The 143,255-nt window shown below is 38.2% G+C and overlaps 2 protein-coding genes across 43 annotated transcripts in view; one reads left to right on the top strand and one right to left on the bottom strand.

Moving 5' to 3' along the window:
- MADD (MAP kinase activating death domain) overlaps nucleotides 1-35,715 on the top strand; it is an 84,737-nt gene extending 49,022 nt beyond the window's left edge. For 5 of the 42 annotated variants that reach the window (XM_072421954.1, XM_072421945.1, XM_072421947.1 and 2 more), the window contains 21 exons: nucleotides 170-229; nucleotides 1,280-1,385; nucleotides 2,578-2,764; nucleotides 3,357-3,507; nucleotides 3,762-3,971; nucleotides 7,914-7,967; nucleotides 11,593-11,693; nucleotides 13,342-13,425; nucleotides 13,561-13,719; nucleotides 13,922-14,027; nucleotides 14,770-14,832; nucleotides 20,813-20,933; nucleotides 21,017-21,122; nucleotides 22,040-22,150; nucleotides 22,424-22,531; nucleotides 23,335-23,499; nucleotides 24,328-24,400; nucleotides 25,356-25,462; nucleotides 26,948-27,017; nucleotides 32,857-32,903; nucleotides 34,917-35,715. In XM_072421954.1, coding sequence (XP_072278055.1) covers nucleotides 170-229; nucleotides 1,280-1,385; nucleotides 2,578-2,764; nucleotides 3,357-3,507; nucleotides 3,762-3,971; nucleotides 7,914-7,967; nucleotides 11,593-11,693; nucleotides 13,342-13,425; nucleotides 13,561-13,719; nucleotides 13,922-14,027; nucleotides 14,770-14,832; nucleotides 20,813-20,933; nucleotides 21,017-21,122; nucleotides 22,040-22,150; nucleotides 22,424-22,531; nucleotides 23,335-23,499; nucleotides 24,328-24,400; nucleotides 25,356-25,462; nucleotides 26,948-27,017; nucleotides 32,857-32,903; nucleotides 34,917-35,024 — 2,297 coding nt within the window. In that variant the 3' untranslated portion in view covers nucleotides 35,025-35,715. The remainder of the gene's footprint in view (nucleotides 1-169; nucleotides 230-1,279; nucleotides 1,386-2,577; nucleotides 2,765-3,356; nucleotides 3,508-3,761; nucleotides 3,972-7,913; nucleotides 7,968-11,592; nucleotides 11,694-13,341; nucleotides 13,426-13,560; nucleotides 13,720-13,921; nucleotides 14,028-14,769; nucleotides 14,833-20,812; nucleotides 20,934-21,016; nucleotides 21,123-22,039; nucleotides 22,151-22,423; nucleotides 22,532-23,334; nucleotides 23,500-24,327; nucleotides 24,401-25,355; nucleotides 25,463-26,947; nucleotides 27,018-32,856; nucleotides 32,904-34,916) is intronic. The other 37 variants (XM_072421978.1, XM_072421952.1, XM_072421977.1 and 34 more) reach the window with 25 other exon arrangements.
- Nucleotides 35,716-48,132: 12,417 nt separating this feature from the next.
- MYBPC3 (myosin binding protein C3) lies at nucleotides 48,133-122,311 on the bottom strand. The gene is made up of 32 exons (XM_072421546.1): nucleotides 122,157-122,311; nucleotides 112,661-112,921; nucleotides 109,586-109,657; nucleotides 109,109-109,157; nucleotides 105,552-105,593; nucleotides 101,964-102,020; nucleotides 99,476-99,478; nucleotides 95,851-95,874; nucleotides 93,241-93,407; nucleotides 92,219-92,351; nucleotides 91,275-91,277; nucleotides 87,794-87,918; nucleotides 86,422-86,527; nucleotides 81,692-81,858; nucleotides 79,456-79,621; nucleotides 78,965-79,071; nucleotides 77,965-77,994; nucleotides 77,258-77,394; nucleotides 75,488-75,553; nucleotides 71,046-71,205; nucleotides 70,279-70,383; nucleotides 69,115-69,303; nucleotides 61,927-62,061; nucleotides 59,603-59,770; nucleotides 58,410-58,498; nucleotides 56,992-57,187; nucleotides 56,751-56,890; nucleotides 55,834-55,993; nucleotides 52,907-53,043; nucleotides 52,010-52,196; nucleotides 51,363-51,395; nucleotides 48,133-48,467 (listed from the first exon to the last, which is right to left on the bottom strand). The coding sequence occupies exons 1-31, from the start codon at nucleotides 122,179-122,181 to the stop codon at nucleotides 51,385-51,387; spliced, it is 3,417 nt and encodes a 1,138-aa protein (XP_072277647.1). The 5' UTR covers nucleotides 122,182-122,311; the 3' UTR covers nucleotides 48,133-48,467; nucleotides 51,363-51,384.
- Between the last annotated feature and the right edge of the window lie 20,944 nt (nucleotides 122,312-143,255).

Here is a 143,255-nt window from a genome sequence, read left to right as displayed (position 1 = left end):
CTTGCTTTGATGTGTCTAGCACCTTCCCATGTTATGTTGTTGCTGTAGTTTTTTCTGCATAGCTAGCCATTCTGTGTTGGAAAAAAATCCCCATATTAAATGAGTCTTAGGGATTTAGCTGTTCGACTGATTTGATTGGTTGCCACTAACCTTGCATTTTTCGTCCCAGTATTTGGGCTAAATACTATAATGGAGATAATTGCAGACTCCGGTCCCGCCCCTGCAGAAGGTGGGTCCCTGTAGCATGAGTTCTGCATGTGAATCCACTCCCATCATCCTCTCTACCATCCTACCACATTGTGCTTCTCGTTGATCATCTCTCTCACACACAGTGCTTTGTGCTTATCACTTGTGGTGGTTGTTTTTATAGTTTTTTGGTCACGTCCCTCTAGTCATGTGACCGCATTATCCGGCGTTCATATTTCTTACAGGTCATGGGTAGCTGGGATAATCCCCCACCCATGTTCTTTCTACCCTTTTTGCTCTTACTTTTTATTTTTTTGACCCTGGGTGGTGAATTTAAAACAGCCCTTAATTGAATAAAATATGTGAAGAAACAAACTGTCTGTGTTTCCCATAGTTGCCTGAAGCTTCCTGTAATTCTGCCAGTATTGAAGTATGTACTGATACAGATCTCCAATATCACTGGGTTTATAGAGAGGTGTTGGGAGAAGGAAGAAAGAATAATTATAAATACTTTTGCACCACATTGCACCAGTATCATCTTAATATGTCAGTTAAAAGAAACTATCTATGAAAAAGCTATTTTTTATTATCTTCAGAATAGGAAGTGGAGTGCATAGCATTTTTTAGTTTTACACACTTCCCGCTCTAGAGGCCGAAAATACCACCCTACCACTATGTTTGTGAGACATTGTTAGATAACCTTCCACTGTGTATGAATTTTACCCTGGGTGAAGGAAAATCAATAGTAATTGAAGTTCTACCTTGAAGGGCAGCAAGGCGAGGCTTATTTTTAGTATACATTGCTAATGGTAAAGCCAAGCTATAGATAACGAGTGTATCAATCTTTGTGCTATGGGTCTACATGAACTAAAAAATTATTGCTCTGGGAAAACACAGACAATTGTTTCAGGTACTTTGATAGAAAAAGGGACACTGTGTTTCATTTAAAGGAAAAAAAATCAATCTGGATTTTTAAATTCACCTCTTATTTTTTTTTTCTTTTTCACTGTCATTTTCTTTTTGAATTCTGTTACCCCAATTCTATATTATTGAATGTGTTTGTAATTTTCTGTCCCCATTTGTTCCTTTACAGCCAGCACAAGGCGTGCTCTGGTAGACCAAAAGTCCTCTGTTATAAAACACAGCCCTACAGTAAAGAGGGAATCTCCTTCCCCACAGGGCAGAGCTAACAATTCCAGGTAAGACTAAACTTTCTTTTATTATCAACTAGTATTTTTATAGTTACATACCATAGTCATATGTCATTACGCCATTCTAAGGCCAAATTGGTGAGGAAGCCAATTAATCAAACTGCATGTTTTTGGGATGTGGGAGGAAACTGGAGTGCCAGGAAGAAACCCATGCAAGCATGGGGACATACAACCTCCATGCAGATAGTGTCCTGGACTAAATTCAAACCTTGGACCTAGCACTGAAAAGGACAGATTACTAACCACTGAGCCAACCATGCTGTCCATGAATATCATTATTTAGCACAGATAAAATGCTCTTGATACAAGAGGCTCTGTCACCCACACAACATCGACCATTTTTCCCTGGGACTGCACTCTTTACTTGGCATGCTGCATCTGCTTTACTTTCAGGTACTAAAAGTTTTGTTTTTAGGTTTTATTGAAATGCTGAATTTAATTCTCTCCTGGCCAGGGTTCAGTTATGGATCATCTGTTTGCTTAATTGTCTTGCACCACTACTACTTAGGAATTACAATTTGTACCATGATTGCACTAGACCAGTTGTCCCCAAACTGCAGTTCATTGGTCAGATGTGGCCCTTTGCTTCCCTTTACCTGGCATTGTTTTGTGCATGTTTTGATTACAATAGTAAAATGTGGTGTGTCTACCTTTTTATGTCAGTAAATGATCTTTTTATGTCAGTAAAACACTGTTCATGTAAAGCCTTGTACAGACACCCAAAAGAATAATTTGTGATCCAGCATTGGCACAGCCGGATTGCTTGTTAATGACAACTATTGTTTACTATTCTCTCTATAGAACAGCACTGACTATACAACACTCATTTATTCCTACTGTCACTAGAAACAATTCCTTTTTTTTGTTCTGTTATGAAGATTTTTCTTACCTCCTGTCCTCTCCTGGAGACTAAAGAGGAAGTGATCATGTAATTAGAATTTACTAGAGTTAGGAAAGAAGTAAATGTGTTAGTCAAACAATACAGAAATATATTACAAAGAAGTGAGGTATGTTACTTTGGACTGTTGACTTTTCAACTTGAAGTCTTATGACTTAATGTCACATAAGAGATCCAGTTGGCCATAAACTGTTTTTATATACTTTGAATTTTGTCTCAGGTATAATCTTGTACAATGAATAATCCTTTGTATTTAGTGTCTAACCTTTTTTGTTCTTGCAGTGAGAACCAGCAGTTCCTGAAGGAGGTGGCAATGAGTGTCCTGGAGGGACAAGGAGTAGGCTGGCTAAATATGAAAAAAGTACGGCGCCTACTAGAAAGCGAGCAACTGCGGGTCTTCGTCCTAAGCAAACTAAACAGGTCTATTCAGACAGAAGAAGATGCTCGCAATGATGTCATCCAGGAAGTTGTGAGTTCATCATCATTTTGCTTTTTTTTCTAATGTGAAAAATGTAGAAAAAGAACAGCGCAACGTATGAGTACTGCTCAGTTAAATTCCATGAATTTGCTGTCTTTAGAGTTATATATGTTATGTTATATGTTCCACCTAATATATGGTCTATATGCCTCTCCACACACATTACATTCTTCTTTCAATGGGCCTGATTTATTAAAGCTCTCCAAGGGCGGAGAGAATACACTTTCATCAGTGAAGCTGGGTGTTCCAGCAGACCTGGAATGGATCTGCTAACAAACAGCAAATGCCTTTTAAAAAGTCTATTTCAGGTTTGCTGGATCATCCAGCTTCACTAATGAAAGTGTATCCTCTCCAGCCTTGGAGCGCTTTAATAAATCAGGCCCAATGTATTAATAACTGTAGAGCATGAGCACCTTACTAATTATTAAATTAAATTAAAAATCAGTAAAATTGTAATTATAGTGGATTTTTTCGGTTAAGTACACATTTGGTACAATCAGATTGTAATGAATGGACAGCTTTATAAATGTATTGGGAGAGGATCTTCAGTAACTCATTCATATACGTTTGTGTCTTTATGTAGGAAATCAGCAGGAAAGTATACAAGGGCATGCTAGATATGCTTAAGTGTACAGTGTCCAGCTTGGAACAATCTTATGCCAATGCAGGGCTGGGAGGCATGGCTAGTGTCTTTAGCCTATTGGAAATTGCACACACGCACTATTACAACAAAGGTATGTCCTGCCAATTGTACTGATGAGCAGGGTAGTGTGTTCTTGTGTAATTGCATTATTAAAGTTGCTTCTCTAGATTTTTCTGTTAACATTTGTCGCCAATCTACTAAAATAACGTTAACTCTTTTCCCCTTTGCTGTTTCCTTCCTGAATCTGTACCTTTATATTGGTTTTTCTTGCCTTTATATTTCTTCCTCGCTGTCCCTCAATCTCCTTCTTCGTTCTTGTGTCCTTTCTCTGCTCCTCTCTTTAAGAACCTGAGAAAAGGAAACACAGTCCTTCTGCCGATGGCACTGTGACGCCTGTGTCTAGAGATTCTGTCACCATTCAGAGAGGAGAACCTCGACCTGTTCCCCAGATGCCCCCCCAGCAGCTCCTTCCCCGCCCATCAGGTTCTACGGGCCGGGGGGCACGAGAGTTTGATACACGGAGTCTGAAAGAAGAGAATTTTGTGGCTTCCATTGGTGTGTATAGAACAGAAGAAAAGGGTACATGAGGCAAAGCTCTCAGGGTCTCACCGCATCTCCTGGCATCACTGCTCGCTCCTTGCAGCACCCCATTACCAACCTCTGTTTCCACTCATGGTCACACTGTCCTTAAGGTTCCTTTTTTGTCTGTCTTATAGTTGTGTTTTATTCCACTTTCCTGGTAACTAGACAGGGCATACTGCAGCCTAACAACATTGAACATTTTATTTTTTTTAAACCTTATTTTTGCAAAAAAAATGTTTTACAGTACATAAACATACAAGATAACCATAAAACAACTATAATAACAATAATAGCAAAAGGGGAGGGGAGGTAGGGAGGGGACTCGCACTTCAGCATATATAGATATAAAAAAATAATAAACCATAAGTAACCGGCAGACTTCTACTTTCAAAAAGTCAGCAGGAGATGCATCAAATTAACAAGACAGAATAACATTCCGCGGGCCTGGAAAATAAAATGTAATCATCCCGATATATTGTAAATGTGCCAGGACGGTTACCTGAACTGGTAAAGAATAGCGGTATCAGGAATAGCATAAAGTATAAACGTATACCACTGCTGCAGGAAACGAGTTATACCATCGTCTCCCTGGATTTGAGCTTCCAGCATTTTTTTTTTAATATAAAATAAGGTTTTTAAAAGAGACACCACTTGCTTCATCCACCTCTGGTGTCTGTGGATGAATCCACATATTCATAATGGCAAGTCTAGCTGCAGGTAAACAAACACTGACCCAGGCTCGGGAATGTTTTGGTATAGTACAGGAGAACTTGTCATCCCAGTAGCCGAAAAGCAAGAGGGATGAGTGGTCTGATATAACATACCATAAGTCACAATGTTTACCAGCACAAAACAATTTTAAATTGTCAGATGGGGAACAAGTGAGCAAGTAGATGAAAAGTTCATAGTCCACAAAAACAATGTAAGAGATACGGTGGCAACAGTTGAATATGGTTTTGAGAACACCAGGGTATAGTATGTAAGGATGAGATGAAAGTCATTATTCTTTGCCTCTTTTTCTTTTCTTTTCCTAAAAGACCATGTGTCCTTTCCCAGGTGCTACAGCATCTGGTACATTTGCATCAGTGGAAGTAGAAGTGTGGTAATCTTTCACAGTTGTTGCTGTAAGACCATGAAAAAGGTTGGGATGGCTTTAGGACTTCAAAGCAAACCTGTCGCCTCCTAAGAACCAACTAGGAAAGCAGATTTGCTTAACTGCTGCACCAAGGCTAAACATTCTATGCCTGACATTTTGTCTTGACTTCTGACCAAGATTGCACTGACCCCCACCCCGTTTGCTAAGCCCCTCAATGACAATGGACTACAAAAAAAATAGAATAATATTATAGGGCTTGGTACCTGTGTATCAATAGCTCATCTGTGGTTTAATAAATTGTCCTTTTTATTTCTATGGGGTGGTTATGCGCAAGGTGGGGGTCACTGTAATCTGAGTCATTGCTTATACAAGATGGCCTGAAAATAATGACAGAACTAGGGCAGAGACAAGTGTTGGTGCACTTTCTGTCCTGCAGGCCTTTTCTTCTTTGTGACGTTTCTACATGTATTAGGAAACTTCAGACAACAATTCCAACAAAAATCACTGAACATTTTACTTTGCAGTGACTGTAGAAGACGTTTAAAAACTGGAATTAAGGCAGTATATGTGGCACACATTTGTTCCTCTAGGCAACAAGGTAGTATAGGTAAATCCCTGTGTAGCCACTCTTCCAGTGTAGTTGTCATATAAATGATGCTTCAGCAAGATTGGGGAAGTTTGGATAGGTCAATATACATGCCCTAAACCCGTGTTTTCCAGCCAGGTTCCGCCTAGAAGTTGCTAGAGGGGTACTTGAACATTGAATAGTGAATACTATATAAAAGTGAGGTTGCCACCGTGTAAGCACAGTAAACTGAGTGAGTGTATGTGTGTGTTGTGGTAATGGCTCTGTAGAGTGCAAAGCTGGGTGTGATTGTTTCTAAGTAGCAGTTATGTGTCAGTATGGAAGAATTCTAATTTACTATAAAGGTCATTTGTAGGCTCTGACAGAATGTGACTGATGCCTTTGACAAACAAGTGGTTCATTCCACTGTTGTTTTTTGTTCAGGAGTGTTAAAGAAACACTGTAATCAGGTAACACTTATGAAATGCTACAGCATTGTCTCTACTAGACAAAAAACAAATGAGAAAAAATAATCTTAACGTTAAATAGGTATAGTTTAAAGTATAGGTAATCTGCCAGCCCTTTCCATAGTGAAAAATGGACAAACAGAAAAAAAAGTGCTTTAAAGTATACAAACAATATATTTTGTCAAACTACAGGTACACAGCGTGAACTAAAAGTATACATACATATAAGGGTAACAACAAGTATTACATGTAAAGCAGAATTTTGGCCTGATAGTAGGAGCTATACATTTATTACTATAGAATAATGTTAACCTGTGGGATAAAGTTCTCACATTTCCAGCAGACAGTCCCAGAATAAATAAAAAATTTATATGTATGTAGTTTTTTTTTACCATCTGATACTTTCTTGAGTACTTTCTCTTCCTGTAAAGCTTGCATTGCTAAAACATATTCAGAAAGATCAATGAGTTCTGATGAGCACAGGGCAGAGAAATTCTTCCCTGCTGTCACGCTGAAGGCTTTATAGGCAGCAGCTGGACACCCTGGTAGGCCAGAGTTCTTAGGCTTCATGATCTTCATGACTTAGGCTTTATAAATTATTGATGGATCTTCCCAGCATCTGGTGGGCTGTCTAGGAACAGATCTTTAACCATCTGCTCTCCCCATAGTTTGTCCCTTCCATCTACAGCACTTCTCTTTTAGAGCAGAGCACCTCACCCAAAACATTGCACAGACGTCTTTGGTCAAACCAGATCCTTGTCTTTCAGGAAGAAAAGCTTCTAAATGCACATAGGTTGTGTAGGAGTGGATACCTAATAAAATAAAGATTGTAAGTTTCTGTTTGTACATAAGTTGTAGAAGTTGCTCCACTTTTTTATTTGAATAATATAGGGAATCTAGAGATTTTTTTTTTTAAGCAATAACGTGTGTGTGTGTATGTATGTGTATGTATATATATATATATATATATATATATGTAAATAATTAGCATAGAATTAAATTGGAATGTAATTTAATTACAAACCACCAACCATTAAATCTGATTTAACATACATTTGGGTCATTTGTATAATTTTTCCAGAAACTGGTTCTTCCTTAAAGCAGTAGAATTCTTTGTATGGGCATAATTAGTGAACTACAAAAAAAGTTTGCACAGCCCATACAGTCACCATCATTGTAAATATGTATGGAAGTATGACCCCAAACAATGTACCCTGCCCTTCTATGAAGTGTGTTATAATGTCTGTATGCCATGTGTATGCGTTGTGGTTGTTGCATATTCTAATGATAGGTAAGGAGCCCAATGACCTAAACATACGGATGTCAATCTAGCATTATTTTTGTTCCAGAATGCATGCAAATATTGACTTATAACACATAACTAGACAGACACAAGTTTTAGTTCTCATTCCCATTAGATTATAATAAACAATGTTGACCATGCTTTTACTCCTGTATATAGGATAGAGGGTGTATATAGGGTTGCTTACTTATGTATCTCTATGTATATAGACCTTTTGAGTATATATGCATATATAAATGTATATTTATGTATACTATGAAAACATACATAAATATAATGTATCGGCTACTAATTGTGCCCTTTCTCTCTTACACTTTCTTGCCATTACCCTTGTGCTCATGTAGTGACCTTTCTTGTGAACATGTGCGCTTACCCTCCAGTACAGTGGTGGGTGAGGAAATCTCTGTGTCCATTTATAGCCTGTCTTATCCACATCTGACTCTCTCTGTCTTTCTCTCCTGCTTGCAATGCATCTTGGGTATAGAGTTGTGGAACAAGCATCGGGAAGTGAAAAAGCAAAAAGCTATGGATAAACAGAGTAAGAATCCAGAGAAACCCCACAAACTTTCCCAGATCTGCCAGCAGGGTTGCCCCAGAGTTTTATGCCTCAGGGCATGTTTTAATTGACCTTACAGTAAATGAACTATTAGTTTCCAGTTGTTAGCACCAACTTTTCTCTTAAAAAAGGATTAAAGTTGCACACTTGAAGTTAATAGATTATTTAGTGAATAACCAGAATCTTAGCTGTCAGAGATACTTTTTATTTACATTAGGTGTTTTTATAATGGAGACAAGTACAGCAAACAACTATGTTAAGTTTTTCTGGCTCTGGCTGTTCTTTCACTGCCCTATGTAATCACAGGAAAAGTGCAAACAAGCCTTTCAGCTATTCAGTAGTCCGTCTGCACTATAGAGAGGTGGATAGACTATATTGGGAGAAGTTCATCCTTACAGTCTAGGACTGAGTTTAGTATTTGGAATCACTTTTGATATAAGGGATGGGCAGGGTTTTATCAAAACATACACTATATAGCCAAAAGTATATGCCCCTCAAAATAATGATTTATTACATTCTCAGTGAGGCTACCCTTATTGCTACAAATAATATTGATCCAAATACATTTTGGGACGATAGTGAAAAGTAATTGTGGAAACTCCTGAGATTTCTATTATTTTATTCTTTGTGCAGCATATGCAGATGCCACAATACCAGGAGGCCAATGCGTCTGACCTGCTACTAGTCTGCCTTAATTGCAGAATTTTCAGGTGGAGTTTGAAGGGGCCATTTGCTTTTATTTTAGGCACTTATCCACTTTTATTAGAAAAAAGTGGAAAATCTCTCTATGCTAGAGTCATACTCTCCCATGGGTTTGCTCTGGCAACCTGGATCTGATGCCGTTAATTGATATCTGGTAATATCCTGTGTTTGGCCATTGGTCAAGGAACAAATTCTGACTAGAAGCATATCTTTTATTTAAAGACATTTGAAGGGGCTGACATTATAGATGCCCTTCTAAGAATGCAAATTGTTTGGCTTAAAAAACTGAGCAACTTAGTTTATTGAAGTTTGAGTTACTGAACTGGAACAAGTATTCAAATATGTGAAGTCAAATCCATATCTGTTTGCTTATTTCAAGTATGTGATCCAAAGTATTGAAAGACCTGAAAACATAACAGCCGGGAACCTTGGATTTTTATTTGGAAAATAAATCAAATGGTGGCTAATTTTATCTTTTGGGTTTACAGTTTTTTTTTTTTTTTTATCCCATCACATTTTTTATGACATTTAGATGTCATGGTAGCACAAAATCACAAAGCCACGCTTCTACATAATCTAAGACCATGGTTTCCTAACCTTTTCAGGCTCCCTAATAGACTGCACAATAATATTATTGTTATTAAACAGGATTTATATAGCGCCAACATGTTATCCTGCACTGTACATTAAATATAGGGTGCAAACGACAGATACAGACAGTGACACAGGAGGAGGATATGCTCCCATGCCCTCTTTGGTAGGCTATCAAAATCATCATAAATATTATGATTAGTCCTTATAAATTGCTTATGGCTTAATTTTACATATGGATAGCTTGTTACATGCATTCTTCCCAGCCCTAGGGTCTGATTTAATAAAGCTCTTCAAGACTGGGAATGATAGACTGTCATGGGTGATCCAGTAAACCTGAAATGAATTTCTTAAAAAAATGCTATTGGCAAATGTTTTAAATCCTGCACCAAAAATTCCAGGTTGGCTGGATCACCCAGGCCTACCCATGAAAATCTATATTCTCTAGTCTTGCAGAGCTTTAATAAATCAGACCCAGTACTTGGATTTGTACACTTTGAAATCTAATAATTCGGATTTTAATGTTTAATTAAATATCTAGAGACCAAGACCCCATCATTTGGGTATAATACAACCTATCGGGAGCCCATTAGGTCTGTATTCATTATTACACTAATTATTGATGGGCACTTTTCCTCCTGCTGATACCAACAGTAGGACACTATTTTTCCCACCGACTTTGATGGGAATTTATTCCCCCTTTTATTAACTGCAGGTACTAGGCTATTTTTGTTTATTCCTTCCTACCAACCACCTTGTTTTTTTTAGCCACCATTGACTATTAAGCCTGCAACATGTGTTAACTTCCACTGACCCCTGATGATGGGAGGGTATTTTCTACTCCTACAGTCTCACCTCCTTTCCCACAAAGTCTGAAGAACAGTGAACTGGCCCTGTGTTTAAAGAACTGTAGTCTGGAAATAATCCGCGAGGATCCTCTGTAAAATGGCTAGAGATGGTTAGAGGAAAATCATTTGAGTCTCCCATAGATTAAAGAAACCAGCGGGTATTCAGCCCAGTGACGCTAAGCAAGAAATTAGTTTTGGTTCAGAATAAGGCTGGATGGGTGCTAATAGTTTCGGAAGCTGCTTGGTCCCTTGTAAAAAACAGGTTACAACTTTCTAGATAAACTGGCAGATTTTCTATTGGTGAATGATTTGTTGGGGTTTCTTGTCTTAAGTTAGTAACTGTAGTGGTGAATTCACTCCTCCCCTTCTCCTTCCTCCTTCCATCTTTCTGAGCTAACGCTTTTTATTCATGCCCTCACTCCTCTCTCATGTCACTCAGCACCATATAAGCAGGGTGGGCTCTGTCTACTAATGTTTTCACTGCTCCGGTCAACCCGACACAGAACTACCCACAATACCCTGCAGCAGTGAAACCCAGCCACTGCCACTGTTTACATCTATAGCAGGATTGGGTTCTCTGCTCCTAAAATGCCAAATGTATTCAGTTTCACTTCTAATGTCTGTGAGATACGATTGACTTTTTTCATTGCATTGGCCATTAAAAATTTTAATGTACATCCAATCAAAGCTGCCTGCGGAAAGCAGTGAGGCTCACAAAGTATTACATTTGAGGAGGAGTGATATGCACTATATTCATAGTTTAACCTATATATGTATTTTATTACTATTACCACTACTTGTAGTATTTTTGCATTGCCTCATTTTTGTTTTTTCGATGCATCTTGAACAGAAAGGGGAACTTTCTGTATTCACCAGGTGATATTTTCTTTTTGTTTTACCTCTGTACCTCTGAGGATTTCCTATCCTTTTTCTAGAGGTGTTCCCTGAGCAACTTATCAGCTGGTCACATTTATCGATCCCTAGGATATCAAAGACTGGAGAGCCAGACTGTTTTATATGCAGGTCACTGACTAACAGTGCCAGTAGCCAGTTAGAACGAATTCAGCCCTGCTTTTCCTGATTTTTAACTTCAGCATAAATTCTGATTGATTGCTCTGGGAACATAAACCACAGTGTGGTCTGTCTTCCATTTCAGCATTTATCCACTGGCCAAGCCAATGCAATTGTGTTCTAGACACTTGTCTGGCATTGCCATTTGTTATCACTAGATTTATATTATATATTTTTCTGTTTTAATGGCCATGAACCTGGTTAGTTGTATCTTCCAATTTATCTGTTGTTTATAAATCATTGGCAAAGCACACAGATTGTCTTAGAAGTCAATCAGGGTCAAAACGGAAATGTTAAGGTTTTTGGGTGGAATAATTTTACTATGTGAGCTCCATCAGCCTATTTTTCCACATTTCACTATTTCTTAGCTACTGTCTTCATTTTACCTTGTGTAGGCACAGAACAGCCCAAGCAGGTCATTGATAGTGCGGATACAGAAGAGAAGAAGTCTCAAATTAGTGCAGATAGTGGACTAAGTGTCACCTCAGGATCTCAGGTAAGAAAATAAACTTTCCACACTGGGTCGTCCTTGGAGCATTGTTTGGCTATAGTTATGAATATACTGTGTTTGAAAAGAAACATCAAATTCTTTACAGGTGTTTTACCAATTCATCCTCGGAATGTAAAAGCTAAGAAGGCCTGAAATAGGAAAAAAAACAAAACAAAAAAAGATTGGCTTTATATATATATATATATATATATATATATATATATAATTATTATTATTAATTGTTATTATTAAAGGATTTATATAGCGCCAACATATTACGCAGCGCTGTACATTATATATATATATATAGAAGTATCGTACCCCTTAAATGAGCTGATGACCAAATACATTCCTGAATTTGCTGGATGCTTGCCTTCATGTGTGAATGGCAAACCAGTGACCACATATTTAAACAAATTGGAAATTTGGACATCAAGATCCACCAAGCTTGGCCAGTTCATAAATAATTAAGCTGATCTCTAGCACTTATGAAGATGTGTCACATAATCCCCATGTATATGGAAAGAGGGCACAAATTCATGTTTGCAAATGTTTCTGGTTGAGGCCTATGCTGGAAAATAGGTACAGCATGAAAGTATTTGTAAACCCAACATATGTAAACCCAAAGTCAAAATGTTATATAAACTTTCAATATTTAAAAAAAATTGCATCCCTATAAAAATACCACCCGGTGATCTGCCATTACCATCCTTCTGGATGACAAAATTCTGTTGTTCTACAGCATTGTCACCTTCCCTGTTGGAGGACTACAAACAGCCATGCTGACACACATTACAATGTTCACTGTTATCATCTTCAGAAAACTCATCCTGGATAGAAAGTTGCTGCACCTTGCTCTACACGCCTGTCTTTTGTTTGGGAGATTTCCCCCAAGGCTGGACATGGCTTTCTTATTTAAAATAACAAAGATGAGAAATGATAACAATTTGTAAAAAAGCAAAGTGATCTCCATGTGAAAAATGGTTTTCCTGGAATAGTGTGTTGTTTTATTTGCTATGTGAATTGACAGATTTTATACAGATTTCACAGCTATTTCACTGGCTTACCAATCTGTGTGATCATTTACAATCATAGTATCTCTTGGTAAAGTCACCCTGTCAAGAAAACAACTTTGTGTTTACTTTGCTTCTGGCACAAGTCCTATCACACCCTTCCAGGGAAGAGTTTGGCATCCTAATGCCCACTGTGGTTCTTCCCATTGATTCCTACACCAAGACTGTGTCCGTCGGTGCCTAGAGATCAGGGTGAAGAACCACAGCAGCATGTGAGGATCTTCTATTTGACACACCAATGAAGTTAAATAGAGTAGTGTCAGGAGCTTTACTACTAATCTTAAGAAAAACCACTGGTTGACCCAAAAATGTAAAGCTGTTTTCTTTACAGACTACTATTGGAATTGATTTACTTTACTGACATTTATTAAATGACAATTTATTGATAATGCTTTCAAGAACCAATTATTCCATGAATCCATCAAAACTTTTTTAAAACTAAAAATATCACTGCCGTGAGCAGCCCCAATTTGCTGTTTCTAAGCAGCAGTGCATGTTTGTGTACATTTTGGTTTGAGGCCAGGAGCTCGTTGTCTCACTGGATGGGTTGTTTTTTTTATCTCTTGTCTTGCCTCTGGAAGCAGCGGAGTGATTTGGATGGTGTCAGTACGGGACCTTCCATTCTCATTCGAAGCAGCAGTCAGGATTCTGAAATCAGCACAGTGGTAGGATCTGAGCATGCTTCCTTGTATCATGTCACTTAGATGGGGGAGGTTGGGACACTTAGTGATGGACTGAGTCTCAAAGGAAAGAGACTGCTGTTTTTCTACATATGACAGCTTGGTCAACCTTTTTTACAGGTCAGTAACAGCTCAGGGGAAACACTAGGTGCTGACAGTGATCTAAGCAGCAATGCCGGAGACACACTGGGTGGTCCAGGCGGAGGTCGCTTGTCAGGATCCAGAGGTGCCGTGTCAGACAGTGAGATCCAGATGAATTCTCTCACTGGAGCCATATTTGTAAGGACAATTGGCTTTATTGAATATTCTTTAGCAGCCAATTACTAGCTATTGTTCATTTTTGTTCCTAAGTTGTTGAAAGGATGGTTTGGTACTTTGTACATGTAATTGTAAAGTTACATCTCCGTATTATATTGTTGACTAAGAGCGCAGAAGAGATTATTCTAAACCATTATCTCTTTTATTTTTTTGGGGGGGTCAGGGAAAGTCTCAGGCCCTGCGTCCTGGAGAAAGAATAAGCGGTGCCAGTCCAAGTCTTCCACCACAAGATTTCAGCCAGCGCATCTATCTGTATGAAGGGCTTTTGGGTAAGGAACACACTTCTTTTAATAAGTGATGTTAACCATTAAGTACACGTCATGTTCTACACACAAAAGTTTACATGCAAATTAAATTATATTTTGATTATACGTCTCCAGTCCTCTTCTATGTGACGATAACACCACCAACTCTTCAGGGTTTCGCTTTCCACAAGATTTTGGAGTGTGTCTGTGGGAGTTTGAACTTAAATAACCAAAAGCACATTTGTGAGGTCTGGTAGGAAGACAGGGGGTGTAATCCTTGTTCCAACTCTAGTTCTGGTTTTCATTTCTATAAGTACATCACCTTTTATCTGTAGGCAAGTTGCAATATAGATCCTTTGTTTGCCTGTAAAGATATGTTTAAAAAATCAACAATTTCTATGAGGTGTACTAACAATATTGCTTTACATGACTATATAATAGGTGTAATTGTCCAAATCTTTTTGTTCTTCTGAAGGCTTTTCTGTGACTTCACTTTTTCTACTTATTGAATGTTTTCTATATTTGTGGCACTGACCTGATGTAGATGTAGAAGCCTTTGTAAATGTTGTAATTGTATTCTTTCTGATGTAAAAAGGGAAGTTCACTAGAAGTTTTGAATGTCTCTAAGGCGCCTCTTTTACATGTTTCAATATTTCTTTTAATTGTGTATATAGGTAACAGGCGCTCTTTAACCTTGCCTTGCCCTTCTCTCTTTCCTATTTCTCAATTCTTATGCTGCATTGTGCTGTGGCCTGGCTTTGCACAGGAAGAGATAAGGCCTCAGTCTGGGATCAGCTTGAGGATGCAGCGATGGAAACCTTCTCACTGAGTAATACATTTTGCTGCTTCTGCTAATTTTGTTGCATGCTTGTCTGCTGTGTGGCTGTGATACAAGTCTGTCATTAAATCTATTGGCCCCTGGGTACCCTGTGATAAGATGACACTCTTAAACACATCCCTCTCCAAAGAATGTGTTCATGGTAACATTTGGTGGCATCATTCTCCATTGTTTTCTTCATTTTATGTAGCCATTTACCATATTTACTAAAAATGCAGCTGACGTCAAACAGAAGGTGAACCCTGCTGGACTTTCAAATTGATAAAATCACTTCCTCATGTATAAGTTGAATGCATGTATATGTCGGTGTGTAACATCCCCCTTTTAACTGGTGTCCAATGAGCCCCCAAAAACCAGCCTTTTTAAATTGTGGGGGCTGGTGGGTTCTTCCCACCTCCAGTGTAAACTAAGTCTTAAAGTTTATCTATGGGCAAAGATGTTTGTGCTGTAGGCACTACGTTATATGTGATGTGTAGTTCTCTAATTTAGGTTACTCCTATACATTCTTCTTATTATTACACAGTGTTTATATAGGGCCAACATATTTTGCAGCACTGTACAAGTCACAATCTAATGTTCCTACCATAGTCATATGTCTTTAACACAGTCTAAGGTCAATTGTGGGGGGAATCCAATCAACCTACTAGCATGTTTTTGGAATGTGGGAGGAAACCCAGACAAACACGGGGAGAACCTGTGTCCTGGCAGAGATTTGAACCTGGGACCTGGTGCAGCAAAGGCCAGATTGCTAACCACTGAGCCACCATGCTGCCCATATCAGGTGACATAGTTTGATATGTACTGTAAATGGTGAGATGGCTTGTTCAGCTGTGTCAATACAATGTTAATAAAAAGCACATTTATTAACCTTGCCAGTTAGATTGGCTGAACATCCATTGGGCTAATGCACCTAGCAATCACATCCTGCTGTATTATAAGACGCAACAGCCTGGGGTCTATCAGTGGTGGTAGAACAAGGACTTTTAAATGTTGAAATGGATACCGGGGAATTTTTTTCACTGTAGACAAATTGCCTCATTTGAAATTTAAAATGAAAAAAAATTGCCTTCAATTGAAATTTAGGCAAGGGACCCCTCTGTTCTGGCCTACAATTTTTGAGACGTCTTGTGAAATAAAATTTTGCCCGTGTCCTTTCCACTATCCATTTCAACTTGAATGCATTATGTTTCTTAGGGCTCTATTTATAAAACAGACTATCAGACATTTCCTCGTCAGATTCATTTACTGCCATTGAAACACATGCAACAGGAATATTCCCTCGGAAGGAATGTCTGATACCCTGTTTTATTTGGGATGAGGCACAGTAAAAGTGAACTCTGCCTCCAATGTAAATTAAATGTTTTTTTTTTTTTTTTTGTATAGTGCTGCTGGGGCTATAGTTGGTGACATCGTAAGTCTAGGTCATGACATATATTAGAATTACATCATAGTGAAAATTAATGGCAATGCATGTGCTCCATCGTGCACAGGGATCACCTGTTAACCAAACCATGGTTACAATCATTATATACAATATAGCAATACAAATATATGGCAAATAGGTAAAAATACATACATTTTATACAAATCAATTTATTGAATGAAAAAAAAAATCCAAAATCCCCCATAGAAAAAAAAACACTCCCTGCACAATGGGTCTTAATGGAAATATTTAAAACATATAATCTCATTGAAACCAGGTGGTGAAGTTGCATTTAATTTAAGAATAAATTTTACCTCTCTCTGTGACAATAGTTTATCGAAATCCCCCCTCTGGGGTCTGGGTAAAGACTATACAAGACAGTGAATCTCAATTTGAATCTCACTGACATATACCCATGTGGTAGCTTAAGGTATAAGTCTCTCTTTTAATATTGTACATATGTTTGTATATCCGCCTTTTGAAGGGTCTTTTGTTTTCCCCACATAGTATTTACCACAACTGCAAAATGCCAGGTAAATGACGCAAGTGCTGTTACAATCAACAATTGTTTAATCTAGGCTAAATACCTACTGGTATCTGTAAACTTTGCAAACTTCATGAATCTACCTACATTATATACATCTGCCACATGCATAAGTACCTGTATTAGAGCACTCACTAATGTAATAACTTGTCCCTAATTGAGGGTTGTTTTCCAAAAGTAAGGATCTAAATATTTTTTTTTTTTGAAATTGTATGTTTATTGAAAAACATTTTTGTATAGGGGTACAGAAAACCAAAATAAAGGGTACACAACGGGGAGTCAGCAATAGCAATCATTACAAATTACAAATAAAAAGAAAAAGTTTACAAAGAAAAAGCAAAAACCTTATCTCAGACATAATGTGCTATGATAACAATTAAGGAACAAAAAGGAGGTAAGAACCAGGGTAACATTGTGACATTAGCCGCAAAGTAGAGCCATGGGGAAAATCAGTTGGATAGAGTAGTAAAGTACTGGTCCCAAGCCTCCCAGACCACCTCAAATTTGCCCACTGTGTCTCTGAGGAATGCCGTGAGGTACTCCATTAGGCGAATCTCTTGGATCCGCGCGTGAAGATCCTCTATAGAAGGAGGCATAGGCATCTTCGATTTAGTGGGAATCAGCGTGCGGGCTGCTACCAAAATGTGTTACTAATTTGCGAGACACAGCTGGCAAATGCATGGGGGGCCGGCCTAGGAGGTGAGTAAGAGGATCTAGTGGGACCAGGGCTTGAACCACAGCAGCTAATAAATCATTAACACATGTCCAGTACGGCTGGACAAGAGGGCAGAACCAAAAGATGTGTTCTATCGTACCTCTATGTCTACCACATCTCCAACACTTGGGGTCCACCTCTGGGAACAGGTGGTGAAGGACCGCTGGGGTNTCCCCAGGTATAAGTGGGGGAACATCTGGACCCCATTGCTACACCCTGTACCTGTAGATAATTGGAGTCATTGAATGTAAACACATTTCTGCTTAGAATATAACAGTAAAGAAATGACAAATTCATTTTGTTACTGTAATCGTTGGCTGGTTTCTCTGAGGAAGATCCAAATGACATCCAGCCCCTTACTATGAGAAATACTCAAATAGAGGGCCTCTATTTCAATGGCAACCAAGAAGGCTTCTGGAAGGGATGGTAGGTAGAGGGGAAAAAAAATGACAATGAATCAAACACTCCTGATGGATACAGAAAATGAATCTTGCCTTAAAAAGTTAGCTTTCAGGTGTTTGAGCTTTTTTGTCATCTCAACAACATGTTCATGGATGGAAATTGTAAACCCTTATTGTAACGGTATTTGATGTCCTGTCTGGTGAAATTGTCATAATGACATGTTCATGGATGGAAATTATGAACACTTTTCGTAATGATGTGTGATGTCCTGTCCCGGTGTATTTGTCATAACGACATGTTCCTGGGTGCAAAGCACGAACGTTTCTTGTATGCAGTGCCACCTTCCTTGGTTCAGGTTTCCGGGGGATGTCTGTTGATTTCAGCAGCCCTAGAAGTCTTCGTCTCCGAGCTTTGTCATGCTCTGTCTGCTCATTGGAGTGGTCGAGCTTCCTTTTTAGAGTAGCTTGGGCTGCTGGATTTGTGGGCGCAAGTCTGTTACAAAAAAATAATAAATAATAAAACACACCATTATTATTATTATTATTATTATTAATAAACAGGATTTATATAGCGCTAACATATTACGCGGCGCTGTACATTAAATAGGGACCATGATATTGTTTATACTTGCTGGATTTCTGGTAGCCTATTAGTTCTGTTCCCAGAAAACGGCAAGTGGAAAAGATAGAACGTATAACTCGTCCCCCTCTGGTGACAGTGCTGGCAGGCTGGCTGTACTCATACGGTAGATAGCTCTTGCTGCAGAAAACCTTATCTAAGTGGTTGTCAGGTTACAGCCAGATGGCTAAATCCCGGGTGATGCTCCCGGCTAAAATGGGCGGGGGAGAACACTACATGTTTATCCTATCAGTAAAATATTTATTATTCCTGTTCTGCCATAAAAATCTAATTTTAACAACAAAATAATCAAATTGATGCATAACTCCACTTTTCAAGCTGATACACTACAGATTATTAGTGTTTTCATAGTGTTGTCATATGAATAAAAACTTACATTTGAAAAGACTTTAGTTGGCCTTTACAGGAATTTCTCCCAAAAATATATTAATAACTCATACACCATGCAAAGAGTCCCTCTGATCATACATAAATCCTGTAGCACTGCTCAGTATTGTCAGCATTCTCATAAACCCCACCACTTTCTTGCTTTTTTTTAACAAGAAAAAAATCTATGTTGCTTAAGTTTTATAAACTCTGAGAAGATCATTGAAGCTGCTCAGGACTTCCTAAAATGTTATCTGTTGCTTCTGGCACGACATACATAAAAAAAATAGAAAGCAAACCGCATTTAGAATTGGCTTTAAGAGTTCTTTATAACATTCCTATTGCCCTTTAAGAATGCCGCAGAACATAAAATGCCAATAAACTTGCAGTCATGTTCACCTTTACAACATCATGCACAAATGGATTTGATTACCTTGATGACTTAATTTGAACTAGCAGAAGCAAACGGCAAGAGAAATTCTCAGTGATTGATTTAAGTAGTGACACAGTGTGACATTCAGAGAGCCCTGGAGGAAGTGTCACTTCAGAAATAAATTCACAGCAAACAGAGAGAGCAAGAAACAGCACAAAAGAAATTTATAGGGGCCACAGCAAGCTCCCTCAATCATCCTATCAAATTATTTTAACTCCACAGAGGAATGAATAATGGAATCACCTGGTTGAAACTGCTGCAAGTTTCCAAATGGCTCCCATAGTGCAACCAACCCCCCCCCCCCCCCCAATACTTTAGCTTTCTTTATTTTTCATTCATGGGCTAGATGCTGCCGTCAGTTCCAGCGAAAAATGTCCTAAAGAGGATTTTCCTTAAATTGGAAGGATTTATTTTTTCATACCTGTTATGTCTCCAAGACAGAATACAGGTAAATGATAAGTGGATGTTAGTAAGGTTTCCTTACTTACTTTACTTACATGGTATCTGAAATAGCAAATATCTCTGCTACATCATGCAAAATGCAAGAAACGACATTCAATTGGGACCATAAACAACAGCTTATAAAAGACAAAGATGTATATTACCAGTATTAAATACATTTATAGACACCCATCTATTTCCAACAAGCATCTCTGGGCATAATAATCACACTAAAACTAGAAAACTGCAGCTTTGTTGCAGAAAAAAAAAAATATATATATCAAAGTTAGGACACTACAGGATGTTTTCAAAGCACCTTTATTGTGGACAAGCATAACTCCAAAAACAGCTTCACTTTGGCATAACGTAACAAAAAAAGGGTTAGTCCACCAACACAAAATAGCTTACTTTATCAAAAGTCCCAGATGTTCAACAAGCGGCTACACCTGGATTGGACCTGGTACTCACAGGTAATAAGTGTTGCAACTTCAAAGTCTTTTTTCCAAACAACTTGGGCTGCTCAGTCCTGTACTCTCGGACTGACACACCCACATCCTGGCAACTCCCAGACATACTTGTCAGGCCAGTCCAAAATCCCGGTCTGTACAGCAGTGGGATAGGAAGGCCCACCCAGATCCTTGTCTCCTATCCCAAAGTCTGGGCCCTGGAATAAGTCAAAAAAATGGCAAATGCAAGTGGCCAAACCAAATTTCCTGAACCTACTTTTTCCATCATTGGCTTTATTTCAGAAGGACCGCGATCTAAAGCGGGGGAAATGTACCTACCCTCTAGGACCTACCCCTGGCGGCCTGTACAAAATACACACACACACACACACACACACACACACACACACACACACACACACACACACACACACATATATACACACCAGGTAAAGAAGTAACATGTTTTATTTTTCAGGTAAAGAGCGCTCCACCCTCTGGGACCAGATGCAGTTTTGGGAGGATGACACCAGGTAAAGAAGTAACATGTTTTATTTTTCAGGTAAAGAGCGCTCCACCCTCTGGGACCAGATGCAGTTTTGGGAGGATGCTTTCCTAGATGCTGTGATGTTAGAAAGAGAGGGAATGGGGATGGATCAGGGACCCCAAGAGATGATAGATAGGTGAGACTAGTTTCCATTCAACTGCCTGCAACAATAAATCTGGGTGCTTTCCTTTTTTTCTGAGTACCTTTTTCTGTGTTTAGGTATAATTCTCTTGGAGATCATGACAGGAAGCGACTTGAGGATGATGAGGATCGACTTTTGGCTACTCTTTTACACAACATGGTGGGCTATATGATAATGATGAAAGTAAGTCTTATGCTTTATGATATGTATTATGTATTGCGGTCGTCTGCATTGAGCATAATTTTATACCTGATCGTTTTGATAGCAGAACAGTGTTTGGCCAATGGTTTCCCATGAAACATTCTTGTTAACACTTTACATCACATTGGAAAAAATGCAAACTTCAGACGTGGTAATTGTATGATCCCCCCAGTACATGAGTCTGAGTACACAGACAGTGCGGTTTCAAACCTCTTCATTATTGGTGCATTTAAACCCTGATCAACTTTACTAGAAATGTAATATCATTTGGCAGTAATGCTTCTCCTTCATATCATGTACAGGTAGTCCTCGAGTTAAGAACGTCCAACATATGGACGACTCCTACATACGAACGGGGCTTCTCTGCTCGCTCGTGTGCAGGACGGAGGGGGGGGGGGGGGGGGGGGGTTTGCATGACTTGCAGAACAAATCTTTTGCTGAATGTCTAGGCTCCATAAATTTGTTTATTTTTTGCTTTGTTTATGAATAATTCACAGTGAGGATTTTATACAGTAACTGACACCACTCTGCCAAATATTATGTTGAGACAAACATCTGTCCTATTTGCATTTATTTAAATAATGTACCTGTTCCGACTTTCATACAAATTCAACTTAAGAACAAACTTACCTATCCCTATCTTGTATGTAACCCGGATACTACCTGTATAGGAGAGTTTCTGTTATAAAATGGGATTTTAAAAGTATTGCACCTGATTCTGTGGCATTTGCTGAATGCATTTATAGGAGGGTCTAATAATATATTTATTTAAAACCTTATTCACATAAGTATTTAAACAATGCTGCATATGCCAAAGTTAGGTAGTAAAGATCCAGAAAAAAAAGTCTTACTGAATTATTACTAATTAATTGTAATAAACCCCCCTTTTTTTTTTAAAGGTAAACAAGACAGATCTCCGAAGGAAGGTTCGACGTCTGCTGGGGAAGTGTCACATAGGTCTAACGCACAGTCAACAGATTAATGAGCTGCTTGACCAAGTGACAGATCTGGTAAGACTGTCAGATTCAAATTTTTTGTTTAAAAAATAAAGGACTAGGGATATGTATGCTGCAAGTGTGGGCCCTGGTGCACATCATATGTAGAAACAATCTGTAATGTTCATATAAAGTCTTCATAGTCTGTCAATATAGGAAATAGTTTGAAAAGTGCTATGCGTACTGTGTAAAGGACTAGATTCTCTTAACTCCTTTTTGAATGTTTCTATTAGTGTGTAGAACAGTGTTTAACAATCACATTCTAACCATCTGTCAATTAAAACACAGAATGGCCGTGAACTGAGCGTTCGCCCCAGTGGTAGTCGTCACATTAAGAAGCAGACTTTTGTGGTGCATGCTGGGACTGATACAAGTGGAGACCTTTTTTTTATGGAGGTGAGTAAACCAATCATTTAGTTAATAGGCCTTCTTAAAGCACCATTTTTTTCAGTTTACTGAATTTTTCCGACACTGCTGCAGTTTATATAGCATATCCAATGAAATGATTAATTTGAGGGGTTGTTAGTCTTGTCATCTTCTGAGGTGTAGATGCTAGCATGGTAATTTTAATGGTGTTTATTTAACACAGTGGGAAACTAAAATATGTGCAAAAGTTTTGATCCTATTTAGAACTGGCTTCTGTATAACAGTCTAAACAAGTCCCAAATCCAGTTACCATGTGATGCACAATCCTCATAAAGTAATAAAAAACAACCTTTTTTTTTACCTTCCTTGGCTATAGCCAAATCCTCCATTATTTGTGTGTCACACGCTCCCCCTCCTAGATGCTGCTGCTCATAGTAGGAATGTTTTAGCTAAAGAGGAAGTGCTAATTTAAAAATAAATGGGCAGGACTAGGCGTGGCCAGGTGCTGATTTATAGGCTATAGACGTTTGAATCAACAGTGACAATTCTAATAGCTATTCCCCCTGCAACATTGTTTTTTTTTCCCATTTTATTGCATGCAGCTACATAGAATGGCAATATTTCCATGAATTCAAAGGAAGTGCTGCATTGTTGCTTTCCCATAACAGGAAGCTGTAATGTGTGGCTGCTCATAAGGCATTGTCAGTGTAGAGGAACAGATAGCAACCACTTGGCTTAGGGAATGAAGAATCATTTTCCACTATCACTTAGCAAAGCATTTTTTGTGCAATTAGTAAAGAATAGTCCTTAGAATTTCTCCTTGTGTCTTCTAGGTTTGCGATGACTGTATTGTATTACGTAGTAACATTGGAGCTGTGTATGAACGTTGGTGGTATGAAAAACTCATTAACATGACCTACTGCCCCAAAACAAAAGTCCTTTGTCTGTGGAGAAGAAATGGACAAGAGACTCAGCTGAACAAGTTTTTCACCAAAAAGGTGAGCCATGACACAGAGGAACTCATAGAGGGGTTCACTTACCCCTTTAAAAATAACAGGAATCATTCAATTTAAAATAAAAATTAGTACTGTGGTATGCCAAGGTAACAATAGGCCAGCAAATAAGTAAAACCTTTTTTTAGTGTAATCTTTAAATATCTCCACAGAAGCCTTTGTGTTCTCTGGAAGTCACATTTATCCTTTTTTGTACCATTCAGTGGTCTGCTTCTAAAGGGTGCTGAGGTATCCATATTAATCTGTGGAATGCCACAATGTATGGTGACAAATCTGAGCTGACTTCAAAAATTTTTTGTGCTCCCATAATCGTTGGTCTTCAATAAAAGATGTTTTGATGGATTTAAAGATATATGCAGAGTACTTGCATGGTCTGCTTTGCTAGGCAGCTATTAATTGAAGTATGTTTAAAGCTGACGAATTCACTTTGACATATAATGAGAAATCAAATGTTCCCAGCCACCATTGACCAGAGACCTTAGTGAGCCATTCAGGAACTAATAAAAATGCTGGGCTGGTGGTACCAGGAGGTGGCATCCAGCATTGTTACAAATTCATGCTGTGACCTCCATAGCTACTTGTACAGCCAGCAGTAGTTGTTTGTGGTATTTTGTATCACCCCTGTACAGTATTACATTCAGTTTTTATTAAATGTCTATTACTGCATCCTAGCCTGTTGGGTGCAAAATGCCTTTTTATCAAAAAGGGTAATATATTCCTAAACCTGTTCCAAATGGAACAACTGGGGTCAAAAATTTTATGAAAAATTTGACTAGTCTTGTTTTTTCCTAAATTTTTCTCTCACCTTTTCAGTGTCGGGAGCTGTATTACTGTGTGAAGGAGAGCATGGAGCGAGCAGCAGCACGGCAGCAAAGCATTAAACCAGGTGATCTCTTAATTCTCTGCCATAATGCAGTCTTAATTACAATCATCAGTTGCTTGTGAAGTATCAATAGGTTGTTTTATTCTTTGGAAGCTGGGATAAGTATTAAACGCTCAATTCACTATATCGTGAGGCATGTGTTGTTTGCCATATTGATCTTATTTTTAATCCTTTACTGTTTTTTAAGACTGTTGTCATTTTTGCCTTATTTTAGCCTCCACAACCAGGGTCTCATCAGAGGTTACTGGGGTTTCCATGAACTCTGGATGATTCAGCTATATGATGGTGTCAGGACCAGTTCCACTTGTCAGAGCCAGCAGCGTGACATCGATTGTCTTTTTAGCTCTCTATAAAGAGTGGCATTTAAACCACCTATATACCAGCAATTTTCCTTCTTACCACGACTATATTGGGCATTTTGTCATTGACCCCAATGAGTTTTGTTTTAGTTTGGTTTCAGTGTTTGTTGCACTGAGGTGAAAAGGCTGAGAAAGGCTCTCTTTTTGTCTAACTTGCTGGAGTCTAAGCTCTAACATTGTGGAGTAAATTTAGCTAAATTTTAAACATCTCAGTTTATAAACGGATTAAGGAACCGGTACTTGCAAATGTTTAGCGCTCTCACATAAAGCACAAATGATATCACACAGATGTCTCTTTTGATCACACTAAAACCTGAAGTTAGCAGTGTGATCATTGAAACCTCCAGCCTGTGTGAGATCAATATGTCTTAGCTGCTTTTGTGTCTTAGTGGTCAGTGGGAACCCAAAATTTCAATTAGGAATGAGAGCCACAAAGGAGGTGTCTTTAAGCTTATATCACATTACATCATGTAAGGAAACAATTATATACAGATTGCACAAGGAAAAGGGTAAAATATTGGTATCGTACCTGGTCATCACAGCACAGGTCATGTGAAAATATGGTTGATCTCAAGCCTCCTGTCAAATTTTCTTTGCAGGCCCAGAGCTTGGTGGTGAGTTCCCTGTTCAAGACATGAAGACTGGGGAAGGGGGTCTTCTTCAGGTGACCTTGGAAGGGATTAATCTGAAATTCATGCACAGTCAGGTATGAGGGGAGTGTGAATGTGGTAGGGAGTATGACTTAGGTGTGCAGTGTGTTAGTACATTGGGATGAGGGAGGACTCCAGCACTCTTTATGGTGATATGGAGGTGATGATGTAGCTGGTGTGTCCGTCCGAGTCCAGTAACATTATGTGCTTTGTGTTTCATGAGTTGTGTTTTATTCCCATAAACCCATTACATGTGTGTAAAGTGTTTTTTTGCAGTGTAGTCATGTCGGGGGCCAGGGTGGGCAACATGTAAGTGTTGGGGGGATACAAGTGTGCAAGTTGCAGTGTGCCGGGTACCCCTATATCTTAGCTCCCCTCTGTCTCTCAGTCTGTGTTTTCTCTGCTTGCTGTAGCTGTGTGACACATGTGCCGTTTCTCGCTGTCTCTGCTCCATGCTGCCCTCTGCCTGCCGGGGGTGGGTGGTGTCTGATGCTGTCTCTTTGTAACCCCTCCCTGGCTCGGGCTGACCTCTCCCAGTGCTGACCCTCCATACACAGCTCATCCACAGGTCACCCAGGGGCAGAATGTAATCCTCCAGGTCACCTTGGTGGCCTTCAAGTCATCACAAGGTCACCCAGGGCTCCACAGGTCATTTTAGGGATCATTTGGCTCTTCATCTCATAGTAGATCGATCCGGAGGAAAGGAGGGGACCGAAGGAAGATATCAGTGTTAGAGGTCTACAATACATCCACTGGCTTCAAAAAATTCAAGAAAAAATGAAACCTGAGCTTAAAAAAATAGGCGTACGCTGACACTGCAAGTCAACACAATAGTCATTGATTTTCCCCATCAATGCAGCCTGAGCAAGGCCTGCGCTCCGTGCTGGGTGAGGAGCAGGGATGGATTTGATAACGGGGCTGCTTTTTCCTGGCCTCCCCGTGTTGATGTCTTGGTCTGGGCTGTGTGTTGCTGGGGTTTTAGAAAGTGAGGGGAGGTGTGGTCTCACTGTGTCACTAACAGTCTCATTTCTCTCCCACGCTCACTCCTCCTGCAAGGAGCGGAAGGTACTCACTCTGCCGCCATCTTTGCTTCTCGCTGCTCTTTACCCTCCCGTTAGTTTTTGAGCTGTCTGTGCTATCCCCCCCCTTCCCCTCCGTCTGACCTCCAACACTTTTCTCCCCCCCGGCTTTAGTTATGGTTTACCTCCTGATATTTTGCTGTGTTAGGGTACGTCTTCCCATTACTCCAAAGCTGTTTTTTTCCCCCTTTTCACACATCAGTCTGTTTCAGAAATGTTGTGAACACCAGTGGAAATCCTGGATATGAAAAATTAACCAGTGCCTTCTGTCTCTCTCCCTTTCCCTCAAAATCTCTCTCCTGATTCCCTATCTTGTCTCCTCTTCCCTCCTTCATTATCTGTTTTGTCCATCCTTTCTCTCTCACGTTCACCCCTTTGTTTTGCCTCCGTTGCACCTTCATTCAACCCTCTTCCTTCTCTGTACCTTTTCCTCCCCATTTTTCTGTCCCCTCTCTCCTCCAGGTTTTCATACAGCTGAATCACATTAAAAAGTGTAACACTGTACGGGGCGTCTTTGTCTTGGAGGAATTTGGTAAATACCGTCATTGTGCTGCTGGGTCTGTATTGCCATGGCAGTAACTCAGAAAAGAGGGTTACCCCCAAGAGCTTTTGAGGAAAGGGAGATTTAGTAGTTTGCAGGGTGACATGCAAAGATTTGTAAGGGTATCTGAGTTACTGCTGTAAATTCTGCTCTATCTGCCTGTAGCAGCTCTGAAAACCTTCCTTCTCCAGATCAGGTAATATGCTACGTCAGCTAAGTGTCTTTAGTTACACAGAATAGGTAGACTTACAAAATTGGCTTTTTTTATCTTCAGATGACTTCACAACTACTACTGAGCTGTTTTACTATTATGCTGAAAGTTGACAGTTGACTTTTTCTTCAGTACCCATACACAGCTAAGGAAGATCCCTACATCTCAAGCCATATTTTAGGTCTCAATGGGCCACATATATTCCTTTTAAAAGCTGTATTGCAGAATCAATCCAATTTTTCAAAAATATTGCTTTATGTTTTAAAAAAAAATAATACAGTTGTCAAAAAGCACTTTGATTTTTCTCTTAAAGGGCAGCTTTTAAAACTAAAAATTTTACAAGCTTCTTTGAAGGTCAGTGTCACCCTTGCTTTAAGGTACAATTTACTAATTAGGAGCAGTAGATTCAGCTTAACTGCCCACATGCTTGTTCTGGGTCACGGACTTACTAATAGCTAAAAAAAAATCATCCACAATTTCTGCCATATTCTGTCCACAGAAGTTTCCTTGAATGGAAAAGCTACCTTTAGTAAATGGTTGTTCCTTGTATTTAATGCTAGGACAGGCCCTTGACCAGAATGGTTTTATAAATCAGGCCTAATAATGGATCTTTTTTAAATCAGATTTAAAATCATAAATAGGTAAGAAAAAAAGCAATATATTTTTATAAATGTTGCAGGAGAATAGATGGAAGCCCGTAGCTTAAAGTCATCTGAAGGAAGAAAATCCATTAATGAGTCCCCATTCAAAAATATTCTTACTTGGGACTGTTTCACACACACATGCACACACCATATGCAAGAGGGGTGCCATTATCCAGATATTAATTCAGGTATAGGTTAAAAAGATTGTGAGACCTGTGTTCTATATACACTTCACATAAAGGTTAGGTTTTAATATATATTTTTTTTCAAATGTAAAAATTTAGTGGTAGTGTTGCTTGGGATAAAAATTAGTCACAAACCTGAGAAATTCATGAGTTCATAATAACCAACTTCAGAGGTTCCTTAAGTTCGTACAAGTTGCAAAAACAACCTTTAGATCCAGATATATAGCTTGCAGAAGTCCTTAGGCAAAGATTGACATTTCTTGTCAAGCTTCCTGTAGGCTACTTATTGCAATAGACAGCCCCATTAACCATTAAGGCCGGTTCAGCAAGCATAGGGGGAGGATTACCCCAACCCATCATGCACAGGGTAGGTGAAACTTTGCATGTTATTTCAGTTGTCTGTATCTGTGAATCTACTGCTTATATATTTTTTTCAGTGTGTGCTCAGTTTAGATTTTGTTAGGTTTATGAGATGATCCCTTAAAATAAACAACTTCACGTGCAGCCTTTTTATTATAGCGGAGCAACCATTTATATTTTTTCCTTTACTATAAAAATTAAAGCAGTTCTGCTAAAAAGTCTTTATGGAAAGGCCAAATTGTTCTTTTCCACATGGGCTGTGAACTACTTTAGCAGCATCGGTTGCAAGTGCCCTTTTGCACCCATTTCTGCAGTGATCAAGGAGTGCCCTCTTCTGCGTACCCCATGCTCCAGCCCTGAGTAAAAATCCAGTTGCTTCAGACTACGCAAAATGTTCACACTGAAGCAATATATACATTCAGGGACCCTGGTTACCACACAGTATGATATTTGCATGATGCAGTATCTCGATTCCACAGCTCAAAAGACACCGCAGAAACAAAAAAAACGTACAGTGCTTGTAGATGACCAAACTTTTAGGTGGAATTGTAGCCTATACAATTTGCTTTCAAACTCCAAATTACCAGGACTACCACACTGATGTATTAGAATACTTGCACAGAAACCTGTTAGGTATTGGTGTCCTACCTCATTTCTCTCCCTCACCCAACCTCCATTGCCAAAACACATATGGTTTTTCTTTGTAGGTAAATACCAGAGTCAGAGCATACATATAGCACAAGCAAACAAGTGAGTTCTAATAGGCAAGCTGAACATCCACAACTCTCAAGAATCAACATTAAGGAGAGGCTACCTTTTTAGTGTGAGGGATAGCATAAAACCTATTCCCCACAGCAAATGGAATTCTTACTGCTTAAGTGACCAAAAACAATGGGCCTAATTTAATAAAAGTCTCCAAGACTGGAGAGAATACACTTTCATCAGTAAATCTGGGTGATCCAGCAAACCTCAAATGGATTTCCTAAAAGTCATTTGCTATTTGTTACCTGATCCATTACTGGTTTGCTGGATCAACCAGCTTCATTGCTGAAAGTGTATCCAGCCTAGGAAAGATTTAATACATCTCGCCCCATGTGTACTGGGGTGCAGTGTACTGCCTGTTCACCTATCAAGCAGGGAGGCTGTAAATATCCGTGGTTACTCCCTGCAAATGAGACCTAGATGAGCAAGACTTGCTTATTGATTGCATTTGCAGATCCTGTTTAATATCACTTTTTAATATGTACGACCATCTTTTATTAAACATATGGGACAAGAAAGGATATCAACCTATCTTCCAGGCAGGGGGTCAGTTGACAACCCACTAGGCACTGTATACCTATAAAGGTTGGGGCAAAAGTGACCGGTTCTCTTCAACTAGTTAAAAAGTGGAGGTTTTGAACTATTTAAAAGATGAAGTTAGTTAGGTCTATAGGTTAACTAGATGATCCCTACTTTTAATAGTAAAGACTCCTTATGCTTTCAAGACACATAGCACTTTTATGTGGCATTGAATATATCACCTAAAAGTATTCATGCTGACAATGCTGAGGTGTGTGCCCCAAGGTTATACTAAAAACATCTTCAATCAGAAGTTTACCTACAATGTGTTTTGATAAAGTCTGTATTGTCTGTACATTTTGCATTGTGTGTGATTGTTGACTGACCCCCTGTCTGTCTATCCAACAACTTCTGTGCCTCCCCCTGCATCTGTATCTTGCTTTTGCTGTAGCAGCGACTGATCTGATGACTTCTGTTAAAGTTAACCTGTACTCTTTTTATAACCAGTTATAAGTTATTCCTAATGGTTAATGTCACTGAATTTTCAATTGTACCTTTATTAGGCAAAAATAGTCTTTGTGCCCCTCTGGGATCTGGTTTCTTTTTGATCCTGAACCTGATTTCACCTGTTGCTATGGCTATTGACTGGTAAGGGCTGTTTCATCAGACAGTGAAATAGCAGTAAGCAGGGCTTAGGCTACGTACACATGCCAGATGATTCTCATCCGATAATCCCCTCAGGGCTGATATCGGACAAGAATCTGGCATGTGTACAGTGCTGGTCGCCTGAATGACAGCCCTGGCGGATCCACGGACGATGAATGATCGTAATTTAAGTGAAGGGGAGAGAGGATAACTGAGTGCCGCTCCGTCATTCTTCCTCTTCTCTCTCCATAGAGCAGAATGGTGCTGTATGTACATCGCTCATTCATGCATTGTGCAGTTGTTTGTCATTGAAAAGGATTGCGAAAGATCCTTTCCAATGACATTTATTGCACATGTGTATGTAGCCTTAGGCCTAAAGTCACAGAAAGTCAGTAACAAAGTCAGAAGAACGGAAGAGGTTTTCCTGGCAGACAAGGTAAAAAGCAGGCACCTTAGTAAGGTGGCTTCCATTAGGCTGCCCATACACAGGCCAGTTTCCCTGTTTGAATAGTCCAGACTGTGTTACTGAATCAACCATAAAAAGACATTAAAAATGTATAATAATTGCTGTTGTGTGGTAGATTGATCGATTGACTTGTATCAATCATCAATTATAAATCAATTTAATAACTGAGCTGACAAAACCCAACTTGTGTATTGCTGCTATTACTGCCCTTAGGCAATATATCAATTTTAAAGTATATGTAAAGCTAAAATCTATTTTGAATATAGGAGAAAAATGAAACCCTATCAGGTTTGTTATTACTGTCCTTATCCCCACTGTGAGCTTTAACGTGTTTTCTGTTTGTGCTTTTGACCAAAAAGTCATAGGTAATCCAATTTTAAAAGTGTGTGTAAATACACCTGAAGTTGTAAAACAGAGTACAGGTTGACTAATAATGTTTGGTTCTGGAACCTAGAATTCTAACAGACTAACACCATAGTCTTTTTAGTCTAGATTGCTTTAGTTGGTGCTCAGCTGTGGATCTCAGGACCTCCTGTATCTTTTCCATATAAATATATATTGAGTCTTAAGTATCAATCCACCAACTTATATGATAAAATAGCCGTTAATAAATTCTTAAGTTTTTAGCTTCCCATGGGTTTTTTTTAATGACTTTGACAATGATGGGGATGAAGAGGTTTGCATAGGTTTCCACTCTTTCTGCACTCTGTCTGCAAAGGAGTCTGATATTTTATATCTATCATGCTATGGAGAAAGAGTGGGAATAACCCAAGTTTGATGGGAACACAAAGAACTATAGTGGGAGATTTCTCCTCTGGAGTTGCCAGTAACCAGAAGTTCCAGGTTGCTTATGAAATCAACCACTGTCAGTAACAGAAATATCAATTTGGGTGGTCGTTTAACGACATTATGTAATATTAGGGAATCATATAGGGTTGGGAACACCTTTAGGTCCAGCATTGAGCTCTACTGCTGCAGGAAGTTATATGGTTGTCTTATTTTTGTTGACCTAATGAAAAAGTGCAGTAACACATAACATTAGCCTCCATACTTTGCTCATCTTTATTGTTTTTCACACTACAGTTAAAATGACCCATTGATTAGGGCATTTAAATTGAACCCATAAACGCCAACTTGTGAGTTGACATAATGTCCAGCTTATTGATTCACTAAGAACCAGTAATAGTACTTCAACATTCCTGGTCCTTCTAATTGCTATGTATCCTTTGCCAGCAATTCTCAACCAGGGTTCCTCCAAAGGTTGCTATGGGTTGCTTAGTGGATTTAACACATGACTGAAAAGTTATTCCAAGGTCTCTTTTGGGTTAAAAAAAAAAAAAAAAAAAAAAAAAAAAAGGCTTCTATAAGCCGAATAATGATTCAAGCCTTATCACGGCAGCTTCTTCTGTATACCAAATATGGGTTATTTTTATTTTAAATATTTAAAGGTTAGTCCTCTATAAAATCATATTGCTGATTTGATTATGTTTGAGGATTGAATCACCCATTAGCTGCTTATATCTTTAAAGAACTCCATTGGTGAAATCTCTGAGCTCCAGGTTCTACCCAGTCAATATTATGATGGGCTCTCATTTTTTCTCATTAGATCTGATATTTTATTCAGGTAGAAAGAGGCTCTCTCTGCTAGGACAGGGCCTTGAAATCAGAAATGGAAAATGTTGCTAGAGCCCTTCACAAGGACTTAACAACATTATTCTTGGTAACTATTGTAAACCAACTCGCCAGCTAGCTACCTGACATTTGCACAAGCTTTTGTAGGCTCTTCTCTTCGAAACATAACCACTACTGCTTAATTATTTCTACTGACCTTGCTTCCCTGGGTGTCATTGTGCTACTTGATTTACTGCTAACATTGTGACCCTGTGGTCCTAACTCCCCTGTATCATTCTGTCTGTGACCATTCGTCCCCCTGGGTGTTCTCTGTAGGCCCTTGGCTGGGTGTTCTCTCTCCCTTTGGTCTTGTGTCTTCTCTCTGTGTTTTTGAACTCTCTGTTTTGTTTCTTGGATCCGGTTCTAGTTCCTGAAACTAAAGAAGTGGTGAGCCACCGGTACAAGACGCCTATGGTAAGTAGCTATAACGTTGGTATCTGACTGCTGGAATAATTGTATGAATAGTAAACTGAATGAGTACATGGAGTACTGGGGATCTATCGAGTGATTGATTTGTGACATGTGACAGCATGTGGTATGGAATCTCTGATATCCTCTATATGATATTTGGAGTGTTCTATCAATGCATACAACTGTAATACACTTCTCAGTGGCTCCACAGAGCTTTAGATTTCTCTTTAATCTCCAAAAAGGTGAACTATGATTAAAGTATATATATTCATATGTGATATAGGCTTTACATACCAGTTAGACTATTCTCTCTGGACCTCCCGATCCTCCCAGGTAAACTATTTAATAGGAACTACAATTAATAGGGTGACATCAATTTTGCTTTTGTAAACAAAATTACTACAGGATTGTCACCCTTGCTGCTGTAGCTGCTTAGGGAACTTGATATTTTAAGATATTTAACATGTCATTCTGCAATGAAAATGTCCGCTGATCAAATCAGTAAACATTGGACAGTGGATTTCACCCTTTTCTACTCTTAAACAAAATAGGAACAGATTGGAAAGGAGTTAAAATAAGGATGTAGGTTGCCTCTCCTTATTGCTGGGCATTTCTGCAGATCTTTTGACATCAGTACTTTAAGCAGTTACCTGAAGCAAATATGGAGATGAGAAATTCTGACTTTCCTGGCTGGGTAATAGTTCTGCATCAAAAGAAAATATTGGCTGTGTTGATATTGCAGATATTTGAAGAGTAAGGAGCTCCTGGGGGCTGATGAATTTCTGTCTCCATATCCCAGTAGATCAACATTTTGACCAGTTCTTCAAGGTTAGAAGCAGGCAGCAAAATCCTGTGTTCAGCTAGTGTGTGTAGTAAATAAGAAAAATCCAGGGTTGGTTTCCGTTCCAATTTTAGGAAGTCAATAGACAGTTTGTGAGCTTTGTTTTAAACATATACCTCATCAGAGACCAAATTACTTCATATTTTAGGAATCAGTGCTCCCAAAATTGGTATATTTTCAGTGGGTGAAGCCAAACAAGTTAAGTTACATATTTCTCCTGGTCAGAACCCCCAGGTATCCCCAGGCTTTCTTTACCTGCTGCAGATATTTTAAACAAGTGTTTCTTGCTACGGTATTCTCATTTCACATGTTCTTTACACCTGGAAAAATGCATCAGGAACAAAATAGACGCTGTAGGCAGGGGTAGAGCTGAGAAATTTTATTGGTAGATTGTAATTATTAAAAAACAACTCTTAAGTCAATAGACATGACAAGGTAATGGTTTTGTTTTGGTATTGTCCATTCTCCATCAGTTAGAAAAACTGATAAGGACATAAGCAACAATAAAAACCTGACAGGGATCTATGCTTTCCCCAATCTGTCAAAAACTGGGTATGAACAATACTTTTAAAGTTTGACCAACCTATTAGGACAAGGCCACATCCCTTAGTACTTGAACTGAAACACAAATCCTGAGGAATTACCTCTGCAAATGGGAATTTTAAAGCCAGTGAGTATAGATTGCACAAATATAAATCAAAACCATACCTTTATTTAACATCATTAATCATTTTCATGTGTAAAATGAACAGTAGAATTACTTCAGCTACCCCATATGGTGGGTCCATTATGGGAAAATGACACTGGTAATGTCAGCTTGGGTTACCAATTACAGCAAGTGGGTAAATGAAGCCTTGGAATAGATTTATGGGCATGCTTGAAAATAGCTCCATCCTAAGTGCTTCTTCACCCAGCTGAAGTAAGTGGTGACAGCTATTATGTAGTCTAACTAGGTGTCATCACTGCGCCGTAAGACACAACAGATCTCTTTTTAGATTGTGGACGTCAGGTTAAATGAAACGGTTGCTAGTCAATATGAAAGCTCCGGCCCTTTATAAAGAGGTTGGTGCTATCGTCAATTTATTGCTGCTGCTACCTAGTGGGGTGTCCTGCCTTAATCTTGCCTGTCAGTCTGAAATAAAAATGTGCTCTCTTTTTCTTTCATCTCTTGCCAGGCCCACGAGATCTGCTACTCTGTTTTGTGTCTCTTCTCCTACGTGGCTGCCGTCCGAGGGAAAGAAGCGGAAATGAAGAGCAAACCCCCCCGGCCTGTGTCCAGCTGACCCCCCTCACCCCAAAAAACCAACCTGTGACCACACACTGAATATGCGCTATGCCCTTTCCCTGATTGCTGGCTCCGCTGACAGCTATTCCATTGGCGTTCTTCTGTAACATTCCTCCTGTATGCGGAGGCCGCACAGGTTTTCCCTGTAGTGACTTCACTTTGTGTGGTGACTGCATTTTACAGATCCCCTCGGCTTTAGTGTTGTGTGTTTGTGTGTTTCTGGCCTCTGTGTAGTTAAAACAAAACAGCTCTTCCAAGACAATGGCATTGTTGCACCCATTCACGGCCTGCGTTTTCTTGTGTGTAACAGTCGCCGGCCGTTAGTACAGGGCCGCTCCGGATTTGTGAGCTGCAAAAGCTTGCATTCTATTACCCACTCTGAGTGCTGTGTTTGATGTTCAAGCAGAGTATGGCTTCAGAGTTCTCCCCATGGGCTAGGACAGAAATACACTACAAAAAGCCATTGTGGGATTCTAGCAAAAAAAAACAAAATACAAAAAAATGGTTAACACATTACCCAGGCAGGTGTGGAACCTCATGGTACAGAGTGTAAATATTAAGATATTTAATGCCCCATACCAGCCATTTCCCAACACTGCATGGAGAGCACGATGTAAATATCCCAGTCTTTCTTATTTATAGAATTCTGTACAGATTCTGAATGTGCAATAAACTGGCATTCAAATGCTGCTTGGACTTTGACTTATTTTTATGTTGTGTAGTGTTATTTTAGTTGTGGCCACAAGGGGGCAGTATATATTAACCAATAAATAAAAGACACCAAGACACCAACAAGATGCAATGAAACTTTTTATTCTAGCAGAGCTTCTTCATGGTTTTGTTTGTAGTGATGGCCAAAGGTGAATGGAGCTTGGGACTGGGGCAGGTTTTAGGGTAGGGAAAACATTCATGACCAAACTGACAGAATGGCAGGGGTGCAGGGAGCTGGATGATGATGATGATGAACCCTTGCCCAACCCAGTTATTGGCCAAAGATTTGCTCTAAATGGGGTGGGAGGTAAGCTACAATTACAATAAGCACCCTGGTACAATATTAAAAGGCAGCGACCCTGACAAAATTTAGATTTGACGTCATATGAGACGCAAACACTACTTTCAGCTCCTCTTTGTACACTAACACAAGCCATATGGGTAAGAAATGATTAAGTACAACAGAAATACAGTTTGTAACTAATCCTACCGTGATAATCAACACGGCATCAATATGCATTTAGGATTTGAGGGTGGGAGGTGAACAGAAACATGTTTACAAAATATATGGGGTCATTTCATGACTTATGACAAGAATTATGAAGGAAGCTGTAAAGTGCATAATTGTTTTGTCGTATATATACTTCATGTAACAGGTAATTTTATTTTTGAGTACTTAATGCCCAAGTTTCTCCTTAGGATTGCTGAGATTTGTAGTACCACAAGAGCAGACCGTTCACCCAAACTGGCAGTCTTTTTAGATGTCTTCCTTCTCAGTGGCCTTTTGGTTCCCCTGAGATGACAGTACAGGTTTGCTGGCCTGGTCTGTAGCGCTTTGATCCTCCGTTAATATTCATTTAGTAAAAAGGCCGTCAGTGGGGCTCTCTGTGCAAATCTGCATATCAGCAGCTTGGATAATCCACCCTGAAGCCAGAACATTTCACAAGTTGTTTCCTTACGACACAGCGTTTTGTAATTTCAGATTGCTGTCTTGTGAAAAGAACTTTAGGAAATAATGTGAAGACCATCTGCAAGAGACTTTACTGAAAATGAGTCATTTTGAAATGCACTTTTTTTTCGTACTTTAGAATAAAAATAATGTTGACTATGCTGGTTTCCTATATATATTCATTTAATGCAAGACTCAAATTTGGATTTAGATTACTGGAAACTGGTATTTTTACCAATACAAAAAAAGGAGTTATCCCCTCTGGCAAGTTCGCTGAAATTTGACTGTATAGATCATTTAGTTGCAAGTAAAATCTATTATTAGGAATTTATCTAATATTACCCCTATGACAGTATAAAAGCCTCGGTTGAATCAGTGCTTCTGATATAAATTCCCATCAGCCACTGTACATATGGAGTATATTGGAGGATACATTGTATAGCACCTAATAAATGTTAGTTAAAGCCCAAATCTATTTTTTTTTTTTTTTTAGGGACCAATCATTTTAAATATATATATTGTTTAGAATGCTTTCTTCCTAACTAGTGCTATCAGCTACTGATTCACCGCACAGATTTGACACCAACCCCCTTTTGGGTAGAATAAAACCCAATGTGCAGCTCGCTTCCAATGAATTCAAAGATTCATTGTTGACCCAAAATTGTGGACCCAGGTGAGGTCTATCATCATGGCACCTGCCCCCGAAGTATAATAAAGGATAGAACAAAGTCATTCAGGCAATGATTCAATCCAGATTTTTCCAAGACCATTTTTTTCTTGTAGTCATTTCATGTCCCAAATACCCTATATAAAATAATATATCTCTCCAGAGTAATTCAAACTTTGGCATTCTTCATAGCAATAAATGTTCCCCTAGAGAGATTTCTATTCCTAATTTGGATTCTAATTCTAATCCTAAAATCTGACTTGTAGTAACTGGTCATCAAGGCAACTAAAAAGGGTGAATCATTAGGGACGCAGACAGCGATTAAAGTTCTTCCTTTGTCCAACCCCAAGAAAAAAAAAAAAGGGTTGGTTTTAGACACTTCGAGGCAGGGTAGGGAGTTTACATATAATTCATACACCAAAGAGATTTCTGTGTTTTAAAAAATCAAATTTTTCAAGATTGATTTGTAAAAATTTGAGGTTTTTGTATAATTCCTGGGTAAAGACATTTCTTAAAAAAAGGCATTTTAGGCTTATAAATTCTTCAGCAGGACAGAACAAAAATTAGGGCAGTGCTGATTGATTCTGCAACACGGGAAGGAGGGTTCCACATTGTTCCTGCAGATGGCTCTCAATGGTGTTTTCAACCAAATCTGATTTTTTTTTTTTATTGTTTTATGCATCTCATTTAAATACCGGTAGTCAAATATTCACCACTTCTATTACTGCATTTGGGCTGTTTTACTATTTTTGAATTTGCATATCTTATATTGTGGGAATATTTACTTTCTATTTCAAAACATTTTTATAGAAAATATTTAAGGAGTACAAAACAAATAAAATTGCACATTCTAGTTAAGAACAAGGTACATTGGGTACAAACATTGGGTGGGAAAGAAAATAGGAGGCCAACTGCATATTCACATCTAATCATTTGGAAAGCATTGTCATATTATACCTATTATATCTGCACAAAATGATGTATTCAAAGGGAACAGGAATTGGCCTTTTGCATATTTGGATAATTAAATTTTAACACCGCAAATATTTTTTACTTGTATGTTTAACTTTCACTAAGGAACATCTTAAATAAGAAGCGGTGTTTGTAAAAACAGATCCCCACATCTTTGTTCTCCAAGATTTTTAGTCTGATCAGCACGTATATAAAGGGGTGATGATTGCTTTAACTGGAACACAATTTTTACTCAAAAGGGGCAATCAGAAACTTCATTCACTTGAAATAACTGATTGCAATATCTGAACATGGTGTATAATTCTCATGCTTTTCAATTGCCTCCCTTGATCACACTTGAAAAATGCCATCTTGGGCAAAAGTCACTAATGCTGGTAAAGTGTTTATGCCGCTTGGCACTTTATAAATGCAGCAATATCGGTAAAGCTGCAGATAAGCATTATCAATCACCAGTTAATTCATAAAAAGGTGATGATCATGTCAATTGATGCTAATGGTATGAATGGGATAATCTCAATAGTAATGTGATTTCTGCTAAAATAATGACACCCTTATGCTGATTGGCAGCTTTATAAATAAGCCCACAAGTGAATTCTGATGGATTGGTTACTTGCCCTTTGTCCTTGGCACTAATTACAGAGCCAGTCCTGTAGTGGTGTCAAGGTTTATTGCTCTCTTGTAATGTTTTTTGACACCACTCAGGCCTCTTTAAATCACTTTTCCTGTGACAGACCTATGTTGTGTTATCCCTTGGTGCATGTTGCCATCAGTAGCAGGTACCAACCTCTGCTGTCCTTCTTGCCCCCTCAGGGCTGTTTTTCACTCTCTGCTTTCTCTCTGCCTGTCATCAGCAGCAACTGGGCAAAGATCAGCCTTCCATATGTGGATCTCGGGACTAAATCTGCTCTCCTAAACCTGTCAGCGACTCAGTCTGCTGCACGAGCACATTTGTGGTTGATGTGGACAGAGCAGGCCGGTGACAGGATTCATCTCCCAGCTGCACCCAAAATAGTGTCCTAGGTGCACCCTGGGTGTCTTTTGGGATATCGATGACTTAGGTGACTTTGTCAGGTCATGAAATGCATCACAGGCACATAGGACACCATGCATGTCTTCAAGGCTACAAGTAGCCCCCAAAAATGAGATTTCCTGAGAAACAGGGATAATTATAGACCTAGTTCATGAACCCTGCAATCCAAGAATTCTCTGCAGACCAGCAGGGTCCTTGTGCGGTCTGGCCGCATGACTGTGTGGGTAAAAATGAATAACTTACATCATGTACACATCTATCAGGTCTGATGCATCAGTGGTGTCTTTAAAGTGTATGTAAAAATGCAAAGCTTTTTTATATTTTACTTTGCAATATCCTGTCCTCTCTAATATTTTTATGAAATGTGTTGCATTGTTTCTTACATGGAGATACTCTAAGTAACTTCACTTTCTTGTTGCAGGCAGACATGAACACTTCTAGGTAGCCGTAAGGTTGCAGACACCATGCCCCGTCCTAATATTCGGCGTTTGAAGATGCAAACAAGGCAAACTTACAACACTGCTGCTTATTGTGAGGTAGTGACTTAGTGATGTCAGCTTGTAACAGTAAGTTCACTTAGTTTCTGGAAAACCGTAAGAGATATAAGGATGATTTTTGTAATAAGGTCATAGTGTGTTCTACAGATTTCAGGTTTACACTTTGCAGAAGTTGGGCCACTACCTGGTTGAATGATTGAACTCACAACAATACCTTAATAGAAGTGTGTTACCTGCCAAAAGATTTGTAATTCTGTTCAGGTGATCTTATGACTGATTCCTACCATGGCCTGCCTGCTCCTTGGGCAGTAAATCAGTTAGGCTACGTACACATGTCAGATGATTCTTGTCCGATAATTGCTGTAGGGCTGATATCGGACAAGAATCAGGCGTGTGTACAGCGTTCTTTCTGATGACCGTCCTGGTGTTTCTACAGACGATAAACAATCATAATGAAAGTGAAGAGGAGAGAGGGCAGCGGGGTGCAGCTCCGTCGTTCTCCCCCTCCCCTTTCCATAGATTAGAATGATCCTGTATGTACAATGCTCATTCATGCATCGTTCAGTCTTTTTTCGTTGGAAAGGATCGTGAAAGATACTTTCCAATGACAATTATTGCATGTGTGTACCCAGCCTTATTCTGATTTATTACCCAACAAGCCCAGTTAGCTTTTAAGTCCTTTTTAACCCAATTTCAGAATATATTTTTATGTCAAATGTCTGTGATGTATATACTGGAATAATATATTACACTCTGGCAATACCACAGCTTTAAAAATCACAGACAGGTGCTATCAATTATGCACAGCTTTATATTAAATTAGTTAAAACCAAGAAAGTTATAAGAAGAGTCCATTCATGTGACTGGTCAAGTCGTCTGACCAACCTCTTCTCCAACCAAAGATTTATCTTTGCATGTGTTGAGGGTTTGACATTTGACATTTTGATGCTGCATTTTTATGAATGGGAAGCAAAATGCAGGGCACATTGTGGAGAAACATTGCAATGTCCAGAAGCTAGCGGTATTTGTTCTCTTTTAATAGGCCCCTGGGCATTAATACCAGATGACAATAACCCCCCTTCTTCCCCGGGGTCTGCTCTGCAGTGCCCACATCATTTTCTAGTGCCATGAGTGTTCTACGTTGGCTGTCAAGGGAACCCATTATTGGAAGATTGGAAGGGCTTTGAGAGTATTGTGATACAAAGGGTGGACACAAAACTGGACGAGTGAAGAAAATGGAGAGCACCTTCCAACCACTAGCCACAATCATGCGCCAGCAGATTTAGAAAAAAAAAGAAGAGGTAGACAACAGGACTTGGTAAACGATAAAGTTGGGATGCATACATAAAAATCTTGCGGAGTACCCCATATATAATAAACCATGGCAGAGCCAGCCCCATTGATCACCATCTCTTGCTACAATATTTTGGTGAACTCTCCCCTAACTCATGGTGTTAGGAAGAAGAGGGTAGCAATAGGAGCCAGGTCTAGGGCACCACGCAGCCCTTCATTTAGTGATAAATAAGGTGTCGCATGTCTATTGCGTGCAGCATTCTGAGTATGTCAAATGGATTGGAATTCTTTAGCAGGTACAAAGGACGGCCTGAGAGGCCTTAGGAGTTCCACATGGTTGGGATTCGGATTTCTGCAGCTTGCTTGTTACAGAAGTGGGCAGCATGCCCACTGAGAAATGAGTTTCTGCTTTTAGGGGGGTTATAAGTAATTAGTGTCATCCGAACTGACAGCAATCGTGTGACTCCCTGCTGTATAATGGATTCATAATCCCTGGGTTGTCAGGAAAGGGCCAGATGAGAAGGGGCAGTTAGTGACATTTATAAACTGTAACTATAGATCATAATGTTGACTATGTTTTACAGCAACCTAACCTCTGCTTATCTTTCATGTCTTATATATCCATCTTCAAGGCCGTCATTACTAATTATGAGCCGCAATGAGATTTGCCATTCATAAGGACTAAGGTTTATATAGGAAGCTTTTACTGATGAAAAAGACGTCCAAATTATGGAAACCCATCCTGATAAATATTTATAGCATGCAGTTTTCAATCACTTCTTTTAAAAAATTGTAGTTACCTGGCTGTTAAATTGATCCAGGGATTTTATACATGGACCTGGAACAGATATGCAGAGAAAGAATTCACTGCATAGCAAAGCATTATAGTGGTATGTGCTCTCGAAAATGGATCAGTCCCAATTTATTTGTCATTGTGGCATGTTAGGCAGCCTATTTAAATGAATAGGCCACCCTAACACAGGACCTGGGAATGCACCCATGTAAATGCATCGGTGAACCTGTGAATGAGCCCTTAATACCAGAGATAGCCAGGCAACTAATATGGCTGGCCCCGCATTTCATTCATTACAGGTTTCCTTTAAACTGTCATGCCAATACCCCAGGGATATATATTAGGATTGATTCTTCATTTTAAGAGTCTTCTTGCTGGGATTAATTTAAAAACCCACCAATAGGAAGTAAGAATATTTGTTCCTATACTTGCAACATATCGTATGTCTATTGGAAAGGGAGGGTGTTAAAAAGTTTGCAACATTGCTGCAAGAAAAGGAAGCAATTCAGATTTACACATTCTAGAAATATTTGACATCAAAGCTCTGAGAGGGGGGAACTTTACTGAGCACCCTGAACTATTAAAGAAGTATAGAAATGGCACACTGACATTCACTAAATGTCCTAGGATATGCATGGATGAACATGTACACTATGACTATCATATGACCATCATATGATAGATACCTGATCATCACCATTACTTTATGGTGAAAAATATGTAGAAATCCTCCAAATTATTACGTTCTGGTGTCTCCAGTGAGGGCCATTGTTATTGGAATAGCGTACTAATTTTAGGCAATAGTGCAACAGTTTTGGGAAAGGCCTTTCTTCTTTCTGTTGCTCAACTGACATCTGACCTTACAAATGTTTCCCAGAAGCCAACCCAGCTTGTGTGTTACAAAGAGCCATCTCTGTAAGTAATAGTGATCTTGACCAGTCTTGACCAGTGCTTCCCAACCAGGGCTCCTCTAGAAGTTGCTAGGGGTTCCTTGAGCAGTTTAGATCTCTCAGGTCAGTTTAAGTGAACCCAATTATTTTTTTTTTGGCTATCCCTTACTTTCTTCTCACTGGCCAGCAATGTGAGAGGCGTTTTTCTAAACGACCACCACATCAACAAACTGTGATCTGTGATTAATTTTAGAAGAGGTTTCCTGAAGACCTGAAAGGTGATGAGTTTTCCATCCATAACCTAAAAACGATTTTGCTTCTGGTAAAATTTGACATTGCCCTCGTCCAGACTATTTTCTCTTCTGCATTTGTAGGGCCCAATAAAGAGGGTCCTCTGTAAGCACTGAAATGTATTGGCTTCTGATTATCAAATTAAATAAAAAATGACAATAATCTGTTCTCTTGCAAGCAGTTTTTAGTACAGAGGGGGTTCAGCTGGCTTTTAAGTGATCATATACCCTCCCTCCGGCAGACATAGCAACATGCCATAGCATCCCTTAGACAGGTGCCGCCTCTTATGTTAGCTGCAGTGCATTTCTTAGGACGGGAGACAGACAGTCTTGCCCCCCACCCCATGCATTAATGAGCCCAAGGTACCCATGACACTGTCACTGGTTATCTGTTTGCCATTTCTTTTATTAAGTGCTAACTGGAACACTCCGCAAGACCTGACATTTTGAAAATGCTCTGACCATCATCAATCTATAGAATGTTGCCCCTGTAAAAATCACTCAGATCCATATGCTTGCCTATTTTTCTAATTCCAATGTGTCATCTGCAAAACTAGACTGTTAGCTAATTGCCTTATACATACCAACCCTTGGAATACAACACTGTGACCACATAAAATAATTTTACTTATAGTACCTCTCATTCATTTGAATATTTTGGTTGATCAGTCTATGCAGAGGATCCCAACCAGACCTCCACTAGAAAATATGATTAGAACTAAATGTTTTCTACTTCTCTGCCTATGCTACAGGTATGAATTACAGATAATGTCCTTTGTGGGTACATGAAACCAAACAAATAGAGTTGGCCAACATAAACAGATCCATTGAAAAGTATTCTCTGCTCGAAAAAGCATTGACAATTGTTATTGGATTTCTATATCTACAGATTACAGTGTAAAAAAAATTAGAACTGTGGACCCTGTGATATCACTGGGTGCAGAAGATAGGAGTCTGTTTCTGGAGCCTGGGATAGCCAGGTACCGGGTAATGGGGTAGTAATTGGTAGCCATGTAATGGGCACAGCTGCTGCCCTGGCTGGGTGCGGGGACTGATTAAAATAGAATGGGGCCTTGAGCAAGGTAACAGGTCTGTTCCCCCTTCATTCCCTTTGCTTTACAATAAGCCTAGAATATCTGCCCTATTTGCATTGTTTGCACTGGCATGGTCCTATCGGACACCAACTGCCTGCAGATACATCCTCCCTTGTAAAGTGATCAGGAGGTGAACAGCTTTGACCAATTAGTCTTCCTGGTTTATTGCAGGAGGAAGACTAATTGGTCAAAGCTGTTCAAAGGAGAAACATGTAGCTGGACCCCCTGGACATCATGTCCTAGATTCTGCTTAGCTTTCCTTGTGAATAATCTGGCACTGGTGGGATGGGTTATCAACATTCAATTAACGAGGGCAAAATGTTCTCACAATGCTGACGGGCACAATATTGTTAGAGTTTTCACCATACTGCAAGAGCAAACCCAGCAGTCATTCAATACGCTCCAGATCAGAGGCCCCAAATAGTTCAGAACAGCAGGCCAAACCCCATTTAGTGCCAAGGCACAATGTCCTTATAACTAACGTCAGCTGCGAGCTAGTAAAATATTTGATACATTTGTTCCCACAACCGATCCAGCTCCTAGTCATCTGCAATTTGAACCAGTTACACTACAATTTGCATGATACCAGATATAACATGCACAGCAGCTGGCAGGATTTCCAAACCGGTCCTTGGGAGTCACTAAGAGCTCATATTTTCCACAAGTCCTGACGGATATGGGGGAAATAATTAGAAGGGCTTCGTTCAGGGAATGTACTTGTATTAAAATATTTATGCATAATGAAAATTCCTGTCTAGTTTTCAAATAAAAAAAAAAAACAACTCTCCTGGAACCAGTGGCCTATGGTTAGCACCCTTTCTCTTTTATGTGTTTACCATAGCAAGTGCACTGGCATTTCCTTTTTAGCATCTACAGGCCTATAACAGGTGAGGATTTGCAGTAAGTAAAACTAACAAATCCTTGGGAATGTATACAGCTGATATGAGATGAGTGTTGTTTTTTGTTTTTTCCTATAATACTGAAATTTTACAAATGACAGATGTAAACCCTACATGAAAGTCATTTAAAACACATATGACTTCAATGGCTCCAGCTCCCCTCATCTGATATATTCCCATTTTTAACTTTTTGCTCCTTATTTCTCAAGCCTCTTCCAGGTAACAGGAGGGCTCCTTGTTGTATACCCTAATGTTTACATTGCTGGTTATTAAGAAATACAGCAGGGAGCGCACCTATTGACTCGTGTTGTCAGGGGAGGAAAGGGGGGAAGGACTTGCCTCTAATTAATTGGACCATATTGGGTTTCCTATTTTAAGGGTAACCTATGAGGATGGGGTGGCTAGCTCACAAAAAGGTGAGCCCATGAGTAATGACTTCACTGGATTGCAACCTCCCACTCCCAGTCCGGATTTTGTAGTTTTCTTTGTGTCACAAATACAGCAACAAAGAAGAAGATTGAAGTGTGTCAGTGGCTGCCAGTTGTGTCAGAATTTAAACAAGGCACAGCAGCCTGTTGTTTTTGTGGTTCACAGAGAACCTTTTGATCCACTAAAAAGTTTTCTGTGGACTCTCATGATGATTTCCCTTACTTCCTGTCCTATTGACAACATCGATGGGAAGTAAGGAAAAAATCTACAAGAGCATAGATGGCAATACAAACTGATGGAGATTCTATTTTTTTTATTTTTATATTTCTCTATTTTTTTTATTTTTTATTTCTTTCTATACTTTTATTTTCAGTGTCTCTCACTGTTTGTTATGAACTTCCTTTGTAGATTTACTCTCACCTCTTCTCACTGGGGCCACAGAGTGCAGAACAAATGGCTGCAATTTTTTCATGCTTTCTCTTTTTCTTTTTACCTGATGATCCTGCCAGTAACACATTTTCTGTACTAGGTTGACAACACTCTCTATATCAGTTTCAGGAATATTGCCGAGGACAAGACGTATGTTAAGGCTGCAAACAGCCTTCCCCGTCCTAATTTGCAAAACATAGTTGCAGTGTTCTGTAGTCTACAGAGGTGTAAACTATGCTATTTGATAACAAGTAGAGTGCACAGAAAATTTTTAGCTCACATTCTTTCTGGCAGGTAAATTTTGACACTTACCATGCTATCATTGAAATGGCACAATGGTTGGTAGAGATGCTAACATTAGTCAAATTATAACTGGCCACTCTAAGCAGTATTTTCTATTACATATTATTAAATTATGTATTTTGTAAGCGATAAAGCATTGTGACAAACTCTGCTGGTGACTGACGTCCGATTAGAATTTCAAGGACGTCAAGCGTGCATTGATGTAATTAGCACTCTCACAATGCCATGTACCACATTGTTAGCGCAAAGTCTGGCAGGAACTTGTTTATTTAGAGTGAGACCTTCTGCTCGTCCTTGAAGAACAGAATGTAGTGAACACAGAGCTAGTACACTCATATCCCTAGGGAAGACCTACTACAATACTACAAGTAGACTCAAACTCAAACCATGAAGACTTGCTGTGTTATAGGGGGTACCTGTCAGCTGTCAGTACCCTGATAAATGTACCTTTAGTCTATGGACAGCACAGCTCAGAGATTTATCACTCTCTCCTTTGCAGGACTTTGCATGTTCTCCCTGTGTTTGTGTGGGTTTCCACTGGTTTCCTCCCACATTCCAAAAACATGCAGTTAGGTTAACTGGCTTCCCCAAAATTGATCCTAGACTGTGTTAATGGCATATGACTATAGCAAGGACATTAGATTGTGAGCCCCTTTCAGCAGCAGCTAGTGACATGACTTTGGACTTTGTAAACTGCTGTGTAATATGTTTGTACCATATAAACACTGTGTAATAATAATAATATTAGTCCGAAATCTCTTCTGAAAAATAGGAGTGCACATAGTACATGCACACTGCTGTGTCCACAGCCACATAGCTATATATCTGACAGGTATCGCTACCTCTGACTGCTAGTCTTGAGATATGGAGTGAGATTTGGTGATGTCCCTTCTGTGCGGTTCTCTTCTGTTTTATTCACTCTTCAAGGCTTTGTTCCCCTACCTCTCTGGCTGAGTTATCAGCTGAGAAGCTCTGATATGAAGGAAAAACCTGTCACTGGATTGCTGTCTCTGCTTAGAGATACAGGGCCTGATTTATCAAAGCTCTCCAAGGCTGGAGAGAGAACACTTTCATCAGTGAAGCTGATTGATCCATCAAACCTGAAATGCATCTGGTCCAGGATTGAACAAATAGCAAATGATTTTTAGGAAATCCATGCCAGGTTTTCTGTATCACCCAGCTTCACTGATGAAAGTGTATTCTCCCCAGCCTTAGAGAGCTTTCATAAATCAGGCCCACAGTGCAGAAAAAGGCATGGAAGTGAGTAATGGGGATAAAATTGGTTGCAGGGAGTCCAATGAAAATATCACTGACTACTACTTTTCCTTCTGCTTGCCTTGCATAGACAACTGTAATGGTTCAATTTTTTATTAAACAGGGGCAGGTAAAGATCTTCTGCTAAGTCAAAGCTGGAGCCTTCCATTTAGGAAAGCAGATCAGCAAGTTCTGGCCAGGGCCACCCTCAAGGGCAACAAGTGGAATTTCTGTACCAGGCCCAGATCAAAAGAACTTGACTTTTGCAATGCTGTAACTTCTAGACATGAAGGAGGGAAGCCAGAAAGTTCTAAGCGTAGTCCTGGTTCTAGCTTTGACTTATCAGGGGGTCTATCTGACCCCACCCATAGATCAAGGCTCGTTCCCTACAGTATGCTGCCTGGGGAAGTTTTTTATAGTCAGGTGGTGGCTGCTTTCTTTATAAATAAACTATAAAACTTAACACAACTTTTGTTTTGATGAACCCAGAATATGTTTAGGTGAATTAAACTGAAAGTTTATTTTAATTTAATTGGAGACTCAAATGCTGGACCTTGGCCCAATCTCTATTAGACAAGAACACAAACAATGAAAGCACGCTCTAAAAATATTCTGCATTCTTTATTATTTTATTTCACCTTCCAAAATCACTTGAAGTACTTACATATTTGTATTACGGCAATATCATTACCCCTATCAATTCACCTACGCCGTCATAGAGTCTAGAAAATATCAACAACAATCATCAATCCAAGCTCATGTCTTCTGCAGAATGCCAGAAAATCAAGTACCAGTGTGACAGTACCGGTACAATCCGCTGAACCGAAGTAATGAGAACCTTGCAGTGTGTATGTGAGTTGTATGCGTGTGTTTGCTATGAAATGACTAAGGAATACAGATAATTATTTCCGAGATCAAATCCTTCATTCTGACAGCGGCACCTGTAGAGGAAACATAGCAGTGCATGAGATGGCAGTCACAAAAACATAGAAAAATCAAATAAATGAACAAACTGTCATTGCCGACCTCATTCTGAAGATGCAGAATTGGAAACTCAAGGTTAAGTCTAAAGTTCTGATAAGAATATTTCTGGGTCAGGTACTATAAAGTATGAAGGGTCATAATGAAAGCTAGGCAAATAGCACTTTCAGTGATAGAGATTAATGATGGATTTTTTTTTATTCAGATAGGAATCCACTTAACTTCCTTTTCTTGTACCACCTCTCACCAGGACAGGAAGTGAGGCTTGACAAGAACAAAAGCAAGATTTATTCGGAATTCGGAAACTGACCTCCTAAACTGATCCCCATTCTAGGTGTCTGCTTATATTTATTTTCGCTATGTCCTTAAATCACAAGACTTGGCAAATTGTATCAGCCACAGCATCCTGGCAGTGCTGTTGGACCTCCTCCTGCCCATTGCACCACGTACAGGTCTCTAAATCCAATAGGTGGCCTCACTAAAGGTATCAGGGTAGTCTTTATTGAGTTGGATGAGTAGTAAAGAAGCCAATTACAGATATAGAAAGAGATATACTTGTGTCAGGAACAATAAGTTGTTGAGGGATATGTGTGATTGTGGGTGTATAGTCCGCAAACTGAGAAACCAGAGTAGAGAGGATAGAAGAGGAGGATCACTGGAGTTATTACTTGGAAAAATAAGTTCGGTAGGGCAGGTAAGGAATATGGGAGAACACTGGGCCTGATTTAATAAAGTTCGCCAAGGCTGGAGACTATCATGGGAGAACCTAAGTGATCCAACATACCTGGAATGGATTTCTTCAAATTCATTTGCTATTTGTTGGAAAAGGTTTTCAATCCCAGAACAGATCCATTCCAGATTTGCTGGATCATCCAGGTTCTCCTATGATTTTCTGTCTTCTCCAGTCTTGGAAAGCTTTAATAAAGCAGGCCCATTGTGTTCACATGAAGAGCAGCCTACAAGAGGTCAAGCTTGCACAGCAAGTGAGCAATGCAAATATTGTATTTAAGGACTCCATATTTTGAAATATTTGTTGTAAGTATCCAAGAGTATACTATGTTATTGTACATTTATAAATAAGTGGATACATTATTTTACTTTCTTAAATCAGTTCTTTTTTCCATGACTGAGCAACTGTTTTGGGATTCTAAAGAAAATGTGTTGCACCTTAGCCAAATCCACCAAATGTGTAGGACATCTCCAGTGATCTGATGTGCTTTAAAAATGTCAACTGAGTCTGATTGGTCGGGATGGAGATATTCTAGCCTAGAGGTCACGAATTACCAGTGGGTGAGGACCTTAAAGGCCGAACCGTCATTTCTGTAATAGACTGAAAGGAAAACATTCCTAATGCCCTTTGAAGAAAATTCAGATCTAGCCTTTACATATTTTTATGGATTTTTTTTTTAGCAAAGTGCGAATTATATTTTTCTTGCAGTCAGTGAAGTTCCTAGTAAAAGGTTTATCAACTGCTACACAATGTCACTAAATGATGAGAATGAGAGTAGCAATGGCAGAGGTTTCAGCCCCAGTGCAAAACAAATTCCCCCCACCTGTGCCTGCTGTACCACTCACAGCCAAAGCATGCAGCAGACTCATCTCATATTTTATAGCCATGGTAGACGGGTCACATTTATTTTGTTGTTAATGTGTTGGACCCAGAAGATGGTTGCTCCCATTGACCCAATAAAACTTGTCTGCAAACGTGACAGTTATGGTGCTTCACAGCACGGCCCAGATGAGCACCACTGACAGCTGTCTAACTTTACAGGAGAAACCGGTGCCAAGCTTCCACTTACTACAATCCTGTATCCGGCTATGCTGGCAGCTGTCACAGGGACAAGATATACTTCCAAGAAGCACAGGATGCCTTTTTTAAAGACACAGAGTAAGCAGGCAGACATGTTATCAGTCAGCCTGGAAATGTGATACCTGGCATGGGCAAAAGCTATTTTTACCATTCAGGGTTACTTAAATTATTTGTATACCAAAACCAGAATACACAAAATTATAATAAAGCTTTCTTGTGTCTAGACCCCTAGCCAGCAGCTCTATAACGACACTGAGCTTTTATAGTATCCCAGTGTAAGGATGGTTCAGTGATGCACAGCCCCTATACAGAACCCTCAAGACTCATACCCAACAATTATTGCAGTTATACATTTATAAAGCTGCGTACACACGTGCAATTTTTGTTGTTGGAAAGGATCTTTCACGATCCTTTCCAACGACAAAGGACTACACGATGCATGAACGGTGCTGTACATACATACAGCACCGTTCTGCTCTATGGAGAGGGGAGGGGGAGAGCGACGGAGCGTCACCCTGCTGCGCGCTCTCCCCCTTCCCTTGCATTAGGATCGGTCGTCGTTCATCGTCCGTGGATCCACCAGGACGGTCGTTCGGACGATGGACGACGCTGACTGTACACACGCCAGATTTTCGCCCGATATCTGGCCGATGCCGAATATCGGGCGAGAAAAATCTGACGTGTGTACGCAGCTTAAGAGTCTGTGTTGATGTGCTTGGACTTATGTCAATGGCATGAGTTTGCCATTATTTTAGGATGCTTATCAGAATCATACAGAATTTGATCTGATAAGCATCCTGCATTTTCTTCTGATCACTATTCAAACTTCTTCAAGCTGGTTATACATTCCCAAAGTCTTGTGTGTGTGTGAATGCAAAACCTGCCTGAGGCTGACAGAAGCTCCATAACACAGACCCTTACAAGTCTTCCTTGTGTTTAGATCCCTAGCAAAAATCTCCACAAAATCTGAATATAGGAACAATGTTACAGTAAAAGGTCTGATCAGAGATGTGCAGCCCATGTAAAGCACCAACAGAACACCTACCTGTCAGAATCCTTTCAGTCATTTACTGGGGCACTGTAGATATAAAAAGAAAACATCAGTCACAAAATGTTGCTACAGCCATTCCCCTCCCAACTTAATCTGCTTACAATACTGTTAAAGTGCACCTGTCACATATACATGGTTTATGAATCTGAGCTGAGTCCCCAGGGCGGAGTTTTGTCCCCTAAATTGCAACATTTGCTTGTATTGACAATTGTGTGATAATTCTATATATCTACAATAGACATGTGCTCACCCCTAGGCAACAAAGCAGCCAATCACATTTTCATGTATTTTAGAGAAATACCAATAAATTAAATAGAGGAAATAGATGGTTCATCCTACAAAAAGGCTTGTGCATCTTTTAAATTTCAGTGCAATTTTTTTGTATTTAGAATGAAATATTTTTCTTATCCTCTTGCTTGTAACCCAAACCAGGAAGGCTGACATTGTGTAGCATGGACAACACAATAAAGAAGGCAGTGAATTCACTCGAATTATGTGATATAATGGTAACCTGAGGACTATCAGTCCAGTATTTTGCCTTTACTGGATCTGGTCATCAGCTACACTTATGTTATCAATATGGGATAATGTTATTGTCCACCGTGCCATGCTGGTATACAGATAATATATGCAAAACTTGCCTCGAACATCCAGTCTGCATTCAGTTTCTGCTGTTCCATGTTCATTCACAGCTCTGCAGGTGTAGACTCCACCATCAAAGGGGCTGGGCTTCCTCACTTCTAGGGTCAGTACACCTTGCTTACTGAAAGCCCTGTAGCGAGCTTCGAATGACAGGTCCATTTTGTTCTTGTACCAGGTGATCTTGGGCTGCAGAAATTCAAAGGATGATAGAACAAAAAATAGGAGATGGGGATTAGTCTGCTGCATGCAGCCAAGAAAGGTTTATGTCCTGAAAATTATTAAGGAAATAATTTTAAATAAAATATTAAACTATTCACGACCCCATCCCACTTTCAGGCCCAAGCAAAAATTCCCTGATTTCAGTTCTAAAAGACTAAACAATCTTTAATTATTATTTGTGGCTTTTCAATCCTGTAGAAAGTTTATGGAGCAGACTGGTGTAAGCTTCTCTTTGCTAACCCGTTGTGGGGAAGGGGGGGATACAATATCCTCACAACGTCTGCTTTGACAACTACAGCAAGTTACACTTGTCCAATTTTTCTTTGTAGTTTTTGATGGAGCATCTATGCAAGATTTCCACGGCGCCTCAATTGACTTCTCTTCATTTAAAGAAGCAGCAGTTTCAGGACAGGTAAGTTCTTGACCTTATTATGCAACAAAAACCGACTTCCACAAATTGCACCTGTAATCTCATTCTTTAGTAACCTAAAGCTCATGAAAATTAGTAGGGACAGAGGCACAGGTTGGTTATTATGGACGAGCCTTGTTGAATCCCCCCCATGTATCCCATACTTCCCACTTCCAACTAGTCCAACATCCATCAAACTGTAGCTGCTGACCCAATGCATTTATCTTGTGCTCACTTTTTCTAGAAGTTATTAAAACAAATCCCTTACCCTGGGTGTCCCGCGTACAGCGCAGCTAAGAGTTGCATTGTATCCTGCAACTACAGAGCGGCTCACAAGTGGATGTGTAAATTTAGGAGCCTCTTCAAACTCATGATCCTTGTAGTTGGGGGGTTTGTATTCAGTGCCTGGGAAAGAAGAGAAGAAGATTAGACATCCCTATACCAGACATATACCAGTTTATTTAATGTAGAAAAAACAAAATTGGTTTTAAACAATGCGCCATATAGTGTAAAACATACAATACAATAAAAACAATTGAATAGGTAACTCTGGTATAATGAAAACATAAGGGAAGAAATAATGGCAAGCAATGTTTTATTGTATTACCTCTGCTGGAAAAGAAATGGTATAATGTAAAGCGGAGACTTTTATCTTTGAGCTAAAGGAACCCAATCCCACCTAATCCAGAATAACAATATGAGCTCTATGATAATCTCTGCCTCCTAGCACAATGTCACCTAACCATGTCAGCTCATACTTTGCATTACTGTCCTAATTATTCTGTGCTTATGTTACCACTATTCCCATTAGATATAGCATTTGTGGAGTCTGTAAATATCATTCTAAATACAGATTGCTGGTAAACTAATTACATTATAGAGGAATCACATTGGCTGCCATTGCTGATCATCCTGATAATGCATATTGCCTGGAAGTCATGCTGATTCTTTAGCTTTAGTACTTTTGTATGCCAACCTGAAGCATGCTACTGGATAAAGAACAATATATCATAACGTTTCTCAGACTTAATCTGCATATTTGGTTAGCGGACTAGCAGATTTTAGATCAGAGGCTCAGGATGTCAGCCATGCAATTAGCTATCAAGAAGGTTTTCTTTTAAGAATATGGACACCCCCATATTTATCTCATAACAGTTTTGCTTTCAAGCAGAACTCCAGGCAAACATCTGAATTAACAGCTGAAATAAATGTATGGGAGCAATCATATCTGCAAAACAATTAGTACTGGTGACTATCACATTCACTGCTTCACAAATATACATCCCAACTTTTTTATTAAAACATACTATTGTTAATATTAGTTTATAATTAAACAATATTTTTATAGTGCCAACATATTACACAGCGCTGTACAATAAATAGGGATATATATCTGCATTCATTGATTTTTCTTCACGCTTGGATGGAGTTCATCTTTAAATAGTAATTAGGAAGTTCGATTTGCTGCTACGTATACCAGTACAACGATTTTTTTTTTTTGGCAATCCTTACCCTTCACATTGTGTGCTCAGCTCCACAAGGAAAAAATATGCTAAGAGACTCTCAGATCTGTGTCTTGTGTGAGAATATCTTTCTATCTATAGACATCATTAATTTCCTGAATTATATTTGAAAGGACAGACTGGTGACAAGTCTGTTACACAGGAGCTGATCACCTAGTGGGTCTGGGCAAGTCACTGATTGTTTGAGAGACTCCATTCATCTCTATAATGAATGACGCTGTCATTCATACACAATGCCTTCCAGTGCATTTTGACTGCTGTTAACTGCTAGAGCAATACTCTGTGCTAGGAGTGAATGACGGCTGTGATGAATAAGACCTGTCAAACGTGTTAGAATCAAATTCTGAGCCAAAAACTAGTCTGCCTGAATAAGCCTTCCAAAGCATTTTTTTGGGAATTCAATATAACATATATTCTATTGGATAGAAGACTAATATCCCACTTATCTAATAAATATGTATGTGTCTAATTTACTCCTGGCAACCATATTTATTCTTCCAGTATTGAAAAGTGAAATCTGGAATTGACCATGTAATATGGACTGGGTAAAATAGAATTTTATACTTGTCTCTTGTGTGCCGCTGTTTCCTGCGTGTGATTCTTTGTCTGTTTTAGACTTTCAGGATTGATCAGTGTTTTTCAATTAGGGTTCCATGGAACCCTAGGGTTCCTCTAGTGGTTGCTAAGGGTTCCTTGAGCAATCAGCAATTTGTTCTATTCAGGTCAGTTTCTTCTGACACCCATGGTCTTTATGGTTATTGTAAATGCCATTCTTCTCATTGGTCAGGGATATAAAAGGCATTCTTCCCAGTGACCACCATGCAAATGTACTGTAAACTGTAGATATTGTTTTTATTTTCAAGAGTTCCCTAAGATCTGAAAGTTATTTCAAGACACCCCGCATGTTAAAAAGGTTGAGCTTTGTTTCATTTATGGCCTCTACCATAGGAGACCTTTAACATCAATAGTACTGTTCTGAAGCAATCCTTTAGCCTTTCCAAAGAGACACAGCAGTCTCCTTCCTAATGTCCACCTTCTCATTGTAACTTTGGTTTGCAATGATTGGAACTTAGGTAGTTGTAGTTTTCAGGGCCCCCCTGTCATTTAAACCTCAAAGGCTTTTCTTCTAGTAATTTAGTTTTATATATATATATAAATATATATATATATACATACACACAAAGGTAGGTACTGGCCATCCGCAAGACCTGGAGAAGAACCCACCTAAGACAGCAACAGAGGTGAGTTATATTCTTACCTACCTATCTTTTTTTATCTCAACCTCCTCTAAATAATCTATTTCCTCAATTTTCTTTCGTAAAGGAAACCTGTACCAAGAATAATGTAAGGACTGCCAATAAGATTTGCCTGACTTTCATACTGATAAGCCATTTCAATATTTCCACTGACCAGGACAAATATGAAACTTGTGATAACAAACAAAAATCTTGATCTTGATGATAATTTTCCAAAAAGTCAAAAAAGTAGTGAAACTCCTAAATCAACATGATGACCAGGCAGTGAACGGATTCAGGAGGACAGATCACCAATGGCAGTCTTTATATTTCTTTCTACACAGATTTCCTTTGCTAGGAAGGACAGAGATATGAGAAAATAGAATTTTATCCAAAGCAATTAAATTAGCACATACAGCCTCCCTGAACAATCTCACCTGTCTTCAGTATATTTGCAAAGTCCTTGGAGGTACCAGGTTTTTCGCTGATACCACACATGTTCTCACTGAAAACTCGGAAGTAGTACTGATTACCCATGATCAGATCGGACACAACGCAATGCAGACGTCTGTAGTGTTCAAAGACAGTGAACCATTCCTGCGATAGTAAATAATGAGAAAAGAATGTTCATTTCATAGTAACAAAAAAGACAGAATTATTAATGTTTGTGAACTTTTTTCAGGATAGCATATCCTGAAAAAAGGATAGTCACATAGGGTTGCTGCACTCTTTTATACAATTAAGTTTGCAGGAGGAAATGTATAACTGAGCATTGTGAGCGCTGCGTAATATGTTGGCACTATATGAATTCTGTTTATTATTATTATTTGTTATTATTATTATTAATAATAATAATAATAAACACAATACAACAATGTATTGTTATGTAAGTGAAAATGTATGTTTTTTAATGGAGTAAAACCCCTTTATCTAAAAGTAATACTGGTGAAAACTGAAAAAAAAATAATTTCTGATTTTATCATTAGTAATGATAGAGTTATTGCTGAATAAACAGACATAAAAACACAAAATACAAACAGAATATAGACATATGCAATGACTATTTGCAAAGTTCACTAACTCCGAGCCAATCAGAATTATAGTTTCTCTCTGTAATCTGGTATTTGACCAACCAGTGTAAATTATTGTAGTTAACACATGGTTAAAAAATTATGTAACATAAACATAAAAGAAAATAGCCTGACTTTTCATTCTACGTTCACTAAGGAAGAAATAATGTTATTATAAAAGAAGATGGAGGCAGAACTAAGAAACAACCCTCCCCCAAAACCCCCGTATCAGACATAACTTTGTACAACATTTTATTTTTATATGGTCCAAGAACATAATTTACCATGGTTTTCCTGTCTGCTTTCTGGATGGTATAACCTGTTATCTCAGTATTGCCATCATCCTGAGGTGGAGCCCATTCTAGAGCCACATTGAATCCCCATACTTCCACAATCTTCAGGTTCTGAGGAGCACTGGGCTTGTCTAGAAGACAGAATTCATCATAATATTACATTGGAAGCAAATCAAATAGATTTTACTAGGTATTGTAAGTGTGCATATTCCTTTATATTGCAGCAGCTTACCTACAACCTGGATTTTGATAGTAGCCGAGTCCTCACAATTCTCAATCTGGATCTTAACCTGGTACTCGCCAGAGTGATGCCTCTCAGCAGATCTGATAAACAAGATGGTGTCAGCTTCACTGTTCCTGATTCCAATTTGCTTTGGATCAATGGGTTGGCCGTCCTTCAGCCAGGTGACCACGGGGCGAGGCTTTCCCTATAAAAACACCGCACCAAAAATTTGTGTTATAGCTAAAGAATAAACATAAACAATGAATCACTTTTTCCAAGGACAACTAAATAAATTGCGAGGTGGACCACACTTCAGATTAATACACGACTTTGCTCTGTTATCCCTGCCTGTTTGCTTTAGTAATGACTGCTTGCTTAGAACAGAATGTCTTTATGGAGGACTTTCTAAGGGTTTCTTATGCGGTGACCTTTTAAGATACTATTCAGTTGGCTGAAATTTTAGAACAGCACATGTAAATGTAAATAATTATGTTTGGGGTTTTATTCAAATGCCAGCTGGCATGTAAACTTTAAGGCATCAGAAGGTAGAATTGAATAGGTATTTCTCTCAAAGACCACATGAGGTCTATGAAAGGCCACTCCTATTTAATTTGAATAAAACAATTTGGCACCTTGCTATAGTATACTGTCAATGAGGAGTTGAGAGTCTCTATATATTTTGGGACACGCATGCAAATTACCAACGACAGAGCAGAAGTTCATCATGTACACATAGATTCTGCAGATTGGTCATTTTTTTCTTGTTATGTCCTTAGCCAAGCTCCCATTCTATTTTTATCAGTTGTATAATAATAATAGTAGCCTTCCTCTATCTTCACGTCCTGAGTATCCTCTTGCATTTCAAAATACATAGTATTCTAAATTTACCCAACACATGGCCTGCATCTTCTTCCATTGTCCATTGTCAGCATCTTCAGGATTGTACTAACTAGCAAGTGAATGTGTCATTCCTCTCACTTATCTTTCCACATTGTGCTCACTGTGTACCCAGATATCACTCACCACTGTGTACCGCTACTGGTTCACAGCACAGATGTACAGTACACCAACCACTAACTACTGTGAACCTGAGAATGAAAACGTTGGCTGTTACTCTTGTATACCTACCCAAATGCATCACCCTATTTAATGTACAGCGCTGCATAATATGTTGGTGCCATATAAATCCTGTTTATTAATAATAATAATAATAATAATAATAATAATCACCAGCACTTGGTCTTGTTATAGAGGTGATAAAGTTGACTTGTCACAAATAAAAACTGCCACCACTAAACTTTTTGAAATGCTGTCATACTTTATATTCTAAATATGAGAGACTCAATCTGCCACCTAATGCAAGTATGTGCAGCCAATGATTTCCAAAACAGCTGACAATATGGTCACGTTTAGCACCCCAGTCATACCTGGAAGGGGATAACAATGTTCACTGTCTCACCAACCCTCTTCACAAATCTTTGTCTCAGGTAACGAGGCAGCCAGATCTTTGGCTTTTCTATAGGTAAGGAAATATACAGTTAGAATATGATGATGTACGAAATCTAGGGCTATCAGATGCTCAAGTACTTGTTTCAAGCCTTTACATTATTTTAGGGATTTTGGATAGATTTAATAAAAATTTGTTTTTTTTCAGGTTTTCCTGAGTGTCCATACAGACCAAAATGATGTTTTCGGGGCAAAATGCCCCTTTAAAGTTCTTTAGGTTGCCCTAAGAAATGAAACATTTGTGTCCTTAAACTGTCAAGCTGAGCTGTATAAAACCCCATCCAAACTTCTGACTGAAATGGATGCATAAATACAGTGGATGAGTGAACATAGCCACCAAGGGACAGGGTGTAGGTTTGCTATTCCCAGGAACACCTGGTACAAATAAAGGAATAGAAGTCTGAAAAAAAGGAAAACCAATGCAGCAACCACATTTATAGACTAATGAGCTGAAATGTATTGCATTTTTGTTTGTAGGTTGTTAAAATTTAGAAAACTTTTAATTGATTCTGTTAAAGCTTTGCTATGGGCATCAACTCCTTACTAGATTTAGTCAATGATAGTATGTGTTTACTTTAGTTGTGTATTAATAGGATAGAATTCTGAATTTTGTTTCTATGTCTTTTAGATGCTTGCATAACCGGCATTACTACAAACTTGAGGTACTTAAATGCTATTCTCGACAGCTAGTAAAAGGAGAGTGTACACAGCTGGGTGTTAAACAGTTTAAACATTAAAAATTCACACTATTCCAGCTCTCTGCACCAGTGCCATTCTGTCTATTTAAGCCCCCTAAAGGCAGGGGTAACATGAGCATTTGCCCCACTCAAACTGGCACCAGTGCAAGCAAGAATACTCTATACACATATGCTAAGATTAACTAAGACTTCCAATATTTGGAACACATCTATCTTTGTGCTCATTTGCATCCACCCTTAATGAATAATCCCAGAATATCTAACCCGATCCAACAACTTTTTGTAGGACATTTGATAATCCTAGTAACAGACGACAATAAAACCTGACACCCCTACTTCAGAATGCAAAACTGAAAAGAGTTTTATCCAGACTATTTCCTTCCACAAATTGCTATGTCTCATTCTGGTAAACTCACGCATGATCTCTCGGATTGTCACTGGCTCCTTCATGGTGCATGGCTCACTGGGTCCTGCCAGGTTCATGGCCCTGACCCTGAAGGTGAGTCTGGCTCCAGTGGGCAGATCTTTAATCAGACTTGAGGTTCTCTCAGTCAGGCCTTGCAGAGCTGGAACCCATTCTGAGGCTGTAGAAGGTAATAAAAACAAAGCGAGAACCAAGGTTAGCCAAGAGATTAAACAAAATTAAGCTTAATATTTGATAAAAACAGGTGAAGATACTGAGTCAGCCAAAAACAGACCCATGCAATGTCACAATAACTTTATAGATCAATGCATGGACAGGTGCTGTTCAAACACCATTTAATGATATTTCCATCCAATGAGGAGTTCTAGGGATTTGCCAACATGCTGGTGTGCCTCTGCATATAATGGCATATCTGGTGAAATCCTAACTTGATACAAAAATAGAGTGAGGAAGGGATAAAATTATGTTTGTGATACCATTGGGGATATTTTTCTTATCATATCCTTTCCATATGACACCCTTACAAAATTAGGGGAATGGTTGACACTGGGTCAAGAAGGCACAGATAGTGAATTTTCATCTTGTTCTGTGCTGTTAGAAATCAGGTGATGAGTTTACCTAAACAATGGAAACACACGCTTCTAGTCTACCTAAAGGAAATTAACTGCCTAATCTGTTTACTTGTTCAGCACATGTAACTCAAAAACAGTAAAGCTGATATTTGACATGTCAATCAGGCAACCAGCAAATTAAGAAAAAAGTCAGCAGTGGTATTTCTTGCTCCCTTACCTCCAAAAATACTGCTGGTGCCTGGCTTAGGCTAAGGAATCTCAAAGTTCAAAGGTAAGCCTGCCATTGGAGAAATATGTAGCCTTATAATGATGCCCTCCCTTAAAAATGGCAGATGTCTATTTCATTGTCGTTGACAAATACAAAGTATGTTTCACTGCATTCTTGTCCTGGGCCATTAATAATTAATCAGCTTTTTTATTATGCATACAATTGTGTTCTGTAAGGCAATGCAAACAGCAATAAAAGTTACTACAAACAGATTTATTTTCTGGCTATGAGGTGACTTCTAATTAGCTCCTAACGTTTACTGTTCCCTCTGTTCTCTTTGCATTTTCTGGCTGCACAAAGCTGAAGTGTTGCCAGATTTGCAAAGCATGCTGTATAAAAATACTCGGCAACTGACCTGCACAGAGCTGGCACACTAATGCATGCGTTGGCAAATTGCTTTAGGCTTAACGGCACAGTGGAGTGGATAATGTTTATAAATAACACCTACGCATCCACCAAGAATGCACACACTCCTACATTTTTACATACATCTGGTGAGGGCTTAATGCTTCATCTTAACACATGCAGTGCAGATATTAGAATCAATTACAGATGGAAATAGAGTGGCTAATGGGTGTGCGGTGCCATCCTAAAGTAAAGTGTACACCAAGGATCCTTAAATCCTTTTGGTGGCTTCTGGCATGATTTGCATACTTCAGCAAGCTTGATGGACCATGGACAGAAGTTCAGGTTTTGGTAACAGAGCTCATCACACATCCTGCCCAAATCCTATTAAACCATTATCAGCTGAGCAGGGGCCAGCAGTAAATGGATACTGCCCATGGGGTTCAGGTAGTACCATATTACTGATAACAAGAATAGCCGGTCAGGATTAAATTAATCTTCATCCTTGGCATTGATCCGGAGTCCCATAATGTTCAGGCTACAATCAAGCTGGAGTGCTCAGGATGGCAGGGACCCAGTTCTGAAGAAGCATGGAAGAACTAAAAAGCTTCTTAACAGCTCTCTAGTGTCAGGGAAAGTCTGAGATGATCCTGTGCCTACATAAGGGGCTTATAATGTGCCAACGATAACAGACACTAAATCCATTGCTGTCTGTTTTCCAGATCTTTGTGCTGTCACTCATTAGTCACTATGAAAGTATTAGACCTAGCCAGGCTTGGATTAAAGTGTATTCAAAGCCATTTATTTTTTGTTTGGATAAAGTATCTTAAGGATAAACCAATGCCAGGTCTTCATTCTTGTTTATGTCTCAATTTAGAGGTTCACTCCCTATTTTTAGTTCTGCTGACTTGAAAAGGAATAAGGAGGAAATCATCCAGTAGGGATGCCTAATTTGGTGACACTGAGAAAAGATCCCCTTTAATTTTGTATTGTATCTTTAGATGGAAGGAAAAAAAATCTCCCAAGAAGGACCCATAACAAAAAAAATAAAAATAAAAGTCTTGGTTTATCCAAACCAAAAAGTTCTTCAGACTCCTATAACATTGAGGACCATTAGAATGGAACACTTACAACCCTCCTTGCAGTATTCCACAAGGTATCCATCCAGTCCTCCTGCACCAATCCTCTCTGGAGGTCTCCACTTCAGTGTAATGCTGGTGTCATTGACATCGTCCACTGTCAGCTGAGTGGGCTCACTGGTAGGAGCTAAAGAATATAAAGAAAGTAAAGAATGTAACTTTTTACATGATTTTTTTTTTTTGCATTTTAAAACAGTGAACTACTGACAGTGAAAGGAAGGATCGCCATCTACTGTCTTTAAGGTATCATTCTGATCCTACATTTCCCTTGTGTTTCTGTCCCAACCAATTCCACCTTAACAATCACCCCTGCTCCACAAGTATCCTCTGCTTCCGCTGCTTAAACAATTGCTTCCACTCCACAAGTATACTCTCTGCTACTTCAGTCCCACATCAACTCCACTCTAATAATTTCCCCGACTCCATAAATATACCTTTGCTGCCTCTATCCCCCACCATTTCTGCTCTAGTAATTGTTCCCACTACATATGTATCCTCTCTGCTGCCTAAGATCCATGCCTTTTCTGCTTTAACAATCACCCCACTCCACAAATGTCCCCTTTGCTGCCTATGTTCTGTGCTATCCCCTCTCTAACAATTACCCCGGGGGGGGGGGGGGGGGGGAGTGAGGATGAGCTTAACCAAGACCCTGCTCCCACCCCTTCTCTATAGCTACATTTCTTTCATGTACTCTGAGCCTTCATCCTCAATCACCCTGATGCTCTCACCTCTAAATATAGCCAGCACACTTCCATCAGCACATATACCAGACTAAAACCAGACAAGATGATTGATAATTCTAGATAAATAAAATAATACAATGTAAATGGAAGCCCAATGACAAAAGACAGCGATGCTCACAATTCCCATTCAAACAAAGGCATTCTGAAGGTATAAATATAGATCCTCCGTACAAAGAGGATCGGTTTCCTCTTACTGAGTCGCCCCATCGAGATTGTGTGAAAGGTGACTTTAGGTGACATAATGATTTATGGAAATAGAAAAGATACAAATTATTCCTGCAGAACCTGGTGTCAGCTGCTACACTAGTTCTCTTAAATGTCACTTACATGTGATTTGTTTGTAAGTTACATTTTATTACACCACACAACATCAATTACAAACACAGTCAACAAATTAAAAATAATTGGTGAACATGAAAATATATGAAACTGTGAAAATATCGCAGAAAGTGCAGCCACTACAGCAAAACAAAAAAGTGGGGAAGTGGAAAACTGTTAGAGCTTTTGTTTTTATTGCTGTTACTCCACTATAGCAATTACTGCATACTTTTTATTATTGTGACACCAAGAATGGAAAAGAATGGAGGTTACTAACACAGGAAGGTATTCACAATATAGGATCCTAAATTGATGGGCTTTGAGTTTGTGTTGAGGGGCAAATGTTTTTTGCTTGATTTAGGATCATATGAAGATTATTCCAAGTACATTGACAAGTGCATATATCCTGCAACTGATTACCTGATCACTCTACACAATATCAACCAAAAGAAAAGCCTCCCTCAAAAAGCAAAAGTACACAGAATACAAATAATTAACTCAAAATAAAAATTACAAACAACTGACTGGTGACACCGGACTTGGATTTGTCAAAACATAATACTTAGGTAAACTAGATAATTTCTGATTAAATATTGTCATTGAATCATGCCAATAAATATTGATGAGGAATGGCTGTTTTTCGCCTGATCAATAGTTGTGCCACCTTGTTAACTTCAGGCTAATGTAAATCAGCAGGGAGCACATCCCAAAAACCGGCACCCAATCGGATTGTTACCTGTCATTTACTATTACAATAGGCAGGGCTAGCAGAGCGGTGTTGTTACTGCAGATAGCAGGGAATTCTTCAGTCTGCTGGTTGCTGGGTTTGCTCCTTATTGATTTTACAGTAATCTGTAGGAGTAGGTGGAAGCAGAATGGAGCAGCACCTGATAAGGCTGGTCAATAGGTGCACAGAACAATCAATATCAGAAAAATATCAATATTTACCTCTTAATGCATCCATCGTATGGCCACCTTAGGGTACATAACACAGCAGATACAATATACAACACAGCTCTTCTAAACCCTTCTAATTGTTCATGTGTTCTGTATTGACCGGCTTGTATACATGGCAAGCAGGCTTTGCATTCTCATACAAGTCTATAGGAATCCACTTGAAGCAGGTAACATGTAAGTCACAATAAGAATAACTGGCAATGAATTCTAAATGAGTAGGAAAATGAGTACCTAGGCATTCTCTCACACACCTATTATTTTACATAGGACATTTTACTTTTTCAGGGTTTTAATTTAAAATAAATTCCATTTAAGGGGTGTATTTCAGAAATGCACAGTGCCTAGGCATGCTTGTAATACAATGACATATTAGCTTGTTATATATCAGTCAGGATTGTGGCCTTGTACATGTTTCGTGTCATCTGCAGCAATGGTGACAGATGAAGGTTCGTTATGTAGACAACAAACCTCTGACACTCCCCAGCAGCTGTGTGTAATACTGGAAGCCTCCATGTTTGCTGGAAGAATGGGAGATGGAATGACATTATGAGGAAGAAGTATGCCAAGCACTGTATACAGCTAAACCGGCCACATACCACAGCCCCGCACATTCTGCAATAATACAGCAATTCATGAAAGAGACAGGACGGCTTTCCTGCACACATCATAAAGTAGTTGTGCTTGTGCACACTATACCAAATTATGCTGTCATTTTATAAATGTTTCCCCCCAAGGTTCATCCAAAACTTACACATTTTTCACACTGAATTTTTATTTTAATTTCCTTTTTTTATGCATACAAACAGTATAACGAAATTAATGAGGGACTTGGATTTTACTGCAATAGTAAAACCCACAAAAGGCCAAAAAACACCAGTAAAACTTTTTTTTTTGGAAAAAAAATGATTTCCCCTCTTTATATATAGGCTATCTACGGCATATGCCAGGGAAAAGTCATGATGCAAATTCATTAAATATATTGCCAGTGTGCTCTATCCCTTGGGGTCCGAAACGGCCCCTAAACAATGTCCTAATCAACAGCTCCTAGGCTTCCAGATCAGGGTTTTGCACTGTGCAGAGGGTGTGAGACCACTTTATATATTATTTCACTTGTAGAATCACATCTTAAACATAGGATTTAGTTATTGGCACCACATTGCAAAATGTACATTGGGGAGGGTTTAGGGATGGGCAACTGAATAAAAAAGAAGAAATGGAATGATATTTATTAAAAAAAAATTTTTTTGCTTAGTTAAATAAATTAAGTTTTATAGGCAATGTCATTACTTTTTAATAAATGTATTTTCAGGAAATAAAACATTTGGCAAATTAACTTTTTTCTCCCAATGACTGTGCAATGGAGAAGGTGACATCAGTTAAGGGTGATTAAGTTGTAGAATTCTTTCCCACACAAGACAGTCATTGCAAAAACAATAATGACAATTAAAAAGAAATGGAGATCTTGCAACTAAAATTATCTAAAGTTATATTTACTTAAGGCTAATGTTAGCAGTATTTTGATCCAGAGAATTGATACGACTGCTCAAGTAGGAATCTATTTTCCTCCTGTGCGTCAAATTTGGCAACAGTCACACAGGGGGTCTCTGTCTTCCTCGGGACCAAAACTAAAAGTAGTTTAACCTCCTTAGCGTTACATTTTTTTCCAGAAAATTTGCAAAGAAGTTGCTTTTTTAAAATAAATTTTAGGCCTGCACCTCATTTGAAGTCCAAAAACATTAAATATTTTCTGGAAGCAGAGTAGCTGTAGATTACAAAATTCAGAAAACATTTGCAAATCTGCGTATTAAACTGATATTATTGGACAAAATACACTTCAGAGATAACCTTAAAAAATGGCCCTAGAATTATTTCTTTCATTTCCCTGTGCATGCCAATACCCAATATACGTCACACAATTGATGTGTATTTGGTATATGAAGTGCATTTGGCAGTACCCATGACCACATATGTGCGTGGGGGCTGGACTGTGGTTAATAGGGGAACCCCTTCTATAATTATTATATCCACACAGTACATTAGTGTGGTAGTCATTGGGATGAATGTCCTTAATATTGCTGACCAATGAATATCACCCTTACAGATAGCCAAAAATATCATTGGTGTCGGAGGTATCTGACCTAAGAGATCCAAATTGCTCAAGGAACCATTAGCAACCTCTGGAGGAATCCTAAGTTTCCACAGAACCCTGGTTGAGTAATACTGGTCTACGTGACAGGAAAATGTAGATCCTCATTAGGAAGACATCAAAGATCTCATTAAACCTGGATATCTACCTTGCACAGCTTCCACATTGAGTACAAGAGTGTATCTGATTTGTGCATATTTTGTCTACTAGTTTTACAGCCATGTATTGGAAATAACCACAGCAAAGCACTTCCAGGACAGATTGAAGGCTTGTCTGCCTATTTGGACATCCTGCAAGCTAATCTTCCACTCTAAACTCCCCGCTGAACATCTCCCTGACCTTGGGTGACCTTACACAGCCCTTGTCCAATAAACACTGTGCATCATTGCATATATTAGTACAAATCCTAAAATACCTGGTGTCTCTCATAAGGAGTACTGCATCCATTTGGATTATTATTATTATCTTGAATTTATATAGCACTGACATATTATGCAGCTCCTCACAGAGCCCACAGTCATATCACTACCTATCTCTCAGAGGGAATTACGATCCGATGTCCCTACTATACTCATATGTCATTAACACAGCCTAAGGCCAACATTGGGGAGAAGCCAATTACCTACCAGTTTGAGCATACAGAAGAAATTCTATACCTGTGGACCACGGCAACCAATCTGTCGCAACAATCATCTAATTTGGATGCAGCACTCACAATGACATGAGCTAGTCAGTTAGAGCTTTCTGCAAGAACACTCATCACCTCGGGTGCTGAAATGGTGAATATGTATCGGATCTCTATCCCTTGCTAAAAACTTAGGAGAGCAGTTGGATGTGCTGGTATTTAAAATGTACTCTAAATATTTTGAAAATGCGTATCCTTGACCTAGTACAGGGGTGTCAAACTCTGGCCCGCAACGTCCTTTTTTTGGCCCCCAAAAGGAATTCTAAACATGAATTGCAGCTGGCCCGCTGCAGTGGCATCACTCACGTCAATAGACCAGCGGGCTCTCTGCCTATGCATGGCCCCGCATTGGACTGTTTTATAGACACAGGGAATTGTAGTAGCGGTGCTATTTCAGTGAAGAGGGAGTTCGAGCCACTCATAACATTAAGCCCCGCATTGGACTGTTTTCTTGATGCAGGGAATTGTAGTAGCGGTGCTATTTCAGTTTCAAGTTTGGCCCGCAACTTTGTCTAAGTTTTTAATTTTGGCCCACTGTGTATTTGAGTTTGACACCCCTACCCTAGTATGTCAGTTCTGCCCATGGAGAGAGAAAAGCAGAAATACAGTCATCTTTGCTTTTTAGGGTGAAACAACAATTGAAAGTGAGTCATCGGTTAATACTTCTTTATAAAGATGGCTGACAGTGCCTATTGGCACCAACAGACTTCAAGGTTAATTAGAACAACAAATGTGAGGTAGGTTTACTATCTTTTTTTTAATGAAAAAATAAAGCAGAACTAAACTAATAAGTAAAAAAACAATAATTGAAGAAAGGGGCAGGTGATGTCCTTCCTGCATTAAAATTTACTAATTTGCCTGATTGAGATCTACAGATGCTGTTTGAATAGCCTTAAATTTTAATCCCAGCCATTTTGTTTTAAAGTAGGGAACAATTAAAATCTTGTCTTTTTTTGTGGCTGCAAATTAGGAAGAGGCTTGCACCTCATGTTCCTGTGACACCTTAACAGGGAAGGAATGGGGGAGTGGGTGTTCCTGGGACAGGATAGGAGATATAAATAAATATATTGGGCTGATTTACTTTTAATTATCATGTGACTATTCACTTCAATTGTCCAATCATGTTAAAGCACCTGCACACGACAGCATGCAAAGTGAATCTGCTTTTCACATGATTGAATAACGGAAGTGAATGTGCATACTGATATTTGTGGTATTTTGTTGTAGGACTGGGGTATACTATTTTTATTATCACAACTGCCTGCTGTTATGTGATACGTTAAACCCTGTGAGGAATTTACTGAGGTTTTCAATGTAGGGTAAAAATGATGGGCAGCTTTGATGAATGTGACTCCAGCATTTCAGTAAACGTCATGTTAGACGGCACAACATAAGACGAAGACTGAAGCCTGGGCTATTTATAAACCATGGTACCTAAGGTGTCATATTTAGAGGCTGCCTTTTCTGGCTATGTGATAGAGGTGTTACCTACCCAATGTTTCCACTCCTGTTTAAAGCCGAACCCCAGGGAACCCCTCACAGCTGCTATTTTCTTGGTTAGTTAAAAAATGAATTACCTATCCAAATCCAAGGTCTCTTGACACACACAGAGTTCTATGTTTTCTATCTTTTTCCTTGCAGTGGATCAGGGTCCTTTATTGGTATCCATGTCACTGCTTGGGGGATATGAATGGTTCCTATTGGCTGTACAGTGGTAGGGGTACTTTAGATATTGCAGTGGCTAATGGCAGCAGAAAGGGGCTTCCGGTCTGCTGCAGCATTTAAATTACTGGTTGTGAATACTAGAAGCAATACTACCAGGAGGCACAGATGGCAGGGCATATGAAACAGTGTAATAAAGTATTTGAGTGATTGGGGGCAGATAGGAGGGGTATGAGTGATGCACAGAAATGGGCTGTAAGGTTGTGGAAACCCAATATTATTAATATTATATACTTCTCTAAATATTGTCAGTGATTGAGCCAACCAGGCCATAACCTGCCAATTTGGTTCATAATCTTTTGATATATGCAATAACAAAGATATACAATAGTCTGCCACCTTCATTTAGATAGTGGTTAAAATGTCATAGAAAGAATCAAAGCTAACATAGTGATCATAAGATTGGAAACCAATCCACTGAAAAAGTAAGTCGAATAACACATCATGCTGCCAGGGGTCATATTTCAATAAAAACTAGCCACAGACAGTATATATGCAGTTCAGGAATGAGAGAGACCACTTAAAAAAAACACAGTTGCATGGGAATATTATCATATATATATATGTCACTTTGTAAAACATATAAAAGGAATTGTTTAAATAACTTACCAATGGGCATGAATGGCTGTGATGGCTGGCTGGGTCGGGACATTCCAATGGCATTAACAGCATAAATACGCATCTCATATATAACCCCCTCAATCATTCGTTTAGATTCGTAGGTCAGTTCCTTCACCAGGTCATAGTTCAGCCTCATCCAGCGGTAGCTCTTCTTCTTCTTCCTCTCCAGGACGTAACCTGCCAGTGAAGTGACACCATTAGCAACAGCATTTAGGAACAATATCTACTAAAGATCTGGAAACTACAGCAAACTTCTCTTGATAAACATTATACAATGCATCAAAAAGCAAGACATCTAAAATGACTTAAAAGCTAAACTCCAGAATAAAATGTTCAAAATTGTCCTCATTAGTTGTAAAAGTAAAAATCCACTTTCTCTGCACTGTGCACTAAATACGCTTGCAAACTTATGTGTGTAAGTAGCAGTAATATCATCATTGTACTGTGCACAGCCCGTGCAGGGAGCAAAGCTGTAGGAGGGACACAAAAAGTCCACACACTAAAGCCTACTAATAAAAAATAAGGCGAAACGCATCAGGATCTTAGACAAATTTCACTGTATGGTGTTTACTTTTCCTTCTTCCTTACCTACTCACATTAAAATTTTTGGAGAATATTATTTAGTATGAAGTCCTACCTATCCCACTGAAATAGATGGGGTTAAAGCCAGACTCTTTTGTATTATGCTATTTTTTTGTCACGTGACCGATAATTTATTTTTGTATCAACACTTTTCTATATAAAAGTCTTCTGCCTAAAAAAATGCTACTACAACTTTTTTTTTTCTTTATTTAATTCCTATTTAAGATTAAGGGGTTGGCTAGCTCTATTTAAAAAAACAAAAAACACTGATTTATACCTTCTCCACTTCCAAAAACAAACTACAGGTAGGTGTAGGCAAGACCATTCACCCTGCACAAGGAGAGAGAGCAGCAGTGACTGATCTTTACTGTAGGAATTTCTGCACAGAAGTAGCAGGAGGGTTTGTTAATGCAGAATAGCTGCACAGATGTGTAACAAAAAATAAATATACATTATCCATGCCTCTTGTAATTAGACAAATTGTTTCTGGAATTTAGCTTTAAGGGGGAAATTATTTTGCATGTTTTATCAAAATATCTCAATATTTCAAGCTGAAGGTGTCTCCCTTACCCAGCACCGGCATGCCTCCATCGTACTTTGGTGGATCCCACTGTGCAGTGCAAAAGTCCTCTCCAACGTTAAGAATTCTGGGAGATTCAGGAGGGTCTGGGACCTCTGTGACAAAAAGCAAGAGAGAACTTTGTGAAGTATTTCAGAATAAATCATGTATCTAAGATGACCCTTGACAGAACAGAACACATACTAGTTACCACCCTGAGAACTGCTTACCAGATGACTTTTGACTGCAGATTGGGCAATAACCACCATCAGCAGGATATTGCCCTCTGCTGGCCACGCTGTATGTGATCTGTGGTCACCCCGTAGTATCCAAAATCAATAATGCTTTAATAGCTGAACTTTAGGCAAGCTGCTATTTACATAATTTAAATACATACTTAAAAACTTTTTATCTGCCACATGATTTGTCTATCTAACTATCAAATCATGGGCCCTTACAATGCTCTGTAGGATAGCAAAGACAGCCTGGTGACCTGATAGACTGCAGATACCACACAAGCAAGAGAATGATGAGGTCAGGTATTTGATTGTCTCTTATCAGTATGTTACTTGCCTTTGAATAGGGGCATTTGATCCCATCTGGTCCCAAACCCTACCTTTCCCAGTCTAGCAACGCTGCATGGCGGAGGCTGTACAGAGACCAAATCACATTGACTTTATTTAAAAATTAAAGGACAGTTGTTTAACAAATACAAAACTGCATTGGCTGTTGTTTTTTAATCCAGTTTGGGTTATGTAAGATTGCAGATATGGCTTACCAATAACTTTGACATTGATGTTGGCTTTATCCTCCCCAGCTTCATTCTTCAGCACCACAGTGTAGGCACCTTCATCCGTCTTCTCTGCTCCCTCAATGATGAACACACAGTGGTCGGCGTGGGTCTCCACGTGAACTCTGCCATCGGTTTCTGTAATGAGCTACAAGGATTCTGAAGTGTTAATCCACAGAGCATCACAAAAGCTCACATTGCATTGCAAAAGTCATGTCCTGCAAGTATTATCAGGTCAAAACCAATAGGAATTCTGATCATTTTTTATCCATAAAAAAGTGCAGAATATTGTACACATGTATACAGTGTTTTAGAACTTCCAACCTATCAATTACCTATTGGATTGGATTAATGGGCCAAGTGCGAAACTTGAGGCAGATTTGTTCATGTGCACTGGGCCTTAGTAACAGAGATAGACAGACATGCCATTTCAGGGTCTTTTTAACTTTCCTTTTTCTCTGCTATACTAGTCTGAGTGATGACACGTAAGGGAGTGTGGCTGTTACTCAGCTCTGTCACTACAGAGCACAGTACAAAGTGTATTCCATGGCACTTCTTACCAAAAATAAGATTCAAAACTTAACATACAGGGTAGAGGAATAGGGATAAAAACATGTCAGCCTTGAATTTTAAAGGTAGGCAAATAGATAATTATTTGTATGCATATATAGAAATAATTTACAAGTTTTGGTCCTCACACTCTGTAACATAAAGAAGCCGTAAACAGGTAGCATAACCAATTTCCCTCCAGACTGTCATTGTGCCACCACCTTCCTGATGTTTGGACCCCTGGTGATCATCATTGCACTGGCTATGCCCTCATCCATCAGCCTGACACCCTCTACAAGTAGCACTGCAATCTTAGGTATAGGTACATAGTTGATTTAGGTAAAAAATAAAACAAAACATAGGGGTCTATATATATATATATATATATATATATATACTTATGCTCCCCTAAAAACAGTTGGATTTAATAGGAAAATATATAACACTGAATTTTCTAATTAAATCCAATGTAACAAATGTATAAAAATGTTGAATAAAAGTTGGGTGACTCTTGGGTAAAATTATTTTAGCACGGTGGCTCAGGGGTTAGCACTCTGGCCTTTGCAGTGCTAGGTCCTAGGTTCGAATCCTAGCCAGGACACTATCTGCATGGAGTTTGCAGGTTCTCCCCGTGTCTGCGTGGGTTTCCTCCAGGTACTCCTGTTTCCTCCCACATCCCAAAAACATGCAGTTAGGTTAATTGTCTTCCCCCTAAATTGACCTTAGACTATATTAATGACATATGACTATGGTAGGGACATTAGATTGTGAGCTCCTTTGAGGGACAGTTAGTGACATGGCTATGGACTTTGTACAGCGCTGCGTAATATGATGGCGCTATATAAATACTGTGTAATAATAATAATAATAATTTATTAGAGCTATTTTCCCTGATAATCCATGGAGACACAATATTTTAAATCTTACTCCAGCCATACAATTTTTCTTTTTCCACTTGAATACAAAGTGGACAGCTTGTGGCAATTGTTTTTTTATTGCAATCAGTTCCTATTTCCTGTTAAGGAAATGTCTCTTCGCTTCCTATTCTGTATTATATGCCTGGATGTTCTACAACTTCTAGGCATATCCTCCCCACAACTGGGTGATAGCTACTCAAACTGCCCTAATAATGTACTGACACTCTAGGTGAATTAGGCCACCTAGTGTATTCTGGATAGAAATGATAAAGCCCTGAAGAAGTGGGCAGGCGAGTTGGGTTGAATATTTTATATATACTATATATATATATATTTTTATATATATTTATATATATATATATATATATATATATATCATTATATTACTCATTAATAAATATCTTTAATACATCATTAAACCTTATGACTATTTGTACTAATTGCACCACCTACCAACATCCCAGGAACACAACCAGGTTCCCAAATTCTGCAATGGAACACCTCCTTCAAGTCAACCTCCTTCAAGTAAAAACCCCTATATAGATGAAAAGTACAACTATGCCATACAACTACCATATTTTACCTGGAAAGAAGGGATGGAATTTCTGTTTATTGGGGACACAGGCTATACCAAGTTTCTTTCCCCACAATTATGAAGGCTGTTTTATTTTCCTCTGTAGTGACATCAGACTGAGCAGCTGGTCTGAGTGTTTTTGTATGCACCATTTATGTATTTATAGATAGTGATCCTATCCCCTCTTAAACATAAATAGATGATACTCTTCTCCAATCCATTTTTATAACTTAGATCCTGGAAGGCTTTTATTAAAAGACAGCTCATCAAAACTGATATTTTAGATTTTGGTAGATACTCATGAGATAAATCCCCTGAAATGTCGTATATTTCTCAGGGATTCTATTGGAGAGATGGCTGAACTTTTGCAGAATAGGGATAAATGAGAATACCTCTGGAATTCTCGAGAACATTTTCTCAAACTTCCATTGGTTCCGCGAAATTTCGGTGAACCGATTTTGCATAACCATCAAAAGATTGAGGAAATTCCCTGTGAATCCTCCTGTTTGCGATCCCCTGGGCACTAAAGGTTAATTAACCTCTAGTGCCGGGGGGTAGCACACTGTCTTCGATAAACTGCATCGCAGTGGAACTGCAACTCCATTGTGAGTTCTTCTGCAGTTCCACTGCGATCCCTGGGCACTAGAGGTAATTAACCTCTAGTGCCCCAGGATCGCAGTGGATTCTCAGAGCTGCAATCATTTGTGGTCGAACTCACCGCAAGATCGAGTTTTAAAAACTCGCTTGCCCATCCCTATTGCAGAACTGCTCCTGGGTGGAGGACTCCCACTATACCCTTTTATTTTACAGATATTGGAACAGCAGGAATATGCAGAGAGGATTGAAAACACTCCAAACTCCTGTATACACAGGAACAGAGTCAGGAAAACCTTTATACCTATATATATATTATATATATATAACCAAGGATTGATTCTGCAAACTATGCCTTGTCAAAAGCTAATATATCATGTACAACATCCCATTACCAATTATTTACCTTTCTCTGCTTTCTGCAGTTTCAGAATCCTAACAACATGTTAATGTTTAGTAAAACATTATATTATTTTATTTTCCCACTGCTGAATCATGACAGTACAATTTATTTCTGGCTTCTGAGGCTTCACAGTGACATTTCTGCTGTTAGTGAGTTTGTTGCCAACAAGTACAGCCAGATCCAAAATAAACTTTATTTTTCCATAAGTTATATGTTACATGTTTTGCTCATAAAAGCTTCTCTTTATATTTTCCATATTAGACTTCTCGATATTTAGTGTTTGCTCTGGTTGAGCCTATCCATATGNTTTTATTCATTACATCATTTTTTTTTCTCTAAACAATGAAATAGTGCAACCCTGAGTGAAATGCCATTGTTTTTATTGAAAACCTACACAGCTCTAACCAACAATAAACCTTGCAATGAGGGTAGATAACGAAAATCTGTACTGGCAGAATAGGGAGGCAACCATTGCTGACTTTCGTTCTGAAATTGTTGATTTTCTGTCTTAAATGCTATTCTAAAGGCTTCAGTAATGTTTAATGCACAGTCCTGGGTCAGGTATGTAATCTTAGGGTTCACCTCACTCACTATGATAGTGGCTGATAGTATGGAAGCCAGAAACAGCCAGGCAATTAATATTCTTATAAGAGATCAGCAATACCAGCATTATGTTTTATTCAATACAGGTTTCTTTGCTGTGTAGAAATGCACAGACGTGTTCAGTGTATACTTACCTTCTTTTAATGCCTTCAGGAAATTCATGGGATGCACTTTGTTCTCCTCCTCTTTAGATGTTGTCTTAGTGAAGGTTTTCAATGAGGGCATTGCTAATTTAATGATTTCAACACTTTCCATGCATCTTTACAATGTGCCAATTTAGGATTACATGGTAACACCCATGACTCACTGTATGTCCTCAGTCTTCAAGGTCTTATAGTCTTTGTATCACTTAACCCAGAAGTCTGAGGACATCTTGTGGTGGAGAAGAGGTACTGCAAACTTTTGCATAAAAACAAGGATTCTTGGTTTACATATATTGAAATGCAAGATTAGGTTGGCCAGTTGTCCCATAGTGATCTCATTCTGGTTAACACCTGCATATGTATTTGGGGTGTGTTTTATGTAAATGAGCTACATGAATTTGAGCATAGACATCTCTGCTTTAAATTTTCTTACCAGTACATAGGTGACTTGCCAAGTTAGCAGTATTCTTTGTTCTGCCGCGCCCCCCAACCATTTACACACGTGAAGTTAACCAACAATGCAAAGGTGATGGTAAGTTGTGCGTGATCACAAAAATGAAGGTTCACACGTGCGGTAAGTATGTAGATGTGATTTTGTTACTCTTATTTATAGGCACTGGTGATAAAAAAAAAGTGCCTCCACTTACATCCACATCCTCGTTCATCTCCACCCCAGGATCACTGTCCGTCTTGACAGATCTCTGCTGTATGACCTGATTGTGGAAAACAGAGCTGAGCGGATTGATAGACCAGGGTGGGGGGGGCGATATTTAGATATATATTTTAGTTGTGGATAGAGTAGGAAAGGAGTAAATCTCCCCCGTGAAATTGGAAGAAAAATGCAGCACTGAATAGGCTTTATTTTTGTTCAACAGGATGTTGCAAAACATTTCTTTTGGAACAGGGATATCACCTGTTCCTGGGGGATGGGTATAGTTCCAGCTAAGTTCCGCCTGGTCCAGCTACGTTCGGCAGCCGAACATGAACTGAAACAAGTGATATACTCAATCCTCAGCAATAGTTTGTTGTACAGTTCCTCCCAATCCAGATTTTGATCCTTAATTAATCTGGACCTGATGAAGAGGGATCTATCCTGCCACTGAAACGTGTTGGTGCATCTTGTTAAATACAAAGCCTTCTGTATTAAAATATGCTTACCCACCTGTTCACAATTTTAAACTCACCTTTCCTCGCTCCATTGCTGGTAGTCCTTTTCCTGGTTCAGGATCTTCAGCTATCTTTATTTGCCAGGCTAGAAGGATGTAATTCCCATGCATGTGCATGGTAGTTCATTTATACCTGGCAGCCAGCTTTGACGGAATTATGCTGTTGTGCATGCGCAGCTCAATGTACATTATGAAGAGGATAGTGAACAGACAAGTATGTTTGCTTTATTGCAGAATGGAAATAGCCTTCAATAAATAACTTACCACTTGTAATTTTTTTATAGCAGTGGTCACCAACCAGTAGTCCACTCCACGAAGAAAATTTTGGTGGTCCACAGAAAAACTTGGACATTGTTTGCATATTATAAATAAAATAAAAAAATTATATTGTAATAAATTCTTATATTCTGAGTGACAATTTTCGCCCTTATATTGCACTAAATTCACACACTGTACTAGAGACAGAAAAACAAGAGAGGCGAAGCATGACGTCAATGTCTTAAGTTGTATGAGGCAACCGTTGCCGAGCCGTATGCTTCAGTATTGTTTCCACCATTACAACAGTCACCGAGCTCCGCGAATACTGATTCTCATCCGATTGTTTTTCTTTGTGTATTTCACAGATGCTCTTTTAGGTAAGTACAAACTTAAATGTGTATTTTCTTTAACTGTTATATTTAATGGCATCAAATAGTTTGAATTTGATAGCTATCATCTCTTATAGACATAGGTCATAGATTGGAACAAAATAAACCCATATTGAGTGAGAAAAAGCAAATGAATATTTGGCATTTCTTTAGTAATACCAAAGATTATGCAACTAATGATAATAGTAACGCGGGATTTGAAATTATGAATTTAGTGGTCCGTGAGGTCTGTAAGGTTGGTGACCGCTGTTTTATAGTTTCACTTAAACAACGCAAGATCTGAAATGCAGCGCCTTATATCAACTAATTAGAAAATACCTTTCATTGTCCTGAAATTACTATGATAGTGTACTATAAAAGACTAATAGTTGACAGCTAAAGGTAAAAGGGAATATTATTGCCCATCCTTGTTACAATAGTTTGTATTCCCTTTGCAGTATACAAAGCCCTGCTAATGTCGTGGAAACTTGGAAATTAGTAACAAAATGGTTACACTCATGCTAGTTTCCAACTGGCTGACTTGAAAACATTTTCCGGCAATTTTAAAATAAATTGCCATGATTATTCCACTCTAAGTAAGTAGGAAAGCTTAACCCATTCTTACCTTATCTCCTTTAGTCCAGATTACAGTTGGTGCTGGATCTCCAGAAATGGGAACGTCAAGGCGCAGTTTATTGCCAGCAACCACAACAATGGTGTCAGCGTTTCCAGACATACAATCCAGTTTAATTTTTGGTGGCTCTGTAGGAGAAAAATATATTTAAAGGCATAATCAGGCAAGTGACATTATAATAAGGTCATCAGTGATAAATTAAACAGCTGCTACAGACCAAATTTAGGACTTTTGTGGGGCTTTACATTAAAAAAAATGTATTTTATGTATTATATTTAATTTATTTTTTGTGTATGTTGAATATTCGCTTATATGACATTTAATAATCCTATCTAGATCTGTTCAATCTTTCTAATTGTTCTCATTGCTCTTTATGAAATTGTGAACAACTGAAAGTTTTATTGTTTTTATGAAATTGTGTGCTATGTTTAGGTATATTTTTGTTATATAAATAAAATCAGTATTTTTAAGTGTATAGCCTGCAGAACTCTCTTGTTCAAAAAACCCGTTCACATGTAGGTTATGTAAGTGGGCTCTCCTCCTATCACAGAATATTCCCTGCAGATTTTGTAGAGAACTGCCCCAGGGACATTGGAGGCACCTCACCATAATTATTTATGAATAAAAAATGCAGCAGTAAGTATTTGCTCTACATTATAAATGTCTTACATACAAGTCAGTACGTGTATTTCTCTTACCTTGTCTGGGGACAAAGTCAATCTTCACCTCTGGTGGAGAAAGAAAAAGGATATGATGAGATTTGTGTAATTAAAACACTCTTAAATTAATTCATTGACTTAAACATTAAGGATGCAAATTCCGGTTCCTCCTGGGAGCATCTAAGCCATGGATGTAATTCCATTGCAAGCATCCAACTATAAAGTTCCAAGTTTGCCACTCATTTATTACTTTTATGGGATCATCCTAGAAGGCATTTCAACTTTCAAACTTTTTATGTCCACCAAGGGCTGTCTAAAGCTGTCCTCTGAAGTACTACAAGTTGTTCTAGATCTTCCAACTTGAATGATGTCACTTAACCCAGAAAACTAAAGAAAGGTTGTTAAAGTGTATATGTACAAATCTTCATTTATTATTATAGCAATGATGAAGAAGCAGAGGGACCCCTGAAATGTATAGGTTTAGGATATCCATATTCTCAATTAAATCTCTCCATGTTTACTAGTGTTCTAGGTGGATAGACAGAATTCCGCACTTCCTGTGGGGATAGCAGGACTTGAAGTGGGCATGAACTCTATTGGGGTAGATATTTTTTTGCTGGCTCTGTCTCTATTGAAACTCTTCCTATTTACTGTGTGGTCACTATGACCTGGACCTTTCTAATGAGGACATAAACAGCAATCAGATCCCATAGCAGTTGTTTCAAAGAGAGGACAGGTTTAGAGTCACTATCAGGTTTTCATTGCAGTGTGTTTCCATTGATGAGATTCACCTTAATATTCTGAGACTAGAAGTAAACAGAATATCGCTCTTTGCATCCAATGTTAGGATGCTCCTTTACTTGCTGTGCAGATACTAGTCAGGAAGAAAGGAGATATATCCCTTATCCTAGCTCTGCCAAATTTACACTTTAAGAAGAAAATCATTTGTGGTTTTTTACATCATATATGGTCAGCTATGGTCTGGGCTTTCCTATAGATCTTTATTCTACCGTTGAAAAACTGTAGTAACTGAGCTTACCCATAAAGTGCAGTTTAGCAGAAAGATTGAAGGCAAATCCATTGGGAATGAAGGAATAATCTCCTTCGTCTGAGGCTACCACATCATCAATGGTCAGTTTGTGCACCCTACAGCCAGAGGAAACATTGATAGATAATCAGCCTACTAAAACACTTTAAATAAACAAAATGATGCTTCTGATGATGTTTACAGCAAACCTGTCATCACGGAGGCCGTGTGCCATCATTGGTATAGTACTTTAACAAGTATTAAACACATACAGTTATATTTTGATAACCAATTAAATGTGTTCCAGTATATTTGTAGATTCTTATGATATAAATAAATGCATAGTATATAGGGGTAAAAAAATAACGTATCGAAAAAATCATAAACATGTTTCTCTGATATGGCCAATTATGTCTCTATCAAGAATATTTACAAAAGTTAAGAATAGTTTTTTTATAAGATGTTTGGGTGGACTAATGTTAGGTTGCGAGTTTGGATCGAACCTTCCAATATGGCTGATTTTGATCCTGTCATTGGGAATCACTTCCTTTCCGTTCTTCACCCATATTCCAGTGACAGTTTCGTCGGATACCTCACACTTAAAGACGGCCTGTTCCTTGGCCTTGACAGTAAGGTCGGCCACACCCTGCAGGACCTCCAGTTTCTTTTCTGGAAAGGAGATAATGAAGGTTACATAGGATGGTGACATCAAGAGCTTATGTTCTGTAGTGTAAGTCACCATGTCATACAAGAACATTCACCATATAGTTTTATTCACCTGATCTCTTACACAGTTTACACTGTGTATGTCCAAAGCCCTACAATGTGAAGTATTATGCTACTGTGCTGACCGTGGGGTAACAGATTGAGTTTTGAAAGCTTCTGGGAGATATTAAAGAATATATATATATCATTGTGATTATAAGAGATTATGTTGATATATCCAGAAGCTTTGGGAGCTGCAGAATAAACATCACATGAGATTGTTGCCGAATAATTTATTCTGACTGTGCTACACAGCAGTTTTTTGTAATTGTTTTTTTTTTATTGATATAAATAGAACAGTATATTTTTATTATTATTGGAGTGATTTAAAGTCCAATAAATCCTTATGGTTTTAGGGGGAAACTATAATAAAAAAGCCTTTTACAACAGATAGCAGATTGACATTTCATTGTTCACCACCTTTAAAGAAAATGATGCCTCTTTTATAATTCCACATTTATAAAGGGGGGATCAGATTCTAAACAATGATGATCATTGCTAGTCACTGTACTGTATTTACACAAACATGGTGACATCAGACACTCCATTCCCTTTAATGACTGCAAATTGAAATAGACTACAGGGTCCATTTAATTCTATTGCAATTGTGTTGGCTACATTTGAAAAGTGATGATCAGGGTGTTTGAACAAACAGTGCTAATCTCCTTTGTGGCCTATGACATTCCCCATTAAATCCTAACTATTTCTTGTGCCAGCAAAAATGACAATAAATAATAAGATCACTGGTTCATTCATGAACTGGACATCTTTTTGACAATGTGACAATTATGTCAGCTAGTCACATCTTCTATAAATTGGGAGATCACAACTGTGCTGTAATTTCTGTATATTGTTGGTACTTTTTGGTGATCAGCATGAATTACATAAATAGGACTCTGAGGGTTTGCACATTATGACAATATTGAGGATAAATTAAACAGCTACTTTTAAGAGTAAATAAATAGGTTTACTTAGTGTCTTACCTTCCTGCTTTTGCCGATAGTTACCATCACAGCAAAGCACCAGCCTGCTATTCACCCCACAGTGAGATTCCTGGTACTTTTAAGTATGGAGGAGCATATGACTGTCTTGCCATGATCCTACGATGCCATACTGGGTACATAATTTGCTAGATTTTTGTGTGGTTCACAGCCTTACATAGGGCCTTTTCACTTGGCCAACTTTGAATGTCAACAGCCTGATCACAGGTTCACATTAAACTTAGAAATCCCATAACAGTGGTTTTGGTTTAGTGCAAGTTAGTTGCTTTAATTACAATGAATGCTAGCTACCTATAAACTTGTCTTGTGCAGACTTTCCTGCCATTGGCCCAGGCTGCCTTGTTCCTCAATAAGTGATCTTCAATATATTCAATTATCATTACTAATCCTGACACTTAGGCTACATACACACTTGCAATGGTTCTGGTCAGGTAATCGACTCAGGGCTGATATCGGATGGGAATCTGGCTTGTGTACAGTGCTCGTCGTGCGAAGGACCATCCTGGCGGTTCTATGGACGATGAACGATCATAATAAAAATAAAGGGGGGAGAGCGCAGCAGGGTGTCGTGAAGGTATCGTGAAAAATCCTTTCCAACGACAATTATTGCCCGTGTGTACGTAGCCTTAGCTGGACTTTCAAACACTGAAGTTACTTTGAACCATGAGATCAGCTAATTACACTGATTCTGTACCACCTACTTACCCAATAATACGGACCTTTTACCACCAGCTCAACCACTGACACTCAACTTGCACCATCAGTTTAGCGACTGACACTTCTCTTGCACCATAAACTCAGCCAAGGACACCTACTATGGACTTTCAGCTCCACCAGTGACACTTATCTTGCACCATCAGCCTAGTCACTAATGCCCACCTTGCACCATCAGCCCAGCCACAGACACTTACTAGGGTTACACCATGAGCTCAGCCACTGACACTCAACTTACACCATCGGCTAAGCCACTGACCTTGCACCATCAGTTCAGCCACGGAGTCTCCTCCATTGGTCTTGACGGTGTAGTTGCCGCTGTCCTCCAGTGTAGTCTCATTAATATAAAGGTAATGCTTCTTTCCATCTTTTTTAAAGCGATACTTAAAGGTTTCTTCCCTGGTCAGCTCCACCCCATCCTTCTCCCTATAGGAAACATGTCAAGATTTATTTATAACAAGCAACACATTTATTCATAACCTGCTAAATAAAATATAATTTGTGAATAATATTATATTATTGACCCCCTTTATCCAAAATCCATGTTTCAGTTTTAGGTGATCCTCAACAGGCTAATTTTAGCACCTGAGCACAATGTTTATTTGTTCATCCATGTATCTGTGTACCTATCAAATATGTTAACTCATGCTTGGCGTTGTATTTTTCTAAATGAGCATGTCTCTTTGGTGTCATTTGCCTAAAACTCTACAAAACACTAATACCATTTACTGACTTGCACATTTTTCAATATCACAAAGTCAAATATAGAATATAGAACTTTGGTTCTAAAGAAAGAGGAAGAATACGCAGCCGGATTATATAAATTTACACACGCACACACAGTGTAAGTAAAAGATTTTATTTTATTTCCCTTATGATATTTTACTAAACTCATTTAAGAATATTTGCTATATATTTGGAACCCATCTTCTTAAGAAGAATATGTTTGATTGCAATCTATATATTTGATTACACACATTTTGAGGGATGTTAATACATTCTTTATCATATATATATGGTTTGACTGATAAATGAATGGATTATTCAGGTACATAACAAACTATTAATACCATGCTCTTTTTCTTTTCTGAACACTTTAGTTTGTGTCTAATAAGCTCTGATATCACCTGATATCAGCCAATTTAGGCGAAACGCATTGGGAATGAGACTTGTTGTGTGACCTGGGAAAATTCCTAATGAAACTGTGTGTATAAGAAAATAATTTTTGAGTTGACTGTATTTGGTTGTTTTAGAATATTGAACACAATGTGATTTTATACAAATTGATCTGATACTAGGTATCAATATATGTAGAAAATTATGAAATAAAGTGAATAATTTTATCAGTTTAAATGTAGTGCCTTTAAAAGCCTCTCTTTTCTTCCCCTCACTTGTCTTCCCCAATTGATAGAATATAGAAATGCAGAATTAATTGAATCCCTAGGTAAGATGCCATGAAATGTCAGTAGCTAATACAAAAAACAATGCAGTACCTTTTTTTCATGCAATTGGTTTCTGCCCTCTGGTTAGAAAGTTATTAATTTACATTTGTAGTTCCTGTGCTCATGCACTAATATGATTGTGTCCTGCAGGTGGCGTTCTGACACCAGTATGTATTAAAATAGAAGATCATTTTATTCATATATTTCAGCTTTATCTCAAATGCAGAGATGGAATATACATGTTCTCATTCTAGTTCTGAATACTAAGCAAATCTTTCCAACAGGAAAAATGAATCATTCATTTTTTCATGGCTGATGTATTATGGTCAGGAAAATATTTATAAAGGCAACCTCATGAACATATCTTTAGAGAATCCTTCAAATATAATTGTAATGTAAGTATTGCATAGCTAACTACAGCTTTCTGCTACCCTTTATACATAGGTACACTCTGTCAATCTGCAGCAGCTAGAATATAGGGCCTGATTTATTAAAACTCTCCAAGGCTAGAGAGGATACACTTTCATCAGTGAAGCTGGGTGATCCAGGAAACCTGAATGGGTCTGGTCCAGGATTCAAAACATTTGCTAGCAAAAAGCAAATGACTTTGAAGAAATCTATTAGGTTTGCTGTATCACCCAGCTTTACTGATGAAAATGTATCCTTTCCAGCCTTGGCGAGATTTCATAAATCAGGTTCATATACAGAGAGGATGGGGCCCTATGCAATACAAGAACATTGGTTGCCCAATTCATTTATTAACATTAATAGGGATCACAAAATGCATAGTTTAGCTTGTGAATAATCAGGCTATTCAGATTCTAAGAATGGAACGGGTCATGTGATTTCTTGTCAACCTTCAATGAAGTAAAGTGTAAGGTTTAGCAACAAGTGCTCCTTATCTATCTGGACAGCTTTAGGTTTATAATCCTAACGTAGATCAAAAATATTTAAAATGTTGACATAAATACCAAGTTAAACATACAATAACCCCCTAAATACATTGACCTGCTTGCCTTGCTTTTGCAGAATGGCTAATGGTGTTCAGTGTCCAATAAAAAGACTATGCGGAGTAGAGTAAATGGGAATCCCTTTGAACTCTGGTCATTGAAAGTTTTTGTCTGTTTTAGGCTCAATAAAACTATTTTATTATAGATGCACATTCAATGAAATGCTTAGTAAAGTACATAAAGGCTTATTTTACCCAGATTATAATTTTGTGTTGGAGAGTGTAGGGAATAGTTTAAAACTTTTTGTTTGTCCCCCCATTGTACAGATTTCCATTGATAGAAAGTGAATCAAGGATTGCCCAGTAGGGTCAATGGAGACGGCACATCAGCAACACACCAACATGCTTGATTAAATCCTTTATTTGTTATATTCAGAACTGGGTTGTTTTGGGGAAAGACCCCATCATCAGAAAGTCACTACCGCCTGCTGTGGCCCTGAAATGTCCCAGTTCTTTATGTAACCAATAAATGCTCTTAGTAAGCATATTGGTGTGTTTGTAATATATCACCTCCAATGAATGCACTTGCAGTGGCACCATCTTTTGTTTTATTTGTTAAATTTAGATCTGGGATGTTTGGAGCTACAACAAAAACCCCTTCACTACTGGTCCTGAAATGTCTTATTTCATAACATGATACATAAAGGTTCTTAGAGCATGTTGGTTGATAGAATTAAGTATTGGCAGAGGTTTTATCACTACAGCTCAGAATTGCCACAATTGGAACACATATAGCAATAGAACAAAATGCTTACTGATGCTCTAAGCCATACCCACTGTAATAAACATTTTGGCTGGAGTTTGGCTTTAAATTTAGCTGACACAGTATATCATAAGGGAGCACAGAATGTTCCTATTTGAATGTCCTGACAAGGAAAGGATGACAAGTTTGTTGTCAAACCAAGTGACAGTGGATGAGCGTCTGGCTGAAGAAGGTTCTAGGGGTCCATTCAAGGTGCCCTTCACAGGGAATTTTGCTGACACAGCAGCACCTATCACTCTAAGCCTATGATGTCTGGAGATACACTTTGGCAGCTGTCAGATGACATAGCTGAGATGGTATCCTTAGCTTTACAAGTTTAGTTTGGGAGCAGTTAGGCCTCTCCAGAGAGATGCTATTTTAATGCTGAAACCTATCCTCTGCTGTAATTACAAAGCTGTAAGAGGGTTTGTTAAAATTCCAACACTTCCTCAGAGACGAGAAAGCCTCTATCTTTGGAATGTGAGTGCTGCTCCTCAGCCTAAAAAATAAGGGCAATGATTTCCAGAGTCATAATTAAGACATAGGGTGTAAACACGATCGGTGAGTGTAGGCTCCAGTTGCGAAGTGTCAAATTGTCAAGAGGACATGATGGTTGGAAGCTACAGAAAGCCCGATTGCCAAGATGATAAGCTTAATTAAAGCATCCTTTTTCTCATGCCAATGTTTACATAAGCTGCGCTAAATGTGAACTATGCAGCTTATAAACAAACTGCCCATTTATTATCAGTGAATGTAAACTGTTCAATTCTGTCTCCATAGATCCATTGGGGGCCAGTATCTTGCCACCAACATAAAGAAAGTAAAATGTAGCTGTCAATCACTGTCTAAACATCAGACCCCCCTAACCTTCCTTTAATGGTTATGTGTCACTGCTCTCTGGGAGAGGAGACCAGGGAGAGGTCAGAGATAGAGATTGGGACTTCTTGACGTTGAATTGGGCTGTTGACATTGAATGTGCATTATCAGTAACCGTTTTATGTGCTGCACCTTTTAGGGAATGAAGGGCTGCGCAGAAACAACTAATGCAACAGATTATAAACTAAAGAGAATAATTAAAAATGGTCATGAGAGAAACATGGAGGCTGCTACACTGTTGACCATCAATAGCTTGAATAACTGACCTGGGGAAGGTATACCTATCAGGACTTCTGACTAACTTCCTTTTCTGTGATAGTGACTACAATTATTAAAGCCACTGGGTCAACATAAGGGACTTTGTTGACAACCTTTGGGCTTGTGTTGACAGTGTCCATTTGATAAACTTCTAAAATCATTCACAATATATTGACAAGTGCATTTTACGTGCAACTGATCTGCATCTGACCTGCTTCAAGTGAGATTTTCATTCACATAGACTTGTATTAAAGAGAACAAAAGCTTATTAACACAAGGTCCCCTTTTCAAAAGGTCAGCAATGGTGGCTCATCATCAATTTCTAAGATAAACCCTACCTATCCCGGGCTGCTAGCAAGTAGAAAAACAATCTACAGTCCATCCTTATTGGAATAAATGGCACCCAGTTACACAAAGATCTTAATGTTAGCTGTTGTCCTTTGCTCTCTCCTCGTCATCATATTTGTATTCAACATACTGTCTTGTTCTTCTAAGTTTTACTGTACAAGAACCTTATTAAAATGTCAAATATGAGTACTAGTTGAACGAAAAAAAATACCCATAATAAAGAATGAATTAATAGAAAACTATACTTGTATGTGACTTTTAAAGTTGCCTGGACTGCTTGAAACTGCTTGTGCTTTGGATATTGATCGACTCACCATTTCACCTGTGCTCCGTCCTCTGATACCTCGCACACAAATTCTACTCTCTCCCCCACCATCACCACTTGATCTTCCAGTGGTTGCAGAATCTGAACAGGTGGCTCTGAAAGTAGAAATGACAGGTTACAATATGTTTTTTTGTTAGAGTATTTTTGAAATAGCCTAATTTTGTCTATTTTATTGAAAAGCCAACTTCAGCCAAAACATTTTTGTTTTGTAAGGAAACTACACTAGTTTATTACTTAGCTTAAAGGGTAAAAGGGAAGCTACTGCATGCCCATCAAATGCTATCTTGGTTAATAGGGTATTAAGCACCCAGTGTTAGTCCCTTGATACCCATTTACCAATATCAATATATAAAACTGTACACCACTAGATTTAAAAAATCAATATGTTGCTATTTGTTTTACTAATTGGGGTTACAATCACTAAGAAAATTACCTTGTTTGGATATTCTCTTTTCGCTTACATTGCATTTCATCCTTCTAGCTCAGCTACATTGGGAATTTATTCTTCTTCTAATAGTTCAATAATAAACATATACTGTCTTATGTAACAAGCTATGAGGTTCCCATGTCTTGAAAAGCTGATACCTTGTCAGGGACATTCACTCCATATCTGAAACTGTCCCCGTAAATTATAAAAGGACAGCAATATCCACATAGATTCAAATATCTTTAGCAGCACATCATCACCCTATCAAGTTAAATTCTAAACTGACAAGCTAAATTTATTTAGATGGTTATATGTGTTTCAGCAGAGCTAGCAGATGAAAAAAACATTAATGTACTCTGATGAAGTTGTAGTTTAGGGTGACCTAGTTAAAGAATTACCAAAAAAACAGATACAAAAGAACATGGGTACAAACATAGGTGTATATTTGTCTAGGCCAGGTAATGGAACACAATATTAATTGAAGCTACAATGAATATTGTTCATTACTCATTGTTCTTTTCTTTACTTTATGTAACCAAGAGCTAGGCAAGAATTACAAGAACAATATGATTTAAGCCATTTGCCTGAGCCAGGACTCTCAGGAAGAAATAGTTTGGTTATAAATCTTTCACTGCAGCCAAGAAACCATGGAGAAATGGTTTGGTTCAACGAAGACTCTTGGGTACAAATACTCTGGACCCACAATGTTCACTATAGTATGGGCTCCTGTAGAAAAATGGTTTGGTCCACTACTCTACCCTACAGGCAGAACTCCTGTGGCTCTGACTCACAATCCTTACAACAGTCAGTACTCCTGAAGAAATATGGTTTAGTCCAACATTGCATGAGAATGAGAAGACAATCTGTGACTCAGCTTATGTTTGATGATCTGGCCATTGGAGAATAAAATTTCAAATACTTCCTGCAGTCATACCTTTGACGAACAGTTCAGTGAAGCACTTCTCATCTCCAATCACACACTGATAAGCAGCGTCGTCTGCCAGGGAACAGTTGTTAATTGTCAGGATCCTCTTATTGCCAATATTCTCAAAAATGTACCTTGACAATGTAGAGAAATAGACATAAGCGTTATGTATTCCTGGAAGAATGCTAAAAACATAATCTATGTTTGAACTAAAAATGTTATAGTAATGTAGTAATGTGTGCCCCTCTACTTACTTTAGCACATATATATATATATATATATATATATATATATATATATATTACTCCCCACTTTGTATTAGGACCCTCTAAACATCATGCTCTTGTTACCCCTAATGCTTGACACAATTTTCTTTCAGTGTTATTTCAACATTATAGCAATTCTTTGAATATTGATCACAGCACAAACATCCTTTGATTTTTAAAGTATTTGTCTAATCGTTCCAAAATATTCCACAGTATATGGTAGCTGTAGTCCTACTTAACAGAACCCATGGTTTCTATACACTGTCTGTTAATGCACAACAAGCCAGAAATTTTTTTTTTAATGATTTATCCAAAACTGTTCTGTAGGGTTAAGATCAGGCCTCTGGTGCAGGTCACTATACTCTACACCAGATTGGTAAAATTAAATCTTTATGAAAATAACTTTGTATAAAGGGTCACCACCATGCCTATGATAAAAGTGTGCGATTGTCCAAAATGTGTTTTTATGTTGTACCAATAGCAGGACCTTTTCCTGAACACCTGAATTCATTAATTCAACTTTAACTTGTGTATCTGCTATAAACCAGAAAAGGTGTCCTAGTATCTCTAGATGATGAACTATTTCTTTTTTGAATTTTTTGGAAGCAATGCAAAGCAAAATACATTGAACCTAATATATATTTAGCTATATAGATGTTGGTATCCATTTCTTGGGGACAACTTTCCTATCAGCCAGACCTTCTCTGAGCATGTTCAGAATTTTTACACATCCTTACAGGTTAAAGGATACTTGCAGTCTGGGAAATATGTAAGCTACCATTACTGACTACCTTATACAAATGCTAGATGCTTGGCTGTTCCTGCTTTCGATACTCTCTGAGTAACTAGCACAAGACAAATATGAAGTACACAAGGAGTAAAGTCAGAAAAGGATCTGTATACTTGATCCAGGTCAGTGGCTCACATCTAAATTAGGTGAATCAGCATTACAGACAGTAAATTAGCATTTGCAGAAGGAAAGTCAACATTCCCAGGATGTGTATACCGCACAGTATATGTCTCCTTGTATAGATCCAAGCTTTGTGCACCTGCCTCGGCAATTACAAAATATTTTACTTAATGAGAACCCATACCAGTTCATGTTTTCAAACTTTCTGTATTTTTTATTATTTGCTCAATGAACCTTTCCTTCCTTTTTTATTATTTACTTCATTTATGTAACTTCCCTGTCTGTGCTAACAGGTATCATGTAGATAGATAGTCCTGCCAAGGGATTTGTACATGTTCAGTTCTGCGATTGATACAAATATTTCACATACCATATCTTTGCCTGCTTTTTGTCAGGAAAGAAACGCTACAGCTGCACTATATACAATTTGCTCCTCTTTATCGCTGGAGTATGACTGGACAGTGAAGGAGAAACAGTATACATTTAACGCAATTGATTGGCCCTTTATTTCGCACCTTCCTTCCTTGACTGATAACTTTTTTTTATAGACAGTTAAATGGGGATGATTCCAGGCCAAATGTAGGTACTTAAACATGTATTTAAAATAAATATTCATTTATGTATTATTGAACAAAGTTAATGTTCTTAGGACTTTTTTCATAAGATCAAATGTTAGAGAATTTTACCTTCTAATCAAAAGTTCTTAAAATATGTTTGTAGCCTAAGAACATTTGATCCTAAAATAAAATAGTCTAAGTAGATTCACTCAGAGGAGAAAGTCCTTTAAAGTTCAAGGGGGTCATTGTATCAAACCCATTAAGGCCTGATGATAAGATGATGAGTAGTTTCTGTCTGTGAAATGTCAAGACTTATGAGTGTAGCTGTCAGAGATGTATGATAGTGAATTTAAATGGGTTTCCTTTAAAGTGTTCCCTATCCTTTAATTACTGAAAACATCTGTGTTGACTTATTAGCTGATTACATCTAGCTGTCAGCTTCAGCCTTTGCCGGCAGCTCCCTATGGAGAGAGATGGGTATATGTGCCTGGAGTTGGTTCAAGAAAGGTTTTAGCAAAAGGACTTTGAAGTTTACTAAACCTGATGTGTGAGTCAAATCCTAGTGAAGTTTATTAGAAGTAAATTCTCTGGGACAAATGTTCTTAGGGCTCATTAACATGTTTGAACCTATGTTCATGTTAATCATTGCTGGGTACTGTGTTATTTGAATAGGTTGGAAAACACATTGCAGTGGTCCGAAAATCAGGCTGCATTATTTTGGAGAGTGAACCACAATGCACTGTATTGCAGTGCAGGTTAGTTGTGGTGTTATCCATTTGACCTGATTTAAAGGTCTCCAAAACTGGTGAAAATAGACTATTTTAGGAGAACCTGAGTGATCCAGCAAATTTAGAATGGATTTCCTTAAACATTCACTATTAGTTCACAAATGTTTTCAGTCCTGAATCAGATCCATTCCGGGACTGCTGGGTCACCCAGGTTCATCCATGATAGTCTATCTTCTCTAGTCCTGCAGAACTTTAATTTTTCAGGCCCATTACTGTATATCCCGATATATAAATTAGGCATTTCTCTTCTGAAATAATATTCTTAGATAATTCTTTATCCAATACTGTTTAAATGATATGAGCAGCACTAGACACAACATAAATTTTGCAAACATTCTCATATGAACATTTATTCGTATGAACATTCAAACTGTTCTCGAATATTCATATTTGTAAGGTTTTGGCCATTTGGGGGGGGGGGGGGGGTACACAGTACTGTAATAGTCATTGCAGTGATAATTTGTTTAATCCTATAATTTTTTTTATTTTAAAAACACATTTTGCACTCAAATGCAAAATTAAAGAAAATATAAAAACACTTACTTGCTGATGTTTATATCCCAGATTTATAAAAGTTCATGATGACATAGTAGGAAAATGTAATATATGAAAAAAGAAAAGAGAAAAGAAACTTGATATAAAAGACAAACTTCAGAACATATACATCATGATATATGAACTATAATTATTTGTAAACACCTGAAAATTTTTACACAGGAACGCAAAAACCATTTCTAACCATGTTCTTTATTCACATTTGTGACAGCTATACATACTAAAGTGTATGTCTTGAATATAATTGTCTTCATACAAACAATAGAAGTTCAACAAATAGAACAATAGAAGAACTGTTCAGCTTTAGGCTGATGTCACATAGGTGACTGCTACTAGTGACACATTGCCATTGTGTCAGAGAGTCCTTCACTTACCTTTGCTCCCTCAATAGCCCCAAATGCCACCAAATCTCACTTGCTAATGAAGAGTAGCAAAAGAAAGAGATTTTGTTGACCCAACTAGTAAGAAAGTACTTTCCTAGAGACTGGCAAGTCGTCTATTATTGATCTTGACAATGGCCAGTAGCCAACACAGCCCTTAGCTTATGGACTACAAACCAAATTGCAAAATCATTTTTTTTCATCATCAAATTTTTTCTTGTGTCACTGAATATTTACAGATTGGCTTCCTGATGTAACTGGTGGTAAAAAACAACAAGATTATGATTTATATGGGAACTGACATTTGATAGGTGTGATGCAGAGTCATGTCATCTGTTAGAACTGTTTATATGAGATATTTTTTGTAGTATTCTGAGTTGGTACATGAGTTAAGTTATGGTATAATCATAATGCTGAATGTGTCATGTAGGAATATTCTGAGATGATTCTGTGATTTCGGCTAAATTGATATTACTGCAAACTTGTAATTTTGCCATCAGCGCAATTTTGCAAACAGGAAATTCAACTTTGCTCATTGAGCTACTAAGGAATTGTATGGATAAAAAATCAACATTTATTTCTTTATTTTGAAAGTATATTTTGGAAGGTTTGGCTAATTAAATGTATTTTTTATTAGTATTAGTGTATTTGATCATTAACATACAAAAATAAAATAACTGCAATTTGCAACTACTGCAGTTATGTCTTTCTTGTTGATTACAATGCATTTCACCAAAATAGGGAAACTTTGACAGAATGTAGAGGTTTATGCCAATTTTTTGGGAAAAATAAGACTGATAATTTTGCTCATCCCTAGCGTTGTATCAAAATATTATAGACAAGAAACTCATTCTCGTGGTTTAATGACATTTCAATGCTCAGATGTCTATAAAATCCCTCCAAACCATCACAGTAATACCGCAAAACCTTTAATATTACATTTCCTAAACACATCCCCTTCAGGCACCCTACACTTACCTTCCACTAACACGGATCTCCTGGCCATTCTTCAGCCATTTCACCTCAGCATCAGGGTTGGCCACTTCCACAACCAGTTTCATTCTTGAACCTTTATCAACTTGGTAGGCTGGATCCAGTTTCTTCAAGAAAGCTAGAGGACCAATAACATAGCTTTGGTCAAGCAACAAAAAGTCATATAAATGGCAAGTCTCCTTTCACAACGTCTGCCATGGCTTTAAAGGTACATTAAGAGCAAAGTCTTCCAGCATATTGACAAACCCTTCAAGAAGAATGTGTGTTCCAACATCTACTAGTTAATTTTGATGGAAGATGACGATTTCAGGTTTCAAATATACTATTTATTATTCTTTTACTGCAAAAGCCTCCCCCCCTTTTATGGATATGTTGGCTTTACTGATGTCAACAGGAATTAGGAATAAAGAAAATTATCAAGGAACTATATTGAATATGCACAGAATCACAAAATATTTAAAAGAGGGTAAGCTCTTCGGGGCAGGGTCCTCTCCTCTTCCTGTGTCACTGTCTGCATCTGTCTGTCATTTGCAACCCCATTTAATGAACAGTGCTGCGTAATATGTGGACTATCATAGGAGAACCTGATCGAGCAAACCTAGAACAGATTTCTTAAAAATCATTAGCAATTAGCTGGCAAATCCTGAACCAGATCCATCCCACTCATGATAGTGTATCTTCTCCATTCTTGGAGAGCTTTATTAAATCAGGCCCCCTAAGGTGCTGAAAAATAGGTGTTTTCTTACAAAATGTTTTTTTGTAACATCATATTTCACATACATATGGTAAAACGGATTCATAAAGGATGAATTGAAAAGAATTAAGTAATTTATGAAGTAATAGATAGCTGCTACTGTATGAAAAATAACAGACATTCCTAAATAAAATAGGATTCCAATGTCCCAAATATTATCCTGTATTTATGGAGTCAAATGCAGCCTACCCTAGTCCCTCCGTGATTAAAAAAAAAACTTTTGTTGACTGAGGATCTATCATCACCACCTTACCTTCACTCTTCTTTTCCTCCTTCTTCATTTTCTTCAGACGTTTCAGCAGTCCACGCAGATCAGTGATACCATACTGGAAGGCAATCTTCTCGTACTCAGATGGTGGGGCATGTCGAAGGATCTCCCAGACATCTACATCTGGCACATTATCCTGCTTCACCTCATTACTGTCAAAAGACACTGTGTTAATATGCAACTTTGATGACCTCCAGCCTGTAACACAGGCTTGAGGATGAGAGGGACATAGCACATGGCTACTTGAGAGGCCCTACATATTGCACAATGTGATTCTTCAACCCCTGCACAATGATAAGTAATGAGCTTCTTGGGTTACAGAGAGAGAGAGTAAGCTTATAATAATAATAATAATAATAATAATAAAGGAACTATCTGTTCTAAGCTATCACTTTTTGGCTGGTGATCAAGGCTATCGATACCATACTTCTGACCATGGGTGTGTTTACAAAAGTAATAATTTCACTGTTCTTCATGGGATCATAAACAGTAAATCCTTTTTATACTAGAAAGGTTGGCACTTTTTATTACCTTTTTTAAAAATCTTGTTTTCTGAACACCTAATATTCTGTCATTTATTCTACCGTTCTATGTTTGTCTTTTATTTTGAATTATTTATATTGTTCTGTAAGATTATTTGTTAAGAAATAGCAAAGTAACTTTTACTACATTAAAATATATCAAAGTAAACAAGGTGCAAATTTTTAAAGATGTTAAAAAAACACCTAAAAGCTGAATAGAAAGCCTATTCCCCACCAGAATGTTGCAGAGAAAGGTCAATGGTCATTTTAGACAGCACATTTTCAGTGCATTGACATTTTAAATCCTAAATGTTTGGTGTTTGGCTGTTATATTCCATTTAAACATTTGGGTATTGCTATTAAAAAAAGGAAATTTAGCAGGTCTAAAAAATTTGGTAATGTGTCAGGATTTGTATGATCACAGTCCCTTTATTCCTTTTAATATATATATATATATATATATATATATATATATATATATATACATACTGTATATATGCAAAGTGCTGGAGTCAACATTTGTTTTTTATGTTTTTTGTGTGGTTTGTAGCATAAGAGTTTTGTGGCTGGTTGTTATGAGTTTCATCACACCAGCGCTAGTTGTGCCTTATTACGAAATATGTCTGAACGTAACCAATCTTTTTAAAATTTTCTTCTTTCTAAGCAATCCTGTTTAGTGAGTAATCAATGATAAATTAAGCTAAATAATGTGCCAGATGATTCTTGCCTGACAGTAATGGTCATGCTAATCTCAGGCAAAAATCTGACGTGTACAGTGGTGAATTATTGACCAACTGATCGGGAATGACTGCTGTGGATTTCAATAAAGGGGAGCACAGCAGGATACCCCTAGCTCATCTGCTCTATAGAACAGAATGGGTGCTGTTAATAGCATTTGTTTGTTCATAATAAAGATCACAGGTTCACAAAAGACTGTTTTTTACATTGACAATCATTTGACATCCATTGGAGGTTTGTACAGGGAATTATTTTTAAAAAGTATCTGTCATTTAGTCTATTCAGGGCTAGGTGGCAAGTTCCCTTAACAGGTCAATGCCCACCCACCAATATTCACCCACCTGTGGCTCCCCATCCACCCATTCTGTCAGAACCCTTTAGAAATAACTAGTTGAATAGCTATGGGGGACTGTGTGACTTTTTCTTTTTCTCCCCAAGATGTAGTGCTCAGGCCAATTGCTGGGACTGGACACTGCCATGGGGAAGGGGAGTCAATAATCTCTGATACAGACTAACATCAAGCTTACGTAGAGGTTAGACCCAGGGTACTGACAAAAGTTTTGGTAATAGGAAGAAGATTATCCATGGGTTGGGGTTGTCAAGTGAACCTTTCACTTTGCCCTGAATGTAAAAGAAGAGCCTCCCTGTACCTTTTTTTTTTTTTTAAATAGACAAGAGCAATAGAAGGACAATCTGATTGGTGACTCTTTTGGCACTGAGACCTTGCTTTGGTTCTCTAATAGCTCATATTGTTAACAAAATCCTTTTAAGTTTTATATTGTCTGCAATTCTTTTTATCAAACTTTATTTACAATTCTTACCTGATTTTACTTTATGAGAAACTACATGGCACAATTTTCTCAAACTTAAGGAAGTGAGAATGCTGCGTGGGAGAATCCACACACTCACACAGTTCCAGTGTTGTAATAAAAGAAAGACTCTGGGGAATTTAATTTCAGTGCACAGGGCTTCCCCAGTGTCTTCATGGTTAAACATAATTTAGAAAAAATGTAGCAAGTTTTTGAAAATAAAAATACAAATAATAAAGTAATTTTAAAAACATTAAATAACAAATTATTTTGTGTAGGTAATATATAGGCTATAGTGTTGAGTACTGATTGACGCATTCTTCATATATCTTGAATGAAACAAAACGTTCAATTTTTCAACATTTTAACAGTGTTTCCCTGTTTTTGTGCATACCTATCTCCTAGGTGTCAGGGAACTGGAAAACATAACACACATAACATGCCAAGCAGAATACCAATTGATAGTACTGTGATTACAAACCATTTTAAAACCTTATGGGAAGACCATTATATAATCAGGGTCTTACCGATGTACAGAACGCAGGAAACTGCTGGACTTGCAAAGAAGTATTCAGAAAAAGCATGCATCGGAAGACAGCGCCCATATCACCGAGGGCAAAAGAGAGCAAGACACATCAGTGCATAGCAATCACGTTCACTTGCCGACGCCAGGCCAAGAGGTACACAAAAATGCAAACATGATTTCTTGGACATGCAGTAGGAAAAGAACTTTACCATGGCATGCAAAGAGCAATATGGCATAGGAAAAACAGTGGAAGCCAAAGATTGGTGCAAAGCCTCAACCTATGCAAGTGATATAAGGCAAGCCTTTTAGCGTATAATTATTTTAGACAACAGCAACTCTGTAGCTGTTACAGCATTCTAAGAGCTTGTATGAATTAAATGCATGGTAAAGCATTCTGAGAGCTTGTATCAATAATAGGCATGGCAAAACTTTATCTGTGGACTCTTTTTAAGATAGTGACTACGACTATGGCTACAATGGCTTCTGCCTAAGATGGTAATGCAGTGCCTTGATGCATAAAGAAGTCTAAGTGCCGCTTAGCTACATATCTTTGTCAGTCCAAGTACCAGCATCCTTGTCATTCCAGCTGTATTATGTATGGGTGTTTTTTTGTAACCCATTGGAACAAAGATGTTTGCCAGCACTGACTGTGCTCCAGTGAAATTTCCATTGTTTTCCAAAAGAGGTAATATGCCCAATGTGAGAACTGACCTCCTAGATAGTTAACTCTCAGAACAGGTGTTCTTATTGCAATATTTTCCCTAATCTCCTGTTAGGGGACATAGAGCTTCAATAAATCCATTAGTCCTCTAACACACTAGCCATTTTAGTGTACATCATTTTCACACATCCCACTAGTCCATTAGCCTCTTTAATCTTGGTAGGTCTGTAATCTTGCCTCTTGGGTTTTATTTGGGATTTTTTTTTGAAAACTTGATAAAGCAACATTCATCATTGAGCTTCTTTCTATAATATTGATGACATTTTTCAGCTTCCCAAGTGGTTGCTTTACTTCAACTCAAGTCCGATTGAATGTTACTAACAGCTAATGAATATACAAGACCTGGATAAATTAGAACCTTCAAATACATGTTGGCATCCCCACTATGTTAGGGTAAATGGACAGAGATAGTGGCATATACTGTTGCAGTTCCCTAGGCAAAAGGAGCCTAACTATCTGTTATAGGTTGCAAGCCTTAAACGAGGCCCATACTCAAAAACTCTATCCTTTAAACCATGTGAGGCACATCAGTTGTAAGTGATTCCACAACTGCTCTTTTGGCCGGTCTACAAGTGGAGGTGCAAGCTGTCACAGCACAGCTCTTTCTGTTCCTAGACGTTACTTTGATAAAGTTAATCAGGGAGTGAGCAACAGGAATGGCTGATCATTGTTCCGATTGGCTACAATAAAGCTGGAAGTGTGGGGGTGCCATATACACTATATAAGATGATGATTTCATGGTCCTGAAGAATTGCTGCTGGATAAACTTTTGAAATGGATGAGAAAATATGTCATCATAGCTATCAGTTTCCTGTAGCAGCTTCTCTTGTTTCTCCCAACTTGAATACATTTGTATATTAGAGATAGCAAACCTAAAAAGTCATTTAATCCATCCACTGTTCTATGATTTTTTTTTTCATTGCGTGATCAAACCTTGCCTGCACCTCTTACCTAAAATTAGTTGATAGCTTTAGTCTATCCCTGGCATAGATTGGACTGCACATGCATAATGTTTTTACATATATATTCCTGTTTTCTGCTGGTAATAATTGAATTTTTCTGGATAAATTATCATAGCAAAAGAAAAAACTTTGCTCTTGTTACTGCTGTCCCAACTACAGAGTTTGCTAGAGTATCACATGATTGAAGTGAACACTTTCCGTTGTCTAAACAAAAAGTACATACATAGCATACAGTTTAGCTGCAAGCTTTCTTAACCTCTTTTAATTCAGAGAAACCAATAAAATAGTTTGCAACCCTCAGGAAACCCCTTCTCAAACCAGTATATTGGGGTCACTGGAAACAGACCCTTGCATTTGTGGTCAGAAGTGGTAGTATTACCTTAGAAACATTTGAAAAGATTATTAGCCCTGCGCTGCTGATCTGACAAGTAGTGTTGGCCCTGGAACTATGTAGGCAAAATCAGATGGCAGGTTACCTAGGCACTCCCTGGAGGAACCCTAGAATTCTGCAGAACCCTGTCTAATAATGGCTGGTATTACTCATTAATAGGGCTAACAGTCTTATTCACAGACCTTTGTAGTGCCATTGATACTCCAATATTATCTTACAGACCCTACTATAGGGTATCAAAGTATGCAAAGCAGAGATGAGTTCAGGCCTCTCTGGGTCAGAAAGAAAAAAAAGTTTTCATAAACTTTGCAGCCAAGACATATGTAATTAGAAAAAAAAACTATATTGAGGTGTTTCCTCAAACAAAATCAGTTAACTGTTTTATTTTACGTTGGTAAAAGCTAATAAAAAATTGTAAATGTTTGGCAACCTTTATAGGTCCACCAAAGATTTAGTGTGAATGAAAGTAAAAGGCAATATGATTAGGAAAAAGGTCTCATTTTTTCAGTATAATAAAGGCATATGTTGTTTAGGGTCTTGTTAGGATCTCTGACTTTTGGACCACTGGATGGGACATTAACAGACATGACAGCCCACAAAAAAACTAATCAAGGCTCTTGTCCTACTCCACGCCATCCAAATATATTTGACTAAAACTCTATTTTATACAAATAGTTAATTCTTCCTTTCTTTTATTAGCAATAAAGTAGATCTAAACCCCCACTGAAAAGGATTTAGTTGTGTGCCCTTGTTATTTTGTTCTGGCTTCAAGAAGACCATGTCTGTTAAATATGTGTCAGCACAGACGCTTGTGGTCTCCACCAGTGACGCAGGTGACATAATGACAACCCAGGAGCACAAATGCAACTGCAAGACACCATGGAAGGATCATCTGGTATTTTTATTATGAATGCTGCAGATTGAAAAAATTGAAAATAACTTTTTTAATTATGTGATAAAGCTTACGGGAGCTTTTAGTGATTGGGTTTAGATCTACTTTAATTGTAAGTAGACACCTGTTTTTACCCAGAAGGCCTTGCTCTTTCGACATTAAATCTGTCATCCACATTTGTTTCCCACTTAGGCTGTCTAGTGATGAAGGATATACTTCAAAAAGCAGTAAGGAAAGTTTTAATATAGTAACACAACTCTGTCTTTAGCCTATAATGCACACTATCCTATTACTCATTGAAGTTCAGCTGTCACCTCGTCGGTGGGGTGTCACTCTTTTCAAGACATAGACACATGGGTTACATGCTGTCCTACATTCTCGCCACTTACTGGTGGGAAGAATGGATAGACTGATCATTCAACACAGTGACATCACAGGGGTCACTTGCTATAGAAAAAAAAGTAAGTAGAACCAGTGTAGATGTCTCATAAAGTTAGAATTGATAAGCAGCATCAGAAAATGAGAAGCCACATTTGCTAAGCATTAATGCCTATTGCCGGTCACTAGACATCAGTCTGAGCCACTTGCATTATTACGCCAGGCCAAAAGCGTCAGTAAAGCTGAATCACGCACAAAGCGTGCATATCACATAAAACTTACTCTCTGTATGTAGATTGAAGGACAGAGAAAGATAAGAAAATGACAGTTACAGAACAGAAAAGTGATAGCGTAAAACTATTATGTAGTAGAAATACAGAAGGAAACATGATGATAGAAATCATTACTCAATAAATACAAAAATAATACAGTGAGGGATGCAGAAAGTTGCTAGACAGCACTGAATGATGCAGCAAGCACTGCTACACAGCAGGACTGAAGAATGCAGCAAGCATTGGTAGACAGCAGGACACATCAGGACTGAAGACTGTAGAAAACATTGCAATTAAGCAGGACTAAAGGATGCAGCAAACATAGCAGGACAGCAGAACAGAAGAATGCAACAAACATTGCAAGAAAGCAGGACTGAATAATGCAACAAACATTGTAAGAAAGCAGGACTGAATAATGTAGCAAACATTGCAAGAAAGCAGGACTGAATAATGCAGCAAACATTGCAAGAAAGCAGGACTGAATAATCCAGCAAACATTGCAAGAAAGCAGGATTGAAGAATGCAGCAAACATTGCAAGAAAGCAGAAAAGCAGGGTTAAAAAGATGAAGCAGGCTTTGCAAGGCAGCAGGACTGAAGAATGCAAAAAGCCTTGCTAAAAAGCAGGACTAAGAGTTTAGCAAGTATTGCTAGGCAGCAGGATTGAAGGAAGCAGCAAGTGTTGCAAAAGAGCAGACATAAAGGATGCTGCAAGTTTTGCAACACTGTAGTATGAAAGGGGTACAGTAAGCAAGCTGCATGAAATGCAGGAATACAGGGTGCCTGGAACACAACCAGTCCCTAAGCCAGCTGGACAGATGAACAAGGAATGCAGGAGCACTGCAGATAGCAGAGAGTGTACATGGAGCAAGGGCTGCAAGAGAGCTAGATATAGAGAACATAGGAATATGATACATAAATATAGGGAAAAGAAAACATCAAATATTGATGATAGAATGTGCAGAAATAGGGATCAATGTAGTATAATACATCATTTACCGGTTTTACTTTTCTATCCTGTACTGGATGAACTGTTGTTGCCATTTAATGGGAAGCTACTACTTTTCCCTTAACTTAAATAATGAATTAGAAAAAGGTAACCACTTTCCATCAGTTTTGATCATGAAAAAAACTGAACAGAACCTGCCACCAAACACTTTGATTGTTTTACAACAAAAACTGTTGGTGCAAGGTTGCATCAGTTTGCTGTTTTGTCTCCTGCTTACAAATGCTTGAATGCCATGTGTATGGCCAATGTATTGCCAGCCAATACATTTATTAGGCCATATTGGCAACCAGCCTAATAAAATCACACAAACTAAAACAATCAGTCACCAACAGTTTTACCAAAGATGCATAAAGATCAAAACTATTGATGGTAAGCATTGATCTGATCATTCAGATTGTGATCAATCACGTTGTGATTAATGTAATTGAAAAATTTATGTAATTGAAAAAAAAAAACCCTAAAGAGACTCACTTTTGATTTGATCACTTTTCATTGATTTAAACAACACTCCTCCACCAACTGATAATTACTGTCCATGTGCTTCCCCGACACCAGATTCCTATGTTGGAGCCATACCCTGCGTATGCTCTATATTGGATCCAATCAGAGCTTACATAAGGTAATAACTTTCTTCCCTTCCCCATGGGACAGTCTTTAGGCCTGTTGACTGACACTGCAGGCTATGAGGATGGAGAAAAGTTCACATGTTCCATATTACCCAGAAGCATTATGAATTTTGCAAAGGCTCTAACAGAGTAATAAAGTAACGAGGAAGAGCTACAAAGGTGAGTGTCAGTGGTTGGGGAGGTTCTTTAAGCAAAACTATCACTTTGCATAATGAGCTAACTGATAAAGTCTCTTTTAAAACTGTCTAATGTGTGGCCAACATGAGTGTAAACGCCATAATTAAACTTGTGTGGAAATTACAGGTATCTTATCAGCTGGTCCTTTTTCTTTCACACAGTTGAAATAACTGGTTTGGTTGCTGGAGAAAATACCGTTGGTTTTCACACCTATTCAGCCATAAGGTACGATATAGTATGAGGCAGCATCACAAGACACCATACGAAGTTAACACAGAAGCACTTTGATGCTTTTTAAAAGTTTCCATCAGTGAAGGAGTTACATTCTGATATGTTATCCTGAAACCATTCTACAACTCTGGTGTAATACAAGACTGACAGCAACTTTTAGAGAAGTGTAGAGAATACCGTGTGAAGATAGCTGAGACAGAATGTTGTATCAATTCTAGGAAGCCGTGTAAGGTGATAAACAGTATTACATATATGTCTCCTATGTCAAATGGAATTCTACATATGGCATGGAGGGAAAGATGAAAGATTGCTGGGAATTATAAATATCTCTATCAGTGACATGCTGTTGGCTACACTGAAGTGTTTTTAAAAGGAGGAATGGATTGGTTGCACATTAAAGAGTATGGATTATGAGCCGTGATCCATGAGAGGGGATGTTCCGCCATTAAACACTAACCTTTTCTTCAGAAGGGCACTGAAGTCCAACTCTCCAGCTTCTTCTGCTCCATCTCCACTACAAAGGAATAAATAAATCAAAAAGGTCATTAAACATTTTTAAAAAATGAATCTATGATATTTTCTTTGATTTCTGACTTTAAAAACAAGGAAAGTACAAGATTGTATCAGAAATGCTTTGGAGCACAGTTTAAAGATTTCTAAGTCTCCATGTGGTAGATCTCAACCCATCTCTAGTTCACAAAACTATGCTTTATGGATAGTCATAAAGTATCATTAGTTAGCAAAGTTCTATGTATTTTATTTCAAATAAAAGTTCAGCAGAGGGATAGTGGCACGACTGAATAGTTATTAATTCTTTCTTAAAGGATCAGTTCACCCAAAGAATTATTGGGCCCACCCAACTGGTAGAACTTGGTGGTCTAAGTCAGTGCTTTGATCGTTCAACAACACGTTGACTCTACTGAATCTGCTCCCATCCACCTTAAAGTTATGAGTGTTACCGCACATCTGGTGTGTGTTTCAGCTCTTCTTAGTACAGTCTCATAACTTATAAATAAATACCAAATACAGTAGGGGGTGTGGGAATCTCTCATAAAGGGCACAACAGGTGTGCAAACCAGGGAACTCATTGTGGAGAGTTCACCAATGGAAACCCTTAGCAACAGAAGAAATGAATATATGATATGGCTTTACCCAATACACCAGAAACGGAGATATGTGATTTGGGGGGAATAACACTTTAGGCAGGCTGAGGACCTATAGAAAATAAGTACTCTGGATTTTAAACCTAGCACTTCACCCTATAGGTTCCATAGTAATAAAAAAGCAAACAAATCTCGTTCCAGTGGATTTTTTTAAAATTTCAGATAAAAGTTACATATTGGACATTTGGATATATATAATGGACATAGTGGATATTTCAAGGCATATTTATAAGCCACAGAATGATTAAATTCTCAAGACATTTGCTGTTCATTAACCATTTAAATGTCCTTCAGGTTAGCTCCTTTTACTGCACTTTCACACTGCATTTAAAATTTTATGTTTCAGCAATAACACAGAATATCACTTACCCATGATATGCTTATCTCCTTGGGAACCAGTAGGCTACCTGCCCGTAGGGTGTTTGTAAAACTTTGGGCACAGGTTTATTTTATATACAGAAGAATAGGTTAGGTATTCTGCTAAGCTTTTTATTGCCATCTGTGTCCCCATTGAGGAGTTTCACCCCTCTATTTGTCTTGATGCGAAAATAGAAAGTTAAAGGAAAAACAACATTATAGAGTAGACACCAGGGTGGGGTGATGGTAAGTCTTCCAATGGAGGCATCTGTTCTGGTGTAACCTGTTTAACAGGGAATTCCCCTCAATTTAGAGAAACATTATCTCACTTCCCATTGCATCTCTGGGACAAAAAGTGAAAGTAAAATCTCCCAAATGGGACACATATGGCAAATAAATGAAAAACACCTGAATGATTTTAACCCTCCGCTACTGTATCCAAAGTATTGGCTATAAATCCACTTTAACACTAGCAGGGCAAGTTCTTGTACCACATACAGGATATAGTCATTTACTATTTGGGTAAGTAGAGCCTGACTGGACTGTAGCATGCATATGTGAGTTCGTAGTGAATATTCACTCAGTATTCATGTGTTAATGTGCATGTATATCAAGAGAACAATAATAAAATGATAGAAATGTATTGAGCTCTATTTAAAAAATAGGAAATCTGACATTCCCTCAAACATTCCCTGGTGGGAATCAATTACTGCCATTGAAACACATAGACCTGAAAGATTTCCACAAGGGAAAGATTGAGGGCATGTCTAATTCCAGGTTTTATAAATAGAAATGTTTAAAATATTAGAATACATTTTTGCATTATAGAATTTACTATAGAATGTCTTTGGAGTATTTTGAGGCTGCCTGCATTCGTGCGTATTTGTGATGTATTTGTTGTTTGGATGTGTATTATATGTATATATATGTGTGTGTGTTTGTGTGTGTGTTCACAGTTTATTGAGTTCTATATATGCATGTAATGTATTTATGTGATGTTTTGTTGATGTTTATGTGAAGTGTAGAAAATGCATATGTATGAATAATTCAAAACAGATGGTTATATACTCTTTTCTATACACTAAGTGACTGACCTCATACACAAACTGTGAAATGTGCTTGTGCTGCACGGGGCATAGCATGTAGTAATATATAGACATACCAGGGAAACATTAATCTTTGAGTGACAGGTGTAACTTAAGCCTTGTAAATTCTGTGCATTGAGCTGTGCAGGGGGATACGGTACATGCAGGGGACACATTAGAGTTTTAGAAAGGCCTAGAGTAAGTGAATATTGAAGGGATTTGTGAAGTGCCAGGAGTGTATTAAAAACATGTTTTTTTCAACCAGTATCACAGAATTGTATTTGCATTGGAAGTCTGAACACAAAGCCAAATCTTCCATGACAGTTTACACAGAATTCTGGATAACTATTTGCTCAGCAACTAACCCAATGGCATTGAAAAGCAATCTTCCTAATGAATGATAAAATCTGCCCTTACACGGATTCCGGGTTTGCAGCATTGATACATGGCCCCCAATATATTCTGTAGGGCTCATGGCAGCATATCACTTTTAAGTTATTATATCTCCTGTAGAGGCAGGAAAATTGAATTTGACTTCTATTGGTCAACAGTTCATAAATTGAAGTAGTTCAAACCTGGAAGGCATTTAGTTTGCTAAACCATTTGTCCTTTTTCTTTTCATTTTCATAAATATTTTCATATTTTTTTATCTGCATAAATTACAGTGTTATCTGTACTTCATTGCTCTGGTTTACTGATATGTACAAGAGAGGACCATGACTACACCATGTGTGGTGGCATGGCTTTACTCCTAGCTAAATGTCCCAATGTTATCCTAGGGATAGGTTCACACTGTTGGTGAGGTTGCGGTGCAGTTACTGCCTCCTTATGCCAGGAAACCGCTGCCTCCGGCGAGATGCCTGCCTGGCGGCTGCTCCATTTGGGATGAATGGGGTCTTCAGTGAGCAGAATTAATATAGCTCACTGCCACCAGCTGTCAAATGTGCAGGTGCAAGTGACAGAGTGGTTGGCAAGCTGACAGTCGCTGGGAGCCGCACGGGATTGCATGATCCCATAGCAGGTCTGAACCTGTCCTAACGGTGCCCATAGGCATGAGATTACCCATAGGGTTACATTCACTTTCCTATTTTAGAATTCAAAAAAGACAGCTGCATCTTTGCTGTCTTTAGCAAAATGCCAATTGCATATGGTTGAATAGTAGTGCTCAGAATGGCCTGCACAAAAATCACAGAGGTGTAAATGTAGCCTAACTCTTTTGTTTTTAGCAACAACTTACCCCTACCCCAAAATTCATTATTTCAACCAACATTCAGCCAACATGTGGCTGTGGGATAGTTTAGATGTAGACAGATGTCCTTTAAAGCTGCAGGGTCAGTGGCCTTTTTATCTTCCCTGGTTCATTATAAGGGCAGATTCTTCATTTTAGAAAGATATTCATTGAGATGTTTTAGAATCGTTGCTGGAGCAAAGTTTATCTACCTGATGAGGGATAGCTTCCTTCTTGCTGGTCCTACTACGGTCCTGGATATATCAGACAAGTTACATACATACATTGAATTACACTTGAACATAACCCCCCTTTCCCCACACTGCCTCTGGCATTTATTCTATAGACATCATAATTACAGGAAGAAATCATAAAATGATATTTATCAAATTACATTTATGTATATATAAAATCGTTCATCCAACCACAAGTAATGTTTAAGATTTTGAATAAATGTGTCCACCTTTGACAAATACCTCAGTGTATGTAGGCTGTTCACATAGCAAAGTGATATATTATCTTACAAGAGATATTTCACCTAGCCTAATAAATTATATGAACTTCTTCTGACGTCAACCATCCAATCATGTACAAGCAAAAATCCTGTGTTTTAAGATATCCTTGCATATGATCGGATATTCTTTGCAAATTGAATTTTTCCTTGCATGGTGATACTACACCTTGGTAATTGAGTAGCCTAAATTCCTTAAGTAAATCAACCCCAATGTCTGCAACCCAATCCGGAAAAATGTGTTTGATACATTATTAAATTTACCATCCCATTGATACCTACTTCCTTACCATCAAACTACTGGATGTCAGGGCATAGAGGAGATGCCAACCTGTTCATCTGACATGTGAATGGCAGCTAGGCCTGAGAGCAACACAGGCAGGCGTTATGTGTTCCCCTATAGTACTATTATTATTGTTATTATTACATAGTACTTCCCATATGTACTGGGTATTTTGTGCCACCTGTGACAAAGCAATGATCACTGGAGAGGTTAGAATTCGGGGAACTTAGTGGTTTTCATCAATCCTGCCAAAGTAACAATTTTCCGTGAATACATTATTTTTATTGTTTATCTGTAAAAAGATGAGCAGTTCTCTTCAGCCTGCCTTATAATTTTCACACATCTGCCACACTGCACAACCAGAAAGGTTACAAGTTAATCTCCTGGGTAATCAATGAAGCTTCTGTTCATCTCCAGCTACTTAATGAAGTACAATATTTCCAGTGTCCAAACAGCAGGGAAAATAGCAGGAAATATTAAAGCTAAATCAGGAAGTCTTCCTTGCTGTGCAGCATCAAAAGGTGTCAAAGGTGTGTAAATCACTGGCTGAACACAATGACAAATGCTTTGGGTGGCAGAAAAAAAACATATGTAAGTCTACACTGAGTATTTCAAGTTTAACACTGGCCACAAATATATTCTTGGTATTTCGAATGAGTGAGGAAGACTTTAAATTTCTGTCATGATTTTATTTCGGTGACACAATAAAGGAAATTTTCTGTCACTTCCTTTTCTCTTTGGCACCTGTATGTAGTATGAGAGGCATTTTAGTCACTGGAACAAGAAAGCACTAACACCAATGAAAACACTCTGGAAGTGCCAAAACCTTCCCTGGTACTAAATTATGTTTTGTTTGTGCATCCATTAGAGAGATTTCAATAATTTACTGGTAAGGTCACACAAACTCCAATAAAATCCTGACAGAGGCTTTGATCTTTCTTCCTCTATCCAAAAAATTTTGCTGCTTATTTCCTCACAACACTGCACAGAAATGTCCAAAAACACATACATAGAAACACACTCGCATATGTTTTGACTTTGTAAGCTTTTTGATGTTGTTTCTGACTTATTTCTGTAATATGCATGCTCTTAAAGCAATACTAAAACCTGCTATGCCATGGAAGCCGCCATCTTAGCCTATTTGTAGTGCCGTTGCCATGGTGATGCACAAGTCAAGTCAGCCATGACAGCAGCCTTTTTAGGCCTTAGTGGTTTGGTTCAGAAATGACGTAAACACACTGGTAACTATGACAGGAATATTCCTGAATGTAACACAGACGGAAGTGTGCACTTGTAGGCAGAATGTAACAAAAACACTGCCAAACGCAGCATTGGAATATGGCATAAAACAGACCCTGAACTAAAATGCAATGGCTGAATATGTGGCGGCCTTGTTGACAAAACACTGACAAAAAATCCCCATTTAAATTTTATTTTGTCTTTATATAAGGCAGACATTTTTACATGGTCCATAGTCATGTCATCAATTGTCCCTCATTGCGAGGAGCTCACAATCTAATGTCCCTATCATAGTCATATATTATTGTCACAGTCTAAGGTCAACTTAGATGAACTGACTGAGACAGGACCCTATTTACATGGAGGTTATATTTTCCCAAGTTTCCGTGTGCGGTTTCTTGCAGAGTACCCCCCGGGGGTGGATTATTAACGGTCTTCAAAGCTGGGAGAGATTACTTTTTTTAACAGTGAAGCTGGGTGATCCAGCAAACCTGGAATGGATCTGGTCCAGGTTTGAAAACATTGCTAACAAATAGCAAATTACTTTTAGGAAATCGATTCCAGGTTTGCTGGATATCCCAGCTGATGAAAGTGTATTCTCTCCAGCCTTGGGGAGCTTTCATAAATCAGGCCCACTGTGCTAGCCACTGAGAGTAAAAATATACCTTTCAACATTCTGAGATGAGAATGGGGGACATGCTTTAATACACATTGGCCCTGATTTATTAAAGCTCTCCAAGACTGGAGAAAATAGACTATCATGGGAGAACCTGGGTGATCCAGCAAAGCTAGAATGGGTTTATTATATCACTTTCTATTATATGGCAAATGTCCAGGACCAGATGCCAGTTTTGCTGGATCACCACACTTTTTTATGATAGTCTATCTTATCCAGTCTTGGAGAACCTTATTAAATTAGGCCCAGTGTATTGCCAAAGGAAATTTTACGCTCCCATTTACATGGAAATTAATGTTCTAGAAAGAAATGATTAGACCTTTCTGAGGCATTTTACAATTACATAGTGCAAGGTAACATTTTTAGTCCATTTTTAATGGTGGTCCAGACCAAAAAGAGGGACAATAGAAGAGGCTAGAAGGATGTGATCCTCAAAGAAGGACAGCCTAAAGGTTTAAAAAAAATACCCACCATACTACTAGGTTCTGGTGGAGTTCCACTTACTGTAGTTGATGTTACTGGACCTCATAGATGATCAGAACAAGAAAAAAGTTCTGGGTCTCGTTTTTTGCAAATCTTTGACAACAAGGGGAGAGGACAACTACATATGTGAACCTTGCATTTTCGAACAAGTTCTATTTTACTGGGAGACAAAAAGTCATCTTTTTTGTGAATTTTCTCCCCAAGAGTGTTTTGACAACAAGGAAAGAGAAAGGACTTCACTACATATATGGCCATTGCATTTTTGGACAAGATCTACTTTAAAGATTTATTACATTTGTTAACTTGAGATTTCTTTTAGAAAACAATTTCATCGATGGGTTTAATTCTGATTTAAGACATGACCATGTATTTTGGGTGTGAGGAAAAAGTTCTCCCATTGGTTGAAGTTTGCCAATCTCCATCCATTGTTGGATTTCATCTTTCTACCTTAAAACTCTTCTAACATTTTACCCTTACCTAATATGCTCATCTAGAAGCAAAAATAGCCACATTCAGCCATCAGACACTCGCTCACCTTGTAGATTCTAAAAGGAATGTAGTAAATGCAGATACTTACGTGCGCTTAAATGCAGCACGAATATCGATGTCTCCTGTATTTTGGGCTTCTGCACACAAAATAAATACAGCGTTAAGAAGGATGTAAATGTAGAAAAAAATGAGTACATGTATACATTTTTTATTTAATTGAGTTAATCTTTGATAAATTATTAAAGATGAGCCTTCTATTCAGGGCAGCCATCAGAAATGTTTTGGGCCCCAAACTACGTAAATTTTCCGGGTCACCTTATTCTGCTAGCTGTTGAGTTCATGAAGTACACAAAAATTCTGCAATCTGTTTCTCCTGTTCTATACTATTTATCAGTAATATGTTTTTTTATTTTCATGAGATGACTGTACTGTCAGTGACACGACTCTGACCCTGTACAGCTCTGCATATTAGGGTGGCGCTTTAAAATTTTATGTTATGAAAATAATACTGTCATACATTTTAGATCAATGTAATCACAATAAAACACCAGATTTATGGCAGTACCATTAACGTTCAGGTTGAAATTGCAGCTGTCAAATTTGTCCTTGGTGGACACTTCACAACGGTAACCTCCAGCTTTAATAAATCAGGCTCTTTCATAAAATGAAGGCAGAGCCCAAGGAACTCTCATTTGTTAACTGCACCTCTTAGAAAACTTCAGAAGCCTAGTACACACAAGCAGATCATCTGCCAATGCAGTATTTAACTCACTGATATTCATCAACGAATTGGTCAAAAGTTCCAAAAAGCTGCAAATGTGTACAAGATTCTGGTCTATAGAGAAGGGAGGCAGCCCGCTATGCTCTCCTCTATATTAGTGCACAGAGGTCATTCCTAATTGGCTGCTCATCAGTATACTGTGTCAGACTGATGAACAACATGAGGGGACATTCAGATTTTCGTTCGAGACCAGCATGACCGCTCATCTTGAGTGATGATCATCTGACCTGTGTACACAGCTTTACTTTGTTCACTCCTCTCATTAGCTTGTACCTTGTCAGAAATGTTCTCATGAAGTCGATCTATTTGGATCCCAGTTTTAAATCTCAGTTTAATTGTATACTGGATTGCAACAGATTTATACTAAGTGAACTTGGACACTAGCTGCATTAAAAAATAAATGTAATAATATATTTATGAATATAGGGGTGCATTCATTTGTGTCTTGAAGCTTTCAGCTTTAAACAGTTGTTTACCTGATGTCCAAAATTATTTTTGAAGCGTCAAAGTAAAAGCACAAGTACTTTTTTTTTCCTAACAGGAACTGAATGTGTCAACCTGTAAACTTGCTTGCACCATCAGAAATCTCCCAGTTCCTCTTTTGTAGAATATTCCTTTTACTTTCTGTGCTATTAATACAGATTTCACTTTACCAATACTGCCATTGCAGAATATTCCTTCTTTACAAGATACAAACACAGTATATTTCATAGTATATAGTAGTCTATCTCATACAAAACCAGTGAACCAATATTACAAAAATATTAGGCAACAAATAAAATTTTCCTGCAAATATTGTAAGTTGTGAAAGTGTAATTGTCAGCAATTAAATGATCCAGCCCAATCCACAGAAGAGGCGAAATTCTCATGTTCTTCTATATGGGTCCGCAACCTCCTGTATAACTGCATAAGAACTTAGTGTGTGTAGTCCTCTCTGTAAAGGCTTCTTTACAAGAAAAAAAAGTGAGGATGAAAATATTATTAGGTGGAACCTATTAGGTGGTCTGATTGGTTTATTTTGAACCACTTAACCCAATGATGATTTGTGCCATGGCCTTTCTGTGGCATACAAGGGGGTGCTGAGATGTTCCTGGCTTTGCCCCCTTCCAGATGAAATAGAAAAATGAGTGTGGGGGCATATAAAAGCCTAATATCTTAATATGTAATTGTGCAAATATTAGGTCTTTGGTGTACATTGTTGCTGTAAACCAATGTGTTCTGCCTGCTCATAGCTTTATTTAGGCTATCTTGGAAAGGGACCCATAGCAGCTCTCCTGCATGCTGCTTTATTGGATCATACCGGGCAGCACTCTCAAAGAGTATATTTGCATTTAGTTGTTTTGCTGAGTGTAGTAAATAACCAAGTTAAATTGAACACTCCAGGAACACTACACTAGTTTTTTTGTAACCCTAAGGGAATCGGGCTGGAGGCTTTCTTTATGAGTGCAATGGAGACTTGCCAGGACACTAACTGGCATGGTATTTGTTGGCCCTTCCTGTGTTTGTGTAGGTTTTCTCCCAAATGAGAGGACCTGGTGATCCAGTAAACCTGGAATAAGTTTCTTAAAATCATTTTCTATTAGGCAACGGTTTTCAATCCTGGACCAGATTCCTTCCAGATTTGCTAGATCACGCAGGTTCTTTCATGATAGTCTATCTTCTCCTGTCTTGGAAAGCTTTAGTAAATCCAAGTTTTCAGGATCACCAGGTTCATTTATGATAGTCTATCTTCTTCAGTCTTTGATAGCTATAATAAATCAGGACCAATGAGTCAAATTAGTATTTTCAATGATGAATAAAGCTAGGCATTGTTGGACTTGCATTGACCCTGTAGTGATTTAAAGAGTGCCTGTGGACAGCAGTGTTGGAACGGTTCTTTAACAGCATTCCTTGGGGTCATATAGTGGGACCAATAAATTGACAGTTGGGGTAGTATGGCTATAAGCAAGAACTCCACAGTCTGCCTTTGTCTCCAATAAATTTATATAAAATCCCTGCAATGTGGTACGCATCAAAGGCACAATTAGAGAAGCCAAGTGAAAGCCATGTTTCTTTATAAAAGAATGTTTATATATAATAGATAGTGGTCTTCTTTAAAAATTCCCTAATTCCAAATATTTAACTTCCCTTATGTGGTATATTTTCACTTATGTTCTCTAGTACAAAACAATCACAGTCTATCCAAAATAAAGTATAAAAAACAAAAACAGTCCAGAATATAGTAGAAAGCCTGTCCTCTTCCAACACTCTGTAGAGAAGTACATTTGCTCTCATTAAGGTAGCAGTGAGCTCTCTGCAGAGATCGAACATCCTGCACTGCTGAGTCATAGCTATAGCCCTGCAATCTGCGAAACTCATGAGCTCATCTAATAAGCAGCTTTAGTCGTTACTCTGCAGTCGCTAGTCAGATTTTTGCTGAAACCACACAGAGTGCAAAGGTTCTTCTCTGCAGCATGTTGGCAACGTTAAGGCTTTTCTACACAAGTTCTGGCTGCTTTTTTCCAAATGCTTCTGGAATGTATGTAATGTGAAAACACTTAATGAAGTGCAGAAAAAAAAATCAAACATGTGGTGTTCTTTTTTGATTGTCCCCTTTTCTCATTACTTTACCTCTTGCAGCCCTAAGTTATACCAGAAGAGATAAAATTCTACACCCCTTGGCTCCCTATGTATGTTAGTTCCCACTCAGCCACTCAGTGCTGTACATACAACAAGACATACAACATACAACGCAAACAACACTAATTCAAAATACTATATACTAGAGGTACTGGAGCTTCCCAAACTTATTTCTTTCATTTTCCAAATAATATCAGCTACAATTTTTGATATATCACTCTTGATCAAAGCTAATCTTACCTGCTTCTTTCACTTTCAGCTCAAACTTCACCTTTGAGGTCCCGGCGATAATGGCATAGACTACCTCATCTTCGGCGCTTGCATTGTTGATGGTCAGCGAATGGTTTTTGCCATCGACCTTGATGATGTACTTATCACTAGCAGCGATGTCTGCATTATTCTTCTGCCATTTTACCTTAATGCCAGCCTTCTCAGTCTCAGCATCAAAGGTGACTGAGCCACCGACTACCACTTCAGATGACTTTGGCTTCTTGGTGAAAGCTGTGCAGGAAAAAGAAGGAAAGACGTAAGTGCAAAAATAAACAGTGTACATATACAGCCCCTCTCTATAATAAATAAAATATGCCCCCCCCCCCAGCCAAGGAAATCACAATTGCAATGGAGCAAATAGTAAATTAAGTAAAAGTACCTGCAGAGAATATTCTCCTGCCTCTGCAGTCATTACAAGGGAACATATGAATATCTGTGGGCCCTCAATGATACCCCTGGCCTTCAAGGATCAGAAACATCTGGTGTCTTCAGCGCCCTTACCAGACAATAGGCAAACTTGCACAATCATAAAACAATTATTACAAGGGGAATTGTTATCTAATTATTATGCTGACACCTGACAATTAGAAGGGAAGTGGGCTAATTTCCCTAATTGTCTAGAGTTGCAAGTGAAATTATTGCTTTAGCAGGTGTTTCCAGGCCTGATAGTCATCAATAAAAGCATGCTGGTTTCTCACCACTGGCACATTTTTAGCTATTTTTGCCTTCTGGTCATTACTGAAGCAGTATACCACTAAGGACCCATTCACCATTTGCTGCCTTCATGCAAAGCATTAACTTGATGTGTAGTTATTTGGTACTTTACCATGTGTTATAATGTCAGCACATTAAAATGAATGAGCTGCCAATGGCCAATACAGGAAAAAACGCATGGTAGGACAACAATATATGTTGTGGTTGTCTACAAGATATATAGATTGGAGGTGCATTGGGTTGGTGCTGTATGGTACTATTAAAAATAAAAGATGCTAACACATGTAATGTGCACAATGTAAAACCCTACACTCAAGGTGTTCCTGTACACATTGGAAGAAGGTAGCGCTAAAAATGTCAGGCTCGCTAAACCATCCTGCCTAAACTGAGAAAAGGACCAAAATGACTATTCTCTAGCACTTTTCTTCTTATAATGTGTAATAGATTATATGCATTTGGCAAAAAAGCGAAGCACCTGCAGTATATAACAATTATTATTATTACACATTATTTATATAGCACCCACATACTACACAGCATTGTACAAAGTCTATAGTCATGTCACTAGCTGTCCCTCAAATGTGCTTACAATCTAATGTCCCTACCAAAGTCATATGTCTTTAATACAGTCAATTGGGGGAAAGCCAATTAAAAGATCCACCTAACGGAATGTTGGAGGAAAACCACACAAACTCTATGTAAATATTGTCCTGGCTGAGATTCCAACCTCAGACCTAGCGCTGCAAAGACCAGAGTGCTAACCTCTGAGCCACCGTGCATCTAGCACAATACTCTGTAATGCATCAATTCAGCCACTTAAACAGAATTCTGACAATAGATAGGGTTCGTATAAAGATATTCCCTATTGATTTCCTTCTTTCCTAATTTAGCACTTTGTAATAGATGTAATTAGTCACTTTGTAATGATAAAGAATTACGTGGTGTGTGCAGAAGTGCAGTGCAGCATGATGATGCATTATGTATTGGGAAATTTTTTTACTTTGAAAATCCAATTCTTTTGTGCTAAAAGCACACTGGGGAGTCTCACTGGGCAAGGAAAAGGCAGCTGCTGAAGCCTTGCCATGATGTAAGAAGGGTCAGGCTACAGTATTGAATTGAAACTATAGCAAAGTGTGACAGCCTCTGCTATATTCTACGGCTAATAAAGATAAACAGGTACCAAGTGGCTCCTAGATAGGATTTTGATGTTTTCAGATTTATAGCCAAAAATGTTGCTATTGTCCATTCAAAATGGAGAATGAAGAAAAAAGGAGAATCACAGAATTAGCTGTGATTGCTATTTTTCTTTTCTACCTAAATGTTCTTGTAAGGTCCACTTTAACATTCCTATGTATAATAAGGTAATAAGCTTTGTTTCCCTTTTCATGTCATTTAGGTTTTGTGAGTATATCTCTTACATGAAATTTTATTTACATTTTTTTGTGTTAATACCTTAACCAATACCATGGGATTGAAAACAATTCAACCACATGGAATACAGAAACACAGGGGATTTTTAAACTGAGGTTTTGCTTCCCTACGCACGAACAGTTGTGTGGTTGGTAAGAAGTCACCTGTAAAAATATTTGTCAAAAAACTCTTACTATTTGTCAGGCTTTGTTAAAAAAAGAGTGTGCGTTACATCTCAACACATAGCTACTTGTGCTACTGTCCATTGCGACGCTGACCCTGCTCATTACATTGGAGAAATGCGCTGCATGGCATATACTAAGATGCCATTATTAATTTCTATGCAACATCTAATGTTACTGCATAATCAATGCATAATCACACTGTAATGCACATAATGGATAATAAATCACACCATAACAAGCCCTCCATCTTTTCTTCTACAACACAATATTGCAATCAGTCACAGTTTCAATATTTAAAGATCAAAAGAGGGGCATGAAGTATTCTTGAACCAGTAAACCACAAGGCATTGTAGTGCATTACTACACGTTGTGGTGTGCCTCAACAAATGTGCACCAGATCTGCATTCCCTTTATGTTTTCAGGTTATATTTAAATTAATGGCACCACAACTGGCTAATGAATGTAATGTTAATATGCACCCTGGATAACAGCTGTAATATTGCAACACACCAAATCATTAAGATACATTTTGGGCCTTACAGTGAGTCTTCTTTCTAAAGCAGGTGCAGCTTTAGTGGAAACAATTATGTTCTGCCAGTATAGATCAAAAAGGGACTATTGCTCTGTGGATCTCTACCCTGCACATGCTCCTGTCCGATTCCCACTTTTAGCTCTGTAATCACCGAATCCTATGCAACCTGTTAATTGGAGAATTCTAGATCTGAGAGCAAGGGGTGTCTCAGAACTCTGAAAAGATACCAGTACAATTCTTTTGCAGCTTGATTGTAGGACACCAGTTTTTCAACTTTTTAAAAAGAAGCTATAAACACACTTTTTGTTTTGATGTACCTAAATCACCAAAATACCTTTATCTTTGGTCATGTATTGTACTAAGTTATATTTCCTTTATCCACTTGTCTCCTATCTCAGCACTAAAGGGTAGAAGTGTCCTTCCCTGGGTGTCCATGTTGCTGCCTTAGAGACTTGAATACTGCGTATTGGCTGATTTGTGGTTCCTCATGATTCCGCAAGTGATGACTGGTGGATCCTGCACAGATTTTTGTGCTGGAATCATACGTTGTCACTGGCAGCATCAGCTTTAGCAAAGAACACAGACAAGGTAGATGAGTAAAAGAAAATGCTTCAGAAATTTATTTTTCTTTTATCTGAAAAATGGGTGAGAGGAGGGTGGAAAGTTGGTACAGGAAGGCGTGGAGCTTTGCCTAGAAATGGGCTTTAAAGAAGCTGTCTTGGGAGAGCTATTTATATATAAACTCTCCTTTTGCCTGTGAAAGTTGTTTATGAGATAGTTAAGCAATGAATACCCCTCTGGAGTTCTTCTTTCACCAAGTTATTTATTTAGATTGCAAAAAGACATTTTTCAATATGTGTAAAAAAAGGGGCCCTGGGTGAGCTCAAAGCATTACAATACTAATGGACCATAATCAATATAAGTAGCTTTTATGAAGAATAAAGGTGATCTGGCATTAAACATTCTGTTAGGTGGCTGGTTGGCACCATCTTTCTGGTCCCTTCGGTAGCCATCACTACAAGGTATGAGTATTTGATGGTGCACAAGTGGGGTATGTGTTCGATTTTATTTTATTTCTATACTTCCTATTCATGTGATGGGTAGTAGACTTGGAAGAAAAGATCTACCTAACCTCATCTATGGACAACTAGAGAACTAAATGATCTAACTCTTTTGCAAAGATGGCGTTATGTTAGTCTCCTTTTAGGTCTGTCATTGCCATAGTTCTACACGTGATCAGCAATGACACAAGGCACTTGAAGACTTGGAAGTTCAAATAGGAGCTAATGTAAACATACTGCAAACTGTGACAGTTATCATGTATGCCTTATATAGAGAATACACAAGGGATGATTTATTAAGCTCAGCAAATGTGGTAAAAATTGACTTTGCTTAGAATACCCAAATAACAAACAAGGAGAAAACATGATTTTTGCTTGCTAATCATTGGATGGCTGAAGTTAAAAGAGCTTTATCCCATTCACTAAATGAAAATTTCCTTGCAAAGTGATAATTTACTTTGCTAAATAAACAGTCTATCTGAACGGGTGGTCCGCATTACAATTTTGGTGGTCCTACGGTCAGGAGAAGGATCCCGCTGGGGGGGCGCACTGGCCAGAGCCATGGACCATGTCCCCTGTGTAAATTACAGGCTCAGGGCAGTGAGTGAGTTGTGTCTCTGGGCAGGCTCAGGCTCAGAATCAATTCATGGTAAGTTCTATGAATCGATTCAATGGGTTTCCTGATCAACCAAGATAACAAATTTGGCCAGCCTAAGCATTTTTTGCTATTTACTATTTGGGAAATTAGTAAGAATTGGTGTTATTAGTTCAGCTTCAACATTTCCAAATGTGCAAGTTCTATTATTTATGTAATTTAGAAAGTGTAATGAGCCAAAAAGTAAAATAGTAGAACCTTTCTAAATCCAAAGTTATCCACGTCTCAAACCAAAAATTAAGATTTTTCTTCCTTACTTTAAGATATTCAGGAGAGTCTTGTAATTTTTTTCTTAATGCCCCGATGCCAACTATACATCTTTAACTGCTGGTTTGTAGTGCAAATATAACCTCATATCATAAGGCTGTTCATATAGGCAAATATGTTGTATTGGGCAATATCATACACTGGCTGTAATTTGTTCAGGATATAACTTTTCTCTTTTATTTTTCCAGATGACTTTTGCATACTCCTCATATGAGTCCTCAAAGCACTAATGTAAAAGAAATTGCAAAAGGTGAACAAGAGACCCTCCCATGCTCACATACCACAATGCAGTGCCCAAATTTGATAGTAAATCCCGGGATCTCTCTGGCTTCTTTAGAAAGGCTGCTAAAAGCAAAGGGTATACTGGGACACTGAGTTCATCTGCTGTTCAGTAAAAGCATTCATTTACTTCAGACTTAACATTACTTTACATTAACTTTTACTGTCAATACAACTCTATATTTAAAGTCTTCAGATCTTTAGATGGATTAATTTCCCGTTAGGATAGATGGGCATCTTTTTGTTTTTCTTATGCTGTTAGATTCTCCGTAACATCATTTAAAAAGAAAAAAGACGCTGGGACCAAAACATAGGTTTAAACAAAATATGTCCATAGGCAGGCCTATAGCTCTGGGCCCTCTTCACCCAGTGCCCTGATCATCTTGTTTAGTTATGTAAAAATACTTACAATTAATTTCAATTGTTCTATATTACTACTTTACTTGATTCTCCAATGTAATGTAAACTAGTTATTCTGAAGGAAGGATACATACAGCCATCCATTCACTTTTCCCTGCAAGCCTCTGGACATCCACCAAGCCCTAGGTACTCACATCGGTCAACTTGTGTGGGTGATCCAATTCTGCTCAGACCCCATCTTAATGGTCAAAAAAGGGATGTGGGCCCATGAACAGTGCAAAGATCTTACACTTAGGGGGATGTAAAATACTAAATATTTAAATATCAATTCTGGGTAGATTGATACTTTAACAAACTGTACAATGTTGTCCTAGACAATGTTCAAACATGGATTGCAAATAGCAATAATACATTTAATTCCCTACAGAAAGCCACAACTTTTAAAATAGAACAATTTGTTAATGTTCCATCATTTAAAAAACACTCATGGATAAAAATATAAAACTTTAAAGAACCTAAAGAGATGACTGTAGCAGTATTTTTAACCAGCAGGACCACTTTGTAGCCTCTTCTTGCCTAAAATGTCTGTCAACAGTAAGCAACAGGCCACATAACAAACCTCAGTCACATATATCAATTACTCCCCCAGTTCTTTATGTTCATCTTAGAGGTTATTAACGGCTGGTTCACATAGGATCACGTTTTATCTTTAACCTGGCTCCACTACTTGGTAAACCAGTAGTATCGAACCCCTACTGTGTCTTACATAACATGAGCCATAAATACGTTTCCATCTCTCCAAACTGACACGCAGCTGCCACATGATTTACAGCACTGGCCCTTGGGACACAAGGGCAATTATTAGAATGTTAGTATGTCCATGTTTATATGTTCCCAATTTAAGTCACTATTCTGTACATAGCACTACTTGGGAGTACATGGAAGAAGACTCCCTACTGTAATCTAAAGCTACTTGAACCTTTTTAACCATATGATGGCTTAATTTACTTTCTGCTTTTTTAAAATATTTTGGGGACTCTAGTGGTAAAATGTTTATATCTGAGTTCCCATGTCCAAAACACAAGTTTATGGCAATGGGTGTTTAGCTTTCCCTGATTTATTTCTAATAATATTATAATAATTGACAATAATTTATGGGCATTGCAACATTAACAACAGTATATTTCATTGTTTCAGTATTCTAAATCAAGTATTTTCAGTTGTTTTCAACATTTTTATGATTTCGGACTGGTATCATAGGATTGATGTAAAGTTTACAGATATGGAACAGGTCATCTGTGGTAAGTGGGTCAAAAAAATGATTCTGTAATTTTTTTTAAAAAAATTGTCTATAAACATTTGGTGCTGAAATTGAGTAGACTGATGCAGGCAAATTGCTGATCATGTTGATTCAAGTGGCCAGTTAAAGTAGTAGGTTATATACAATAATTATGATCCAATATTTGATTGTATACAAAAAAATTAAAAATGTGCTTGCAGCTACCATAAGGATGGAGTTGGAGGTGATACTAGGTAGGAGGGGCAGAATGGGAATTAATTCCATCACTAAATTCCAAAGACACCAAGGAGGACACTGTATAGGTTAACCTAGCAGACTTAACAGATGGGACTAGTCAACCTATAAAAGATTGAATGGAAATACTCCCTCCTAATGAGCCAGTACCCTAATCCTGTGTAAATGGAGGGTTACAGTATGCGTAAAAGAATACAAAATGTAATAGTAAATGGATTAATATTGCAGTCCTAGTGAAGTCATCTTGTTCCAAGCAAGAAACTCAACAGAAGCTTAGGACTGAAGGCAACACTGAGCTTCCAAAACTTTCCAGTTTCATCTGTCTGTTCTAAGTTTGCAATTTACAAACCCCCTATGTGTGCCAATACAACAGTACAGACATACTGTACAAATGATCAATCCTGACATTATTTAAGCCACAAACTTCATATTTTACTAAGAAAAGAGAAACATGAAACCCAACGGGTGCATTTAGCAATAAAGAATATTTCTCAAGCATGAGACAAAAAAAAACCTGACATTGCTGACTCCTCGGTCTGAACATGCGCTGACTATTATATTGTCACTGATCTACAAGTATGCAGCCAGGGAACTACAGGCCAGCAGGGTCATTCTGTATTTTTCTATAAAAAAAGTTTGTTTTAAATAATGGTTCATGCAGTTTAAGACAAAATTCACAGGCGCGCACTAATAAACAAAATTTTGTCATGAAAATATTTCACGTTTAATGAATAGATAAATATATTCGTAAAATCGAAAAAGGCAAAGGCTTTAAAGAAGCATCTTTGACATTTTTATATTTCCCATAAATCAACATTTTGGGTGGTTTTCAGAAAATTGGAGTCACAAGCAGATGAAAAGCAAACCTATGAATGACCCTCATTTGCGGCGACTGACCCCGTTGAAAACAAATCTTTCTTTCTTTCTCCCATTTGGACCTCTTTTTTTTTTTTTTTAAGATATGTTCTGCTTTATAAAAATGAATTTTTAACTTGTTTCCTTGCAATAATCCTTTAAATGATTGCATTTGTTTTTCTGAAAAACCAAGATCAAGTAAAAGTTGCATGAAAAAAAGGCTTTTGTGGTTTTACCGAATTATTTTTGTGTAATAATTCTTCATGATCCATGTATCCGGGGGAAAGGCAGGAGAATGTCCTATGCCAAAGTGCTTGGAGATAAAATTTGGAAGGTATGCAAACACACAGTGCCAAAAATAAAGACGATTCCCTTTTAAGCTAGTGGAAAATGGAATGTTCATTTAAACATCAAAACAGGACAGCTAAAAGTGATACAAGAATATAAATAGGATCTGTTAACTTCTACATCTCATTAATTGGCAGCAGACAATAATGTGTTTTGTTGGGGTACTACATGTCCCAGCACACTTAGTCCTCTAAAATTCTGACAACTCCTTCTACCTAGACAGATTGACTGCACAGAACTTTTAGACTTTGATGACAACATGGCCATATACAGGCCATCAAATATCCATTTTGGTGTCAAACAACTGCCATGAAACATCATGCAAGGTTCCCATCAGCACATTTTTATATCCCTTTGATATGATGCAAGTGTTTTGTCTGACATCCCCATTCACCGCCCACACAGAATGCCATATGTTAGGATTCTACACCACTCTGGACGGGAGAATGTGTTGCTGTAGAAGTATCAAATGTTTTGTTATGATGGATAATCAGCATTGCATACAAAGCTTAAAGCTTGATTGGGAGTATATTCATTTACACAAAATCTGAATTCCATACAGGTACATTCAGGACTCCAGGTTTCCCAAGAATTACCCCCAAATGTTCTCTAAAGTTTATATAAACATCTTCTAAGTGTTGTTAGTTATTTGTTTTGAAGACTCAAGAAAAAGTGAGAAAAAATTCTCTCCGAAGACATTTGTCACTAGAACAAATGTCCCCATAGGAAGTTTTCTTTCTGAAAGTTTCTGCAGTATCCAATACTAACTAAATAAATGACTTTGGGGTCACTTCATAAAAAAATTGCTGTTTATAGAAGTTTAGTTAGGAATACCGCCATGCTATGTGCTGTACGCCTTAACTCTTCCCCTACCCGTAGGCCATTTATGTATCTAATCCTAGCAGCTAATCCCTGATATAACAGGAAGATGAAATGATGCTTGTAATAACACATTATTTCTACAGCCCTCAATGAAGACATATATGTATTGGATAGCTGCGGCTGCTACAGCTGCCGTAATGAAATACACAGGAATGTGACAGTTCATTAAAAATAATCTGATTTCTCCAACCCAACCCTGGGATATCTATTCATGCAATGCCTGAAAGTCAATTGAAGGTGACTCATCAAAGTCCAGAGTAGCATGCACTACTGAGAGCTAAGACTCTCCATCTCAAACCATTCCAGTAATTGTATTCCATGGTCATTATTTCTGAATGTCCTTTTTGTAAATTACATTGTGGCCTCCCCTCTTGTCCCATGTACCTGTTTTCTTTGCAGGCTCGGGCATCCTTGCTCAGCCTGGACAGAAAGACCCAAATAAAGTTGAATGAGCTCAGCAGTACCACACTAGTCCGTAGCAGGGGCTGGAATGAAGCAACTGAGATTTACAGAGCCCCTTAAAAAAGTAAGATAGAGAGAAACCCAACGTGCTCCACCCCTCCCTTACTCTCTCCTGTTGTCACACAGTCCTGTCACCTTCTCAGCAACAGACCTCACTTGACAGGATATATCAGCTGAGATATATATAGCCAAGCTGCCAGTGCCTTGAAGTTTGCAGTCTGGTCCCACCATGGTTTTGTGCCATCTAAGGGGGTCCTGGCCTGTATGGTGACCATTGTCCCCTTCAAGGATGACACCCACCATAGTTCTGACATAAGCACCATGGCTAGCCTTTTAAAAGTCCTTGGATAAAAATTTCCGGCAATTCTCCCTTTCCCCATGGTCAGCAGTGTGTCCTCATCACTTGAAAGAGCCTTGCTGATAGCTCCTGACATTTTGCAGCTGACCTTGTATACATACAGAACATATACACAACATATATATAGACATTACAGAACAGTGCAGCCGATAGGTTCAGGATAAAAAGACATCCAGAAAAAAACCTTTCAGCTCCTGTTGGACTTATCTATAGTACAAATGAAGTTAATTTATTGTGTGACAAAGGCACGGCTTGTACAACCTGTGTTGTATATTTAGGAGATTTTGGGCCTGTTTTAATAAAGCTCTTCAAGGCTGGATAGGATACACTTTCATCAGTAAATCTGGGTAATCCAAGAAACCTGTAATGGATTTCTTTAAAGTAATTTACTTTTTGCTAGCAAATGTATTGAATCCTGGACCAGATCTATTCTAGGTTTGCTGGATCACCCAGCTTCACTGGTGAATGCGTATCCTCTCCAGCCTTGGTGAGCTTTAATAAATCAGGCCCCTATGTGTTTAGTAAAACCCACACATTCATTTTAGCACATTGCTACTCTTGATCAAATGGACCAAAAATAAAAAAGTGCTCACATTTTTTCTCTTGGAATCCATTTTTTTTAGGGTGTTATAATAGCCCTGCGAAAGACAACTAAAAGCAACCAGATTTCTGTCAAATCTGAGGGGTCCTCCAGAGGTTGGTAGGGGTTGCAATAAGCAGGTCAGATTAAGTGACACCAATATTTATTTGTCTTGCCACCACACTAATGTACTGTGGATATAGTAATTATAGGGGTTCCCTAAAGTCATTTCAAGGGTTCCCCCATGTTTAAAAGGTCGAGAAACACTGAAGTAGGGGCTATCTGTTTGTTTGCAAACAAATTACTTCTTTAGTTCATTGGTGCACTGGATGCACATAGAAAACTGTGATAGATCTACATATAAGTAATTATAAACAAGCAAGTTATCATCTGGTAAAATATTTAACAATGTAATACAACACTACACTAAATATATTGGTCAAAAATGTGAAAAATCATAAATCAGAAATACAATTTTTTTTATTACCAACTTGTATCATGCTCAGTTCTCCAGTGACACCCAAATAATTTGTTTGAACGATCAAACCAACTGGCATAATTAAAATAGATTGTGACAAAGGGCCTGATTTATTAAAGCTCACCAAGGCTGGAGAGGGTACACTTTCATCAGTGAAGCTGGGTGATCCAGCAAACCTGGCAGAGATTTCTTAAAGTAATTTGTAATTTTCGTTATCAAATGTTTTCAATCCTGGACCAGATCCATTTCAGATTTTTTGGATCACCCGGCTTCACTGCTAAAAGTGTATCCTCTCCAGCCTTAGAGAGCTTTAACAAATCAGGCCCAAAGTATCAATGAATCATTAGCTTCCTGATTATTGATCAGAGGTTTTCTGAGGTTTTTGATTCCATTAGGTAATTCATTTAATGAATATATTGATACATGTATGACTACTATAGGGGAGACTGTCCAGAGACTGGACAAAAAGATTTAAAAAATGTATGGTTGGAAATATGAATAAACCACTATCTATCTGGTCCTTCGGAACTTTTCTTCTTACAATTAACCTCCCTAGAGGTAACCCCGAGTGCAGAGATCGCTGCGATGGACGACGCGGGACACTGGTGGATCAAGTAAGGCTCTATTTACTATTACCTCCCATAGGTTTACCCTATGGGAGGTAATAGTAAGTAGAGCCTTACCTGATCCGCCGGCATCCCGCGTCATCCATCGCCGCAATCTCCGTCTTCTTCCTTGTTCCTCCGGACGGCTTCTGCACCCGATGAGTCACTGGGGAGTTCGTTGTGTACGTTGCCGGCAGGGCGAGTAATTCATAATCCATTTGTATTGCATTCAATACAAAATAACTGTATTGAATGCAATACATTGTATTTATATGTGTAAAAACAGTTTTCAAGAACATTTATTTTACAGTATATATAATAGTATGGGTGTAATATGTATTTTTGAAAAAAAAAACGTTAAAAAAAGTTTACATTTTTCAATATATAGATTTTTTAATTTATTAAATTTATTATTTTGACATGATTTTATGTTTCAAACTTTATTATACTCATACTATTATATTATACTGTAAAATAAATTTTCATGAAAAACAATGAACCGCTAGGGAGGTTAAGCTACGCACACATGTTAGATTTCTTTTGTTGGCAATAATATTTCTGATTGTTTCCTGAATAAATAAGCACTGTACACTGCGCACAGGCCAGGATTTCATCTAAGACAATCAGAATCATTGGTCTCAGGTGACAATTATCTAGTGTGTGTACGTGGTAATACTCTATTACCGCAAGAGAGGCGAATATTTGTCAATGAAGGGGATGCTCCATTGGACCAATGACTTTCAGCGTTTCCATTATTTTGCTCATCTCTAATTGAGATGTCATTCATTCATCCAACTGCCACCAACAAGCCACCTATCAGTACTTTAGGAACAACTACTAAGAACCCTTAAAGCTTATCTGAGTTTACATTCTCTGTGTGTCCTTTGTGACCTTCATAACTCTGGGATCTGAACTCTGAATAAATAGAACAATGTACAAGACAGACTGTCACTACAGGATTATCGCACAGAGCTTGTAGCTTTCATTACTGTGTTTTGGCAGATCTTTTTGCACATGTGTACCCAATTCTACGAAAAACACACATGCTTGATGACAGTGATAAATGTTACATGATGCAGGTGGACAGAGAAGGTTGCAATAAAGACCATCAAAAGGAAGAACTTTACATGCTTTGCTTACTTGATTTTTTAAAACCAATAGCTGTAGATGCAAAAAAAAAATAGTATATGAGCATCCGCTTGTAAAATATCTAAAGCATAGAAATACTCCCTGCTATGTACATAAACAACAGCTGAGCCCTGGTGTTAATGTTCACAGTGGCAGGGACAGTTTTAGAAAAAAATGGGAGCTTTCTGCAAACATGAAAATTGGGTTCCAAATGCACAGAATGCTAGCTCCTTGCACCCCAGCTATTTTATCATTTTTGGCTCTGGACAAGGTTGAGGCCCTGGGCAAATGCCCAGTTTTCCCTACCCTAAAACTAGCCCCGTACATGGTGTTTCTATTGGCTGATAGTTGTTAGGGGTAAGAAAGCTCCCTGCTGTAAATGTTTTACAAGCGAATGCTCATATACTATCTATTTCTGCATCTACAGCTTTTATTTTTACTGGGATATTATTTCAATTTAAAGCATGCAATTAATAATGCGTTTTTCAAGAGGTACTTTAATGGATTACGTATCTTGCGCTTGAGGTTAAACTAGACAAATCGTTAGAGTCATTAATATGAATTGCCAGTCACATTATATGTCCAAGCTTGTCAGACTAGAATTTCTAATTGTTGCTTTGCTTTGATCTTTCAATTTTTAAAGAATTTACAAAGGGTATTCGGTATGAAGCAGACTTGCACTGCAAAGCAGTAACAATTTAAACCATGCATAATCTTAAATTAGTTACTTGTGCTGCAAAATCACATTGCTGCAGAGCAAACTGATACAATATTGATAATATTTCTATCATTTCTGAACTATCAGTGGGCTTTTCATGAAAAAATATTTAGATTGTTTAGATGTATTATACTATAAATGGATCACTAGTTTGAAATTATGGAAACCTTTTATCAGGACTGGGTCAAGTAAACTACAAATAAAGATTTAAAGCCCATTTTGATCTGTGTGTTGTGGTAGGATAGTGGGTAATGCACATAGAATGCATTGCTATATTGGGGTGCCATTAATTTGAATGGTGCTCCCATGCAAGGCATCGCAATGCAGTGCACCACAACACAATAAATAATAGTGTGTTGCGGTGAACTGAAGCAAAAAGAGTCTTGTGTTTTTTTCTGTATGCTAGATTACATTGCTAGTCCATTCATTGCATTACCAAATACTCATTAATGCCCCATATCTAAATGTGCTCTTAAAGCAGAACTAATCACAGGTACCATCATCCATCACTGGTGCCGTCATCTTCTTCCTTCTTCTCTTTTATATTCTGATCTTTGGCCATCTCAACTGGCCCCCAGTAACCACTCACTAGGGAACTCTGGGGCCGGGTGCGGGTATTCCTGGCAAATAATGCTGAGCTGCTTATGCAGAAATTGCAAAGTTTGACAACTGTACAGCCATTAAGTAGCTAAGTAGTAGTTTTATTATGTTTATTTTGTTTTATTATTTACCCTCACACTAACAGAATGATTTTGAGTTTGTCAAAGCACTATGTACTATAAATGACTGCCATGTCTTCTTTTATTTTGTTTTAATCAAAATACTCTTTTTTACCATCTTTACCTTTTCTTCATTTCAGGGCTGATCTACTGCAGATTCTTTCAGCCACCTATAGTCTAAACCTACACCCCAGCATTGGATGCACATTATCTCTCTGGATCAGCTTTCTGTAATATATGTCAGCATAGCCACTTGTAGTCTTAATTAAAGGTGATGACAGAGTAACAATCTAAATGAAAAAATCAGGAGACACTTGGCACCAGATAGCAGAAAGTCCCTAAACAAGGACCATTATGGCAAAGATTTTAACAAGGTATTACATACCTTTAGAGATTTCAAAATATTAGGCAACCTTTTTAACTACATTAGCATGTGCTTATGAGATTTATGTAATTGGGTTTAGCTTTACTACAAAATGTGTACAAGCTGCAAGAGACTTTTACATTTTTTGTAATTTCCTATTACACACAACATATACTGTTACCTCGGTAATCAAGGATTTGGTATTTTCTTTGCTAATAATGTGTGATGTCATCTTGCCAAGATCAAATGAAGGCATTTTTTCCAAAAGATTGTCAAGTTTAAAATCAATCATTCCACTATAAGGAAAGAATCTACATGTGGCATATAGCAGTGGCCCCCTTTTGGTGCTCACGGACCACTAAAAGCATAGATTCCAGACCGCCCATGCACGGGGAGCTGTGTGTCACTTCCCCCAGAGTGACGTCATGATGCCAGAACCCACCCACTCTCCTATCGCAGGTCTGACTCAGAGACACAACCCGGGTCTTCTCCTAACCCCTCTGGGGGGGTGCACCGGCCAGAGCCGCGGCCCACCTGTCAGACGGCCACGGCCCACTAGCGAGCTGCAGACTGGGGGTTGGGGACCCATGGCATATAGTTCAAATGACTGCTAAATTGTCCGTGATTTAAAAAGTCTCCAAGAACCCCAAGATTTCAAAGTAGGATCTGAAGGTAACTCTTGCAACAATTAATGTCAAAGTGCATAAACATGCAACCGAAAACAAATTGCCCGAATATAACCTGCATTCATGGTGTGCAGTAAAAAGCCTTTACTATCCAAAATGAACAAAGGATTAAGGCTACAGTTTTCCATTAAACATATGAGCAAAGGACAGGCTTTCCTGGAGACCTGTGTCTCCTGTGGAGACATTAACAGTAGACATGTTTGGCACAACAAGACAGTTTTTCAGGAGAAGGCCTTGTAGTAAACATGGTGATGGAACTGTTATGGTTTGGGTTTGCTTTTGCTGCTGATGGGCCTAGGCAACTTGTAGTCATCAAATCATCTATAACATTATGAAGGTAGCTTGATGAGATCTATGGTCCAAATTGTCCAACATTTGAATTTAAATTGATTCAAGGTACTCAGTTATGAACTGACCCATGCAAAGCGCTTTTAGAATAAGTTGCCAAAAGTTTTAAAAAAGTTCTTGTCAAAGCCTGGTGAGCAGAAGTCATTCCTCCTAAATGGGCCAATACTAGGCCAAGGGGGTAGTTATTTTTGTGGCAGTACAATTTAGCATTAATTGTAAAGAAAAATACAAATGCTCCTTGTGTTTTTAAGCAAATATTTCACCTTACTCTCTAGACACTGGTTGGAAGGTTTCCATTTCCATGAGGTGTACTTATTTACTTCACATGACTCTATGTGACCCATTGCAATGAATATCAAGGTTCTGTAATATGTCTGGTCACCTCTGCAGAAACCTTTCCATGGTAGTCCTTCAGTTCTATATATGGTGTGTAGGATCAGTTACTCCCATGCCCTTGGTGCATTGTATTTCATATCTGATATAATTATAAGGTTACCTGCTGTCTAATTTAGTTCCACTTAGTTTATCACTGACAATGTTGGTATGTGTATGGAAGAAGTGTGTTCCTGGTGATATTTGGGTATCTGTTGCATCTTATCACTGTCAGTACATTTCAAGAAGAATCTGTACGTACTCAGTGGGGTTCTAAGAAAGCAAAAGTCTTTAATTTCTGGAAATTTCAGAAAAAATGTTGTCAAAATGTTACCATTTAAAATAAATGCATTGGAGTCAATAAGGTGGTGAAAAAATGGTGTACTTTTTGGTGTTTTTGCCTCATTTGTGTTTCTTAAAAAATAAAATACAACAAATTCAGGAAAAGTGACAAACTAATAAAATAAGCCATTGAATGAGCAAAACTGAGAGTTTCTATCTTAGTAATTTTGAAACAAAATAAATGTTACTGAAATCATTCTGTTCTTTCTTATGATGAGAAAGGTGTACAATACAGCCTACATGTACAGAATGGTATACACACATTTCCATTTGGCATATTGCTGCCTACTATAAGTTAATGATGGACTATCCTGACGATCCAAAAAAGTGTCTGCATGGGTTTTCATCCTACATTGCAAAAACATGCAGTTAGGTTAATTGGCTTCCTCACAAAAAAATGACCTTACACTACAATAATGACATATAACTGAGGTAGGGACATTAGATTGTGAGCCCCTTTGAGGGACAGTTGTGTGTCATGACTATGGACTTTGTACAGCGTAATGCGTAATATGATGGCGCTATATAAATACTGTGTAATAATAATACCATGCCTTGTTCTGCACCCTGTTCCTCTGTAAAGGTGGTCATTTTTGTAAAGCCAGAGCTTAGCTTACTCATTTTTTGAGTCTTCAGCAAGGAGAACCGGGAGCAGTAACATCTCACCCTAAACCATCTAGCAGAGAAAGACAACCAGTGTTTAGATCAAAAGCAGAACCAAACCCAATGGATACTCTCCTGCTTCCATTCTGTTGCGGGAATTGCCATCTTCTTCTCTTCCTCATTCTGATCCTAGCTATCTTGACCACCAGGTCGGGGTTATGTAATTCCTGTGCAAGTGTTCAGACGTTGGTTTAGTCCTGGCACATGCATGAGAAGCCAGGATGTGCTGCCAACCAACTTGACAGATGGGTGGTGATCGGGCAGGTAAGAATATAAGAATATTTATTGCAGGATGGACATCACCTTTCCCTTTTTGCAATAAAGCTGTGCCTGATGCCAGATTTTTAAAGCAGAGCTTTAGTTCTACTTTCATGTTCATGTCTATATCCACTTTCATGTCCACTTTCAAGTTGTAGCCATGAGAGTGCATAGGCACACCCATATATCAGGAAAAAAACTGCAAAATAACTCAAAGTATATGCTTGCTACACTATGGTGTATACTTGTATTGTATTTACACTTGTAAAAGCATTCTTCTGTGAAGTGTTACTGCTCAGCAATGAAGAATGTTTGTTGCAAAGATGATCTCAGTCTCCAATGTGCCCAGCGGCTTCAAACACATTCTGCTGTCAACAGAAAATGAGCACTTTGGTGACAAATGTCATGAGCTGAAGTTCTCACCAGAGCAGGAATGAAAGCCTGAAAGGAGATTACCATGAACTATTTCACAGACTATATTCCTTTCTAAGTTCTTCTTGGTTTACCAAGCATCCTGATACTGTGTAAACACGTTCACTAAGTAATGTGCCAGACTGCAAATAGTACAGACTGAAATTAATTTTCTGTAAAGATCCCTGCTGGACACCATTGTGCCTTCCAATGCCCTTCTAGGCATCATTTTCCCATACTCCTCTTTGGGCTCACCCCGCACTGGGCTTTCGTGTTCTCATCTGTGGAGGGGAAGAGGTGCAAAAGATTAGGTGTAATTGATGTCTAATCGTAACCACTAAAATGTCCTGTTACCCTCCCCTCTCCCAACATAAAATCTTTTCCTAACCTTTTTTCCTTTGAGGAACTTGAAAACTGGTACCTTGGCTTCTACCATTACCTTCCACCTGGCATTGTCTTTCACCAAAAAATTCTTTTGCTCTACATCATAGCTGCTTGGATATCATCAGTCAGCTATATTCTATTTTTTTTTTATCCCTTGCACAGTCTTCCATAGCTCCTCTCTACAATAAATTCTTGTGCTATAACAAAAGTTGGCAATTTGTTTTCTAACCAATGTGGTGTTACTTTGCAGCACCCCATCCTTTAATTTTGTTCCAGAGCTGCATGAGCCATTCAACAGAGAATTACCTGGGATAGAAAGTTATAAACCTTTTCCTAACCTTAATCCAAATTATTACCTAAACTTCATAATCCCAACCACTAACCTTTGATCAAGTTCACATTTTTGCACACGCTATGGACTACGGTTGCACTAATTTAAAAACACTGACAATGCAGTTTTCAGTGTATAATTAAAGATTCCATACTTGTTAGTAAGTCTCCGAGGCAGCTGGGGCAACATAGACTAGTGGCATGTGGTGGGGGGAGGACAGAAGTTTTATTCTGACCCTGTCTTCCAAGAAAGCCTTAACACTAACCAAGCCCTTGACAAGACTGCTCATATCTCCGAATCCCTAGATAAGACATGGTGGAAAGTGTGGCTGAAAAACGTTCTCTGCAGAGGCAAGAGAGCAAATGATCTTATGAATGGTAACCCTATGAGTACAATTGTGTGGCAGAGATATGGGGTGTCAGATGCAGAGCAGCAGGTGCTTCTTCAAGTTTTAGAAGTTGATGAGGGAAGGTAAGTAAAAGTGCAATACGAGAGAGACTTTAAAATGTCGTCAAACTAAAAATAAACCAAGATTTGACAACAAGCAGGAAACTCTAGATGCAAAGGCCATAAAATAAGTGAAGAATCAGGGACTGCGTCTTATTTGGATGGCACCAAGCAATCGTTTCGGCATAGGAAATATGAGAAAGATTTTTCTTTGGAAGTTGAGTTAAGGCCACATCCTACAAAAGAAGAATGGAATACAGTTACATGTAACAACCAATTAGAAAACATCCTTAGTCTGTCCACCCTCTTATTAGCTTAGAATTTGCTAGGTGGACTGGCTTTAACTGGCCCTAATGATTAGAATCTCCCTGGTTTTAGCCAAGGAGATCTAGAGATACCTACTCTATCAGGAGCCTTGCCCCGGGGGATGTTGCAAGGTTTTCTTCTTTAGGGAAGGACCTCTGTATCCATTGTGTATAGAGACTTCTAGAGGAGACTACAAATGTCCATTTTAACGCATATTACACAGGCAAAGTGCACTGTTTGTCAACATCAGAAAGTCTGGTTTTCAGAAATGTATTGCTGCTGAAGAGGATTTAGAAAGGACGTGACTGCAGGACTTTAGCAAATGCAAAATGCAACAAATAACCAAAATAGGTGAAGAAAGCAAAATGATATCCAAAAAAAAAGTTCAGATCTTTAACTCCTAAAGGAGCTTTCCTGGCACAGAAATGTTGTGTTTAAACCTTTACTACAAATGTTCCTGTTTGGTGGAATTAGTCATATTTTGGTAGCAAATCCATCTGCCACCATTTCCTCTAAATAGGAAATTGTTTCATATCTAATTTAGAGATTTGTATAAATAGTTCAGAACAGACTGCAATGTCAAGCCGAAGCCCCAAGAGATGCTTGCTAAAGATTTTCTTCCCATAATTTCTTTCTTAATAATTTCTTCTCATAATTCCCTTCCTATCCACCTAGCTGTTTTGGGTAATCCCATTCACCTTTATGTGTCCCAGCTCCTCCTGTTATATTCCTTATGATAGAAAATCTAGCAAGCAGTGTGCAGACACCTTATAATGGCCTTAGCAATATATATATATATATATATATATATATATATATATATATATCACCGACTGTACACATGGCAGATTTTCGCCCGATAATTGGCCGATGCCGATTATCGGGCGATAAAAATCTGACGTGTGTACGTAGCTTAAGTGTTGACTGTAAGATAGCATGAGAGTGCCATTGTGGAGAGAAATTAGCATGGCGGAGACATATCACTGGTTTGAAAAAAGGAAACTTTAAGCTCTTTATTGGAGCACTGAGCAGGGGGCAAGTTCGATCTCTGAAGACAGGGACTGATTTACTTTGTGTCGACTGGAGCACAGAACAAAATGGAGTGTGTTGGACTGCTAGAGGCCATGATGGATGTGCTCTGTATTGATCAATAATTCAATTCTGTAGCTAGCTGCTAGATCACTTAATGCGGTAAATAATAGTGTTATTTTTTTTTAAAAAAAAGAAGCCTATATTAATATAATATTGTAAATGCATTTCAACTGCATAGTAGTGATCACACACATAAAAATACATTCTGGATGATATTATTAGCCATTGATCTACACGTCCTAGATTGTAGGCTCTTCTGGGCAGGGTCCTCTCCTCCTCTAAATAAATACTGTTTATTATTAATATATAAAAATAATATTATTATTATTATTAATTGATGCAGTGTCAGCAAAAGCCATTTGGAGCATACACATTTGTTGTCACCTGAGAATTATTGGGGAAAGGGGATCATTTTTTAAATTGTAATTATATATCATGTATTACATTTGATTTAATCAAATGTAACTTTTTTTTCCATGGAAGTCAAAGTCTACGTAGAATTGTTAGACTTTTGTGGTTGGAAAGGATCTTTCACAAAAGACTGAAAAATGCATGAATAAGCGAAGTACATACAGAGCCGTTCTGCTCTATGGAGAGTGGAGGGGAGAACGAATGAGTAGCACCCCACTGTCACCCTTCGGCACCCTGCTGTGTTCTCTCTCCTTCACTTGCATTACGGCCACTATACACACGCCAGATTCTTATATGATACTAGCCCTGAAACGCCAATTGGACGAGAATCATCTGACGTGTGTATGTAGTCTAAGTTTGAAAAGGGGAGATCCCTACCATGCACTGGATTTGGTATTTTTAAATATAAATTTAGGGTATAGTATACAGCAACTGAAAAGTGGCTTTGCCCCAAAAAATATATTAAATATGGAACAATATAGAAATAGAGAAAGATACAGATTGTAGTGCAGGTTGCATCCACAGAACATTTTTATGTAACTTTTAGTTCATTACTGTGATCACACAATAGCACATCATAGCTAATATATAGCTGTTACCATGATATAGCTATTATATCATGGTAACATAATATAGTACTAATGGTGCTTTGTGTTAAATTTTTCCCAGAAAAAAATATGTATATACCTGTATCTGGTGTGATTCACCCTTTCTATTGTCCTGGTGATCCTCCAGCATAGAGTGTGATGCGAAATCCAACATTTTTGAGTTGTCACAGGAATGGTGAAACTTATTCTAAGGGGATATCCCCCTATTTTAAATAAATCTCCTATGATACATCTTTGGGGCAAGAAGTAAGCAGAGGTTAGGGTCTTAAGAACTGAAACATTTAATATTTTGCAGTTTAGCGGTACATAGGGATGGTTCCTGCATTGGTGTTCTTTTTTCTGCCAGTACCATACTGCCCAAGATGTCTCCCTTTTACCCTCCTCCATCAGGACAGCAAACAATTGTCCACAGCACCCCACCCCTCTCCTATTTTCCAAAACATAGAGGGACCTATTTTGTGGTCTTTAGCGCCAACTAAGAACAATGTAACAGATAATAGCATAATAGTCAGCACAGGCAAAGAGATCAGAGGAAGTTATTTGCTTACAAGATTTCTAGCACCATCAACAAGCAACTTTTGTTAACTTATCAATCAGATATATCAAAACACTTTCAACGCTACAATAAAAGGACCAAAATATACTTCCCCTACTCTATCCAAATCTAGAAATAAAGGTTTTGGCTTAACATGCACTTTAACTTTTTGTATTTTTTTTTTTTTTGTACTCGGATACTGATACTGAATGAAATATTTAAATAGCCTGTATGGTAACGGTTTCATTTGTGCAGCACATGTAACTAAAATGACCCCGAATCCAACCTTATTGTTGGCAAAGTATCCCCATTCCCCAGGCTCCCCTGGAATATACAGTGTGTATGCAATGCAGATACACTTCATTCTTCCCAGAACGGAAGTGAGCTTTGGATACACTCCATGGTGTAGAGTTTATAGCTGCCAGACATAGCCTGTGGCTAATGAGTTATGCATCGGGATTATTCTGGCATACGAAGAGAATCAAGAAGCACCTGACAAAGGCATGCCTGGTACGAACTGCCATCTTTCAGTGGCTGCACACAGCTCCCTAAAGGATTGAGTTATGGCCTCTATATTTAGGCTCCAGCTCACAGCTCCAACTGCAGCCTGGAATATTTTGAGCTTGCCAAGAACAGAACACACATCCCCTCACCCTTCCAACTCTGCAGCATGTGATCACAGGATAATGGTGACTACATCTGACTTGCAATCCAGGATTCAGTAAAATAAACTGACCATAGCTGCAATGACATATTACCCAGCTTACCCTTTAGTGCACATCTTAGTGCCTTCCGCTCAGGGCAGGAGAGGCGAGAGTTTCATAGTCTGTATTATTTTCTTCCTGATTATAACTGGAGTCATTTAACCTTGCTGGAAAAATATATACAAGAGGTCACACAAGAAATTATTTGCTTACTAAAAAGTGTCTTTGTACACTCAGTCTGTGTAAACTTTTATAGAAAGTTTACTGAACTTCAAAGGGACTTTAAATGTCTTATTAAAGTACTGTTAAAAGACTCCGACCCTTTCTATATGCATATGTGCAGCATCTATACAGCATTCAAGTGCTGATTAAATTTCCATAAACTGAAACTGAGGATTTTTTAGCATAAGAAAAAAATGGAATAACCAAATCTGGCCTAAAGTTACTTTGCCAACCACTTGGCTAGCAATGTAAATCTCTGTTGACAATTTATGCATACACAGCAAGCAGCCATTTCCCACCATGTGCATGTTCTAAAACCATACAGCTTCTATTTTGGTACTCATGTTAATTGATGCTGATCTCCAGCTTGTTCTTTGTTGCCTAACCACTAATGAAAGGGAGCAATCCTTCAATGACCACCAATGTAACGGAGCAATTCTTCGATGACCACCAATGTAAGGGAGAACGCCTCCACTGTCCACCAATGTAAGGGAGAATTTCTCCACTGACCACCAATGTAAGGGAGAACTTCTCTATTGACCACCAATGTAAGGGAGAACTTCTCCACTGAACACTAATGTAAGGGAGATCTTCTCTACCGACCACTAATGTAAGGGAGAACTTCTCCACTGGCCACCAATGCAAGGGAGCATTTCTCCACTGGTCACCAATGTAAGGGAGAACTTCTCCAATGGCCACCAATGCAAGGGAGAATTTCTCCACTAACTACCAATGTAGAGGAACACTACTCCGCTGACCACAAATTTAAGGGAGAACTTCACTTCTGGCCACCAGTGTAAGGGAGAATTTCTCCACTGGTCACCAATGTAAGGGAGAATTTCTCCACTGACCACCAATGTATGGGAACACTTCTCCACTGACCACCAATGTAAGAGAGGACTTCTCCACTGACCGTCAATTTAAGGGAGCATGTCTCAACTGTTCACCAATGTAAGAGGGAATGTCATTACTGACCACCAATGTAACGGAGCACTTCTGAACTGACAATAAATTTGGGCAACATGCTTCCCATTAATGACCAATTTAATGGAGCATAACACTGACTAAAAGTGTAAGAGACTTTTTTTTCTGACTATTAAAGTAATAGGGAATTTCTGCACTGATCACCTATGTAAAAATGTACAACTCTACCACTTATCACAAATATAATTGATGTTGAACAATAGAAAGAGACAAATTGGTGCACTTTACTATCAACCAATGTAAGTTGTTGATAGTAAAGTGTTACTACTCTACTATCCACTGAGGTGAAGGAACAATTCATTTCTGCTCTACTGGTCCAAATTTCCCTAATGCTTGCTTTTATCATCATTACTGAAAATAATTGTGCTGTATATTTCAGTGGTTGCTTAAGGTGATACACACAGGTAGGCTAAATACAGCACTTTTTCTAAAATTTTACAAACTTTACTAATGAGAAGTCAGTTATAAATACAGTATGATATTGTTCTTACCAGGGGTTTCCTGAGAAAGTTTAAATGTTAATTTAAGGGGTCCTCCCTGGAAGAAACTTTTCTGGTGCCAGCCACTGATGTTTCCAGAGAAGTTTGATACTACAAATATGATCTTTTCAGGCCCACAAGCTTCATTATAAAGAGGAACATCATTTTTATTCTTAGCACAATAATCCATTTTGTCTTTTCATAAAAAATAAAAAAAAATTACACAATCCCTGTACAACTAATGATACTTTTAAAGTCAGTTTAGCAGTACATTCAGTGAATATTGCTTATCACATTATGTCTGGGTGATCCAGCAAACCTGGAATAGATTTTTATTGCTATTTGCTATTTGTTAGCAAATGTTTTCAATCCTGGACCAGATGTATTTTAGGTTTGCTGGACCACCCAGCCTTACTGATGAACGTGTATCCTCTCCAGCCTAGGAGACTTTAGGCTCATAGACACCAACATGTTGTAAGGCTGTTCCACTGACATGGAGGCCACTAAAGCCACAAAGGATGGGGCATAGTTGGGTGAGGTCATTTCCCAATGCATGCCCTTTTGTTTTTGAATGGAATATCCAATGAGATAATACAGGTATAATGATCACAAATCCACAAACCTTTGACCATTAGGTGTATAATAGAATATGAGGCAAAAAAAAGTGTATCACAAATTTTTAAGTTTAAAATATGATTTATTATTTGATTAAAAATTTAAACATATGTTAGTTGTTACAGAAACATTGTACATCCAATCTTACAGTGTTCAATGTGTTTTGCAAAAATAGCTAGAATGGTGGGGTTAGCTCAGGGGTTAGCACTCTTGCCTTTGCAGCGCTGGTTCCTAGGTTCAAATCCCCGCCGGGCACTGTTTGCATGGAGTTTACAGGTTCTCCCTGTATTTTTGTGGGCTTCCTCTCAAAAACATGTAGTTAGGTTAATTGGCTTCCCCCCAAAATTGACATTAGACTATATTAAAGACATGACTATGGTAGGGACATTATATTGTGAGCCCCTTTGAGGGACAGCTAGTGTCATGACTATGGACTTTGTACAGCACTGTGTATTATGATGGCAGTATATAAATACTGTGTAATAATAATAATACCTACTACTGTAGTTGTATGGCTATAGCTCTTTTGACAGATGAAGAAAGTGATTAGGCAGGTAAGAATGTTTTCTGGCTGTGCCTTTCTGCAATAAAACCCTGCTTGGTTGCACATTCTTAAAGTAGAACTTTAGTTCTGCTTTAAATCAGGGCATAGATTTGCCACAAATGGCCCCTGTGAATTTCCTAACAAAACATGGAAAAATATATCAACAGCTAATTGATTTTTTCATTTGTAAAGCCAATTACAGTAGATGATTTGTTGCACCTTTCCAAAACCTACCATGTTGGTTACAATTTATATGATAACTAATAGAAAAATATACAATATATATATATATATATATATATATATATATATATATATATATATATAAAGACAAAAATGTTTAAGATTGCTAGTTCTTGTGGTAGCAGCATTCATTTTCTTGTTTGAAGCTTTTCTTCTCTCTATGTTCGCCTAGTGAACCTGCAAGTAAAGCATTTCCTAACCCAGGGTGATATCTCCCATTGTTCTTATTATTTTAGTGGTTAAGTATTGTTAAAGTATATTAGAATTACAGAAATACTCCGCCTCTACTCATCTTTATACCATCAAGGGAGAAGTTCTGTAATCTATTATGTAATTAGTACAGGGCTGATAAAACTACTAGATAATGCTGCTTAGTTTATAGGAAGTTCATTAGATTGTTAAAAGGGTCAACAGGTATTTGTTAGCACTTATTGAAAAGATATGACCAAAATCTTTCAATGGCATATTTAACAGCCAAAAAGGAAGCAAATAAGGGAAGTTTATTGTTGGAGTTTACATACAGTTTAAATACATAATAAATCATATAAAGAGGTACATAGAGTACATGATAATAGCTCCTGATCTGACACAAGATAATTTGATAAGAGATTATGCAGAATACTGTTTGTCATATTACAGTAACTTGGTTGAAGTTATAATGTATGATGTACTGTGCTAATTAAAATTACATCTGGTAATAAATGAATAATTAACTTTTTATTCGTGCAATATTGCCACAACTATGATCAGGAAATAGAGGCGGTAAACAATTACTGTTTTGATAATTCAATAGATACACATTGGTAAAGATTAAGCTTTAAAATTTCGGTTAAAACAGTTCAGAATTCCAGTAACATTCCAGTCTATCTCCAGTTCTAATTCATTTGTTCATACAAAGGTACTTTCCATGTGACATTATTGTGTTTTGTATTCCACATCCTCTTTTTCTGTCTGACACAAGCCTCTCTATGACACGACTCTATATTAAACTTTTACAAAAAAAAAAAAAAAAAAAAGATTTAAAGTAAACCTGTCGCAAACCTGGACAATTCAAACCATGCAATGCAATATGTAGAAGCAGATGATACAAGTTACAATACGTAAAAAGGTATCAGGGGATCCAGAAGTACAGTAGATGAAATATGGATGCAAGTTAAAGCTTTTCTTGTAATAGTCAAATCCCCTTCTTTTAATTGGTCAAAACGTGGTTCCAATTGGCCAAAAAGAATCAAAAGGGTGGGGATACTGCCACAATTAACATTTCCATAACTCTAAACTTCATGTTCTTTACATATGAAGTTTTTATAGAAAGTGACCTCTGCTTGACAGGCAATGACAATTCACCCTAAAATGTAAGAAACTCACTTTTTTTTAACTCCTTTTACCCTGTCTTCTTTCAAAATTTGGAAATCTTTATGAAAAGCTTCAAAATTTAGGAAAAGAGATTTATTCTCTGGGTAAGGAAGGGATTCTTCACTGTAAGGTCTGTGAAAATGTGGATTTGACTCCCTCAGGGGTTTCAGTTCTATAGATTGCTTTAAGAAAAAGCTGGATGATTTCTAGAAGCACAGAATTTAACTGGGGATTAATGTTGTTTTTTTTTCATTTAATGTTTTATTAGGTAAATACAACATAGAAATCAAACAAAACAAATAAATACAGTGAATAAACAGATCAAAAACAAAATCACTTGTAGTGACATAAAAAAAAACAGAATAAAGAAGAAATACATCCAGATTGTGTTGTGTTCCATCAACTGTTTCAACAGTTCTTGAACGTATTGTAGCAGTCCTTTAGAAAAAATAATCACTCAGTGTAAAGTGTCCCAATAGACTCAACCTATATTTTTGTTTTATATAAAAGTCATAGTACTACTAACGGGAAAAGGTGGTATTGGACATTTCTACGGGGAAAATATGTATTGGGTTAGAATATGGTATCTTGGTTAAAAAAGGGTAAGAAAGTTGGGCAAAGGAAAAGCAGGGAGTACTATTTATATTGCCCTAGGGGGTATTAGAGTTATAAAGTAAAGATAACAGAGATTGTTGATCCAAGGAACATTCGATTGCCTCATGGAATGAGGAAGGAATTTTTCCCCTTGTTGGAGCAAAATGAACCCGTTTTTTTGCCTTCCTCTGATATGTTTATTTATCTAGTGGTTGAACTTGAACAGCTTCTCTAAGAATACAAATATACTTATCACCACTACTTAGCACTACTTTTAAACAAGTTCCATTACCGTGTTATTTACCAATAAAATGAACCTGTCACTTTGATTAAATGGAAGTTTTTGGCCAATTTCCTGTCACTAGGCATACTTTATTTTTTTTAAGCTGGGGCACCTAATTCTTGTACCAAAGTTAATTTAAAGGCACATTGTTTTACCTTTATAGGAAATAAATTTAGGGACACTTTCTGAGAACAAAACTCCTTGATCTGCATCTTGCTAGCCACTTGGTTGCCTACATTGCTCTGTGTTTGCACATTGTAAAGCAGGTGACAATGGGCAGTACTGAATCAATCATTGCCACCCCCATTCTTTCTCTATGGATCTGAGCATAGCCTTAGTCACTCACAAAGAGCAATTAAAAAGACAGCCAGGCAGCTTGAATTTTCTAATAAACCACCAATGGTATTTAGTGTATTTCTGTATTTGTACGTGCCTCAACCCAGCTGTCTATGTCATATGAGAAGACGCTAGGAGATTATTGACATTTCTCTCCATTTCAGACCACAGGACATGCCAGTTGGAGCGTGCCCATTCCTCCCAGGAAGGTGGCCGGAAAATTGTCACAGTGGTTTTTGTAGATCAGAGGGTGACACTTAAAAACAGATTGGTGAATCACACAACAATGACCCGCGCTCACCGTTGCCATGATAAAAAAATAATGACATGTGGGCGGTGGGGAAATTGCCTAATGTGCTCAGAATTTCCAGATGTCTCAAGAAGGATTGTGAAAGACTAGCTTAGCCAGTCTCTGTATAAACAATGTGACCTCAACCCCCATTGTGTGCACAATACTTTCCTGTGTGCTACAGTGTTCACAATCCATTGTTGCCTATTTTTTTGGCTAATGTTTTATTTTCTAATATTCAGCTAAGAGTCCTATTTTATGCAAGATTTTGTTGTTGACCGAAGACTTATTCTTGCAGTCTTAAAAGTTTGAAAAACAAAACTGCATGAACTACATTGATTTCATCATGGCCCCATAGGGCTGTTTGCCTTTACCCCCTCTCTTTCCATTATTTATTGCTTGTGCTTGGTTTATTATCTCCAATTATTTAGGTAATCTCAAGTTGAAGGAGCCACTTTCTTGGGCAGTTTCTGCTCTTTTTTTATTTCATCCTTCAATGTTTGGAGGTCACCAGGAAAAAGCTGTTTAAAGATAACTAAAGCCATGAACAAATATGTATTATTGCAGCCTTTATTGTTGTTGGCTGTGTTAAGTTTTTTTTTTTCTTTTTTAAACTAAGAACATTTTCAGCAAGTACAGAAATTATCTGTTAATCTTAGAAACTTGCCTTGTTCCAATCTTTAGTTGGGCTTTTTTGGCTAAGTCTTGGTTAGGTGTTCTGGTTTGGTTGGGCATTGAGTTTGAACTGCTAATGCTGTGATTTAATAATAATATGGTTACTAATTTTAAAATGTGCTGTTAGAACGGGAAAATTGAAGTATTCAGTCCCATGGTTCCTTCTAGGCACACTAACTTAAAGTTCAGTTGTTTTGGTCAAATTCTTCTTTTTAGGTCCAATAAATGAATGATGTTAATGGGAGCATATGGTCCCTAGTTAGTTTGTACTCAAATCAAAGCCTTTTTAAAGTCTACCCCGTCACTCACCATAGTGCTTCCCTACTGCCCCTTCCTTTATCACAATTGATGCAAAACCCACAATGACCTGTTCCCATAGTGCACCAGATGGAGTCTGAGCTAAAGAAAATAGCTTTAGGCCTAGCAAAGATCTCCTATGATCAAGCACTGTATCTTTGGATGAAATCATTTTTGGGGCGTTGCAAGGAGCCGCTGAAGAGCGCTATGAAGGTTAGTGGAAGCTAGGTGAGAGATGGGTTGAAGGAGCAAAGTTCCAGGGCCTTTTTAAGGCCTAATTCTCCAAGCCACATTTTTTATTATGTTACCAAGAGCAAAATGCTATATTTTATTTGAAATGTTTTATTATATTTAAATATACATACAGTGTATGCATTTAAAAGCTCTAAGATTAAGCTAAGTACAGTGAGGAAATTTTTGATCTTAGCTTGCAAATGCCAGTCTTACGATCCTGGTGTTCCACAGGCATTTAGGAAGATTTAGCAGGCATTTGCCAAGCTTTAGATGTTGGCATAGCTCAACCTAGGCTCTCAGAGCTTTCTAAAGGTCTGTTAAATTCCTGCTGAAGCCCACTACATGCTTGATTAAAGCCATAACTGTATTCATCACTTCCAGCCAGGGGACGGAGGATGCCATAAAAGTTTCTGGAAAGCTGATGATCGTAAATGAATAAAAGAAGCTGGATGCTAGGCCAATGCTTTTCTTCACACAATAAAATAAACTTATGTTTGGTGCTGGACCTTATTCAGCACTCCTAAGCTAAAGATAAAGGGTGCAAACAAAACAGAAAAATATCCTAACAGTTGTCATGCTCATCCAACAGCTTTAGTACTTCTGAGTCATTTATTTAAAACATGCACAGTATAGGTTGTGATTTTGCTGCGACTTTACTGATACTTTTTTCTAGGTTAGCAATTTAACATTTTGAAGCTAAAGACAGCCATTAAACTAGCATTTTTATTAGCAGATCAGCAATGGCAGCTTTCGTATGACTCTTAAGTACAGGTTTCCTCGAGGGACACCAAATGTCTCTTCTCATGTTGCAAAAGGCGGCCCATTCATTTTTAAAGGTCTGTCAATGCGTCTTCTCTCCTTTAGCCAATTACAGAACATTCCATGAATTTCCATTGACTGGACAAGGGGATAAGGGTGTGTGAAAATGACAGTGAATGAGAATCATGGCTCTCACTGTCACAGCAATAAATCTTTTTTTTATAAACAGACTTGGACACATGCCCCAGACCATTGGACACACTACA

This window comes from Pyxicephalus adspersus, chromosome 9, assembly GCF_032062135.1.
Source record: "Pyxicephalus adspersus chromosome 9, UCB_Pads_2.0, whole genome shotgun sequence".
In the NCBI taxonomy this organism is placed as follows: Eukaryota; Metazoa; Chordata; class Amphibia; order Anura; family Pyxicephalidae; genus Pyxicephalus; species Pyxicephalus adspersus.
This window is presented reverse-complemented; position numbering and strand designations above follow the sequence as displayed.

Coding starts and splice junctions, on each gene's coding strand:
- MYBPC3 (XM_072421546.1), bottom strand. CDS start 122,181: ATGCCCGAGCCTGCAAAGAAAACAG. Junction 77,395..77,964: donor TGACTTTGTCCCCAGACAAG/GTAAGAGAAATA, acceptor TTTCTCCTACAG/AGCCACCAAAAATTAAACTG. Junction 53,044..55,833: donor TGCAAATATACTGAAGACAG/GTGAGATTGTTC, acceptor CTTCTTTCCCAG/GCACTGAATACAAACCCCCC.